Source organism: Oryx dammah, unplaced genomic scaffold, assembly GCF_014754425.2.
Source record: "Oryx dammah isolate SB20612 unplaced genomic scaffold, SCBI_Odam_1.1 HiC_scaffold_8, whole genome shotgun sequence".
Lineage (NCBI taxonomy): Eukaryota > Metazoa > Chordata > Mammalia > Artiodactyla > Bovidae > Oryx > Oryx dammah.
Genome location: NW_024070192.1, coordinates 11,435,444 through 11,572,559, shown reverse-complemented (window position 1 = coordinate 11,572,559; position 137,116 = coordinate 11,435,444). Strand labels below are relative to the sequence as shown.

Below are 137,116 nucleotides of genomic sequence, written 5' to 3'. Positions count from 1 at the left end.
TCTTTTATCAGCTATTTGTAACATACACAAGTAGTTGTAGCTTTATTGCCTCATGGCATGTGGGATCTTCCCAGACCAGGGATCAAACCTGCATTGGAACATGGATTCTTAGCCACTGGACCACCAGGGAAGCCCCCATAGAATAATTTTTTTTAATACATAAAATGCATGGGGTTATAAAGGAAACCATGTGATAAGACCGTAAGCAAAGTTAATTTGACATGTCTTGTACACATGTGTGCACGTGTGTGTGTTCAGTTGTGTCCGACTCTTTGCGACCCTGTGGACTGTAGTCCGCCTGGCTCCTCTGTCCATGGGATTCTTTCAGACAAGAATACTGGAGTGGGTTGCTATTTCCTCCTCCAGGGTCTCTTCCGGAATCTCCTACATTGCAGGTGGATTCTATACCCACTGAGCTGTAGATAAACCATGTGATAAAATAATCATCAAAGTCTTTATATGACTTGTGTATGTCTTGTATATAATGTATTACTATATTACAAAAATTTGTGATATTTGTGCTTCCTCATTAACGGATTAAATAACTACCCAAATTTTGATGTACTCATGATAGAAACAGTACTTCAAGATACCTGGAATCATTGCAGCATGATTTGAAAATAATTGTCATTTCGGTTGAGTCAGGATTCATGAAAGAAATGTCAAACTGTAGTCGGAGATCAAATAAAGGAAAGGTGTGATAACGTGGTTCCATCCAAGGCCAGGGACCCCAGCCCCCTCATCTACCATCCATAAATTAAGATTAGGCACCCCTGGCCCAGACCAGTCATTGTTGGAGGTCAGCTTCACTGATAGCACCCTCCAGATATCAATTTTTAATCTATCCCAAGTGTCTCTATCTTCAAGACTTTAACTTATTAGCACTTATTGTGATTATTGATAGACTTAAACCTATTCCTGTGACCTGGTTTCAGGTTTTATAAGTGTCCTGCTGTTCTTACCCATCATTTCCTACTCTTGTTAGGTAAGTCAAAAAGTCTTCCTTCCAATTCTTTCTTCTTATGGTTTGGAAGTTTTAGATTTCTATTTACCTAGTAGTTGAAATTTTTTAACATGCATATTTGAATTTAGCTCTCCCCACCCATGTCTGTTAAAGCATCTGCCTGCAATGTGGGAGACCTGGGTTTGATCCCTGGGTTGGGAAGATCCCCTGGAGAAGGAAATGGCAACCCACTCCAGTACTCTTGCCTGGAGAATCTCATGGACGGAGGAGTCTGGTGGGCTACAGTCCATGGGGTCGCAAAGGGTCGGACACGACTGAGTGACTTCACTATTCACTACCCGTGTCTGTCCCCATGAACAAGATACACCATTTTTTCAGTTTTATTTCACCCCATCCTCTCCCTTCCACTGCCCATAATGAGATCATTTGGATTCTCCTCCCAGACTGCTGAGAGTATTTTCCAGGCTTCGTCCCCTGATAAAAATAGTTTCACTGGCTCCTGGAGCCCATGTCTTCCTCTCGGGTTCATTTTTCGTTTTGCTGAAGTATCTGAGCTAGTAATTATTTTGGATGGTATTTGTTGGAAATAAACTCTCCTAACACTTGGCACGACCCAAAAAAGTGTTTGTTTTTCCTCCTAACTGAATGGCTATTAGGCCTGGTCGAGAATTATAGGCTCAAATCACTTTCCCTCCAAAATGTGAAGGTGCCCCTCCATTGTTTGGAACTTGCAGCTGTCTCATGTCAGGCTTATCCTTTTCTTTTTTTTTGGAGGTAATGTGTTTTTTTTCCCCCTCTGGGAGCTTTTCTTTGATCCCTCTCTCCTCTGTGTTCTAAAGTGTCCTCCTGTGTCCCCTTCAGCCCAAGGCTGCTCCTGCGTATTCTTTCCCGAAGCATTCCTTTCCTTCTTCTCTCTGTCCTTCGGAATTCCTTTACAATAACTGAAGATGGAAAACTGGGCTCACGTCCCATTTCTTAACGTTTCCTTCTTACATTGTAACTTTTGGTCTCTGACTCTGTGTTCTGGAGAATTCCACAGTTTGACCTTCCAGCTCACTAGTTCATCACTTAGATGTCCACTCTACTTCTCAGCCAACCTATCGAGTAGTTTTTATTTTGGCATCCAAACCTTTTTATGTCCTAAGACACTGACTTGATTTTCGGAAATATCTTTAAAATACTTTTCCTCATTTACATTTCTCCTGGCTGTTTCCTATCACCTCCCCATTTTCCCCAAATGTTTAGCCCTGGCATAACAAGGCAAGCACATTATTATTTCCAGCTCACAATATCCATTTCCCTACCATCCACAAGCCAGCCACTAAGCTAACACCGCATATTTTAGAGTTTTGTCACACCAGCTCCCTGGGTGCCCACTTCTGCACTAGTTAGACTGGGCGCATTAGTCAGCTGTTGCCACAACAATGCTGCATAACAAACCACTCCAGAGCTTCTATGTCTTAAACAACAGTCATTGATGCTCACACTCACGGCTCTGAGAGTAGATGTGGGTGGGTTCAGGACTGTTCCAGGGCTCCCTCACCCTCCTTGGACCAGTGGTGTCCTGTTAGCACATGGGAAGGAATTTGGGAGGAAGGAGGCAGGGGGTGGACAGCTGCAATCTCAGCCCCATCTCGTGCGAAATCCTTCATTTGTGGCTTGCTCTTCATATGCAAGCTTTCCTGTTTGTCAACAAGTGGTTACTGGCCTTGAAATTGTGTTTGTGGGTCTGACCAGCTTCTGGGGGCATCAGTGACCGTTCTGGGGACATGTGGTTCTCTGCTCTTCTAGGTGTTGTTCATTAATGTGATTTCTCCTGTCTACTGTCTGCTGCTAACCCTTCAGCTGCTACCTCAAAGCCACCCATCAACTGCCAGCAGTTTCTTCCCTGGAGCCAGAGCAACCACCCACCACCCCTAGGATTTCTTGGGATATCTGGGCTTCAAGGGAACCCTTCCTGTTCTCCTGGTTATAGTGAGTTTTTTCATTTTTCTGTCATTTCTAGGCATTGAGGGTAGAGTACAGACTGTTAGGAAGCATCTGGACCATCAACTTGATTTTTAATCTCTTTGAGGCATCTAAACCAATCCAGTTCTCAAGCCTTGGATGCTTAGTCCCTGGGAGCAGAATTTCCAAGGACCTGTGATGGGTCTGCCGGTTACAGGACCTGGGTCTGGACCAGGGCAGGCTGCTGGAAGGGGCTGCCTGTTTCCACCTGGCTGTTGCTGGCCTCCTGAGGCCTAGTTCAGGATCCCCATGACCCCTGGCGGGAGGAACCCCAAGGTGGTGCCTTAAGGGTCACTGGGAGAACCCCAAGATGGTGCCTTGATGGTCACTGACTAGTGGCTTTAGCAATAGGGAATTGAACCATAACTTTGGTGGCAGCAGCCCAGTGATGTGGACTCTGACAATTCTCAGGCCAAGCCCAGCAGGTCCCAGGACATTTGTGACTAGGCAGGTCCCTCTGCCACTGGGATCTCACCCACACACAAGTTCAGCTCAGCTCTTTTGCTTCAGTTCCTACTCTTATTTGTCCTCAAAATTTGAACAGAGGTTTGCAAACCAAGGGCTTCCCTTGTAGCTCAGTAGGTAAACAATCTGCCTGCAGTGCAGGAGACCCGGTTTTGATCCCTAGGTTGGGAAGATGCCCTGGAGAAGGAAATGGCAACCCGCTCCAATATCCTTGCTTGGAAAATCTCATGGAGAGAGGAGCCTGGTGGGCTGCAGTCCATGGGATCGCCGAGTCGCGCACGACTGAGCAACTAACACTTACTTACTTGGAGACCAAGAAAAGTTTAGAAACCACCCTTCCTGAGGCCTGGGACCACCGGTTGTGTTTCCTTCTCCTGTCTTTCTGGTGCTTTCAAAGAATGTGCAGGACTGCACTGGGCTCAACTTCTCTAAAAGCAAGCCAACCTGCTTTTTATGAAAAGATGGGAACTAGTAATTTGGGATTACCTTCCTCCTTTCTGGGGCGGCAGCAGGGAAGTAATTAAAGGGTCAGAACTATGCTCATCCCCATAGGGCTCAGGTGAGGGGCACAGGCAGAGGCCCTGGCTGTGACCCCTCCTTCACCCGTAAGCTGGGAAGAACCCCACCTCTGGGCAGAGTGCAAAGAGCAGCAGATCTGTAGCCCCAGCCGTGGAGGGTCCATATCTCAGAGTCCCGGGGCGGCGTCTTTCCTCCCTTCAGTATGACCCAGCCAGGGAAGACAGGGCCCACTCCTCATTTGCGGTGACCCTGAGACAGACGCCAGGCAAGAAGTGACGTCAGGACTGGCTCCTGGGCCCCAACCCTATCCCAGGGGACAGTTCCGGGTGGCGAAGCCCCTGAGTAGCGCCCCACTCCGGAGCCCTGGGACGCTCTCAGGGCATCCTCTTTCCCTTCCAGAGTGCTGCATTTCAAGTCCCCGGAGAGATATCTGGGCGGACCCCGGGGCAGAAAGCGATGGGCGGGTCTTAGGCAAATCCCCTGGGACCCCCCGCTCCGGAGCCGCCACGCGGTGTCACCCCCACCCCCTCCGCACTCCAGGGCATTTTTCCGGAGGGCGGATTCGGAGGTAGAAAGCGCGGGGGTCTTGGGCGGCGAGTCAGCCGTTTCCGAAGCTCCGCTTGGGCCCCGGAGCAGGCCTGCCCGACGCGGTCCTGCAGCGCAGGACTCGGGGTCCGCGGCGCCTTCCTCCTCGACCCGCCCGGCCAGCCCATTGGCTCAGACGCGCACCGCCCGCGTCTCCGCGAGATCCCATTGGCCGGCGGCCGCGGCTTAGACAAAGGGAGCGGCGGCGGCGGGCGGCGATTGGGCCGAGAACAGGATCGGGAAGGCGTGGAGGGGGCCAGAGAGGAGGGGAGAAAGAGAGCTGGGGCCGGAACCGGGGGAACACCCGCGCAAGCGGGGGCGGAGGCGCGGGCGGGGGAGCGGGCGGGGGCGCGAACTGAGCAAGGGAAGGCGGGGCGGGAGGACAGCGAGTGGGGGAGGGGTGGAAGAGCGAGGATGAGGGGGTAAGCTGCGAGGGGCGGGGGCGCGGAGCCGCGCTGGAAGGGGAGGAAAGGGGGGCTCGAGGTCGGGGGCGGGGAGCGGGGAGAGGCGAGGGATTTAAGGCGAGGAGGGAGAGTGCGGGGGTGTTCGAGAGGGAGGACTCCAACGCCGGGTGGAGGCGGGGGCGGGGCCCCTCCGCGGGGGCGGGGCCGAGCGCTCCTGGAGGGCGGCGGCCGCAGGGCGCGGGGCGGCGGGAACCCGCCCGCCCCTCCGCCCAGCACCCCTCCCGCCCCGGGGCTCCTGCGCCGACCGCGGCCGCCGCTGCCTCCTCGTCTTCCCCGAGGGTTCCGCGTCCGTCTCCGCTAGCTCGGCCGCGAACGTGGGAAAGCGGGAACCTGGGTCGAGAAGAACGCGCCCGGACCCAGGTCTGGACGTGCAACCGGAGCCGCAGCCTAGCGGCGGGACGCGCCGCCCCTTGGCCTCGTAGCCCCTCTCCGGGACTGTGGGGCCGCAGGGTTCCTCTGCGCGTCCGCTCGCAGGGAGGAGATGCGGGCCCTGGCGCTGGAAGACGTGTCCGGCGCGCGGACGGGAAGCTCGTCGCGCTTCCTGGAGAATTGGCTCGGCGGGGTGCGTCGCCTGGGAGGGAGGGATGGGCCGTGGGGCGACCGGCCGGGCGGGGAGTGGCTTCTGGGGGCCCCCTCGCCAGCGGCTGGCCCGCGAGGCCGCCCTCGGAGCGCCGCCAGGTACGTGCGTTTTCCTTTTTTCCCGCGCGCCCAGAGCGCACTCCGGGTAGGGAACGAATAAAAACCCGGCTGGTGTGTAAGAGCCTTTCGCTGCACACGTGTCTTTCTGCAGGGCTCGGGGAGGGCCGCTGAAGTCGGGGTACACACTGGCCTAGTCTGTGCCTGTGGGCTCGGTCAGAGGACTGTCCCCTACTCCACCTCGGGGCTCGGAGCAAATGTCTCTTTGCAAAAGCCTGTTCCTTTTCCTCTAGGTTGCGTTTAACTTGCCGAGGAGACCACGCGCCCTTCCTCGGCCGCGGGGCTGGGGCTATGGGGCTTTGTGCAGTCTCTCCCACCCGTACCCCCTGGAACCCAAGGAATTTTCAAGCGGGGCCGCTCAGTTCTGAGAGACGATCGCGGGAAACTCGGGATGGGGAAACTCGGGATGGGGAAACCCGACCTTGGTCCCGCGCTGGGCGGACAGGTCCCCTTGTCCAGTAGTTAGCCACACGAGTCCCAGACTTGCCTGTTAGGGTAGGCCCTTGGGCTTTGCTTTTTGGTGGTTTGGGGAGGCCCTTTAGCTGGCCTGGGGCGGACTCCCTCCCCTCCCCCATGCCTGCTTCAAACAAAAGAAGTCTTAGGAGAATCGTTTCCTGGGGAGAACTCTTCCGAATGTGAATCTCTAGTTTCCCCCGCCCCAATTCTTAGGATGGGACAGCCTTTACAACAAAGGGGAAGGTTGGAGACAGTTGAAGGAAAGGGCGCGCTTTTATTTAAGGAGACTTTGAGAGAGAGAATGCACATTTCACTTTCTTCCCATTTTCTTAACTGATTAATGGAGTTTTAGGTGATATTTGGATATGGGATATTTTTGTTTGGAGACTTTCAGGAAAAGCAGGGGGCTAGATCGATGAGAAATTGGCAATTTGGTCTCCACCCGGTGGGAAAAAATACACCATAGAGTGAAACATTGCTTGCCCTTTAGGGGAAGACTGAAAATTAGGGATTTGATGGTTAAAAGGGAGGGGTTAATTTTGTGTCATTTTCTACGGTGCCCGCCCCCCCACCCCCACCCCGCCCTAAGTGGGAACAAAGGGCCCAGGTGAAAGGATTCAAATCGGGCCCGAAGTAAAAACCTCCCAGTTCCCGCGCACCAGCGAATATTCCCATCGGAGTTTGGGTTGGAAAGAAAAGGAATCAACTCCCCAGAGTCCTCATGTGTACGAATACCCAGTTCGCGAGCCTCCACCGCTCTGGGGAAGCCTGATTACCGGGCTCGGGAGCGAGGGACCCGGTGGGCGGGAAAGGCCTCTCCTGGGGATAAAACACAGTTTCAGCTTCCACCTTCCCCGGAAGAACCGAGAGGTTCGCGGTGTCCCGGCAGCGCCCGTCCCCGCTCGCCCTGCGTGGCGCTCCCGACATAGACCCGCATCCACCAAAACCCGGGACCTCACTTCTCAAAATACTTAAAACTCAACAAGCCATAAAAGGCTCCCGATTCGAGTGGAAAAGGCAACGAAGATTTATGGTCCCCTGGATTCCCCACACTCTAATTATGCCTGTTTTTAGTTGACTTATGGGTGGTGACCACTAAAATCATTTTCCATTTGGATTTTTTTCTTTTAACATGAAAAATGCGAGCTTCACTTTTTCTTACCGGCCTGGGCAGGCATTTTTCCGTTCGGGAAGAAAAATCCGGCCTCCTTCTGCCTTCTCTGTGTCCTCTGTCTGGGTATACTGGACCTATGAAACCCCTCCATAGCCCCCTTAATTGCAATTTAGGGGAAAGTTTTTTTTTTTTCTTTCTGTGATCGTAAACAGGTATTCTTCCCCTGAAGCACTTCCCCATGGTGCACTAATTTCCCTGCGGATTGCTTGGGGTTCAGAATCCTTCTCCCACTAACTCTGGCCCAGTGACTGGGGGTGAGCCTAGCCAGAGAGCAAGTCCTCCCATGGTCCCAGCTCCAGTAGTCACCCTCATCTGCCCGCCTGGGGCATTGAGGGCCCCCCCCCCACGGTCCTGAGGAACCGGAACCGACCCCACGCCACTGTCTGGCGGCCCCATCCCCCATCTTTTTTCCCTTTGTTCACCACTCCGGACTCTGAGTTGAAAGTGGCAGGAAAAAAATAATTAGATGGAAATCAAAGATTAGACGGGGCACGCTGGCTGGCGGCCTCAGTGAGGCCTGGCCGACACTCTGGTGGAGCCTCATAAATCTTCACGAGCCTGACAAAAGCTGTGTCCTCTGGTTCCTTGGGAATTTGGGAACTTACCGATCTCCTCACAGAGCCCTCAGGGGCCTTTAATTTCTGCCTGGCTCAGAGTTCTCAGAAATGGATGAAAGTGTGGTAGGGGAAAGGGGTGGTCTGGCCAGCGAGTGACCAGGGCCCAAGACCCCCATCCGAGGAAGGGCAGCAATACCCTCACCCATTTTGCTAACTAAATATTACAAGGGTGCTGTATTCCTCTACCTGAACTGCCTTAGGAGGGGTGTGGTGGGGAGAACAAAAAAGGGCATGTGGGGGGGGGGGGGCGTTAACCCCTCACTAGCGACTCCTTTGTCTGGCCTGTCCACTGCTGAGACAAGTGGCATCCTGGCCTGTGCATTAGGCACCAAAGTCGGGAGAGCCAGCCTGGCTTCTAAGGACCCCCTCCCTGGCTCAGGTGTGCCTGCTGTGGGTGGGGACCGCTGATGCAGGTTCAGCTGAGCCTGGAGGTCTCTGCACCCTTCTCCAGAGGTCCTAGCATCCGAGGTCTTGGGGCCCTCGTGCGATCCACCCGGGAGCTGTGCCCCCGACCAGCCTGGGTGGGAGAGAACGTGAAAGAAGCCCGTTTAGATCGTTTTAAAAACTCGAATTAATTGGGAAAATAGTAACCGAGCTTTCCAATGCAGGGAAGTGGTGGTGGGGGGGTGTCTTTTTTTTTAACTATACCCCCTTGTGGCAGTTTTTGACCTTTTCATAGTGTTATAAGAAATGTTGCAACGTTTAATTTCTATTGCCATGAGATATGGAGAGGGTAGCCCAACATTCTGAAGTAATTTGATAAGGCTTTGAGTAGCAAATCCGAAAGGAGGGCTGGCGGCCCAGGTATAGTTTCTTTATAACCTGAATTTACAATGAAAGCATTCTCCTTTATGGATATAATAGATTAGATTTCACAACTTAATTCACCGGAATGGCTCCGTTTAAGGGAGCTCCGGCTGATTTTATTACGCCAAGCCAAATTGGATGTTTGTGGTCTTAAGGAAAAGCGATTGTGACATAAAATATATAATTTTTAAAGTAAAAAAACAACAGATTCGACCCTTTCCCCTCTGTTCTCCATCCTTCTTCATCACCCTCGGTTCCCCAGTTTGGGAAATACCGAGAATTATTTGTTTGTTGATTTCTGCGGGTGAAACAGGAACTCACAGTCGGGAGGGGGAGGTCAGGGAAAAGCCACTCGCGACCCGGCCCGGGGCTCCGCGAAGCAGCCAGCTTCATCGCCCCCGTTCCGGCCGGCCAGCCGGCGGGCCTCGCTGGTGGCGCGCACGTAGTGCCATTTACCCGGGAAGTATGGGGGCCCCGCTCCTCGGAGTCCTTGGAAAAGTCGAAATGCCGGCCCAGGCACCACAGTCTTGGGGCCCTCGGAGCTCCCGCGGAGGGCCGAAGCCTCCGCTTGCCCCCGGCACCGGACAGCCTCCCCCGACAGCGCTGGTGGGATGGAGAAAGGGCCCCTTGGAAAGCCAGGTGCGCGTTTCCCTGGCAGAGCCCGCGGCGGGACACCGGGAATGGAATGGAACAGTCTCACGCTACTTTGTGCAAAACAACTGCACTCCCGCTGGGCCCGCTCCGTGCCCGCCTCGACCACAAGGGCTGGCCTAGGGCGACCGCAGGGGCTGGCTCCGGGACCCGCCTTGTCCCGTGGGGAGTGGGCATCACGCGCAGGACTGTCTAGGGCCCGCCACCCCCCGCCTCCGTGCAGATCCCAGAGGCTGCCCCCTCCGCGTCCAGCAGTTGACAGTCGCTCCGGGCGGCAGAGACCGGCGCGGCCCGCCCGGCTGGCGGAGGACCGTGGGGGGATGGGGGACTTGGTGGCCCTGCCCGGGCCTGGCCCGCCAGCGCCCGCGGCCCATTCTGCTGTCACTTCTTATTACGATCGGGCTCTATTCTCCCGACCGCATCGTCTCCTTCTTCTTCTCTTCCCCCCCTCCCCCATTTACTGGGTGGTTTTAGCCCAGATTTAGCCCCCACCCCCTCCCCGAGGATCGGGGGCGAAAGGCAGCCCTGAGTGCGGTCCACCCTTTACCAGGTCGATCTCTGACCCGAGACCCAGCTTCCGACGGGGGAGCCAGGCGCGAGCCCGTGTTCCCGGGGCCTGAAGGGCCCCCGGGAGCTCCACGTGGCGTCCGCGCGGCCGGGAACCCCGCACCCTGTGCTCAGAGGACGGCCTGCGTTCCGGTGCGTGGCTGGCGGGCTGTGGGTGCGCGCCTTAAATTAAATCTCCGCAGCGTGTGACCTTGTTTTTTCCTCGGCCTGATAGCGGCAGCAGCTGTGTGTGTTTTTTTTTTTTTTTTTTTCCAGAATTCCTGCTGCTGGGGGAGGGGCGTTATTATTATTATTTTTGGTTGTCGCAACCTCTTGGAAAAATTCCCTGGTCTCAGAAAGCGTAACAATAGCCTGGCGGATTCCTGGAGGAAGTGCCCCCTCCCTTGTTTTCTCCAGGGACGCTTCTGCCCTCAGGATGCTAGACTTTTGTGGGGAGTGGGAACCAATTCCCCTACTCTGGTCCCAGCCCCCTCCTCGGCCCTCAGAGACTCTCAAATCTACCTCCAGTCTGATTCCCAAATCTATCTTGGGGTCTTGCCCTTGCCCCCATTACTCCTGGGAGAGGTCACAGCTCTGAACTGGGGAATAGTCTCCCCCAGCATCCGTGGGGGTAGGAACAAGAGGTAGAGCTTTCCAGCACCGCCCCCTGCACTGGGGGCAGGGAGGGGGTGTGTCCTGTCCCCTGGAATCCTATCCCTGTTTGCTTTGGGGGTCAGCTATAGACCCGAAGCTGTTAAAGATTAATGGGCCTGGGCCCTGGGGGATGGGATGAGGGGGCTGAGGAGGGAGTCTGGTCCCTCCCTGGGCCATCAGTCCCCTGCTGGCCTCTGCACTCTCTGTGCTGGGCGTGAAGTCCTGTTCCCTGATGCTGCTCCCCCACCCTTAGGGCTGAACCTTGGCTTCAAGCGGGCAGCAGCAGTCTGGGGCCCACCTGTCTGACCCAGGAGGAGGTGGAGGGGGGCAGCGTAACTCTGGCTGCTAACTGTACACATGACCCCAATTCCAGCTTCACTCCTAGGGACTCCCGCTACCTGGAGTGGAAAGCAGAGGGGAACTCTGACCCTCCTGGCCCCCTCCCCAACTGGGGCAAGAATCCCAGAAAAATAGCAGAGGCGGAGCCCAGGAGGGGCCAGGGAAAGCCAGGCTGGCCAGCAGGTGTTGCAGTGTGTGTGGCTGGTCTGGGTTTCCCTGTATCAGCCTCACCGGGCTTCTCTGGCACTGGAGGTGTGAGGGTAAAGGTAGAAGGGGCTGCTGGGGGCTATTACACAGCCCAGCCTGGGCCTGCATCCCCCCTACCCCCATCCTTGGATAGAAAGGGGAGGGGGGCCGGAGGAAGAGGCCTCTTCGTGTCCAGTGGTCCCCAGGAACACTGGACCCCTCACTCAGGAGGGGCTGTACCACAGAGCCCCCAGGACCTTTCTTGAAGCCCCTCATCCTGCCCGTAAATGTATTTACCCTTGTGTGACACCAGGTCCGTGGCTTCTGTGACGCAGGGTCCCCAGCCTGCACGAAGACAGGAATTGAACTTTAGTCTCCAGGCAATTAAGGTGGCAGGGACTATAGTTCATTAATGGTTGTTATGCAATAAAAACGATAAAATGGCCCTGATTTTGCAATTTAAAAATGCAATTTATTTTAATTTATGTTTCTAAGTATTTATGGGGTTTCATGGAGGGGGGGCAGCTTGGGTATCACTGAGGGGGTTGGGGCCGCAGCCCATCCATTTGGAGGGACAGGGAATGACTCAGATGAAATGGGACCTGGAGCAGCAGAAAATACAGAGGAGACTGAAGGAGTGGGCCCTGGCTTTAGGTTGGCGAGAGCTGGACATTCTGGGCTGCCTTTTACAAAGCGGTGGAAACTGACTCCAAGGCCTCGCCCTTCTGTCCCTGGCTGCTGCAGAGTGGGCTGGGGAAGCACTCCTGAGCCAAACATCCAGAACGTGCTGGGCAAGACTGTCTCCGGGGACCCTGGGACCTTGGGCACAGAGGCTTCCCCACCCCGCCCCATTCGCGGCTGGGCAGGTTCCTCAGGTCCCGAAGTAGCCTGCCTGTTGCCTTTGGAGGCTCCTTGTGTCAGGACCCTAGCTATGGCTCTGTCCCCCTTTTCCTACCCTTATGAGTGGGTCAGATGTCCGTTTCTACCGCCTCTGGAGGGTCCAGCTGTCCTGTCCCAGCGCTGTGTGCCTAACCCAGACACCACATGCACTGCTGAGGCCTGAGGGCCCAGACACTCTCTGTAGGTGTGTCTCCCTGGTTTCCTTCTGCACCCCTTCACCCCCCACCCACAGACAGTCCTCAGGCACTTAGAGAACCCAGGATTATGACAGCAACATTCTGAGCCCAGCCACAGACCCCAGTGGACACTTGAGAGGTGAGGACACCTGCAGGAGAGTTTGGAAGTCGGCCTCGAAGGTGGAGGGCCCTGGCTTCAGACAAAAAAAAATACAGGAAAGAAAGTATGGGAAGGACCATGGCTGGGGACTGTTGTGCAGAACATCAGAAAGCCTGAAACCCATTCCATCCCTGGTGGTCATGGGATCCTGGGCCATCGGCCTCTGCCTTTCAGACCCAGTGTTAGATGAGTGACTTTGTCGTGGACACTGTGAAAGCCAGGGTTCCCAGCCTAGCTTGTCAACCTCCCCACCCCAACATGTGTGTGCGTGTGTGTGCACGCGCACACACACACACACAGCCCGATTTTAGCACACAGCCAGGAAGACCAGGAGAGAGGCAGCCTTGGCCTCTTCTGCTGCTCAATCCCATGGGTGGGTGCCCGGGGGCTGGGGAGCAGCCTCCTAACTCCTCCTCACCCTCCAGACTCCTAAGGCTCATGGACTCCACCCCCACCCTGCAAAGATTGTCCCAGGCCTCTACCTCCCCCTCTCTTTTATTCTGGGCACCTTGGCCTGCTGAGTTAATTGGCAAACTTTCCCAGAAGTAAACTTGATGGATGGAAATTAATAATTTTCCCAACGATACAGTCATTGCTAATCATGCCAGCTGGGAGGAAGGGGCCTGGGTGAAGGCTGGTAGGGTGCAGGGGGCACGGCTGAAAACCACTAGCAAGAATGATATGTGCTGGGGCTGGGGGGTCCCTTACGCAATTTAGGAGCTTTGCAGCCCCAGTGCTGAGTGCAGTGCTGGCAGTGGAGAGGGTTCTTGGGGAGGGTTTGAGCACCTCTACACTCCCACCCGAGTCTTGCCATGTAACCTGGGCCCACGGAGTCCACTGGGGTGCTTCCAGCTGGGTTCTCTTACACAGCAGAGATGTGATAAGGGGAACCCTGACTGTATACTTGGAGACCTGTTGGGGGAAGGGGCCCTGAAAGGAGAGAGAGGAGAGAATGGCCATGGGGGCTGCAGGTGGCAACACGGCCACCTCCTCCACTTTAGAGCTCTTCTTTTGAAGATGACCGAGGTCTTGCTGGTCTACCCAAGGCAGAGGGTGCCTCATGCTTGGGAACCTTGCTCCCGGGACTCCTGTCCTGTAAAGAGGCACAGTCCCCATCGCTATCGTTGTAGAGCTCTGGGCCTCATCCTGTTGGGGCTGGGTGGAGAATCAGTGCTTGGACAAAACAGGCCTCTGCTCAGGACTTTGCATCCCTGGGAGCAGCGAGGAAACAGTGCCCGATGGCTGGGTCCTCAACAGCACTTCACCACAGTGAGGGCTTCTCGGGGCCCTCAGTGAAAGCCCATGCTGGACAGTGGCCTGGGAAATGTGGGCACGACCAGCACGTACCCCAGATGATTCTGGCTCAGGCAGCCCAGCTACTGCCCAGGAGGCCTGGACAGGCTGCAGTCAGTGATATGAGGCAGGCGGGACAGGGGGCTCTTCACACAAGAAATGTTTTGTTGGATGAATGAATGATGGATGGATGGATGATAATGTTTCACCAGGCACAAAGATGATTTCCTTGGCCTTTTCAGCCTCCACAGCCTGTTGGTGGCAGAGCTGACTTCACTGGCTCCACCCAGAAATTTTCTTTGGAGAATCAGAGATCAGAGCAAAGCCCTAGGGAGAAAGATGAGGTGGGGAGGGTTGAGAGGGCCACTTGGCGTCTTCCCTGCAGTGACCAAGCTCACAGGGGACAAAAGAAAGACCCTCTCCTTGACAAGGGCAGGGGCACATAGAGGGGCCTGGGATGCAGTCTACCCCCATTTATGACCGCACCACCCCAGCATCTCCGGGCTGGTGAAATGGGACCAAAATGAAGCTGGAGGAACTGGGATATGATTAAGGAGAGAAGGATAGTGTAGATAAAGGGAGCGATGAGAGGAGAAGGGGTAAGTCCCACTTGTCCTGGTGGAATTGGCTCCAGGCTGACTGCCACAGCTGGTCAGGGCCTTTCTACCCATCTGGCAGGTGTAGACCTCTCCTTGGGCTTGGTGGGCTTGGGCTGGCCCCACACTGTCTGCCACGGGCACCCTATGGCGGCTGCCAAATAACTTTGACCCAAGGCAGCAGAGACATGGGGGAGGAAGAGGAGACGGAAGAGAAAGAAGCTGGCTCTGTTGTCACTGGACAGCTGTAGCACATTAAAGATGAAGAGGCCCAGAGAGGCTCACTGTGTGCCTAAGGGCACACAGCGGATTTGAACCAGGCCTGTCTGCCTGGGAAGACTGCCTTTGTCCAAAACAGGACATATTGCAGATTAATTAAAGTCGTCAGCCCAGCAGGGCACCTAATGGTGACCCCCACCCGCCCCCACCTGAGCCCATGTCTGTGGCCCAGAGCCAGACAGCTGACCCAGCTTCCCGAGCTAAGCAGCTTCTGAGGGCAAGGCGCTCATGCCTCACCACACAGCTCTGGGGCCTGGAGCCAGCCAGGGCCATGGGGGAGGGGAAACGGGGGACGGGGTGGGGAGGGAGGAGGCTCCACTTTAAGGACATCCCTAGGAAAGGGGGTACCTCCTGTCTGGGACCTTATCTCCCTTTTCATGCTGACCGGCCCCCATCCAACGGAGCCTCCCTGGGTGCCTGGGTGACATCAGCATCAGACTCACTAGTCTGATGCTTCTTTGCACCTTTATGGGAATGTAGCCCTTTGAAGCACAGATACGCTCCAGCTCTGGCATTCCAGCTCTGGTGAAGTCACGTTAGACCTGTTGTTTGCTCTCTAAGTTTTGCAGCGACCCTTTGGCCACTCCCTGGTGGCTCAGATGGTGAATCTGCCTGCAGTGCAGGAGACCTGGGTTCAATCTCTGGGCTGGGAAGATCCCCTGGAAAAGGGAATGGCTACCCACTCCAGTATTCTTGCCTGGAGAATTCCACGGACAGAGGAGCTTGGCGGGCCACAGTCCATGGGGTCACAAAAGAGTCAGACGTGACTGAGAGCGACTGACAACCCATTCGGCTCTGATATGAGTGCCCTCCTCTCCTCTCCCCGCAACCACCAGCATGACTGGAGGCCTCAGTGCACCTGGCCAGGGGCCCTGTCCTGGTCCCTGTAGGTAATGGTGTCCTGGCCTCAAGAAAGCCGAGGAGAAGTTTCCACGGACTAGAACATCACCAGGGTGGTGAGCAAAAGCATCAAAATGGAGGTCTGTCTCGAGTTGTGGTGGCCCCACACACTTGGACCGCCTTAGAGACAGTGCTGTGAAGGCGCCCCAGAGGCCTCAGACCCCTAGGCCAAGCTGACAGGGCTCCCTCCTCTTTTCAGCCACACAGGTCACCTTTGGGATTCTGCCCTCAGAGAAGACCTTGGAAAACTGGTGATACAAATCCCTGCCCCCACCTCCTTTCTGGGCACAGGGGCTGCAGGGGAGGAACACAGGCTGGTCCCAGCTAGATGGCAGGCCCACCTATATCCCAGGGGCCTCATCCTGGGCCTTTTGTATCCTTCTTGAGTCTCTTCTTAGGAAAAAGATGTGCTGATTCCTGTCTGGACTTTTCCTGGTTCTGCTCTGCCCACAGTCCTCCAAGATCTGGCTTGAGCCCCACACATGTCTTGGTCTGAGATTTAGGCACTCTGGGGACACCCTTGACAAGCTCCTTGGGGACCCCACCCTTTGCTGCCAGCCATCCTGCATCCTCTCTGCTCCCTGCTGGCTCCTGGCCAGCTCAGAGGTAAAGCAAAAGGCAGGTGCCACCTCAAGGTGCCCCCAGTTCCCAAAAGAGAGAGATCCTTGAGCAGACGGCTGCTGCTGCAAGGGGGAGCCTTGCCATCCAGACCTGCAGGTGGCCGGCAGCACCCACTGGAGCCCCCACAGCAGCAGGTGAGCGGCCAGGCCTGGCAGTGATGATCCTGCCACTCCATCTCTGAGCCTCAGTTTCCTCCAGGTGGTTCACGGTGTCACCTCTAAGATGCTTTTGTCCAGGATGCTTAACCGGAGTTGAGTCACAAGGGAAGAATAAAGGAAACCCAAATTGGAAGACATTCAGCAGAACAACTGCTTTGGATGCTTCCAAATGGTCCATGTTAAGAAAAAAAAAAAAAAAAGCCTGGTGTGGATTCAGCTCTGAAGGGTTTCAGAGAGAAGCGGGGAATTTTGCACACAGGCTGCATAGGATCTGAGAGATCGTGCCAGCTACGTTTCCAGGGCATGATGAAGTTAGAAAGCCCTTCTTGGACTTGAGATGCTGAAGTATTTAGGGGTGAAGTGTCACAGTGTCTGCAACTGGCTCCCAAATAGTTCAGCAGTTTTGTATAAAGGAAGAGAGAGAGTAAATGCAATAGTATTGCTTTATATAGAGCTGTTAAAAAAAAAAGTCAATATACACAAATATATTTTATTTATATACACTTAAAAAAAGATATCTTCTGAGGTTTGGAGAGGCCAGACCCCCTGTGCTTCCCCGAGACCCCACCCCACTGTCGCCTTGCCCTGGGGACCTTGGGAGGTGCCCAGAGAGGGCAAGCAAGAGCCAAGCCCAGCCCAGCGCTGTGCTGGTGTTTACACTGTTTGTGTCCAGGCAGGGAGGGGATGGGATCCGTTTGCTCAGACACTCCTGGAAGGAGCTCTTGAATCTCCCTGAGCTCCTGTCCTTGCACCCTGAGACACAGAGACTCCTGAGGCTCACAGGAAGTTGTTGGAAGATGAAACTGTCGCAAAGTCCCATCTCAAACCCTGACATACTGGGTCCCAGTGGCCACTGGGAGTTTGCTGTTTTTCACCCATTTTTAAATAAGGAGACTGAGGCTAAGGGAGAGTAAAACTCGGGGGAAGGGACACAGCAGCTGCCACTGATTTAATCTTCACTATGTATAGACCTCTAGAACATGGCGTCGTCTGACCCTCACAATAACGCTGTGAGAAAGGTGTTGAAAATGACCCCCATTTCTCAGATGAGAAAGTTGAGGTGTAAGGCATTTAAACACCGAGACCAAAGCCCCAGCCAGGGAAAGGGGAGCTGGGTGTGGCCAGTCCAAGCCCCTGCTGCGCAGACACAGACTTGGGGACATTCCTACAGTGGAGACCTGCAGACCTATGCAGGCACACACACGCCTCCAGGAGGAGATGGAGGGAGCCCTGCCCAGAGGGCCTTGCTCTGGGTCCTGCACTGGGCCGTGTGTGTTACTGACTCGTGCATGTGGCATCTCCAGATGGCAAAGTGCAAACTCCAGAAGAGGAAACAGGCTTGTTAGGCTGACTAGGATCCCCCAGAACTGTGGACGTCCCCTGTGCTCCGCAGCTCCAGGCCTGTGCCACTGGGGACAAGGGTTCGTCCCTGAGAGGTGGGTGCAGTGAGCCAGCTGTGGCTCAGGCAGCCCAGGCCTTCTGCCCTGTCCTCAGGCCCACTGTGCGGCAGAGTCTCCTTGTCACCTTTGCTCGTTAGATCCTGGCCTTCCCTTCTCCTGCTCCTCGAGATTGTGATCAGCCTGCAGAATTCTGCTCAGCCTCCCCAGGGCTATGTGGAGGCCAGGGGCCTGCTTTTGACTTGCTTTCCTATGTGTGATTGAGATCTCTGCCCCCAGCAGGTAGCTGAGGGTCCTTGTGGAGAGGACCAGAGGGAGGATGAGGACGAGGCCGGGGCTCTGAGTCCAGCTCACTCACCCTCTGCAGCCCCTGCTCAGCCTGAGGTTGAGCCACTCAGAAAGCCTTCCCAGAGCAGGTGAGGGGGTGGGCTTTGGTCCCAGAGTTCACATCACAGCCTCTGCCCAGCTCCAGGCTGGTGGCTGTCCCAGGCCCTGATTCTGCTGGGCCCACCTGCGGATGTGGACGTGACTGCCCACACGTGCCTCCCCCTCCTCGGCCTTCTTCCTGGTTGGGACCAACGTCCTCCCATCCCTCACTTGACATCCATTCCTGGGCACCCCAGTTCCTCAGCCCTGCCACCAGAGCAGGTGTTCCCCCACCCAGGATAGCGCTCCTGAGCTGAGCTCGCCTGGAAAACGGCCTGGATCTTGGGTTCCAGGCCTGGGAGTGGCAGCTGCTGTGTCAGTTCGGGGACGTTGCCAAACCAGGCTCAGACGCCCTGGCCCAAGGCCTGTGTGGGTGTGGGAGGGAGCCCGACGCCCAGCCACACCTGTCCCGCCGCGGGCCCTGGGGTGGGGTTTCCCATCTGTGCTGGAACCTGGTCAGGCTTCTCACTTCACCCTGGGGCAGGGTGCAGGGCACATGGGCCCCAGCCAGCCACGAGTCCCCGCCCAGACTGCCGGCCTGCCTACCAGGGCTCCTGCCAGACGGGAAAAACCTGCGGGAAGGGGCCAGGCTGGGAGCATCCTCACTGGGCCTGGGGCAGTGTTGGGGTGGGGTGGCAGGGGCCCCCGCCCGCCCAGCCTAGCATCTCCCTCCCTACTCTAGCTGGGCCAGGAGCCGAGGGCTGCCCAGGCCTCTGCGTGGTGGGATAGGTGGACCTCCCAAAGCTGAGTCAGTCTGGGCCTGGCCATCCCCAGACCCCATCCCATTGCTTATTCAACTGAGTTCTGAAATTTCACGGCTCGTTTTTTACCTGATCTTGTCCCAGACATCCTTAAGATCTGTGAAATTGCGGGCTTGATCTGTTGATTTTGTTTCTTCTGACAGACGCTAAAAGAAATCACGCGTTTCGAAAAGTTTTTTGGGACCATCTGTGGATCAAGTCAGGCACAACCGGCCTGGGGGAAGGCCAACCCTTCCTTTGGAAGCTGCAGAGCCAGAGGAGGTCCGGCTGCAACTGAGACAATCTGGGAAGGGGGTCTCCCCAGGGCAGCCCCAGAGCATGGAGGCTGTGGCTTTGAGTCCAGTCCAGAGCCCCCTCAACCCTATCTTCAACAGGCCTGGACCCTAGAAGCAGCCTCTGCAGGCAGCCTGGAGTCCCCTCTCCATTGGGAACAGTGACACCCCAAGGGAGACCTAGTCGGTCTCACACTGACCATACCTCCCTTGGGGCTCATCTCTTTGGGCTGCCCCTCCATTCCAGGGCCCTCCTCCCTCCATTCCAGGGCCCTCCCCGCCCGGGCAGGCCTCAGCCCTTGAGAATCCTGTAGCTACGAGAGCCCCACGTGGCCAGGCCCCCCAGGGTCTGCCCCAGGCCACTGCCAGCTGTCCATCACTGGACCAGGAAAGGGTCACTGCAACCCCTCAGGAAAAGCAAGGGAGAGGCCGAAATGCAGAGGACGCCCTCTACTGGAGAGAACCTACATGGCATGCACCTCCCCCCACCCCTGACCCCCAGCCCTGATGCCAGGCAGGCAGAGGAGGACACAGGAGGCCCTGTCTCCTCTGCTCACGATATTGCCCCCAAGGTCCCTCCTCCAGGCAGCTGGTAGGTCTTCCTTCCAGGGGGCTGTGAGCTCAGTCCCTGCCCTGGGGCCCTCGGGAACAGTTTGGAGGGAGGAGATGAGCTGATAGGGTCCTTGAGATATGGGCCAGGTGCAGGGTGGGCTAGGACAGCCCACCTTGGCCTGTCTCCCCCAGAGTGAGGCTGTGGGCATTGAGGGCTGATATTCCCGAGTGCTTCCGACACACTAGTACTGGCCTGCACATTGTACCTGCCTCCTTGCTCAGAGCCTCTTAAGAGGTAGGTGTCGTTCTGTGCATTTTTGACAGACGAGGAAAACAAGGCACCCAGTGATAGAACCACCCACTCAGGCCCTGCAGCAGCCCCAGAGCTTCAGAGCTGAGACTCAGAGCTGCAACCTGCACGGCCCAGGCTGCCAGGGTCCCTCTGTTGTTTTGGGTCCTGGCCAAACAGCTTTCTAGGCCCCCTCACCCACTGCAGCAGCTCCCCGGGCATTTCTCACCCTCACACATTCCCCTCTGGCTCTGGGGAGGGAATGGAGACAAAATCTTTTCCTGTGAAAGATTAAAATCTGAGTTGGAAAAGAAAGTAGTATCTGTTGGTTCTCCAAACATAGAATCACCTGGTGGTCCAGTGGTCAGGGACCCATGTTTCCACTGCAGGGGGCACAGCTTCGATCCTGGGTCGGGGAACTAAGATCCTGCAAGCTGTGCAGTGTGGTCGAAAGGAAAAGAATCACCACATGACGCAGTAGTGCCATTTGCACGCTGGCTTTCAGAGCAGCTGAAAGGGGGAAGCAATCCAAGTGTCTACTGACTGATGAAGGGTAAACAAAATGTGCTCTGTCCATACAGAGGAATAAAAAGGAAAGGAGTTCTGATACATGCTACAACATGGGTAATTGACGACATTATGCTAAGTATTCAGACAAAAAGGACAAATATTGTTTGACCCCACTTATATGGGTTCTTGGGCTTCCCAGGTGGCATTAGTGGTATAGAACCTGCCAGCCAGTGCAGGAGATATGAGACGCAGTTTTGATCCCTGGGTCAGGAAGATCCCCACTCCAGTATTCTTGCATGGAGAACCCCATGGACAGAGGAGCCTGGCGGGCCGTAGTCCATAGGGTCGCAAAAAGTCGGAAACAACGGAAGAGTCTTAGCATGCACGCATGCATATGAGGTTCTTAGAATGGGCCAGAAAGAATGGGCTACTTTCGCTACAGAAAGTAGATTAGAGGTTACCAGGGGCTGGGGGAGGGAGGAAAGGGGAGTTATTGCTTAATGAGTAGATTTTCTGTTTGGGATGATGAAAGTTTTAGAATTTGATAGTGGTGATGGCTGCACAGCGTGGTGAATATAGCTAAAGGCACTGAATTGCACACTTTAAAAGAATACTTAAAATATCTACTTTTATGTTATAGGTATTTTTCCACAATAAAAATATTTTGTTAGGGAAGGGGCCCAGAGAGAGACATGTAGGGGGCCCCCTGGAGGGTCAGAGTCCACCTCCTTGGCTGCTCCCCTGCCAGATAGGCCCAGCTTAACAGGAGATAAACAGCAATTCTGTCTACTTTGCTTCTTATCCAAAGAGGGGTGGGGGAGAAGTTGATACCATCGGCACATATGTGGTGTGGGGCCTTGTGTGGGGATCTCACGTCCTGCACCCATTGCAGGAGGAGCTGCCAGGAGCCGGGATTGATGCCGCCATCCTCTATGCCTGGTTTCGGGGGGCAGTATCCCCTCTACCAGCGCTCCCCTCCCCGCCCCCTGCTGCCAGGAAAACATGTCCTGGGGGATCCCCGCCTCCCTGCTGCTAGGCTCAGTGTGCACCTGAGTCAAGACTACTTCTGCAGCTGCTGGCTGTGTGGCATTGGGAATACCTGTGACCTCTCTGGGCCGCTGATTCTACATGGAGTCACCCAGATGTGCAAGGAACAATCAGTCATCTCCCCACGTGAGCAGGAGTCGCCGGCTCATGGTAGTGTGTGCTGATGCTCCTGGCGGTGGTGCTCCCGGCAGTAATGCTCCCGGCAGTGGTGCTCCTGGCGGTGGTACTCTGGTTGGTGCTCCTCCTTGAGGGGCATTTTGGTGCGTGTTTGGCTGTCATGAGGCCTTATTGCCATTTTTCAGGCTTTATTCTATAAGAGAGCACAGTGTCCTGTAGGAAGAGCCCAGGTGTTGTTAGAATGGGCTCCACTGTTTCCAAGCTGTGCCACTTCCGGGAGGCTGCTTAATATCTCTGAGCCTCACGTTTCTTACTTATAAAGTAGGATAATAACATCCGCATCCCAGAAATGTTGTGAAAATGAATGTGGGCAAATGCTTATTTACATTGTAACTAATACAGACTGTGCTCTCAAGGGTAGATGGGGTGAGGCTGTCACCGTGTCAAGGGTCAAATGGTAACAACCCCCGCCTCTGAGAAAAAAAGATACGCCTACCTGAAACCAATGACTGTGACCTTATTTGGAAAGAAAATCTTTGCCAGCCTCCCCCGCAATAGCCCACTGAGGGTGGGTTCCTGGAGCTCACTCTTGCGCCATCTTTCCTGCCCTTGGACACACTGTTTGCCCTCAAGGCTGGGCTCAAGGGCTGCCCTGGGGGCCTTCCAGGCTCTGGGAAGGGGTCAGAGCCGCCAGCTACTCCAGCACTCAGATTGTGCTTTGTCCTGTCCCATGGTGTTCAGGGTCCAGGCCCGTCCCAGAGGGCTTGCGTCCAGTCCAACTGGCTGGCAGTGTGCAAAGTGTCAGCTGGGAGCGAGGATCTCAGGAAGAACAAAGCGAGGGTCCCGGTGCCCCAGCCCACCGGCAATGGGCCTGGCACATCAGGGATCGTCTGTGAGCTTGGGTTTCCTGGCCAGCTAAATGGAGAATGTCCTTAGCTCCCATGGGTGCTGCAGAAATCTCTCAATCATATTTACCAAAGGCCTCTGTGCCTTAGAAGGCAGTTGTGTCATTATTGCAATGGGCCTGCCAGTATTTCCCAGAGGAGTGAAGTCCCCAAGGCCCCGGTCTCGAGATGGGATGGTCAGGGTGGAGAGAGGAAGCTGGGGACTTGCTGGGCCCTCTGACCCTGGTAAGACCCTGACTGACCTGGCTTTTTAGCTCCAGGTCCTTGTCGACATTCTGAGACCTGAACGGGTGTGATGGGAGGGCCTGGGCCTTCCAGGTTCGCCCTCCAGAGTGCGGCGGGGGTCACAGAGACAGGAGGAGCCCCTTGACGGTTCTCACCCACCACAGGAAGCAGGCCCCGCGGCGGTGGCCTTGGCCTGGGTGCCTGGGTTCGCGCGCTGGGCTGCCCGGCCCCACGGGTGTGGAACCGATTTATTCGGTAGCTTTGCCGCTGATTAGTTGCAGGTGAGTGGATGGCACGTGGTTTGTGTTGTAACAATATTTTGGGACAATTAGATTGAAACCACATTGTTTTGGCCCTGCTGGCAGCTCGCCCCAGTGCTGCACTCTTCATGCCCTTTGCGGCTCCCAGGCTGGCCGGGCCACCCCAGCCTTCCTGGGGCCCTGGGGCGCAAGGCAAGGGGGAGGGGCCCCTCCTGCTGGGGGCAGGGCCTCCCATTCTCAGCCCTACCAGGGCTCTCCCCACTGGCCTCCCGCTGACCGCAGCCTCTAGTTGTTCCAGAAAACAGTTGCCAGGAGATTCCCCAGGTCTGGTGGAGGTGGTGGGGGTGGGGTGGGGTGGGGGCCTAGGGGACCCAGAGTGGGACTTCTAGGCAGCAAGGCCACCCCCTTCCCCTCAACATTATCTCAGTGCATCCCTTTCCTACCCCCTCAAAGAAGTGCTCTGAGCACCCCCACACCCCCCACAAACAGCACCCCCCAGACTGCATGATCCAGGAGCAGAACCCGAGGCCAGGTCTGCCCAGCTGATGGGTGGGGGAATCTCTTGTCCTGACCACCCCTCTCGCTCCACACAATAGGCAGAGAGGCCTGGATGCCAGGTTATATCACTCGCATTGAGGAGGCCATGCTCCTTACCCACCCTCCTGGGAAATGCTGAGGGCTCAGGGCCCATCATTTGAGGGTGAGGGGCTTCAAAGGGGCCCCTGGGGCCAGGCTCAGGCTCAGGAAGGGGGTGGTTGACAAGGCCCAAGCACATGGGAGCAGAGTGGGACCCAAGAACCTGCCCACCTCCCAAAGAGCCAGCAGCATCCCTGGGCAGGGGACTTCCCTAGTGGCTCAGCATTAAAGAATCTGCCTGCAAGGCAGGAGCCACAGGAGACACAGGTTCGATCCCTGGGTTGGGAGGATCCCCTGGAGGAGGGCAGGGCAACCCACTCCAGTATTCTTGCCTAGAGAATCCCATGGACAGAAGAGCCTGGAGGGCTATACAGTCCCTGGGGTCGCAAAGAGTTGGACACAACTGGAGTGACTTAGCGAGCACGCATGCACCCCTGGGCAGGGCCACGTAGCAGGGCTGGTGTCTGCAGATGTTTCAACTCAGATGTTACCCCAAACCCGTGTGAGTCTGGGGACTTGTGCAGAGTTGGGGGTGGGAGGGTGGAGTGGAGGTGTGGTGTGGTGTCTCCCGCTCTTCTGGGGAAGCTCAGGCCACACTTCAGGCAATAGCCCTGGCCCAAAGCATTCTGGGACAGCCTCTGTGGTGGGGGTGTAGCCAGGCTGGTGGCAGAGCCGCCCCAGGTGGGTGGGGAAATGTCTCTGGGGCTCCACTTCTCAGTCTCCCCAGCCCTCAGACAGCCTGCTGGAGGTCCGACCACTTCCTCTTCCTGCCTGCATCTTTGTCTGGGACCTGTGTTGAGATGGGGGTGCGGGCGCCCCCACACCAGAGAACTGAATTAAGGGGAGGACTTGCTTTCTGCAACAGGATCACAGAGTCTGTGGAGTTTCCAGTTTAATTCGAATAAAGATCGTTAGCAGTTGGCAATGATCTAATGCTTTCTGAACACTTGAGGGAAATGTTTCCGAATGGGATTTTCCTGGAGTTAGGCTCACTTTCCCACTTCAGCTGGTGCTGTTCCTTCCCCGGACCTGAGGCTGTCTGCACGGCCTCTGCTCCAGCCTGGGGTGGCTTCACGCTTCCCAGTAACTCTTAACTTATGACACAAAACAGATGGGAATACAGGTCCAGGGGCTGAAACGTGAGGTGTGTCTGGTGTCTGTGAGGTGACCTGGCAAGCCCGGGAACTGGTGAGTTGGCCCCAACTAGGGCACAGGGCGTGGAAAGTTCACACACACACACCCCACTGCAGCCTCCTCCATCCATCCTGGGAGGCCTGGCAGAGGGACACTGGCCCTCTGCTCTCCCAGCCTCCGGTCCCACGTGGACCAGAGCCCTCCCTGGGACAGGATTGCAGAGGGGTCATGAAGGCCAGGGAGTGGCCTCTGACCCTGTCCTGCTCAGCCAGGCAGGGGTTTCTCAGAGTCTTCCTGCCTGAGGGTCTCTGCTCAGTACAGTAAGGACGCAGCCGGTGGTCGTGTGCCTGTGTCCCGCAACCCTGGTCAAACCCTATTGTTCTAGATGAGGACTCAAGGCAGGCTTGGGGAGATGGGGAGTTTGTGAACCTGGGTATAGGTTCCATTGCTTTGGAAACCCCTAAAAATAAGGAGGGTCACTCTGAGGGAACCATTTCTGGGGGCTGAAGCCATCACACTTGGGGTATAAAAGGAAATTGTGACAAAACCCCAAAACCACAAACAGAAAGAGAAATGTATTACACAAAATGTTTGAAATTTCTTCACAATAAAAACATCGTTATTAACAAATGCCAAACACAGCAGAACTGACCTGGGAAATAACAAGTTACGGCCACAAAGAGATGCCACTGCACACCTCCCCGTGGGACTGAACGCAACAAGCAGTTGGTGTCTGATGCTGGAGAGGATGCGGAAGGCCTCTTGCTCTGCCTGGGGGAATGGAAAGCAGGGCAGCCTGGGGATAGGGGTTGGGAAATAGGAGACAGCTCAGGAAAGGTCTTGTCCACTTGCCCTGTGACCCTGTTGTTCTGCACTCAGGTGTTTGCCCAGGAGTTGAAACACATTCACATACTTGTACTTGAGTGTTCACAGCAGCCTGGCTCATTAACACACTAAACTGGACCGGCCCAAGTGTCTAAGCAACAGGTGAATGGTGCAGACGCTGCCCCCAGGCAGTGGACCCTACCTGGCGGTGAATAGGACACACGTGAAAACGTCTGGATGAATCTCAAAGTGGTTTGCTGAGCAAAGCAACGGGTGCATTTCACATGGTTCCATTTATGCGAAATCCTAGAAAAGGCAAAAACTATTCTACAGGAATGGAAAGAACAGGTCATGGTGGTCCGAGGCTGAGACTGGGCGGGAGATGGGGATTGATCAGGGGCCTGAAGGAACTTTCCTGGGGCTGCTAGGGATGTTCTGCATCTTGACTTTGGGGGTGATTACACAACTGTACTGATTTGTGAAAGCTCATCAAACTGGGCGCTTGAAATTAGCGCTTTTATTGTTATCTAAGTCTTATAGCTCATTTCTAAAAAAATCCTACCAGACACTATTTGTCGCCTATCAAATGACAGAGGCCTAAACGATTGTCTCCAGCTTTATCAAGGATGGAGGGAAGCGTGAGCTTTCCCACTTGCTACAAGTGTGTCTATTGGCACACACACTTGCCCAGTGGTTTGGCAATAGCAATCAAAATTTGAAATATGCATGCTTTTCACCTAGCAGTTTCTCTTCTAGGAATTTTATCTTCTAGACACATGTGCATAAGGGCACAAAGATATGTGAACAGAGATGTCCTTTGTCAGGTTGAGAAACTAGCAGCGACTGAAATATCCAACAGTAGCCACTGGCTGAATACATGAAAGCTGACGCACCCTAACCGTCTCAGTTTCCCTGGGACCATTCTGGCGTTAGCACTGACATTGTCACATCCTGGGATCCCACGCCCCCTCAGACTGGGACACACCACAGTATAGACAGGCAAGGGAGTACTAGGAAGTCAGGAAAAATGACTAGCGGGTTTACTAGAGCCAACAGGCAAGATGCCCAAGACACTGAGTGAGATCAAATAATCAAGCTGCAGGTAGCATGGGGCGGTCCACAGACATTGCCTCTGGAGATTGAGGCTCTGGAGGATACTACTTTCTCTTTGTAACCCTTTGCGCTTGGAACCCATTGGCCTCCTTTATTTTGTGTGTGTATAGGTTTTGTGCTGGAGAAGGGAATGGCAACCCACTCCAGTATTCTTGGCTGGAAAATTCCATGGACAGAGGAACCTAACAGGCTATAGTCTGTGGGGTTGCAAAGAGTCGGACACGACTGAGTGACTAACACTCATGGGTTTTGTAATTTAAAAAACATATTCCAGAGGATATCCCTAGTGGTCCAGTGGTTAAGACTTTGCCTTCCAATGCAGGGGGTGCAAGTTTGATCCCTAATCTGGGAGCTAAGATCCCACATGCCTCGCAGCCAAAAAGACAAAACATAAAACAATATTGTAACAAATTCAATAAAGACTTTAAATATATATGTATATGAATATATGAATATATTTATGTATATATATTCTAAAGGACAGGTGACCTTGGTCTGTGTGTGTGACCTTGATCCAAAGTCAAAGGTAGGTAGGTGGGGCCTCTGAATTACAGTCACAAGAAGGCAGGTGCAGGTCAAGGAAGGGGCCCGAGGCTGTGGGCAGCCGGGGAAGAAAACCAGAGGGGAGAGGTGAAAGGGGCACCTTTAGATCAGGGCTTAGGAGATCTCTTCAGTCCTCCAGGCCCCTTACCCAAGACCCACCTTCCGGAAACTGACTCAGCCCCTCTCGCTGCCTTTGAATCCCTAGCCATTAGCAAGCAGCCCCTGGGCCCCAACCAAAACACCAGCAGCTCAGGATTGTTACGCAAATTGACTGGTGGGGCCCTGAGCCTGGCTAATTCCTGTGTCTTAATGAGTGGGAAGATGAGGTTTTTATTCATCACTGGGGCTTTAAAAATTGCAGTAAAGTGGCCCACTTTATAAAGAAAAAAATCAATAGCTAAAAGAAAACAGGAGTATGTAAATGGACAGAGTGACAAAAAGCAGGCCAATTACCCCCCCAAAATGAGACACAGTTATGGCTCCATTAACTCAATTATATTTTCAAAAGGATTTCTTACGAGGCCCCCACCCCACCCCACCCTCACACGCCTGTAATTTTTACATCAACTTCAAGCCATTAAGTTGCATTAAATTATTTTGTGGGAGAGAGAGGTGTGTTCAGGAGAGGGGAGCTGCAGTCCTTCCTGGCTAGCCTGGGGGCCTGGGCTCAGGTGTGAACAGGCAGGGGGGACCCGGGTGGTCAAGTCCAGTCTCTTGGGGAGGGAGACCTGAAAGATAATGAAGAGGAACCACGGAGCTCGACACATGCAGCAGGACCAGCTGGGGTTCCCCAGCCCCAGGGTCCCCAGTGCACGTCCCCCTCTTGAATTTTTATTCCCAAATGATTCATGGGTCTGTAAGCCCCGCTCCGGACAGTGGGCAGCCCAGTACATGCCAATCCAGATGTGAGCACCTAACCTCTCCTTGGCTTCGTGAATTTTCTCTTTATCTCATTAGAGTTAAGAAACTTAATTTTTTTCTTTTTTAAGAAACAATTTTTCGAAGACATGGAAAAATTAAGCGTATTAAAAGAAACCATGCCAGCAAAATGGGGGCCTAAATGGGAATATATCTGATGCCTGCTCTTTTTGCAGCCCTTTGCAGGCCCAGAGCCCCTGCATGCTAGGATCCTAAATGACATTGGCAATTGTTTACTTAGCCACCGCCTTCCAGCTGCCCCCGAGATGCAGGGGAGGCCCTGGAGGCCTGACAGTGCCCACTCGCATTTCCTGATGCTTCTTAAGAACGTGCGGGCCCTGAGGCTCGCTGGCTGTAACCTGCTTTTCTGAGTCTGTCACCCCCAGGGAGCCGGGGACTGTCCTACATAAGCCTGTGTGCCTGGGCCGCCCGGGACCCAGCACTTAATATGGAGGATTTCAGGCGGGATGAGGAAGAGGAGGAGGAAGGGGTGGGACCCAAGGGGCAGTCAGACAGGCTGCTGCTGGGCAGGCTGTCCAGGGTCACTGGGCCAGGTCGTTGGCCAGAAAATATAAAACCAGTCAGTGGTGGACAGATAATCGGGTAGAGACTCAGGCTGAGCAAGGGATAGGGGGTGGGGAGGGCAATCCTAAGGCACAGCCAGGGCCCCCTACTTCCAGGGCTGGCACTGTGGAGAGTGAAACCACAATACAGATTAAAAAAAATAAAAACAAAGAGAATTAACCCCTCTCTGCCCGGTGGCAGACCAACCTGTGTCCTAGTGGACCCAGGACAAGCTGAAGAGAGGGCCAACCTGAGTAGGCTGTACAGAGGGGTCCTCAGAGGTTCCCAAGGACTGTGGGGGGAACAGAGATGAGGCAGGGAGTCCCCCCAGGCCTGGAGAGGGGCCATCTCAGGGTGACCTAAGGGGAAGATGGCACCTTGGGGTGTGTGTATGAACTTTACCCTCTCATAACCTTCATCACCCCACCAGCACCCCAAACTTGCTTTGCCTGTGGCAGCTGGGAGACAAACCCTCACTCCCTGGGACTCTTATCCCCTTCAAGAGCCTGGAGCCAGAGACTGACAGGGTGGGTGGGAAAGGGCCACGTGCGTGGATACCAGTGTGTGCACACTGGGGTGAGTATGTGTGTGCACGTACTATCCACAGACAGGATTCATGCCAACTCCCACTGCCTGCCCCCGTGTTCTTGGGAGCCTGAGGCACGTGCTCCCAGACCCCGGAGTGTGTGTGCAAGTGATGGGTGAGGCTGCTTGGAAATGGATCACCACCTCCATTCAGGATATGAAATCTTCTGTGTTCAGTCTCTCAGTTGTGCCCGATTCTTTGCGACCCCATGCACTACAGCCAGCCAGGCTCCTCTGTCCATAGGATTTTCCAGCCAAGAATAGTGGAGTGGGTTGCCATTTCCTCCTCCAGGAGATCATCCTGACCCGGGGATCGAACCTTCATCCCCTGTGTCTCCTGCACTGGCAGGCAGATTCTTTACCACTGAGCCACCAGGGAAGCCCCAAGGGTGTGATCTTGGGTCTTCAGCAATAGCAGGAAGGAATCCCAGGGTGGGAGAGTAGGTGCAATGGCTGGGGCCACAGCAAGCCTGGGAGATCCCAGGAGAGGGAGACACAAGGGTGGGAAGGTAGCTGGAAGCGCAGAGGCCAGCAAAAGGAGAGCTGGGCAGTGGCAGGGAGCCGGAGCCTCAGCCTGGGGAAGTGAGGAGAGGGCTGGCGGGTGATGGGCCGCCTAGGTGCTGGGGAGGGTCTTGCAAGGAGGGCCCCACCCCCTCCCACAACTCTGCCCTGCACCAGTGCTCCCCAGCTTTTGCTTTTTTACCACCACACCAGGCCCCTCAGGCTCACCAACCCTCCTGACCTTCAGGAACCCCCTCCCAGTCCCCCAAATCTTGAGAATGGAGTGTAGCTCAGAGGGACCAGCTGAGTCCCGCCCCACCTTAGCTGCCTTCCAACCTCCAGGTGTCCACCATCCCAGGGATCTAGGGGACCAGGGGACCCCACCTTCCTTGAGACTGGCCAGTATCTTCTTACTCTCTCTCCTGCCTTATCAGTCATCTGCCTGCTCACCGACAGGCCACAGGGCCAGCCCCTGGGACCCCAGCCAGGCCTGCCTCTGCCAGCCAGTGGCCTCTTGCCCACGAGCTAAAAGAGTCATTGTTCCAGAGGGGATGAAGGAGAAGTGCACGGGGACACAGGAGCCTTTGGCCAGTTGGTCAGGGTCAGACCCGAGGGCCTGGGCTGGGCCATACTCAGGATACTCCCCAGGGCCACCTGTGCCTGGGGGGCCAGCGGGGACCCTGGGGCAGTGCTTAGAGTGAGGCCTGAATTCAGGGGCTGCCTCCCCTGTTCTCTGCTGGAGGGAGAGTTGGCTGCTACAAGTCGCAAGTCGAGAGCCCAAGCCCCCTGGAGCCTCTGGCCTAGCTGAGACCCTGGAAAATGACATCAGATTATTGACTTCCCCGGCAGCCCGGGACCAGGACGGGGCTGGGATGGTTTCTGCCTTGCTCTGCTCAGCACACAGCTGTTGGCCTCTGCCCTCTGCCCTGCCCGGCCTTCGTGCTCCTAGTCTCTCCTTCCTGTCTGTCTGTCTCTGGGTATCTCTCCATCCCTGTCCCCCTTTCCACTATGCCCCCGAAAGCACAGTCAGTCTGCTGGAGGGACAGAAGGAACGCACTGTGTAGAGGTCTGCGCCCTAGGCGACAGTCTTCCACGGGAGGCCTGGCCCCTGATCCTTGGCCTGTGATGCCACCTTGCTCGGGCATGCCCATCCCTGGCACCCTGACCTGCTCCCTGGCTTTCAGGTCTCTGTGCCCATCCCACCTCCCAACACCCCGGCACCTTCCAGAGATCCTTGAAGGCTGGTGCTCAGCTGGACCCTTAGCTCCCAGAGGATGGGGATGTTTGTACCTTTTTCTGCCCCTTGTTGCAGAAGGACGTGTGTGGTTCTCCCGCTGTCTTCTCCCCAGTCCTGTGGGCCAGAGGAGTGGCTCACGACCAGCGAGAATAGGAGGCCCCAGGAGCCGTACAAGGACTGCCTGCGACCAGTGGCTACAGGCTGGTGTGTGGAGGAGGCCAGAGCGGCCCCCGTGCGAGCAGACGGCAGACGGGCTGCTGCCCTTTCTCTTGAGTTGGCAGCCGCCCTGCATCAGGGGCCCACATCCTGCATCAGCCCAGGGCTGCTGGAGTTGCAGGTGGCGGGGTGACCTTGGAGCCCAGCTTGTTCCCCCCACCCCCACCTGCTGGCTGGCCGCCGTGCTCTTGCCAGCACAGAAAGCTTCTCAAGGTGAAGAGGGCGTCCTTGAGGGCTCCGGCAGCCCCACGCCAAGGTCCAGCCTCCAAGGTCACTGCCAGTCCGCAGGAAGGGAGAGGGGTGACCGGGAGGTTATGGGTATCGAGGGAGGAGGGGGCCGGGGGAAGAGAAATAAAAAGAGATTACATTTTTTAAAAGGTACTCTAGCTGTCTGCTGACACCATCTCTGGTCTCCGTCCGTTTTATAGCCTGCCAGTTCAGGCAGCTGGGCTTAGCTGTCAGGCCGTGCAGCGTGTGTGTGTGTGTGTGTGTGTGTGTGTGTGTGTGTGTGTGTGTTGGGGGTGGTGAGGAGCCAGATTCCCCCAGGGGAGCCTTATAGACGCACCTCCTCCCCCTCCCTCCCCAGCTGACTTCTGCTTCAGGGCTGCTCAGGCCATGGGCACCCAACCCTTGGCAGGGCCGGGCTGGGGGAGTTCGGGGTGGGGGGAACACGGCGCAGGTGGGATCCTGAGGGTGGAGGGGGATCTGGCCCCCGGCAGGCGGCCACTATCGCTGCCCATCTATCCCCCTGACAGGTCAATTTTCTCCCGTGTTTTACAGGACCTTTCAGAGCAGGAAATGTGATCCGGTGGCTGATTTATGTCCTTACCTGGTCTTTGCTCACAAGCCGGCTCAGTCCCGTGCTCTGCAGGGCTGAGCCTGTCCAAGTGTCCAGGCCTCCCATGTTCCTCCCCGGGGGACCCCACAGTCGGCTCCTCCTGGGTACTGGGACTGACCCAGCCTGAGTTCACCTCTGACTCTGGCCAGAGGGTCCCAAGCGGCGTTTCCTGGGAGGGGGATGGTCTCAGGGCGCTTCAAATTGCCTGGCAGAGGGGCTGCCCCCCATCAGCCTCCTACCACTTGCAGTGTGGGGAGTGGCGTCCTGGGGAGAAGGATGGGGAGCCACATCTGGACTGGGACAGGAGGGCTGTATCCCCTAGCAGCACTTCTGGGTTTGGAGGGAGGGATGGTTGGGGTAACTGTGCTCTTTACATGTTAAATTGACTTCTGTTTCTCAAACTGAGCTCTTCCCTGGTGTCTCAGCATGCATGGAGACAAGGGGAGATGGGGGCCTCTCCCCTAGTCTCCTCTGTGGGAGGCGGCAGTTGGAGGATTTTATAGCAGCCGCCTTCTGAAATGACAAAAATCTTTTGTGTACCATTGATGAGTTCTCAGTCCTTTATAAAATGGCACGGAGCCTGTTTAGAAGAATGTTAACGGACATTCCGAGTGAAAACAGCTCTTGGCTCCTGCCCCCACTTCCTCTACCAGGTGCCACCCCCATCCCTCCCCAGGAGGAGTCTGGGAACCTGGGACTGAGGCACCTTCCTCCATACGGCCCTCGGGTTCTATGTGATTTCGTCACGTGCTCCAGGTGCTAACCGAGGTGACCATGGCTAGCATACAGGCTGGACGCTGCCCTCCTGTTCCCACCGATGCCCGGGGCTCACCCCCGTGTCGGGGGGTGCCAGCTGGCCCCCAGGGGCCCACGACCACTTGACTGTGATCAAACAAGTAAGTGGGTCAAGAACCTTAAGCCCGGATCTGTATGGGCATCTCGAAGAAGAGGGTGGGTCCTGCCTTGCCCACCAGGGGCCCCCAAAGTGGGGAGATGCAAACATGGCATACTGGGAGGCCAGCATGGGCAGACAGCCTCCCAGTGGACCCCACTCCGGAGCAGTGGGCTCTCCCTCGAGACTGGTAGGGACCATGCGTGATTCTTGCTGAGGAAGGACCCCCACCCCATGTGGTCTCTGCCCCCACAGGAAGCCCAGACACTGGGCACCCTTTTTCTGGTAGCCAGGACCTGTGTGTGACCCAGATCTTGACTAGCAGACTCTCCCTGGCTCTGGAGCTTGACCCCTGAACAAGTCACCTGCCTGCCCAAAGGTGGGTAACATTCTTCCCGCTTCTTGCCTCCCCAGGAGGCCTAGTTTCCTGGCTCCAGTTTCCAGCCACCTGTTTAAGCTGTGAGATCCCGTTATCCTTCCAATCTTATCCTGTTTAATGGTGAGACCAGTGCTGGTTTTTGTCTCCAAAAACTGACTGAAAACATTTGGCTGATTTAAGACCCACCAAGGTGAAACTAATAGGGTTGGGACTTGAGGTTCCTCTTGGAGAGGACTGTAGCCCAGATCAGGCCCACCAACCCATCCTTTTATCCATCCATCACATGTACATTTACTCATTCATCTGTCACTCACTCACCAATCCACCAACTCCTCCGTTTCATCCACCCATCTGCCCATCATCCACTTATTCATTTACTTGTTCAGCGACCCACCCATCCAAGTGTCCATTCCTTTGCTCAGTTCAGTTCAGTTCAGTCGTTCAGTCGTGTCTGACTCTTTGCAACCCTATGCATCGCAGCACGCCAAGCCTCCCTGTTCATCACCATCTCCCGGAGTTCACTCAGACTCACGTCCATCGAGTCCGTGATGCCATCCAGCCATCTCATCCTCGATTGTCCCCTTCTAGCATCAATTCTTCGGCGCTCAGCCTTCTTCACCGTCCAACTCTCACATCCATACATGACCACAGGAAAAACCATACCCTTGACTAGCCGGACCTTAGTCGGCAAAGTAATGTCTCTGCTTTTGAATATACTATCTAGGTTGGTCATAACTTTTCTTCCAAGGAGTAAGCATCTTTTAATTTCATGGCTGCAATCACCATCAGCAGTGATTTTGGAGCCCCCCAAATAAAGTTCTTTTCCTCTGCTCATCCATTCTTTATCTAACTATTCCCCCTCCAGCAAGCCACTTTCTTGTGAGGAGCACTCACAGTATTCCAGGCCTGGTACCAGGTACCAGGGCCACAGCAGTACATGAGAGCTTGCATTAGCTCCCATCTGGTGGAAGGGACGGCATGTAAATCCAGGGAGATCTGGGGACATGAGCTCACTTAGGGGAAGGAGAGGGCCTGGCAGGCTTCCAGGAAGAGGAGTCTATGGAGTTTCAAGATGGGCAGTGAGGAAGGGCCTGCTGGGCAGAGGCCAGGAAAGGTGGGTCGCTCCAGGAGGCTGAAGACCAGGGTAGGGGGCTGGGAGCCAGGCATGAAGTGAGCCACACAGCTGCAGAGCTGAGGTGAAGGGCCTCATTCCCAGGCCATCTGGGAAGGGGGGAGGCGTGGCCACCGACCAAGGAACCCATCACGTCCTTTCTTCCCGGTGCTCCCTCCAGTGTCGGCCCAACACTCCCGCTGGAAATGATGATGTGGAAGGAAAGGGGGGACAAGGCCCCTCTTCCCGCCCTTCCCCCATCAGGCACAGCAGGAAGTGAAATAAAAACAGTGGAGTTAGTTTTGTGGTCTGTCTGTACTGTGTTTGTGACAATAGAAAACGAGAGCAGGTACCAGCTATAAAACACGAGTTGCGTGATTTCAGCGATTCTGCCTATGTTTGCGTTTCAAACGGGCATCACCTGTTATAAAGATGAATGTAAAATGCGTGCTAACGATTTAAATTTTTCTTTCCTGAGAGTGACATTAAATAACAAATTAAAAAAACACCAGGATGAGTGGAGAGACCATGGAAGAACGGGAAAAGGTTTATGCTTTCCCCGACTTTTGAGCAGGGCCCACGCTCTCTTTTAATCGGGCCTCCTGCAGACCATGGAGGGGGCTCACTCTTCCCTGGGGGTTGGGGGTACAGTGTTAGGAAGGTCTGGCCCACTGGGGTAACTCCCGCCCCCATAGCCTTGAACATGGGTGACTTTAGTTCCTGTCAGCTGGGAATTGAGGTGATCTTATGGCCCAGGCCCCAGAGAGGAGCTCATCACACAAAGGGGTCCTTTCAAGATCCCTGCTGGGGGCTAGGGGACCTCAGGAGGGTGGAGAAAGCATGCTGCGGGTCTGTCCTGTGACTGCCTTCCTCCTGCTTGGACCTCACCCCTACTTGCCCCCTCCACTCTCCCCAGCTTGGCTGCCTCCACCCCCAGGGATGTGGAGCACAAGAGAGTTGTCTGTGCAGAGCCTAGACAGGCTGGGAGCTGGGGCGACGTGTGATGGAAGGCTGCGTGCTCTGAACCCTCCAGGAGCTGTACTCGCCCAGTCCGACCGCTCGCCCTGCACTGAGGGAAGAGGTCACACCCCTCGGTAGTGTAGGGACAGCTGGAGGAGCCTGGCTGGAATCTGAGCCTGGTGGCCCTTGTCATCAGTGCCTATCTCTGATGCCAGTGCCAGTCTGGACTTGCAACGGGTGCGAAGCTTGGGGCTCAGCACCCTCTGGCCTGGGATTTCATTAGCTCTTCTGTTACCTGAAAACCCAGCCTGTGTTTGGGCACCTAAGCAACAGTACCAACACCAGCTGGCAGGGACGGTACCCACGTCCCATGCTCACCTGCTGATTCCCACATGCAGGACCCACTCCTCCTCCATGGCCCCTGACACAGCAGGTGTGCTGACCGCCCTGCTGTCCCTGGGGCTGAGGTCCTGTGAGCTGCCAAGTGTCCACAAGCAGAGGCCAGCCTTTTAGCTGCAGAGATGGCGGCAAGGCCCGCCGTGGCCACTTCCAGAGGAAGGGGTGGGCAGTGCTGGAGGAAGGGGACTGGAGCGCCTGTTGTGGGCCAGGCCCTGTGTGGCCCTCCGAGATTTAACTGGGGCTTCCCTGGTGGCTCAGAGGGTAAAGAATCTGCCTGCAGAGCAGGGGATCTAGGTTTGATCCCTGGGTCAGGAAGGTCCCCTATAGAAGGGAATGACAACCCACTCTAGTATTCTTGCCTGGAAAACCCCATGGATAGAGGAGACTGGTGGGCTACAGTCCATGGGGTCGCAAAGAGTCAGATACGACTGAGCTACTAATACATAATTAACTTACATGGCCATGGAGGGGTGTGTATGTGTGTGTGTGTGTGTGTGTGTGTGTAACAGTATATTTCAGATGAGGAAACCGAGGCTAGATGAAGATGCCCAGCCCACTGGCTGGAAGATGGGGAAGGGGTTTGAATGTTGCCTGGTGCCTACAGCCCTGCCAGCAGCCGCAGCTCCTCTGAAGGAGAGATGAAGGAAGACTGAGTCTACTCCAGCCGAGGGTCAGGTGGGGGTCCCCCAGCTCCTGTGGGAGCAGAAACTTCTCCTTATCACGCGGGGGCTGCTGAAGATTAGACAAAGCCTGGGCGTGGATCCAGAGGGCCCAGATGATCCACTGCCCTGTGCCCTTCCCACCACTGCCTGGGACCCTTGTGTCCATGAAGGCTGAGCTCCACACCCACCCCCAGCTCTGGCCCTCTGCCTGAGTGGAGGGGCCGGGTTCCCAGGCAGAGCCCATTCTAGAGCCCCCACCTGCCTTGTCTCCATCAGCCCTCGGCTGTCACTGGCTCTGATTACCCAGGCTCCATCTGCCGGGGCCTCCGCACAGCTGGGGAAGCTCTCAGAAGCCTAGCCCCACGCCCAGGCATGTCACATTCCTGCATCCCGCCCCACAGCCCACTGTCCTGCCGACTGCAGGGCAGCCACTGGTGCAGGGAGCCTGGGGGGCTGCAGCTGTTCGATGAGGGAGCTGGATACGGCCCAACTGTGCCCCGGGACTCCCAGCTGTGTCTCTCTCACCCTCTACCATTCCAGTCCTGTCCCCCAACCCAGCAAAGAGAAGTCAGAAATGTATCCCTCAGGGTCCGCTGGGGCCACCTGAAGGAGATCAGTGTTCTAATGACAAGGGCAAGGGCAAGACTTCCCCCACTTAAGGGGGCCACTTGACTTTCCCGTGTCACCTCCCACCCCGTGGGTCACAGCCTTCCCTGGAGCCTGAGTGGGGACCCCAGGCTCTGAGGTGACTGGGCAAGCCCTGTTGGGGAGAGAAGTGACATTTTTGATCCTAGGGCTGCTGTTCTGGAAGGGGTTTGATCCCTGGGAGATCTCCCCACTTTTATGGCCTGGGAGGCCAGATACAGAAGGGGCTGAAGAGGAAGGCCAGCAGGTCTCCCAGGTCCTTCCCTGCCCCTGAAAGGTGCATTTGCCAGGCTCGGGCCACCACTACTGGCCTTCCCTTTTCTGGAGCATGAAATGGCAGTTTCCTACTGGCTCACAAAGCCTCTGAGGCCTCTCACCCTGGCAAGCCTGGGGCTCGTACATCTGCAGCCAGAATATCCTACCATTTGTCCCCACTCCTGAGATGCAGCCTGGGGAGCAGGGGTGAGGCCTCGTGTGCTTCACTGGCCTGCCCCACAGAGGATCCATGGCGCAAGGAGGAGGGTGGGCTGAGTGCATGCTGGGGTCTCAGCCTGACTTTGCCCCCAGCCTGCCAGACTGAGGCTGAGCGAACAGTGGCCATGGGACAGCTTGGCATCCCCGCTTAGGGAGGATGGAGGCCCAGGGCAGGCAGGGGAGCACATGGTTTGCTGGTTAAGGCTCCAGAGCTACTGGAGTCAAGTGCCAGCTCTTAACCTGCTTGGTGCATCAGGAGAATGAACTTAGACACGACCTTGCCTTTCCTGCACCCCCAGATCTACCTCCAGCCTCAACAGAAGAGAAATCACTTGCAAAGTTCCCAGGGACCGAGGTGGGGAACCCACTTGCCCTGAAGAGGCTGTGGGGAGGGGCCCTGGGGCCTGTGCACGCGGCTCCTTGTGTCTGGACGTGTGATGCTGCACCTGTGGGCCCAGGCAGCTCTCGCCTCGTGTCTGGAATTTTTAGAAAAGGGTAAAAAAAAAAAAAGTAGATGAAAGCAGGTTTTCCATCTTGTTGAATTCTCAACCACCCCCTCTAATTACAAGATGATAATGAGATTCAGGGGGAGTTTTCTCTTGGTGGCCAAGATGATAATCTGCAGCTTTTGTCTGAGACCAGGGACATCACAAAGGTCATACTGTCCTTCCAGCTCACCCTGGCTGCACAGAAGGCTTTCCCTATGGGGACACACTTCCTGTTCCCGGTTGCTGGATAGGATCTGGTCAAGGGCTCCCCCGTCAGACCAGAGACAGGGGAGGCCTTGGTGAGAAACAGGTCTGCAGAGGCCACATGAGACCCCAAAGGTTGTGTGCAGGTGAGCTTGGGGTTGGTCTGGAGTGGTGCAGTTGTGTTCCTTGTGTCCTTTCTCCCCTAATATGGCCAAAAGTGTCCCCAGGAGCCAGCCCCACAGCACGGTGCTGGACTTGACCACCAGCTAGAAGATGCTGCCTCCCTCAGCTCAGCTCAGTGGGCAGAGGCCGGTGGCCCTGAGAGCAAGGAGTTATGGGGCCACTACGACCACTGTGACCTGGGTCCAGGCCGTGTAACTTAGGAGTTACATGGTCTTGAGCAAATCACCTTGCCTCTCTGAGCCTCAGTTTTCCCTTCTGTAAAATGGGGAGGGCAATAGTTAGGGATTGCCATCGACTGCCTCTAGCAAGAAGTCCAGAATTTGCCTGTGAGAAGGGTTGGAACAGATACATTCTGATGACCTGGGCCAGGGAGGATGTCCCATGGACCCTCTCTGCCTGCAGGAATTAAGGAAGGAATTTCACCTGGGCACACACTTCAATGGCTCCAGATCCTGCGATCCTCCAGGGTGAGTGCTGCAGATTCGGCAGTGTGGTGAGCTTGGCCCTAGGGGAGGCCATGGCTCATGCATCGAGGGGTGTCCAGATGCAAGGAAGAGACAGGGCCAAGGCTTGGGAGAAGTGGCAGCAAAGGGCACCAGGGGACCACTGGTCAAGGAGGGGAAAGATGAGCATGTCAGATGGAGCTGGCGAGGCTGTGGCCGGGGCTGTAGCGTGTGGACACTGAGGGTCCTGAAACCCGAGAGTGTCCAGAAAGTGCAGTATGGTGACTTTCATGTCCTGGGGCTGATGGAATAAAGTTCTTATAGATTTAACAGAAATGTATTCTCTCCCAATTCTGGAGCCAGAAGCCTGATATCAGGGTGTCAGCATGGTCGGTTCTTTCTCAGAGAGAATCTGCTTCATGTCCCTCTCACAGCTCCTGGTGCTGACAGTGGCTCCCGGCGTTCCTTGGCTTGTAGATGAATCATACCAATCTCTGCCAGTGTTCACAGGTGTTCGCTCCCTGTGCGTGCTTGTGCCCAAATTTCCCGTTTTTGTAAGGACACCAGTCATAATGGATCAGGGCCCCCTACATGCTGAGGGACAGGGGTTAGGAAAGCACACGTGAATAGGGGGGTGGCCTCACACTCACCTGCAAGGAGAGAAGGTGAGGGTGGCCTTGGCTGCAGTGGCCCTCAGCTTGGGCAGTTGCAGGCCCTCACTGGTGGGGCATTGAGAGGCAGCTCTGCTGACGGCTGTTTCTTAGTTCCTTGTAGAAAACACCTCTTGGCCCTCTCCCTCCCTACCAGGCATCCTGGGATGGGTCAGCCCAGTGGGGTCCCCTGGGGAGGATGAAGGGAGGGCACCTGGGCCAGGCTGCCGGCTGGGAGAAAATGTAGGTGCCTCTCCCCAGCACCCCATTCTGGCTTCCTGCCTTCCAGGAAAGGCTGGAGGGTGGGCTTCCCTGGGAAGCCCCCGCCTGGGTCCCAGAGCCACCTGGGGTCAGGGAGGCCTGGTCCACTCTTGGCCCGGCTGGCTTCTGGTCTCCCTCAGGGCTGGGTCAGCTGGCCTGGCCTCTGCTTGCCAGGCTTCTAGCTTTCCTAGTCTCTGGGAATTTGGGGCCTGGGGGGGGGGCCCTGGAGGATTGGATGTTTAGTCTGTGGTTTTTCCAACAGAAGGTCTTATGGCTGTCCCTGCTCAAGAGAGAGGCCCCTGAGGCAGAGGGAAGCAGTGTTAAAATCCCTGGAAGACCCTGTTGGGCCCCCTAGGATCTCCCAGGCCCACCCAGCCTAGGTACCCAACAGCAGCTACTCTCCTGACTTCTTCTCCTGGGCACCTGGCCCCCAGCCCTCCTCCCAGAACCTGAGCCAACAACCCAGGGGTCACCAGTGGCTTGAGCTGCGGGAAAAACCCTTGGTCCCTGGCTTTAGGGGTTGAGGCCAAGGATGGAGACTCAGAGCTGGGTCCATTCAGTGGGGGACTAAGGGTGGCCCAGTCAGCTCCCCCTTGTCAGCCCCAGGAAAGCCCCCTTGCACCTGGGCAACTCCCCAGGCATCTCCAACTTGGGGGGGCCCTGACAGAGGACGAGGGGACATAATCTTCCTCTAGACCACAGTGGGGCCAGCCCCACCTCCCCCTCCTCATGTTCTCCCCTCCCCCGTCACAAAGGGGAGTATAAAGTGGATGGAGTAAGTGCACTTTGGAAGACACCAGGACTGACCCTCTCTCCCTTTACACTTTGTTAAGGCCTGACTGCCCACACCCAGAAAACCAAGGTCAGGGCCGTGTGTGTGCGTGTGTGTGTGTGTGTGTGTGTGTGTGTGTGTGTAGGGCGTGGGTGCAGCCCCGAATCTCCCTGTGAACCTGGTCCTGCGTAGTTTTTGCACTACCCTTTCCTCTGAGGAGACAGCCTGGCAGTGAGGGGTTAGGGGTGGTTTGGTGGATTCCTCCGCAGCACATGATCCGATGGCGCCCCGCCCAGCGGATGCTAAATAAGATTCAGTCCTGTCTGCTGGAACTGTTGTCAGTTTTATGGCTCTGGGGTTATATAAACAGCGGGAGGAGCGTGCAGGGAGTCAGGGCCACCAGGCCTGGGTTCCCTCTTCCTTCCCTCGGCTACCTCCCTGGGCTCAGGACAGCCTCCAGGCTCTGCTCCTACACAAGACAGCCTGAAAGAGTGAGGATCCAACTGGAGAGGGGTATGGAAACGGGCTTCTGGACAGTTCAGCCACTGGGCTGGAGTGAACATTTAAGTCCTGCTTGCTGGGGTGATGAAATCTCAGGCTCCATACCAGGCAGGGTTCCTGATGCCCATCTTGTCCCAACTGCCCAGAGCCCCCCAGTGTTCATTTCTGAGGGACCATCCTGGCCCCCATCATGCCTCCAGTTTGGAAACTAGAGACCGATGAAAAAGCTGTGTATATGCTCAGTCGCTTCAGTCCTGTCTGACTCTTTGGACGCCATGGACTGTAGCCTGCCAGACTCGTCTGTCTGTGGGAATATCCCAGCAAGAATATTGGAGTGGGTTGCCATTTCCTTCTCCAGGGGATCTTCCTGGCCCAGGGATTGAGCCCAGGTCTTCTGCAATGGCAGGTGGGTTCTTTACCACTAGCCACACCTAGAAAACCCCTTGGAAGAGGGCATGGCAACCCACTCCAGTATTCTTGCCTGGAGAATCCCATGGACAGAGGAGCCGGGTGGGCCACAGTCCACAGGGTCACAAAAAGTTGGACACAACTGAGGTGACTTAGCACGCACGCACGCACCTGGGAAGCCCTGAAAGAGCAGAAGATTGCTAAAAAAAAAACAATGATGCTCTCCTGGAGAAAAGGGATTGCACCTGTGACCTCACAGAGACTTGCAGAGCAGGGCCATCAGCCCCATTTTACAACTGAAAACACTGAGGACTGATCCAGTGTTCTGGTAGCCAGGTCACAGCCAGTACCACAGCTCTGGCTCTGCCCACAGCTGCCTCCCGGGCCCAGGCCACCTTCTCCAGGAGCCCTTCTCTAAAGCAGCCACAACTGTCAGGTAGATTTAACCCAGGCTGGGTCCCTGAATGTCTTTGGTGAGGGTTGAGGTGGGGGAGAGGGAGGGAGGGGGAAGGGGTGGTAGAGGGGTTCCCCCTTGGGAAAGCAGGCACCGGTGTGGGAGAAGCAGGATCTGTCACCTTAATACAGGTGTGCCAGGTGGGGTCAACATCCCCCTCTGTCTGAAGTCTTGAGTTGCCAGCATCCAGAGGTGGGACCCTAGTCCAGCCCCCTCCGCCTCCTTCCCCAGATGGTGCCTATGGCTGTCACCTTCAGCAACCAAATGGAAAGTTGCTGCCTCTTCAGTGATGGATGCCCCAATAATGGGCTCTCAGAGACGTTCTCAAATATGCCCAGGGTTCCACAGCCTTTGTCCCTCAGAAGGCTCCCATGGAACAGCGGCATCACATCAGCTCTGCTGATTGAACTCACATGTGGGTAACGAGAATGGAAGGGGTGCAGGTTCAGAAATGGCCATGACCCTGACTCTCTCTGCTTTACACATCAGTCCTAAAACCTTTATGTGGTGCAAGGTGAGGTGAGTGTCTGTGCCAGTGGGAATTGCTGGTGGGGGGCCACTCAGAACCAGAGTGGGGTGGAGAGGGAGTCTGGGATGGCAGTGGGGCAGCCCAGGGGAGGGTATGGGAGCCTAAGTGAGGTGGAGAGCATCAACTCAGGCATTACAAGAATCGAAGGGGAGAATATCAGGATGAAGACTGTGGCCCTGGACTGCCAGCAGTGTTTGGAGATACTGCTGTGATCATGTGACTTTCAGTATGTTCATGAACCTAGGAAGAAATCTGGATGTGAGTGTGGTACACACACGTGTCTTCTAGTTCTGACCATTGAGGAACAGTGGCCAGGACCAGGGCCCAGATCTTGGTCTCAATGACTAGTCTCCACTGAAAGGACTCCTTGGAGTTCTTGGGAGAAAGGATTGATTCTTGAAAAGTACACGATGAGCTTGGGACAGCTTATCATGCAAGAAAGCAAGGAAGTACTCAGAATGACAGGGACCCAGCACAGGACAAAGGGGCCAGCTGAAGGGGCTCTTACTGTCCAAGTCTAGGAAATTGGCACATCAAAGTAACTCATGATAATAATGGATGACAACCCAATGAATACAACAGGAAACCAGGAGTCCACAGTGCTGTAGATATATTAATAGGTTGCAAGTTTAACAAGGACCAGGACATTTAGTTTCAAAGTACCTCCCCACAAACCACTCATTGTTTACTAAGGAGAAAGACAAACTATCTAATCAAGCAATCAGAGAGAATATAGCCAGTAATGGGACAAATCAAAATCGTAGGGCATCTGATAGGATTCAGTGGAAACACAGCAGCACATCCACGATATTTGCGCCAAAGAAATGTAACTTGAATTTCACCATGAGTGTGGGTAGGCAGAATACTGGCTCCCCACAAAGATGTGCACCCCCTTAATCCAGGAAACCTGTGAATATGTTACCTTACATGCCAAAAGGGATTTTGCAGCTGTGATTAAGGTTACAGACCTTGAGATGGGGAGATTATCCTGGATTATCCGGATGGACTCAATCTAATCACATGAATACTTAAAATTGGAAAACTTTTCCTGGTTGGCTCAGATATGTGAAGTGAGAGGGAGTTGACCCCTTCTCCGCTGTTGCTGACTTTGAAGTTGGAGGAAGGGGGCCATGAGCCAGGGAAAGTGGCCTCTAGAAACTGAGAGGAGGCCTCAGTTTTCAGTTTGCAAGACAATGGGGGCCTTGGTCCTACCACTCAAACAAATTGAATTCTGCCAGCTACCAATGAGCAGGAAATGGAATCTCCCCGAGAACTTCCATAAAGGGGGTGACCTGCCCACATCTTGATTTCAGCCCAGTGAGATGCATTCTGGACTTTTGACCCACAGAACCTTAAAGGACAGGTTTGTGTTGGTTAAGCTGCTAAATTTGTGGTGATTTGTTACTCTAGCTATGAAAAACTAATACAATGAGGAGGCATCAGAAAAACCCCAATTGAGGGACACAGGGTTAGTTATCAAGCACATTGAAAGAATGCAAAATTCATGAGATCAAATAGCTAATTAGAAAAATGGGCAAAAATGAATAAGCATTTTGAGAAGAAATATGAATGGACTATAAAAATAGGAGTAGATGATTTACCTCATTTGTAACTGGGGGAACAAATTAAAAACCAGAGTGAGGAACTTCCCTGGTGGTCCAGAGGCTAAGACTCTTCACTCCCAAAGCAGGGGACTTGGGCTCTATTCCTGGTCAGGGAGCTAGACCCCACACACCAAAACTAAGAGTTAGCATGCCACAACTGAAGATTCTGCATCTAAGATCCCACGCAGCCAAATAAATAAATATTAAAGATTAAAAAATAAAAACCACAATGTGATTCCATTGTATTCACCAGATTAGCCCAACTGATGATACCGTATGTATGTGACAATGTAGAACTGTGGCGAGTTCCTTGTGCTCCAGGTCCTGAAAGAAAGGGCTCAGGATACCAGGTCCTCAGGAGGATGATTATTAGCTGGGTGCTGGATCAGGTGCTCAGACACCGGGCCCTGCCCACCGGTCCCGCCCCACAGACCCAGCCCATCTCTCATTGGTTTGCTTCCCACCAAACCCCGCCCCACTAGGTCCGCCTCTCTCCTAAGAGCCCTGCCTGACCACGGCCTATTCGCCGTCACTTCCGGGCAGAGGAGCCCGCGGAAGGAGGAAGTGTGTGTCAGGGTGGCTGCGAAGCCGGGCTGAGGTGTTCCTGGCTGGCACCCCGCAATTCTTCCGGGTCTATGCGTGGGGACACGGAGGTGGCCGGCGAGAACCAGCGGGGGAGGAAGACATGAGGCGGCCGTGGGGTCTGGCGGGGTCTGGAGGTTGACTGCCCCTGCCGCCTTCCCAAGAGGCTGCCGCCTTCCCAAGAGGCTGCCTCCTCCAGGCAGCCAGCCACCCGTCTCCCTCAGGGTCTCACGCCCCACCGTCGTCCCGGCGCCTTGAACTGGGGCTCCCGGGCCTCTAGACCCCGCGCTATGACTGCGGCCGCCGCCTCCAACTGGGGGCTGATCACGAACATAGTGAACAGCATAGTAGGGGTCAGTGTCCTCACCATGCCCTTCTGCTTCAAACAGGTGAGTCCAGCAGGCAGTGGTCACCCCCTCGCCGCCCCGGGCTCACCCCCTCACGGGAACTAGGACTTGGGGAGGCGGCTCTGCGGCTCGCCTGCCCCGTGGCTGCAAGAGAAATTGAGGGAGTTCCCTCGACGAAAAGCTTCAGTCGCTCAGTCCTCTCCGACTCTTTGTGACCCCATGGACTGCAGCACACCAGGCTTCCCTGCCCATCACCAACTCCCGGAGCTTGCTCAAACTCATGTCCATCGAGTAGGTGATGCCATCCAACCATCTTATCCTCTTTTCTCAAGGAAAAGTTTAAGAACAATAACTTCAGATCAAAGTGCAAATGTAGCAAAGTAATATGATCTTTTAAAAATGGAAAGTGACCACAGGATTCAGTGTTATTTTTCTTTATTATTATTTCTAAAAACTCTGACCTGACTGCACTTGTATTCAGAAGCACATCAGTCAAACCCCCAGGCCTTGAAACTAGTTTGGGGTGTTGGTTACAAGGTAATTACTCCATTCTCCAGATTGTGTGCTTAAAATTTGTGCATTTCACCATATGCAAATGTTACCTTGATTGAAAAAATCCAAAATATTAAAAAATTGGTGTCATCCCAGCATTAAATACTGCATGAAAGAAACTCACCATTTTTGAGGTGTGGGTTCATTTGGCTTCTGTTTAATTCACAAATAAACAGTCATTTGGTATGGTAGAAAAGGGAGGTGATAGAATTATCAAACTGGGTAACTTCTTTCCTAAAAATGAACTTCTTAGCTTACTGTGTGCCATGCTGGAGATACTGTTACCTCTGCCTCTTGGGGCAGGAGCTGTCTACTAGCTAGGTTGCTTGAGGGTGGAGGAGGAGAGGGACACCAGAGAAGGACAGGTGGCCAACAAGGCCTCAAAGACCAGTCTTACATGATGAAACCAAATAGGTGGAAAAATGAAAATAAGATGCATATTTTGGAACTGAAAATCGGCATCAGCATTTAATTTTAGAGTAACGCTGCATTTTTCACATTTAGCATCTTTTGGATAAAAATAGCAAAAAGAAAATGCATTTAGTGTTCCCATGTGAGTGGTTGATCTGACTTGGTTGGTGAGCATGTTGGTGGGAGGATGAAGACTGCAGGGCTGTGTAGAAGGCCATGCTGGAGGCTTCAAGAAGCAACATCTGTGTCTTGGCTTGTGAATCGCAGCGTGGGCCAGCCACCTCTGGGTATTGGAAGTACTACGTGTCCCAGCGTGCATTGCGACTTGCCTGGCACAGAACTGCATCCTGGGATGTATAGTCGGCTGGTCCTGAGTCTGTAAATGCAGTGCTGCCTTCCTTGACTCCTCTCTGCCAAGTGCCACTGTGGCAGGGCTCTGGTGATTCAGATTTGAGTGTCTTACTGTGTGCTGGGCATGAATCCCCTGCCAGAGCATTTAAGAATGGGCCAGGCTGAGTTGTCTCGGGGGAGAGCTTATCGGTGGGTGCCCTCTTGCAAGCAAAGAGCTGGAAGTGGTTTGCCCTGCCCCGAGGGCCTGGCTAAGTTAGGACATGCTGTCACTCATCACTCAGAATCAGCGTCTTCTCTGTGAGAAGCTCCTTGGCAAGAACACCATGTGAGGCCAAGAGGCAGTTTGGAGATGTGTGTTTTTATCTGGTAGCCAGGTCACTTCAAAGTTTTGTTTGCATTTTTTGTTTGTTTGGTTTTAATAATTTGGGGTACTTTTCCCAAAAAAATAGCAATTTATTAAAGTGTAACATGCATACAGAAAAGTGAACTCATTTTAGGTGTCCTCTTGATGGATTTTCATATTAACAAATGCATATAGCCAGCTCCCAGAATGAGGAACACAGCATTGCCAGGACCACCCCCCCACCCCTGCCTCCTTACTGAGGGTCGTCCTCCCACCCCCAACCCCCACTGGTCAGTGTTGCCAGGTTTTAACTGTATGTGAATGCATCATGTCATAGGTGTCTGGCTAGCATTGCTCAACTTATCTGTTTTTTAACCTTTGCTAGGCAGGCGTGGCATTTCCTGTTTGGAGCAGTTAGGAATACATGCATGGGTTTTGACCACATGGACCTGTCCTGTGGGGTGGTGACCCGCGCGCAGGAGAGCTGGCTGGTGGGCCGTGTGTGTATTCCGCTCTGCTAGATGCTAGTAGGACAGTTGGTTGTTTCTTCAGTTTTTGGATTACAGATAAACCTGCTGTAAACATTGGCATGCAGGTTTGTGCATGAACACATGTTTTCATTTCTTTTGGGTAAATACCTAGGAGTGCAATTGCTGGTCAGATGGTGAGTGTCTGTTTAACTTATAAGAAAGGCGTAAATGTCATTTTTAATCTCTTCCTTCCAGAATGTGTTTATCACTCGTAGCTGTTGATCCAAGTGGCTGGAAGGTGGTTTGCTGTAGGGTGTCTGCAGGGAACTGGGGAGACTGGCAACCCCTCACCATTCCTTGAGACTCTGGGAAGGCAACGGGGTCCCTGGTGCTCTTTTGGGGACATGTATATGCTTTATGTCCCTGGACAGAATGTGTTGACCACTCCATCCAGGAACTGTTACTCACTGGCGTGGGGACAAAGTAGAGCTGGGACCTCAAGTCTAGGGAGCGGGGGCCAAGGGGAGGGCTTTTGGTCATCGCTTATGCTATTCACCTGTGTTCAGTGTGTGAGATAATGATGCTGTTCAGTTCAGTCGCTCAGTTGTGTTCGACTCTTTGTGACCCCATTTAGTTTGTTAACGTCTCTCTTTTGTCCCAACGCTCCAGTGTGGCATTGTCCTGGGGGCCTTGCTCTTGGTCTTCTGTTCTTGGATGACGCACCAGTCCTGCATGTTCTTGGTGAAAGCTGCCAGCCTGAGCAAGCGGAGGACTTACGCTGGCCTGGGTGAGTGCATTGCCTCCCTGAGAGGGGCAGGACCTTTCTCAGCACCTTCTTAAAAAGTGCAGCATCTGGATCTGGGGGTGTTGGCCTTAGTCTTTTAAGTACTTTTCTTTTACTTTATTCTTTTTTTTTTTGGTCATGCCGCACAGCATGAGGGATATTATTTCCCTGACCAGGGATTGAACCCACACCCCGTGCACTGGAAGCATAGACTCTTAACTACTGGACTGCCAGTGCTTTATTCTTTATTCTGCTTTATTCTTAAAGAGTCCTTTGAGCAGCAATTTCTTTTCTTATTTTAAAATTTAATGCAGTTAAAAAAAACAAAGCTGTTAACATCAACACGTTTTAAAATTGAGTTAATGCTTGTCCTCCTGCCTTCTCTTTATGCACATCCACACAGAGAGGCCCCTCCCGGTTCAGGCAGCCTTGGCAGCTTCTGTTCCTATGCCTGCGGCCCCAGAGCCTTCCTTCCGAGCTGCTTGACCCAGATATTGCTGCACGTCTCCACTTTGAATGCCATGGGCAGCCTGTCCTTGGGCTCAGGCTTGTAGTGGCAGCAAGTCATCAGCTCCTCCGCGGCATCCTCTATGTCCTGTTGCTGTTGGTTGCAGTCTTGTTTCCTCTAGTTCTTTCTTCCTTTGATTTCAGCTGAGGCAAAGAAGGCTGTGCTTTCTACCTCCTTTCAGTTTGATCTATTTCCTGGGCAGCCTATCTCTGAGGGCAGGGCCCCCACTCTACCGCCTGCCTCAGGCTGGTGTGCGAAGGCTGCATTCTCTCTGCCACCTTGGACCTTTCGATTCCACGTTGCATTCTGGGAATATGTGGTGTGGGTGTTGAAATACCAGTACACGTGGTCTCAGAGGCTGCCCTATGCACATCTGGGGAAGACTCCCATCCTCTGGCTGGGACCCCCTGACCATCCAGCTAGTGTGTGGCCCGGATGCTGGGTCCACTCGCAGAGGCCCTGCTGGGCCCTCGGCTCCCAGCTCTCACAGCAGGGAGGAGGTGCCAAGAGGAAACGGTGTGCAGAGTTCCCAGGGCCAAAGAAAATAAAAACATCTGTGAGCCCCACGCGTGGGCTTTTGGCATCGTGAACTCTGGTTTCCTTCCAGTCTGCCTACTTTGCATTGGCACCGAGATACTCGCATTTGTTCTGACCTCAAAACTGAAGGACTGCTTCCTTCTCTCTCCATTCTGATAAGAGTGGTGCTGTCAGACTCTTTCATTGCTGTTGGAGTCACGTGGGGAAGTGAAATATAGCGGCTAAATTTGACTCGCTCCCATGAGACCAAGTTCTACTTGGGATGATATGTGCACCAGGGCAGGTCCCTTCCTCCTTCTGCGAGGCTGTGGCCTTTGGGGTGACTCTTTCTCCCTGCTCAGGGTTCCCATGAAATGCTTGGCTGTTCCCTGAAAGAGGATGAGTGACCCTGGACTGGGGAGGCTGTGGTTTTTGACAGCTGTCCATCTGAACATTCTTAGAAAGTCCTTGAGAAGGCAGACTGGTTTGACGAGGTGTGAAAGCTTGAAGAAAACCACCTGTGGACACCCTCCTGCGTGGTTGGCTGGGGCTCCCACCTTTAACTGCCTGTGGTGGCTGGAGCCCAGTTCTAACTACCCAGAAGCAAAAAAAGATCTGAAACCACCCGTGGTCTCTGATTATGCCCTTGGTACCAAACAAGATGGTGCATTTGTGTGAACTCCCACAGTCCCCCCAGGCCCAGCCTGCAGCATCAGCTGCCCTTTCTCCTGGCTCCGTCTTGGCACCATCTCTGAAATGGAGAGACCCCCCCCCCCCGACTTGGAGCCCTACACAGGACGAGATGGGAGTCTCTCGGACCCTGTGGACCAGCAATCATCCCACACCTCCTGGGCCGTTTCCGCTGCTTGTAGGTCTTCTGTCCTCCTCCTTCTCCTGGCCCAGAGCTTGTGTTGCTGCCAGAGAGGGTGCCCTGGGAGGAGAGAGCCCACTGCATGCCAGTCCTGCAGCCCCGGGACAGATGGCCTCTGTCCGTGAAGCCCCCAGCACATGTCTACTGGGCCCGTGGGCATCAGACAGCTGGCGGAGGGGGGTGGGAGGTGGTGGGGAGGAGACGGACAAGCCTGGAGACAGTGCAGTGCAGGGTGTAAAAGCTGCTGAACGGCAGAGGCATCCTCAACAGATAACCTTTTTAAGCCGTCTGCGCTCCAAGAACGGGAGGGTGGTTTTCTCAAGTTTGAGTTTGCGACATTTCTCAGTTTGGTTCATCCCTGGAAGTGACCACAGGGCTGCCCTCCCTGTCCTGGCCTGTGCGTAGACATCACTGGAGAACAAACTTTGCCAGTCTGGGGAAATACAGCCCTGGTGTATCTTGTGTTTTCTGTTGGTGTTTTGTGGTGTTCTGTTTGCTGCTTGTAAACCCAGTTCTGTGAATTTTATCTACATTTTATCTGCTGTTCCTTTGCCTTGTGTGGCTGACTTTCAAGTAGACTTTTCAAACCCCATTTTCAGAAGATATACAGGTATACCAGATAGTCAGCTGTCCCTAGAAGTCATGGCCCCATGAGGCCACTCTGACTTGGGCCCTGCCTGCAGAGGTGACCAGGCCTTGCTGCCGCCTCGGAGCGCTCAGCCGTGTGCAGCAGCTGCTCTGGCACCGCGTCTGTGGTCCTGTCGTCTATCCGCCCAGGTTTCTGTGGCCCTGGTCAGCCTGCTGCCCGATCATGGCTGGGTGGGACCTGCAGAGGGCCTGTTCCTCCCTGCCTGTCCCACGTTGTGTGACCTGCATCTGTGGATACTTGGCTTGGGAAATGAGGGTCATAAAACCATCCTTTCTGACACCCAGGATTCTCTGCACTCCCCACCCCTTGTTTATCCAGCAAATGGTCATCATACCTCCCAGGCAGATGGCAGTGGGAGTCAGGTGGCTGGCTCTGGGGAGGGCTGGGTTGAGGTCACTGCCCTCCATGTGAATAGCACAGTTTGGTGTGTGCTTCCCCATCTCTGCCTGATAAGTGGAGGCTGCGAACTGTGGGCAGAGAGCGTGGGGTAGGGCTGGGGCCCGAGTTCCACAAGGCGGCCTGAGAGTCAGTTCTGCGTGCCCAGCAGCCACAGAGCTGTGGGCCTGGCTGTGGCCCCAGGAGAAAGCCCTGAGCCAGCCTCTCTGGCGAGACTGGGGAGCCCCTCCTGACAGCACTCCCGCTGCGTGCCTGGCAGGAGTGCCAGCTCCGGGTCCCCGCAGGGCCCAGCCCATGAGCTGCAGCGAGCCTGCCGCAGGTGGAGAGGGGAGGGCCGACCCAGGAGCATGGGGAAGGGACCTGCCTTCTTGGAAACCATCTAGCAGATGCCGCCCAGCCTCATGCGGCAGGTCTGGTGCTGTGGTTCCGGTCCAGAGGGGCGGGAGGGCAGTCTCTGGCTTGCCAGGCAAGAGGCTGAGGGCCGGACGCTTGGAATGATGTGTGGTGTGTGTGTCGGGGGCTGTCCCGGCTGAGAGCCGGGTGGGAACCACAGGCCTTCTCAGCACAGGCAGCGCCTCGGGGGCAGCAGCACTAGGATTGTCCTTCTGGGAACCGGTCAAGTCTTTCTGGGTGAAAAGGTGCCGCCTCATGACTTTTTTCTGGCTTCCTAGAGCAACTTTAGTTTCCTTTGTCCAGAATGCGGGTGTGTTCTGGACCTCTCTCTAGCAGGGTGCTCTGAGCACTTAGAATATGCTGTAGATGCTCAGCTTCCTTTTGGAGAAGGAAAAGGAATGGGATGGCTGGGCCCCGGCCACCTTCACGTTAGGGGCACCGGACCTTGTGTCTTAGAGGACCCCGAGGTGCAAGTGTCCAGGTGGTGGTTGGACAGGCCTGGGCTGGAATGAGCCCCGGTTTGCTTCCCAAGGCCGCCTGCCCTGTGGCCATGTAGCCCAGGGTTTCCATGTTCACTGGCTTTTGGCAGTGCTGTGCTTTTTCCTGAGTAGTTTGAAAGTAAAGTCATGTTTTTTTGGACTCGTTCACGTCAGGCGGCCTGCGTGTTCCCTGCTCTCTGGTCTCCTGGACGGCTCTGCCCGTATGAGGGAGGGGGCTGTGCTGTTGCGCCCCCACTCCTGCTTGCTCCTGGGGGATCAGAGCTTCTCTCGGCTCACCACGGGGCTGGGTCGCAGGGATTCCCGGCCTCTGTGAGGTCCAGGGAGGGGCCTGCTGAGTCAGCTCTTAATCTCTCCTCTGCTGGAAATAGCTCCACTGTCAGGAAGGACGGGCAGAGGGGCTCCTCCAGGCTTGTGTGCACTTGTCCCCTCCTGTCCCAAAGCACCTTGCTCGAGACTTTCTGCTAAAACCATAGAGTGAACATGAAAGCCCTTAGCCAGGTCCCCTTGTTACGACTGGGAAAACCAGATGTGCTGGGGCTAGGCTGACCGCCCTCCCCGGGCACCCCTCACCCTGTCCCGGGCAGCCCCCGACCCAGGCAGGCCTCCCTCGGCCTCCTTATTGGCAGCCTAGCTTGCCCAGAGGGAGACTGCTGCTTCCCTGGGACCATTTTTCTTTCCTTTTTTCTTTCCTTTCCTTTTCTTTGTGGATGTGTGAGTATGAAAAGTGACCCACCCTAGCTTTGTTCTTATTTTCGGTGATTCTTATTTGTTGAAGGTAGATCTAAAAAAAGCACGGGACCAAAATTTTCAAATATTCCCTTATACCCGTAGAACTCCAGATCCACAGGTTTTTGTCAGATTGCCTTTCACAGGTAAAATTTTCACTGATGTGCTTCTCTCGCTTTAGACTGAGCGTTCATTCTCTTTTTCCCTCCCTGCACTAGCATTGCACGCCTACGGGAAAGCAGGGAAGATGCTGGTGGAGACCAGGTAGGTGGTGCCGTTCTTTTGGGGGTGATTCTCTCTGTCCTTCACTTGTGACCAAAGAGAAACAGGAAGGTTGTTACACAGTGAGCTGGATGTTTCAGATATGGATTGGTTCAAAGCTTAAAATATTTCTCTGAAGTGTTACTTACTAAATAGTTGAAAGTTTAATTTATTGTACCCTTAAAATGATTAGTGTCAAGCCTGAAAGCCTTATTTAAGTCTTACTAAGAAAAATATAAAAATGGAAAACCCAGGGAGCACAGCGAGGGGGCGCTCCCTCGGCTGTACTTCATCTCTGGGTTCTGTTCCTGAAACTCAGATGCCACCCCCCATCCCGCCCCTTGCCCCGAACACTGTTGCATAAAGATGGCATTAAACTGGAAATGTCATATTCTCCCTTTAGAGTAAAATTTTATGAGATGAAAAAAAATGGTTGGGAAATTGCACTTTTAGGCTTCTAAATTAGGGAATTGCAAACTGAAAAGAATAACCCTTTTCTGAAGCAGTTGATTGTTCTTTTAACTTGTCTTAACATCACAGTGCATTTTTGTACCACCTGAAAGAACTTTTAGAACCTCCTGCTGAGAGAAAAATGTAATACCACATAAAGAAGAGTTTAGTGTTGCTCAATATTCATTCTGAGTAAAATAGCAAACTCCGAACTCTGCAGCCAAACCCTGGAAACTGTTGAATGTTGACACTGTGTCTCCTGTTCGACCCCTCCCTTGGGTTGTTGCGTGTCAGTGGCCAGGGGGATGCGGGTGGGTCTGGGATCCCCGGTGCTCAACTCTCAAGCTCGCCCGCCTTCCTTGCAGCATGATAGGACTGATGCTGGGAACGTGCATTGCCTTCTACGTTGTGATTGGCGACCTGGGGTCCAACTTCTTTGCTCGGCTGTTTGGGTTTCAGGTAAGGACATCTGCAGGTGTGCGGTACGTTGGAAACCTCACGGCTGCTTGAGTGGCAGCCTGGGAACTGTTTGAGTCCACATCTTGGACGGGGAGTGGTGGGAGGGGCTCTGAGACCAGCACGCCAGGAGGCGAAGCGTGCTGGGCCCCAGTCAGTTCCGGGGCTTGGGGTGGGAAGCCCAGGCCGTCCCTGGGCCAACACCTGGTGCTCCTCCCAGGTCACGGGCACCTTCCGCATGCTCCTGCTCTTCGCGGTGTCCCTGTGTATCGTGCTCCCGCTCAGCCTGCAGAGGAACATGATGGCCTCCATCCAGTCCTTCAGCGCCATGGCCCTCATCTTCTACACCGTGTTCATGTTCGTGGTGAGTGTCAGGCCGCCCGCTGCCGCTGAGGTTGATGGAAATGTGATGCAGGATCCGCCACAGGAGCCCAGTGGCAGATGGGGCCGCAGGGGAGGCGCGCTCTGAGGCAGGGAGGGAAGGCGTGCTCTCCCCAGTTCACGGAAGACCTTTTATGTGGGCTTTGTGGCCGAGAGTCAGGAGGCCAGCCTTTTGTCACGATGAGGTGAGAGCAGTTGTTGTCTAGTGAGTGTTTATCACTGACTGTTGAGGGGGCAGGGGGGTGCGGTCTGGAGCTGATACTCAGGGCGCCCCTTGGGAGCCTCCAGGCCTGAGCCCCTGACTACTCCGGTGGGAGCAGAATGGGAGAGTCTGTGCAGTGGGCTCTCCTTAGAAGACCGAGCCCCAGGTGGTGTCTCCAGTGCCCCTCGGCTCTGAGGGCCAGCCGCAGTGACCCTTCCTCTGCTTCTCCAGGCAGCCCTGTCCTTGATGGGTCTGTCTTTTAAATTCTGTCTGTGCAGGACTGGTAAGGGCCTGCCAGCTTGGGGGACTGTCCTGACCTGGAGGCGCCTGGGGTGTGCACAGCAGGCGGGCCTCATTGCTTACCATCTGCAGCCCTGGACGGGCAGCCGCCCCCGGTGCCAGGAGACCCTGCAACTCCTCTGGGCAGCACCTGGACAGCTGGTGGCACAGCAGAGAGCCGAAACCCCGGGGCCACGCACCACTCCCAGCCCCTGCAGCACCCCCAGCCTCTCCAGCCGGTGGCACCAGGCTGCCCTGTGCAGGGCCTGCACTGTGGTGCCGGCCACCTCGGTGCCCTGCCCGGCCCTGGCCTGAGTCCCACCTGTGTGTGCTGCCCTGTGCCGAGCCCTGTTTCCTTCTCGCAGATCGTGCTCTCCTCCTTCAAGCACGGCCTCTTCAGTGGGCAGTGGCTGCAGCGGGTCAGCTATATCCGCTGGGAGGGCGTCTTCCGCTGCATCCCCATCTTTGGCATGTCCTTTGCCTGCCAGTCGTAAGTACTACCTGCCCCTGGGGCCCTGGGGTTGAGTGTTGCAAGGGGAGGCTGCCATCCTGGGGGCGGGAAGCACCGTTTCTTTCAGTGGGTGATCCAGGCCACGAGGAGGAGGGTGTTCTTCACTGTGGCCTCTCCCGCTCCGGGTTCAGGGCGGGAGTTCTGTGTTTACCGGGAGAGAAATTGACTTTGTTCCTGAGATGTGTTGCCGGCACTGTTGGCAACAACGCCCAGTTTGCCAAATCCCCCACAAGCAGAGTTGGCTGTGGGGAGCACAGCACAGCCCCGAACCATCTGACTCACGGAGTCCCAAGCGTTTTGCCAGAGTTTTAGCTATTCGTGTGAGAATATTTAAGAGGGAATTGCACAAACATTGACTTCAGACTGCTGCTGGGACGCTTTCAGAGGCGCGTGTGTGTGTGTGCCTGCGTGCGCGCACACGTGTGTGCGTTTGAGCAGGCGTGCGCTCTGGCACTTGGGGCTCTGTAAATGCAGAGCAGTGATTTCCATAATTCCAGCAGCCTTACCTTCTCCACCAAATGACAGGAGCCTACGATCCATGCCTGGTCAGGTGGTAACCCTGCTCAAAAGAGGCGTAAATCCGGCCCGGACAGGAAAGGACCATTGGTGGCGGGGGTCTGGCAGAGCAGCCCCCTGCAGCTCCACGGGCGTGAACCGTGCCAGTTGTAAACTAACGTGACAGATGAGACTTGTCCCGACTGCTGTGTTTACACCCACACGCGAGATCCAAATTGTCGTTCCCACTTCTCGTCTCGCTTGGCAGCTCGGTTTCCGCCAGAGCACACTCCGCTCTTGCTGTTTAACGTCCCTGTTGGAGTTGGTGACAGAAGCTACATCCTTTTGCCGTGTACCTAGTTACCGATTGTCCTTTTTTTCTGTGGGTTTGGTCTGGCTTTCTGGTGGGGGCTGGTCTGTCATCAAGTGGGTCTCTTGGGCTTGGTTCTCAGGTTGAGTTATGGGTTCCGGAGAGGGGCGGGTTGTGAGCTCATATTCTGTCTGCCGCTCACGGAAGGCGCGGGGCCTGGGGATGTGCCCATATCCCCTGGGGAGTGGAGCCGAGGGTCCAGAGCTGGGGCTCTTCCCCGCACATCTGGCCCCGAAGCGCATGCAGGCTGGGAGCCCTGCTGCCCTTGCCAGGTGGCCATGGGCCCCGCTGCATGGCTGGTCTCCCCACCCTGGATGGACTGGGCCTCCGCTGGGCCGTCAGTGTGCAGCCCTCTCTGGTCTGACATTGAGGTAGATGAGTACAGGGCGGCACAGGACCACCAGGCCCCCAGCGCAGCTCAGAGAGAGCACAGAGCGCGTGGAGGCCCAGGCTGTGCGGGGCAGGCGGACACCGCTGACTCAGGTAAACCAAGTCATGGGCTGCTTGGTGAGATGAGCAGGTGCTCTGCGGGTGCCACAGGCAGGATTGAGGAAGGCGGGCACCACAGCCTTGCCACACCCATCCATCCCCACATGTGGGCACAGCCCCTCCCCTCAGCGGCTCCTGGGCAGGGGCTTCCCCCCGTGTGTTCTGGGGACGCCCCTGCCTTGAGATCTGGTGCTGGGGCTCCCTGGCGTGGCCCTGGCCCTGGCCCTAGGAGCTGGGCAGTCCCCCTGCAGGTCCTCTGCCACCTCCCTGGTCTGCATGGGTGTGTGTGCATGTGGCCGCTGACTGCCCCTCTGTAGGACCAAGGTGGGGACAGCTGTCCACGGTGACTCTTGCCCACCAGCAGTGGCCAGTGGGACAGTGTGCAGGGCCAGGGACGGTGCCAGCTTCTGCCAGCCAGGCCTCCCCCATCCTTGTCATTTGCTGTTAGTAACATTAGCGGGTCCTCTTTGTTCTCCTTTCACCTTTTTTTAAGTTGGTTTTGGGGTTTGGCTCCGCTGACAGTCATGCTTTTCACTTAACATCCTGCTGCGCCCCCTCCTGGCCTCCCGCGTGGCATGACCGCCGGCCCCGGCTCCCTGGGTGCCAAGCCTGAGCCCTCAGCACAGCGTTACCCTGCTGTCTCCTCTCAGAGCTGCACAGGGTGCCTGCCCCTCCCTGTCTGCCTCCATGTGACCCACCTCTCTCAGGTGCTGGCTCCCTGCCTGCCATTTGCAGAGAGCCCACGTGGACGCATCCGTCCCTCACCCAGCAGTGCTGCCCTGCTGGCCCTGGGCCGTGGGGCTGCAGCCGCTCTCCGTCCCAGAGCTGGGTCCATGCCGGCTCTGAGCCCCTTACTGAGGTGCTGAGATGGGCAGGCGGCCCGGCTTGTTTGTTTAACTTTCCATTCTTTTGACAGCGACGCTCTGAACCACTTCCTGCTTCCCCTGTAAACACGGGCTGCTTAGCCCAGCCCGGAGCTCCCTGGAGCGGTCACGCTCCTGCTGCAGTGGAACAAATGGCCTTTCATCCTGTGGCTCTTCTGAAATGTTTACAGAGAGTGCGTGCGGGGAACGCGCCGAGTGCCGTCCGTAGTATTGTGTGAGCCCGGCCTCAGCGCCGGTGGCGGCCAGTGTCTTGGGAAGGCAGGTGTTGGAGACTTGGCTGGGGGCCTGGGAGAGGCGAGTCGGCTCCGCGAAGTCGCTCGTTATTTTTACAGCCAGGTCCTGCCCACCTACGACAGCCTGGATGAGCCATCAGTGAAAACCATGAGCTCCATCTTTGCCTCCTCCCTCAACGTGGTCACTACCTTCTACGTCACGGTAGGAACCCTTTCATGCCCCTTCCCCTCCCCCAGCTCCTCCAGTCCCCAGGGCAGGCCTGTCCTTGCTTCTTCCCATCCCGGTGGCCGAAGGGCAGCTCCACTCAGCTCTAGGGCCGGCAGGGAGCTGACTCTCCAGGTGGTGTTGGTGTCCCCATCCCCGGAGGAGCGTGGGCACCTCAACCCAGGGCCTGGAGCCTCCGCACGACCTCTGCTGACTCACTGGAGAAAGGTGGTGCAGCAGTGAGGAACTCGAGAAATAGCAGAGAAAGAAAATCACAAGCTGCAGCCCGTGGATGCAGATGCGACTCATGTTTCAGTAGATGGTCCCCTCCAGTCTTCTTAATTCTCTTCATTGTTTTTTACATGGCAAATAGAGTTATAAATTCGTTGAGAGTCTGACTTGTTTTCCTGAACCTTGTGGTTCCCCCACTCTTGTCGGTTTTTCCGAATGGTCCTCAGATTGTTGTTCATTCAGCCCATGGGGACAGCAGTTTACCCCTCGGTTCCCAAGTTTGGGTTTTGAGCCATATTAAATTCAGCCCCTCTGTGGGGCTCGTGGGGCATGCCTCTGCTCACTTTCCAAGCAGGCAGCTCCCATCTCTTGGTGCCTCATTGTCCAAGCAGGGAGAAGCCACGTGGGAGTCTCACCTTCAGGGCTTCTGCCTCTGTTCATCAGAGAGGACTTGTATGAGTCAGGAGCTGGTGGGCCTTGGTCCTGCTACAGCTGCTTGTGACGAGGTTCGAGGCCGTTCCAGAGAGGGTGTGCCTCTCCCGCCACGTGTCCCCTGCTATCGGTCCCCCTGCAGGTGGGCTTCTTCGGCTACGTGAGCTTCACCGAGGCCACCGAGGGCAACGTGCTCATGCATTTCCCCTCCAACCTGGTGACTGAGATGATCCGTGTGGGCTTCATGATGTCCGTGGCCGTGGGCTTCCCCATGATGATCCTGCCCTGCAGACAGGCCTTGAACACTCTGCTCTTCGAGCAGCAGGTAAGGTGCTCAGGGCCCCTCGGATGGCGTTCTGCCCAGAATCCTTGCTGTCCTGGCCTCAGTTACATTGTCCTCAAGTGGCTTTTGCTAGTTCCTTGTTTTCCTGGGCAGTAACAGGCAGAGCTTTTTCTAGTTAAAAATCAGAAACTCCAGTTAAGATGGAATATTTTAATAGGGATTTTTTTTTTTTAAACCAACCAACTTTGGAGAAAAGAGTGCCAGATCAGCCAGGTTGGTTCCTGTAGGAGGCGTGGAGTCAGGCTCAGTGCCCAAGCAGCTTAGGCCCATGTCCTGTGATTGCCCTGCTGTCCTCCGTTGGGGGAGTCGTGGGAATCGGGGGCTTGCTGCAGCATGAACCCGTGGGAGAGGAGCAGGTGGGAACTCAGGAGAGCCGGCTTGACTGACAGGCATGTGTAATGGCCGGCCAGGTGGGCCAATCGGTGCTGGGGTCAGGCCACTGTTCTCTTTAGGTTCATGTAACAGAAAATTTTAACAGTTTGACAAAAGACATCTGAGCCCTGAGAGAGGCTGTTTCGTTTGCTGTCGTATATGTAGGCCCAGCTCCACGTAGTCCTGTGCGAGCGGTTTTCAAATGTACAGTTGGAACCCAGACTCCCCCACTAACTGCTGCCCAGCTGACAACAGGTGGTACAGATGTGGCAGCTTATGCCCCAGGGCAAGGGCATGGAGTTGGCCCCGTCTCTCTGTGGTGGTTCTTGTGTTTCCGCCCAAGTCCTTGAGCCTGGACTCCTGGTGGTCAGTTGAACTGCTTAGGCCACAGAGGTGGGGAGGGGAGAGTCCAGCAGGCAGGCAGGGAAGGTGGCTACTTAGGACAGCTGGAACCAGGCTTGTGGTCTAGTGGCTGGCACGTGGTCGAGTCAGCCTCCCTCGGATTCTCCCACTAAGGCCAGCACCTTGAGGCAGAGCCCCTGCCCTGAACAGCTGGCTGCCCGACCCCCGCCCCGGTTGGCTGTCCAGGCGCCTGGGCACCACGTGAGGTTCTGTCCCCTTGCGGGGCACAGCAGGCTAGCTCATGGAGCCCTGGGGTCCTCGTTTGATGCACATGTGTGCTTCATATCTGAGAAGCATTTGTGTCTCTGTATGTAACCCATTTTTATCATTTTTAAAGTTACAAAATCAGTACTGATGATAAAGGCAATGTTAACTCAAGTGGAAAGCTTACCTGCATGTCTCCATCCTCACACGAATGACCTGTGCTCCCCTCAGTTCTGTGTGCATCTCTGCAGATTTCCTCTTGCTGCATTTTCTCCTGTCTCCAGTCCACGTGTATCCATAGAAACCCTCAGCGTCACTGCGCCTTTGCTCTCACCTCCTAGTCGTTGCTTGACGTCTCCTGGTCACCCTTGACCTTTTGCAGATAACTCCTGTGACCCCTTGATGCACGTAGCTGCTTGTTTCTTCTCCTCTTAGAGTGTTTCCTAGGGAAATTTCTGCAGGATGCTGAGTCAGAAGGTGTAGACCTAACACCCACCCTCTCTAGTCCGTTCTGAGAAAGCCACCATTGCAAGTCAGTTCTGGATGTTGGGTGCCTCCAAACTGTAGTTCGAGAAGGGTTGAAGCTTCACTTGAGTGGTGTTTTCCTAGCCCAGCAAGAGTAATCACGGTCGGCCCTTCCTGTGTGCACAGCACTGTTCTAGAAGCTTCTCTATCATCACTTCCCACCACAGCCTGATGAGATGCTTCCGGTGCCCCTGTGCCTTTGGGTGCAGAGGCCGAGGCCAGAGATGGTCTCTTGGGCTTGACTGTAGCATGTTGTGACTTCTCCCGTTGTCTTCTTCCTGGACTCACCTGCTGGAGGCGAGGATGGCAAAGCTGAGCATGTCTGTGCACATGGGGGTCCCACTGCACCCTGAAACTGCTGTGTGTTACTGTGAGTGGGGCTGTGTTCTGCCTCATGTGCTACGTGGTGCTTTAAAAAATCTCTGTCACAGCACTGCTCTAAAAGGAGGATGGAAGGATTTGTTCCGAGTTTCTCAGAACGAAGTTACCCCCATAGCTGCTGTGAGGAGCAGCCTGGGCCTTCTGGGGCTCCAAGCTTCTGGTTGCAGGTTCACATTCAGGCACAGCTGCCTGTGCTGGGAGTGCTCACCCACCGCCTCCCAGGCCAACCCGCCTGGGGTGTTGGCAGAGCCCTTTAGGGACGTGCTTACAGGAGAGTGGAGAGGAAATCGTTCATTTCTAAATCTTGTTTTTATTTTCTTTCATATAGCAAAAAGACGGGACCTTCGCTGCTGGAGGCTACATGCCGCCCCTGCGGTTTAAAGCCCTCACCCTCTCGGTTGTGTTCGGAACCATGGTCGGTGGAATGATGATCCCAAACGGTAAGGCGGGGGGCTGCTCCAGTGACCAGCCTCCCACCGGCTTACCCCACCTTCCCTGACCCCGTCCTGCTGTTGTGCGCCCCTGCCTCTTTGGTGTTCAACCAAGACACTCCGAGTCTTGCCACCATCCTCTCTGGTCAAAAAAACAGGTCCAGAGACTCTTGGGTTCTCTTTTCTTTGACGCTCTGAGAACGGCTAGGGAGAAAATGCTGCAGCTTGATGGGACCACAAAAACGTGGGTGGAGCTGCCAGGCCTGATGTGTGAGTTAGCGGTTACAAAGCAGTTCCTTCCTTACTTCTGACTCTTGATTTTGTTGACACGTCACTGAGGGAAAAGGGCAGGGCCCTGCTTCAGCACAGATAAAGCTTATTGTCCTCAGACATCCAGTGGGCCCCACATGCCCTCCAGGCAGCAACCCTGAGGCCCCCCACATTCCTGGCTTCCCCACAAACCAGGACAGGCTCTGCTGGGTCACTCGCTGGGCACCAGGTGGGGTGATGTAAAATGAGCTGGCCCAGAGACCCCCGCTGGGTGCCCGGACACTCTACAAGGAACAGGAGCAGTGGTGTGGGCCCAGCAGGGGGCAGGGAAGCCGAGGTTCAGAGAGGGAGGGCTCGCCTGAGGCTGGCCCCATGCAGCCCTTCATCACCGTGTCAGGTGGACAGCCCCGCTCTCTTTGTGAGCACAGCAGGCTGTGCCCTGCTCCTTGCTGCTGTCCAGCAGCACGCGCAGAAGGGTCCTCGTGGGAAGATGGCTCCTCACCCTGCTCGCTGGAAGCTCACCCCTCCCTGTCGCTCTCTCGCCAGTGGAGACGATCCTGGGCCTCACGGGAGCCACCATGGGAAGCCTCATCTGCTTCATCTGCCCGACGCTGATCTACAAGAAGATCCACAAGAACTCACTTTCCTCCCAGGTGCGTGCAGCGTTCTCACCCCACTCCTGGCTGGGCTGGGTCGGGCAGAGCAGGAGGGCATGTTCTCTGATGGCTACTGGGAACTAGTTGTATTCCTTACACAAAAGGATCGGGGTCCCACAGGTCTGGGAGATGTGGGTCCACACCACAGTGAGCAGCCTTGCACCCCAGGGCCACCGAACTGAGCCAAGCTTATCTGAGCGTTAAGTACTGAACAGCTTTTCCCTGCCTGTCTGTCTGGTGACTGGATTATCCGCGTGTGCCTCTCGTGTTCCACGACCCTGACTCCATCCTCTGCTGAGGTCACCCACAACTGTCTTGCTAGGGACTCTGGTTTTTTTTTTTTTTAATTTGTTAGGCTGACCCGGGTCTTAGTTATCTGACATGTGGGATCTTTAGTTGCAGTGTGCACGATCAGGGATCGAAGCCAGGCCCCCCCTGCACTGGGAGTGTGGAGTCTTAACTGCTGGACCACCAGGAAAGTCCTTGGGGACTGTCTTGTTGGTGTCGTCTCTCCAGGCTTTCATTGTTACGGACAAAGCCACAGTGAATATGTGTGTACACAAGCATTTCTATACATTTGAGAAAGTACTGTAGGAAGCTACCTGGGTCTGGGATCCCTGTATCAGAGAGCAGGATCTTCTCCTCTAGGACCCATGTGCGGATCAGCGCTGTAGCTCCACAACTGAGCTCGGCCTCTCCTCTCCATTGGCCCGAGGGTGATGGCAAGTCTTGGCTTCCCTGGAGTGAAGGTGGGCATTTCTCTTTCCATGAACTGTCTGTGCTTTTTGCTCACCTTTTATGGAGTTGGTGAGCTTTTGGTAAATTCTTTGGGAACATAGTATACGTAAGGCAAAGCACATAAATCTCACATACATCTTGATATATGTGGGCTAAGTGAAATGAGAAATGTGAGTGTTAGTTGCTCAGTCATGTCTGACTCTTCAGGACCTCATGGACTGTAGCCCGCCAGGCTCCTCTGTCCATGGAATTCTCCAGGCAAGAATACTGGAGTGGGTAGCTATTCCCTCTTCCAGGGGATCTTCCCAACCCAGGGGTCGAACCCAGGTCTCTCAGATTGCAGGCAGATTGTTTTCCATCTGAGGCACCAGAGGGTGTGGCTAAGTGAACACAGTCACAGAACCACCTCAAGGGCAGATACGAAACATTCCAGCAGGCGAAGCTTCCCTGGGGCGCCCTAGTCTTTCCTCCACAGAGATGACTGCCTGTCTTCTTATGTTTGGGAATAATTTTGCCTGCCTTTCAAGTTGGTAAAAATGGAGCCTCACAGGAAGTATTGGTGAGTGTCTGGCCTCCTTCCTTAGCTTCACGCCTGAGTTCCCAAGTTACTGCTGGGCGGCCAGGGGTGGTCTGACCATCCTCCCTGCCATATGCTTCCCCACGTAGGAGTCTGCAGTCACCCAGAGCTGAGTGTCCTGGAGGGGCTGCTCCGCCTGTCTCTTCTGGTGCAGCCCGTGTGCACTTTGCTTGGCAGTTCTCTTAGGTGTGGAATTGTTGGGTCCCAGGGTTATGTCTGTCCAGTTTTGGTAGATTTTTCCAAAGTGGTCCTCAGGCACCATATTGGAATTTTAATTACATTGACATCTACGGTCCCTTTTTCAGTCTCTAGCCCTTCCACTGGCTGTATAGCGGTCCCTCGTTTGGGTTTTTTAATTTGTGATTTTCAGGTGACTGATGACATTGAACACCTTTTCATGCTCTTGTTAGCTGTGTGGGTTTCTTCTTTTGTGCCTTTCAAGTCTTGCCCATTTTTTATCTATGAGTTGTCTTTCTCTTATTGATTTGTGGAGGTTTGTTAAAGATTTGAGATACAAGACTTTTTTCAGACATGTGTATTACAAATGTTTTCTCTCACTCTTGGCTGCCTTTTCACTTTCTTCTGATCAACAGATATTCTTAATTTTAGCGTAGTTCAGTTTTTTGAGTTTTTTGTTTGCTTTGTGCTTAAAAAAAAATTTTTTTTTAAAATTTTTATTTGACTGTACCAGGTCTTATTTGCAGCACATGGGATCTAGTTCCTTGACCAGGGATCAAACCTGGGCCTTCTGTAATAGCACAGAATCTTAGCCGCTGGATCACCAGGGAAGTCCCTTGCTGTGTGCTTTTGATGTACTATTTAAGAAATTTTTGCTTATCCCCAGGTCCTGAAGACGGTGTACTTTGTCATATGGTAGAAGTTTTTTGTTTTCTCTTTCACATTTAGAGCCATGCCCATCTGGAGTGCCTGGTGTGTGGCAGGGGTCAGGGGTCCTGTTCTGGGTGGCTGTCCAGTTGAGCAGCACCCTTTTGCTCTGGCACCATTGTGGTCAGTAACCTGTGCACGTGTGAGAGTGGGAGCTCCTGTCACTGGTCTGTCTGTCTCTCCCACACTAGCGCTACCTGTGTTGATTGCTGAGGCTTTTTTATGAGTCTTGATGCTGGCAGCTTTATTCTTCTTCAGGGTGGTTTTACCTATATTATTAGTCCTTTGCATTTCCAACTCAATTTTTTTTTAATTAAAAAAAAAAATTTTTTTTGGCTGCACCATGAAACACGTGGGATCTTTATTCCCCAACCAGGGATTGAACCCATGCTCCCTGCAGTGGAAGCCAGGAGTCTTTAACCACTGGGCTGCCAGGAGAGTCCCCCAGCTCAGTTTTAGAAGTGGCTTCTCAGCTGTTGGTGTTTGACTGGGGTTACATCAAACTGTTGATTGAAGACTTGACATCATCATTCACTTTGCGACTTTTCCTAATTTCCATTCTTATTTCTCCTTTCACCAGTGGCTTATTTAACATTAAAACTTTAGTTTTTCCTAGAAAAGCATTAAGTAACAAACAAAAAACACTGTCATAAGTTGGGAGAGAAACCACAGAAAAAAGGGAAAACATCTTAGTACTTTTAATGGTACTGTTTACCTGATTTTTTGATCAAAGACCCCACGTCTTTATTTTTCACTGGTCCTACCTATTAGGTAACCAGCCTTGCTCTTGACTGCCCTGCTTCTCTTGAGGCAGGTCTCAGACCTTTCCTTATCGGAAGCCCCTCCGTCTGCAGCCCTCTGGGGACTCCATCTGATTTTCACCAGTGGTTTCTCTAGATTTCCAAACTTTGGGGGATTTCCTAGTACTCTTTTTGATTGATTTCAAGCGCAGTTCCAGTGTGGTTAGAGAACTGAGCTGAAGAACTTCAGTCCTCGGACGTTTGCCGGGGCCCAGCAGGTGGTTGATTCTGACGGGTGCTCAGCTGTCTGGCCGTCTGCAGTTGTCGCATGCAGAGTGCATCCCGTGTGTGGTTGGGCTGAGTTTGCTAACTGTGATTTTTTTAGATTTTTATGTTTTCTTACTGATTTTTTTTAATCTCCTTGTGTATCAGTTATGAGAAAGGTATGACAGCTTCCATTTGAGTTACTTAAAGGTTCATGTGTCATTTAGTTCTATCAAGTTTTGCTTTTTGTCCTGAAGCTATGTTACTAGGAGCTTAGAGTTTTAAGATGGTTATATCTTATTAAACTGACCCTTTTCTGGATGAAATATCCCTTTTTGTCTTTGGAGATGCTTTTCTCCTTAAAGGCAGGCTTGTCTGATACAGTGTAGCTAATCCAGTTTTGTTCTGGGTTTATATTTGCACAATATCGTTTTTGTTATCCTTTCTCATTTGATGTCTCTGTACCTTTATATTTAAGGTTATGTCTTGGGTAAGAGCATATAGTTTGCTTTTGTTTTGTTTTGATCCAATCTGTTAATAGGAGTATTTAAGACTATTTACAGTTAATACCGATTTGGGGGGTGGGGATTAAAGCTTCCCTCGTACTCTGTTTTTTATTTGTCCCATCTGTTCTTTTTTCTGTGTATTTCTTTCTTGCTGCCTTTTGGATAAATCAAGCGTTTTAAAGTATTTGTTCTCTATTCTCTTCACTGGTGTTGTACATTTCTGTTCTGCTGGTGGTTATGCGAGGCAGTTTAATATGAATCCTTGGTTTATTAGAGTTGACCATAAATTAGTTGTTTTTCTTTTACTAATTCCCAGATGAAGTAATCATCCAACAATATTTTAACTCCATTTATCTTTGTCTTCGGCCTTCAGTGCTATTGTTTTTATGTGTTTTAATTTTCTGTGTATTTTAAACGTTACTAGACGTTGCTTCTGTTTTTCAGATAGTTAATGTTTGTTTATTTTGGTCCTTTGCACCCTCTTGGTTTTCTGGGGCCTGGTCCCATCCCCTGGTGTGCTTGGTAGTTTATGGAGGTGGGTGTGAGAAGGCGTCTCTGGATGATGATGTCCTGTGCCCAGCGGACAGAGGATGGGCAGAAGGCCTGTGTCTACTTGCGAGCAATCTGTGTCAGGTTAGCCCTGACTCCTAGGGTGTAGCCCTTCCTGAGTCTCAGCTCGATCACCCGCAGGTTGCTAAATTCTCTGCTTAGCTTTCATCCTCTTGGCAGCTGCTCTCTGCACGACTCGGCGCAGCTGGTGGCTGGCATGTGCCTCGGGGAGAGCTGCTCACAGAACGTGGGTGCCTCTTGGAGGGTTCCTCTTCTGCAGGATCCAGTTCTGGCTGTGGGGAGCCCCCGGGGCTCGCCCCGTGTGTCTGCCGGCTCCGGGCTCCTGCTCTGCTGTCCTGGTGCCCAGCACTGCTGGCCAGGAAAAGCCTGCCCTGGTGGGTGGTGCTTGTCTCTGTTCTCTGGATTCTCACTCCTCAAGTCTCAGCCACCGAAGCGGTTCACCCGTGCCTTCAATTGAAGATTTTAGTGATTTTTAGGAACTCCTTATGATATGAGGCAGTTAGTTCATTACCTGCCAAATGGCAAAGGTTTTTCCCAGTTTGTGAAGTCCCAGTGTTTTAGTCTATCAGACTCTTTTTATGAGAGAAAAAAGTCATTATTAAAATGACCCTCCTACGCAAGTGTTATTTTAAGGAGTTTTTTCATCAGTTCCTGTAGTAATTCCAGAACTTCATTTTTCCATTTAAATCTTTTACTTTTTTTTCCTGTGCCACATGGCACGTGGGATCTTAGTTGCCAGACCAAGGATTGAACCTGTGCTCCCTGTAGTGGGAGTGGCGAGTCGTTACCCCTGGGCCACCAGAGAAGTCCCCCATTTAATCTTTGACTCATCTGTATTCTATTTTGGTGTAAGAAACAAAGTAGGTATCCTCAGTTTTTTCTAGATGACTGCCTAGTTGTCAGAACACCGTGAGTCCGTCACTGGTATGAAATGTTATTGCTTCTGTGTATTGAAGCCCTGTATGTATTTGGGCTTGTTTGGGACTTGTATCTCAATTTCCTGCCGGTTCTGTCCAGTGATGTGGCCATCCGTACTGTTGTAATTACCTAGCCTTGCGATGGTTACTCCCTTGCCTTGTCGTGTCGCTCTGAAAATGTTTTAATTCTAATCTCTCTTCTTTCATTAATGATGTTTCTGGTTGTTCTTGATGACTTTCTTTCTTTTTTTTTTTTGGCTGCACCACACGGCTTCCAGGATCTCAGTTCCCTACCCAGAAATTGAACTCAGGTCATGGCAGTGAAAACCCAGAATCCTAACCACTAGGCCTCCAGGGAACTCCCTGTTTACTTTCTATGTGAATGTTCCAATCAGCCGATCTGACTCTTAACAAAAATAAATCCACGTTTTTGGTTTTGGTCTACTTGGAATTCGTTGAAGCTGTAGATGAATTTAGGAAGAATCATTCCCTTGATACTCTGGCTAATCTGCAGAGTGTATTTGCGAGCCTCCCAGTGTGATAATGGGGTGTGGCACTCAGTTGTCACGGCTGCTCTCAGCCCACCTTCCCCGTCTCCATCTGCTGGACCAGCTTCTGTCTGCTACGTATGCCGGGGGTACTGGGACCTCCCTTTCCTCTGGCTTTTCCAACTGTTTGTACGTAGGGAGGCTGTAGATTCGCATTTATCGATGTTTTACCCACTGACCTTACAGCCTCTCTCGGTAATTTCACCTCCCCTTTCCGGTTGTTTCTCGTCTGTGTTGTCTTGTGCCTCTCTCCGTGGCACTTGGGGGTGAGGGGCCAGCTCGTTATCTTCCCAGCTGAGCTGGGACAGCTTGTGGTGTTGAATCGTCGCATGTAATGCTAGCTTTGGCTTCATGTACAGAAATGAACATGCGCATTCAAACGCCCCCACGCTTCTGTAGACGTGAACACACTTAGAATCACGTTAAAGCGGCATCTCTCCGTGCCTGTTTTAATATGGATTGTTGAAACTGGAAAGCACATTGAATCATATTAACTGCTTTCCTACATGTGCAGAGAAGATGGTGGGTTTCCCCACTGGACTTAGTGTTCTGGTGAGGTACGTTGTGGATCAGTCCTGGGGTGGACCATCTGACTGTGGCATACCGTTTGTATGTGTTGCTGCTTTACTTCTGAACGTGGAGTTTTCATGTTTTGAGAAAAATGAGGTTTACAAGGGGCACACTCAGAAATGTGACTGGAGTCTGGTGCATAGACCTCGGGCCTGGAGGGCACCTGCTTGGGGTGCGTCCCTGCTGTCCCGGGAGCCTGGCTGCTGCTTTCCTGGATGGCACAGACCTGGTGTCAGCCCGAGTCCACTTGCCCCACTTGCCTGAGTGTTGCCAGCACTGAGGTGCTTGTTCCTGGCCCTGGCCCTCCAGAAGAGGCAGGGAAGGTAGGGGGGGATGCAGGTTATGGGCCAATTGTAGCTGTGCTGGAGAAAGGCACCAAAGAGTGTTCTGAGAAACATCCTCAGAAGAATAAGCAGTGGCTGTGGAAACACTACTGGCCCTCAGCTAGGTGAAAAGAAACCTTACCTGTCACCACCAGTTCATCCTTTATGTTGAAAATTCAAGAACCTGGAGAAGCTCTTCAATGGGGCTGAGTTAGAGGGGTGGGTTTGCCCCCCGGAACTGACACTGTGGCCGGGAGCCAGCCGGGGGACAAGGGCCGCCTGGAACTGGTGGCTGGTGGGAGGCAGTGGAGCCCTGAGCCAGAGCTGTACCAGCCTCCACAGGAGGGTCGGAAGGTGCTACTGTGCTCCTGACACAGGGATGTAAATGCCCACTGGGACCTCGCCCAGAATGTGACGCCTCCGCCTCAGGGCTGGGGTGCCTGCCATGCCCTGATCACACTGCGCTGAAGACCTGGAATGGGGTGCACGCGGCAGACTCCGGATCCCCTGCCTCGAGGTATGAGCTGTGTTTGAACGTGTACGTCTTCAGGCTCAGGTGTGAGCAGTGAAAGGGGACACCTTCACTCTGGGCTGGTGCCTCTCTCTTGTTCTGAGTTGGGGATCCCAGCAGACTGGGGGCCCTGGGGTGTCACACATGGTCCCCAGGCCAAGTCCGTGGTTTTGTCATAAATACTGGGACTGAGACGTCAGGATGTATTTGCATTTCTCCTCCTGGCAACTCTGTAACTGGTTCAGAACAGAAGTCAGGGCCGCGTGATCAGATGTCTAGTGCACCGGGTTCGCTCACCAATCTTGTCCCATTTTGAAGCAGCTCTTGGACCTGTAGAAGTTGCACCTGAAAGATGGGTTTTGCAGGCACGAGCCCCTCCTGTCCCTGTCCTGAGGCCGTGGCAGCCCAGTACCCCTGCTGGCTTCCGCTGGGTCATTCCATCACGGCTGTTTGGCGTGGTGCAGACCTCGGCTGTGGATCCTTCTTCTGGGAGCAGCGTCTCTTTCTTGCAGAACTTTTGGGGGATGGGTGGGCATCCCTGTTCACACACGTGTGGCCCTCAGCCTTCCACACTTCATGGCAGAGCGGCGACCCGAGAGTTCTGGCCTCTTATGACCTTGGGGCCTACCGGATGCCTCAGGCCTTTGGTGGGGCTGGGGGTCTGTGGTCAGTGTATACTGGTCATGGCTGCCCCAGGGACTTGGCCAACACCTGTGCCCTTTGCAGAGTTGGGCCCAAAGGACTTCACTGTGGCTTAGAGGTAAAGAATCCCCCTGCAGTGCAGGAGACCCAGGTTTGATCCCTGAATGGGGAAGATCCCCTGGAAGAGGAAATGGCAACCACTTCAGTGTTCTTGCCTGGGAAATCCCGTGGACAGAGGAGCCTGGCGGTCTGCAGTACACAGGGTCACAAAAGAGGCAGGTATGACTTAGCGACTAAACAGAGTCCGGCCCACCTGGAGCATCTGCCATGGGGGCCGTGTTCCTGCCCTGGTGCGGACTGTCACCTCCCAACACGTGCCTGCTGGCAGACGTGATCTGGTCACTGCAGCAGCACCGCCCGTGGACCTCGATTCCCTTGGTGTCAGGCATGGCCCTCCCACCTCCTCACTGATGCCGGACTGGCATTAATCCTCTGCTCTCTTCAAGCTGGGGTGGCTTTGGCTCCCCTGCCTGGGGGTTTTCATGGACCTGTGGTGTTTCTTTAAAAGAAAGGGTTAGAGTGGAGAGCTGGGATCTGTTATAACTGCTCTGGTGGGGCCAGCGGGCTGCTCACGCTTAAGACAGTGGTCGGCTGACGAGTACCCCACAGAACCCTGGGCAGCTCAAATGCCAGGTGTGTCAGGGGACGAGGGGGTTCCCAGCAAAGGGTGGGGTGGAGACAGCTGCTGGGTAGGGGAGCAGAGGTGGGTGTCTTCATGGACAAGGTGGAGACAGGAAACACACTTTGCTGGTGGGGTCATGAGATGTCTGGGCCGGAGGCAGAGACAGGTGTGTGTGTGGCTTCCTGGCTCCCTGCAGGCTCTTCTTTGTAAGTTGAACTTGTAAGTTGACACTTTCTTGGCCTTTTTTAGCTTGCTGTCTTCCAGCGTTGATGGAGTTAACGTTTTTTATTTTGTGTGTGATTTGTTTCTTTAAGGCCAGAAAGCCGAGGGTTGAAATAAATCATTCAAAGCCATGGATGAAATGTTGCCTTTGGCTTGTCGGTCTCCCGTGGAATGTTCAGTGATGTCCCTGTAAAAATAACCCAACACAGAAACGACCAACCAACTGTCTTCATCTCTGTGTCAAAACCATTTCGGGGGCTGCCCAAATCAGGGCCTGGAGGGGACGGGCTTCTGTTGGTGAAGCCCAGGCTCACCTGGTTCTGTCCTGGGGGCCGTGCTGGAGCTCCCCTCCCGCTCTGGCCAGCCTCGCAGGCAGAGCCACTTCGGCCGTTTGAGTGCTTCAGTAGGGTGCTCACTCGGTCTTGCCCTCGTCCTGTCGTTGCCACGGGGTCCAAGGTGGGACATGAAGTTATTTTCTCAGCTGTCAGCTAAAGAAATACAAGATGCAAGGGATTTAAAGTTTCTTTTTTATGTTTAAAAAACTACTTTGGTGGTGTCTGCTGTTGCTTCTCGAACCTTCCCTTTGTGATGAGCGGGTGTAACGTGTTGCTCTTTGAACTCACAGCTGAAGCTGGCATCCACATGTTTTCAAGAAAATTATTTGAAGTGGGGGACAGGAGTCAGGAGCTCTTGACCCCACGCTGTGCTCAGTGTTGCTCAGACACCAGGGGCTCAAACCCAACAACATCCCCACGTGCACCTGACTGAGGCTGGCTGGTGGTCAGTACCAGAGGGGCACTGACCAGGCTTCTCTGAAGCATCACGGACCCTGGAGCATGGCCAGCATTTTGCCTCTGTGAGCCCCAAACCAGCTCAGTGTTTCCAGAGTGACAGTGGAGAAAATAGACTTTCTCTCTGAGGTTCTCCACGTTGGTTGGCATCCGCCTTCAGGAGCACAGGGCCTTTCTTTCTGTCCAAAATCTTTCTTCTGCAGTTGTATTGAGCCTGGGAAAGTCTCACTGGTTCTTTTGAACTGATATTTTTTTAAAGAGTCAACATGCCTTTCAGGAAAGGTTTGAGTTCTGGCTCTGAGAGTGCATGGAGGTTGGTTGCGGGGTTCCCCAGCTCCTCGGGCAGGCCGCCTTGTGGCTCTTCTCCGAGGAACCAGAAGTTACTGCTCCCTGGGGAGAGCCAGGTGGGCCAGGCCGGGAAGGGCAGAACGAGCTGCGCCCACTGCCGTCACAGCGGAAGTCACATGGAGAGCATCGGTGGGCATGGTTCCCGTCCTGAGTTGCTGAGGGCAGCACTTAGGATCAGCCTCGGGGCCATCACAGGAGGGACGGGGTGGGGACAAGCCCTCTCAGTGAGCAGCAGCGCATCCAGCTCAGCTTGCTGGGTAGCACCGATGGGCACCGACTGCCAGAGGGGGCGAGGAGCCACCTCCTCACAGCTGTCCCTCTGTGCCCTGCAGCTGCCGCCATGTCTAGCCTGCTGAGTGATGTTGGGACTAGTCATTGGTCGCCGGGCACCCAGAGGCCTGGGCCCTCTGCTGGGTGAGGGAGTGGGACAAGCAAGAGCCCACTTTAAGCCGGGTTGAGGCCTTGAGATTCTTGCTCTTCTGGTGAGAACCATCAAGGGGCCCAATCTCTGCAGCAGTAGGTGTGGGCATATATGGCTGCCAGGCTCTCCAGGCTGCCTGGTTGGTGGGCCGGAGTCTCTCTGGCCAGCAGGCCCCTCCCTGTCACACTCATGCCCCTGCTGCCTTCAGGCTCCCTCACACCCAGCCCCGTCCCCCAGCCCCCTTGCCAAGCGGCTCCTGCGGACGTGGCCCACGATTCTGTCACATTGATGAGCTAGTGACCAGTGGTTAGCGTGGTTGGGGCCTCTGTGGGCTATACCCCACCCATAGGAAGGGCAGGGGCCCCGGGACTGCGTGACTCCTTTAGCTCTTGGGGTATTTGTCTCATCCAGGTGGTGCTCTGGGTCGGCCTGGGCATCCTGGTGATCAGCACGCACACCACCCTGTCCGTGAGCCAGGAGACCCCCATGGACTTGGCAAAGGAGGCTGAGGGTGGCAGGCTTGGAGAGGCCGCAGGCGCAGTGAAGGTAGAGGCAGCCCAGCTCCCAGGTACGTGGCTCCCAGGTATGCACACGGGCCCGCAGCCTTCTCAGCGTCACCGTGGTTCATGGGGATGCAGTCATCACTTTCCAGGCTGTCTCACCTGCCCAGCTGCCTCCGGCCTATCCAGGTGATGGAGGGGGCAGGGGGGCTTCTGGGGGCTGCTGTGTGCAGCCACGTGCACGCGCCGCCTGCGTGTGGGGACAGGCTGAAGACAGCAGGGCGGAGGTCTCAACCCTTCCCCCACCCCCGTTCAGAGCACCAGCAGGTGAGTGAGCTTGCAGGTGTCACTCAACGTTTGCCTGTAGTAAGGATGTAAATTTTTTTTTTTTTTTTTTTTTTTTTAAGGATGTAAATTTTAAGCCAGATTTTCTTGGACCGAGTCAGTGATGCCCCTCAGCTTTGTTCCCGGCCTTCTGCTGGTCGATTCCAGGTCCCTGTGGGTGGTGATGACTGAGAAGCCCAGGTGGGAGTACTGGTCTCCCCGCCTACTCTGAGTGACAGAAGGAAAGCTCCCGAGGGCTGTCCAGGGAGGCAGGTGTGTCCACGGAGGTGCTTGCGGGGCTGGGCCGCCTGTGGTCGGAGGCTCGGCCCTCTCGGACATGTTGCTGTCTCTGTTCCAGACTTACCTGTCTGTGCTCAGAGAGCGCCTGCAGTTATAGCACCCCACACCAAATTCCTACAGAAGACCAGTCTCTCCTGGGGCTTTTAGGGGAGCCCTGAGGCCAGAGTAATGGGGCATGCTCTCCTCTGCCTTCCTCGGATGGTGAGGGCCAGCAAGAAGACGCCCCCTTTGGGAGTCCCCAGCAGAGAGGACCCCTGGGGATAACGGCGCTCCGCAGAAATGTTAATTGGAGTGGTCAGAAACAGGTTGGGTGTCGCCACAGTGGTTGCACGGATTCAGTAACTTGGACGGAAAAACGCTTCCTGGAGGAGGGAGGGAGATGGCGCCCCTCCACCCCTGTTAGCAGCCCCACCGGGTCTCTCACCCCCGGGGGTCCTGGCCCCTGGTGCTCTGGGGATGCCCCCAGCAAGACGCTACTCGGACACTGGTTTCACGTCTCAGCTGGCTGCCGGCCCGCCCGGTAGTGGGCTTCTTGGCATCAGTTGACACAGCCGGCACCGGGCTGCCTGTCCCCATGGCGCTGGGCGGCCTCCAGCCCACTGCCGGCGCGAGCAGCTGCATCCTGTCGGGGAGGTGGGCCCCGGGCTCACCTGGAGCCGCTGTGGCCACATCTGGTTTCCATTTCTTCCACGAGTCTGTAACAAACACACGGCCCCTCTCGGAACCACATGCCGTTTGTTTAACTCAAGTCTCCGTGTTTCTCGCCCCCGGCCTCCCCGTCATTGATGAGTTGCCTCGTTGAAGCAGAGTTGGGCTCGTGGGGCCTGGGCCGCGCGCCCCACAGCCGTCTGCGCATCAGCGTGTGAGGCAGGTTTATTGTTCTCTTTGATGCTGAAGAGCCCAAAACAGAACCAACTTTCCCCAGAGCCCGAGCTGGGCTTCGGACTGAGGGAGTCCTGCCCTCCTGGGGACACACGGGCCTGGCCACCCCCAGCCTGGTGCTCCCAGGAGGCACAGGGCCTGTGACACGCCTGGTGTGGACAGAAGAGGTGGGCAGGCCTTCAGGAAAGGCTAGGAGGCCACTCACCGTGAGGCTGGCGGCCCCCTCGCGGGTCTGGCGAGTGGGTTTGGAGTTCGTGCTCTTCAGCTCCTCCTCTGAGCGTGGCCTCATCCCGTTTCTTCCTCTCCCTCCCAGCCTGCGGCTTCTCTCGGTGTCAGGAGCCGCCTTGGCCACACACCTCGTACAGCTTGTCTGTCCCCCAGCGGGGACCTGGCCCTGCTTCTGCTGGGTGGGAAAGAATGGGAAGGGCCCAGACGGGGCCTGTGGGCAGCAGCATGCTGGTGCAGGGACACAGCAGGCAGAGGGTGGTCACAGGCCTGAGTGGGAGCTCGCCCTCCCCCATCTCCTTCCCAAGTTTCTCTTCTGAGGACGCGTCCCTTGTGCTGCTATGCTGGGCGCTGGTGCACACGGGCAGGAAAGCGTCTGACCGCCTGCGACTGATGCCAGCGTGCCCGTGGGGAGGGGCAGTGTGCCTGGCTGCAGGCCTGCCTCCCTCCTTGGTCTCCGCCAAGAAGGAGCAGTTAACACCCCTGTGCCGCGTGACTTCTCAGTTTTTCTGCCTGTGTGTCAGACGCGGCTGTGAGCTTGTCTCACCGGCACTAAGATAACCATGCCAGCCGCAGCCGAATCTGGAAGGACTCCTCAGGGGAAGGAGGGGTGCTGCCTCCCGTGTCCAGCCCTGAGGGACCGGCCCATGGCTCCTCCACCTGCTGCCCGTGGGCAGACGTACCCATCTGCAGGAGGGTGTGATGAGTGAGCCAGACGGGGCCACCCAGCCACCCAGTTGGGGCTTTGGGTCCAGGGACCCATTGGGATTCCTGCACATCCAATAGAGTGTGCTAGACAGGGTTTCCCTTGCTGCCTGAGTCAAGAAGAGCAGGGGTTCCCAAGTAGACTTTCCCACAGCAGCAGTGAGGGAGGCACTTCGAAGGTTGTCAGGAAAGGTACTCAGAAGCAGCACCTGGCCTTTTTAAAGGACTGTTGGTGGCTGCTCCTGCTCTCTGCATGGCCCTGGGGTCCCTTGCATCTCCTGAATTTGGGGTTTACTTCCAATCAACAGGGATTCCATTTGTGGAACTCAGGTGTGATTTTTAAGAGACACTTTACTTTTGTGCTTAGCAGTCAGAGGACTGCTTCCATCTTCACTGATCACAGGATACAGAGAGATGCCTCCAGACTCAGAATGGGGTCCTGCAGGGGAGAGTCGAGGAAGAGGAGCCCCTGGCCCTGACCCTGTCTTCCGAGGTGGAAGTAGTCTCGAAGGCAGATTCTCGTTGCTGTGGACAGGCCTGTTCTGGATGTCGTACCCCAAAACGGCCGCATGTTCCCAGGTTTCAGACCTGTGGTTGTCTGTCTGAGCACCGAAGAATTGATGCTTTTGAACTCTGGTGTTGGAAAAGACTCTTGAGAGTCCCTTGAACTGCAAAGAGATCCAACCAGTCCATCCTAAAGGAAATCAGTCCTGAATATTCATTGGAAGGACTGATGCTGAAGCTGAAACTCCAATTCTTTGGCCACCTAAGGCAAAGAACTGACTCATTTGAAAAGACCCTGTTGCTGGGAAAGATTGAAGGCAGGAGGAGAAGGGAACGACAGAGGATGAGATGGTTGGATGGCGTCACCGACTTGATGGTCATGAGTTTGAGTAAACTCCGGGAGTTGGTGGTGGACAGGGAGGCCTAGTGCACAGCAGTCTACAGGGTTGCAAAGAGTTGCACACGACTGAGCGGCTGAACTGAACTTGGGTCCTGTGTCTCCCTGAGCCAATCACAGAACCACCTGGTGTCCACACTAGACGAGTAACTGTTGGCCAACAGTCTTCCCAGGAGCTCCTGGTAGGAGCACCATCAGGAGGGTCTGAGTGTGGATGGGGCCAGGCAGTTTAGAAAGGTCCCCGCCCAGCAGAACTGAGGCAGACATGGAATTTCCCTGCGTGGTGCCCACTTTGGGGAGTGGAGGCCACAACCTTGAGGCTGAGAGGAGGCCCTTCCAGGCTGAGGCGCCCTCTGCTGGCTACTCCCTCTGATTTGGTGCTGCCTCCTCCCTCTGATTTGGTGCTGCCTCTGGAAGGTGAAACAGGCCAAGCCCCTGCCTGGCCTTCATCCTTCCCTGGGTTGACCACCCTGGGTGAGTGTGGGCTGTTCTTCAGTTGCTAATTAGGAAGTTTGGTGTTAGTTTTACTGTGGCCCAGAGGCATTGCTGGCAAACTGTCCTCACGAGGAGCTCTGGTTTGTTTTAGAAAGCACTGTGTCCAGTGCCGAGGACAGCTGCGAAGTGCCCAAGGCCCGGCTGCTGTGGGCAGGGTGGCCACATTGTGGACCCATGCCCCTTGCTCACCCGAGTCCCCCGGTCATTCCTTTGCCTGATGATGGATAGATTTTGAGTTGGTCCTACAACATGATGGAGATATTTGTTTTGTTGTAATTTTCCTTCCCTTCCTGGCCCTCTGTCTTAACTTGGTCTTCCACTAGACAGCACTTCTTGATTTTGACCCCCAGGGGCCTCTGGGGGCTGGGGACAGGGGTGTTACCTGTGGTGTGGAGCAGACACCACACACTCATGCGAATCAGTCGCTTGATTGAACTGTGGAGTCCTGCGTCCTGCTCCTGCCCAGCGCCATCCCCCCTCTGCTTTGGATACTAAACCTCAGCTGCTGCAGGTGACCACCAGCGAGTATGGCAGGTCAGCCCAGGTCCCTTCTCCTCTGGGGGAAGGAGCAAGCCCGCCTGACTGTCGTGAATCCCCCCAGAGCCCCCCTTTGGGGGTCCCACGACTGCGGGGGGTTCCGCCTCCCCTCTTGCAGGCAGCTTGTGCCCTGAAGGCAGAAAGCGGTTGCTTCGGGCCACTGGGATGAAATGACTCTTTTTAAACCTTTTTTTCCCTTCCAGATAGTGTTTTAGTTTCTGCCACTTTTGCCTAACAGGTAGAGAGTGGTTTTGTTCATGGAGAGAGTTTCTTAAGGGGCTCCATTTGGGCCACCCTCGTGGCCCTCTCCCCGAGGGCCCGCTGTGACTGAGCTGTTGGGCTTCCGGGAGGATGAGGAGGCCTGTGGGATACAGGTGTGTGTAGGAGGCCAGCTTTGTGGGCTGTGCCTCTTTCTCACTTTCCTTTTGATAGGAATTTTTACTTCTGCAGCAAGAAGTTGACAGAATTGCAAATCAACCTCCCATAGGCATTTTCCTTAAGCATTTCTCTCCGCCCCTTCCCCCTTGACCTTCAGTGAGGGGTTGGTTGGGCTTAGGGAGGGTGATTGTACCCAGGAGGGATGATGTTGGGCGCTTACTGTTCCCAGGCCTCAAATGGTGGGTTCGTGCTGCCACCTGGTGGTGATGGTCAGCTTTATGCGGGGTATCGTTCTTCTGCACCCAGTTAGGTGTAAATTGCATTTTGACATATTTTTGTTATGAATACACATGAAAAATGACAGTTTTCTGTGCTACTTAGCTGCTAATGATTGAACAGGAAAAAAAAATAACTGCTTAGGCTCTGCCATTCAACTGGGAAATGTGATTACAATCCAGAGAAAACCGCCCAGTTGCCGTGCTGATTGGCGGTGTAGCCATGTGGAAACACCGCTCAATTATCTGTGCCGTGCTTACAGGCCAGAATCCAATTGTGGACGTGGCTGAGGACGGCCGAGATAAGCCGAAGCTGCCAAATGAGAAAGATGAGATGGAGCAGGCCCAGATTAAGGGCCCCATGAATGTGCCCCCAAGGGAAGAGGCCAAGGAGAAGCAGGAGGCGGCACAGCTGGATCGCCCTGGTCAAGGTGCTACGACTGCCTGGGTGGGGGTGTGGGGGGCTGTGTCCATGGGGGCGGGACCTCAGCTGGACATCAGTCATGTGGTTGGTTGGTTCACAGACTTGAAGAGGGAAAGCTGCCCTGGGAGGGAAGGCTGAGTCACCCCCCTCCCCCATCCCCACCCCTGCTCCCCAACATCGTCCGTCTCCTTCCAGGAGTTGCAGTACCTCTGGGCGAGGCCCACCGTCATGAGCCCCCTGTGCCTCATGACGAGGTGGTAGTGGATGAAGGTCAAGACCAAGAAGGACTGGAGAAGGAGCGGCCATCCAAACACATGGATGAAAGGGCCCTGGGGGGCAAGGGTCAAGTGGTACCACCCCTGCTGGATTCAGGACGAGAGAGACCCAGACAGGACCAGGCTTTGGAGGCAGTGGGCGGTCTTCCCAAAGATTCCCAGAAGGTTCCAGAAGAAAATGGTCAGCCAGCCAATGAGCCTGTGAAGGAGGACCTGGGGCTGGGCGACAGGGGCGTGCATCCAGGGCCCCAGGCAGTGCTCCCTGAGGGGCAGGACGTCCCGGTGGCAGGCGCACGGGCCAGAGCAGACGGTGCCTTGCTGCCTGGCCATGCCGTGGGGCCCATGGGCAAGCCGGAGGAGAAGAAAGAGCCTGGTGGGTGTAGGCTCCATCCTTGCGGGGCCTGGGAGAGGCTGGGGACAGGGCAGGAGACACTGACCATCCTCCCTTCTGTCACACTGCCTTTCTTTTCTTGCGAGATGAGCTTGTGTGTGTAGCAGCCCTGATGCAGCTGTCGGGGCTTGGCAGCTCCTCTGACATTTGTCACACACTTGTTCGCCAGACCCGTAAGCGCCAGGTGCTGAGCTGCTCCTGCATGTCTGGGCCCACACGGGGCACGGCGCGGGCCTGACGGGCAGCTCCTTGTTAAGCGCCATCTCAGAGCTACTGAGGATGGTCCCCGCATGCTAATTGATGAAGCTAGTTGACACTGGCTCCCTGCCACCAGACTGTGAGATGTTAAATATTGTTTTTTTATTACCTCCCTGGTACTCATCAGGTTGAATATACAGTACCAGGGAGGGAGGGCCAACGTGGAGGGTGATTTTAGGAAATATCGGCCTCCTCCTCGTCGCCCCTCTACCTTCTTCTGAGTTTTCCTGCAAGCCTCCTGAGTCTTTGCCTTGCGTGCAGGTGCGAAGGCTCCCCTCCCGGAGGAGAAGCCAGGCCCGGGGGCAGCGCCGCAGGCAGAGCCGCGAGAGCAGAGGACCGAGGAGGGCCAGGGCGGGGAGCAAGCCGGCAGCAAGCTGGAGGGTAAGGCCTTTGCTTTCTCCCTGCATCCTCCCAAGGCCTGGAGATACTGCCGCTTCCTTCTGGAAGTGGAATGTGGCCGAGGAAGAGACACAGGAGCCTGTTGTCTTGCCAGTTTCCTGTTGAGGAAAGATCTTAAATAGCTCCCCTGCCAACTAACAGCCTTCTCTCTTCCCTTTTCACTTCCCTAGGAATGTGTTTCTCTTCTTTTCTCCCCCGTTTAGAAAAAAAAACAACAAACCTGTCACTGTCCCGTGACTTTCTATTCCCGTTTGTATCTCATTTCAAAATAGACACGTTAATATTTCCAACAAGCTGGCCAGGTGTGGGGGGCATTAGCGAGGGTGGGAGGGCCGGTGGCTCTCTGCTACCTTAGCTCCCCTGCCACTGTGGCAGCAGCCCCCGCCCCGTCTTACTGGGGCTGGGTGGGGACCTTTGTACCCAGCTGTGGTGAAGACCTAGCACCTGTCCCAAAGCGAAAGCTCGTTTAATCTTTTCTCTCCAGTGAACAAAACTTGCTCTGCACCCTCCTCCAGACCTTCGTGCCCGTTTTGGGGTGCTTCTCGCTCTCTGCTTTTGATGCCCCACTCCTCACAGCCCCACCTGGTCAGGCACTGCCCTGCACTAAAGTAGGTGGTGGCAGCTCTCCCAGCAAATGATCTCTCTTCTGGTTTCTTTGGTCCCCACCTGAGACCCCGTGGGGTCACCCTATTTGCTAGCAGTGTCCACAGAGCAGCCCCCCGGTGTTTCACTGTGTGCTCTGAGAGTCTGGGTCTGTACGTGGGGATCATGGTTCCGTACTCAGGTGGGTTCATGGGATGCTCATGCCTTGCTGCCCCACGAGCTGCTTCCCAGAAGGTCCTGCAGCCTCGGGATAGCCGGCCCAGAGCACCAGGCCCAGGAAGCCAGCCGAGCCTCTGCACGCAGAGGCCAGGAAGGCAGAGCTGAAGGTCATGGGGTTTCCTGTAGCTCGGATGCCGTGGAGTTCTGCATGTTGCTGTCTTTGGTTTCAGTCTGTTTACTGGTCCTGGTCCTTACAATCTGTTACCTAATCCTGTTTGATTCTTTGACTTTTTCTTTTCTGAAAAGAACTTTGATGGTTTCCTATTCTGCCTTTCTCCAAACGCCTCTCAATGGGATGCACAGCTGAAATCAGAAAGATGGTGGCAGGTAGGCGTCGGGAGGAGCATCACAGTGAAGGTTTCTGTGGGGGTTTAAAGACGAGACAGCAGACAGTGTGAACACTGAGCCCGGTAGTGCCTTGCATGGGGTCAGAGCCCAGGATCCACACGTGGTCTGTCCCCCAACTGGGCTCAGCCGCAGCCCCTCAGGTGGGGTCCCCCCTGATGCCCCAACCTGCTCGCTTCTAGTCCACATGCCCTGGTGCCCCTTAGCCCCACTGGGGCTCCGCCGTGGGGCGCCACCACAGGACAGCCAGGTGGAGCCTGTAAGCACCCGGGCACTCCCAGAGACGGGGCGGGGCCTGTGTGTGAATTCCACCGTGTGCATGGCCTGGTATTAATGTGCTCTGCACGTGTGTTAATATCTGTGCAGCTCTCATCCCATCCATGAGTCTGCTCCCTGTGGTCCTGGTGGGCCGAGCAGTTGTACACGGAGCTCCGGCTGGGGGCTCACTTTATCACCTCCATTCTGCTTCCCATCTGTCCCATTTTGCTTCTGGCTGGACACGGCGCACTTCTCCCCGACCCCAGCCTTGGGCTAGGGCTAGTCCTCCGAGGAGCCAGTGAGTTAGGGGGCCTGCTCTTTAGGAACCCTCCCTTGGGGACAGGTGGTGTTGGGAGCATGGTCATGGTAGAGGGAGCTGGTCTGGAACTCTGGGATGGCGCTGTGCACTTCCCTTGTCTAAAGGGGGTGTGGGGAGCCCCGAGATGATCCACAGAATGTAGGCTTTCTCAGGCAGGTGTCTTGGTCACCTTAGGATGTCTGGATGTGTGTCTGGTGGAGAGCAGGGGGCTGGATCACCTGGGCTGGCCAAGGGACCCATCCTCCGCGTGCTTAGCCTCAGCATGTTCTTCATGGGCACTGGCCTCTGGTGGGGAGCCATAGCAGTCCCTGGGAGAAGGCCAACCCTGCCCTGTTCTGGGGGGGGTCACAGGTCACTGCTGGGGAGGACAGGCCAGCACACCTGCATGTGCCCAGCATGGGGGCCCCTCGCTGGGATGTTAGCTCTCGCCACTCCCAAAATGTTCTCCTTTCTTCGGATTTGAGCTTTTCCATCTGACAACCTGTACAGTTACATCATCTTTCAAAGCTTCCTGTTTAAAGACACGTATTATAAAAGTTCCTTAAGCCTGGACTGCTGGCTCTACAGAGCTGACCCAGTGCTGACGTGTTTGCAGTGCGTTATGAGCTTTCCACACCCAAGGTATTCAGCCTTGGGGCCTCTTCTCGGTCCACAGTCTGTGGGGGCCCTTCCTACACACACCTGCTGCAGCTGGCCTGCTCCCAGCTCACCTGGCGCTCCTTCCCTGCCAGCTGCAGCCAGCTTCCTGGGGGAGGCGGGGCCGGCGGGAGCACTGGCATAGCCTTCTCACTGAGGTCCCAGCTCTTGTCACTGCTGAAGGGGAAGATGGTTCTGTTTGTCTTTCAAATTCTCTCCTTGGAGGAAGCTTTCTTAAAAAACCAATGTTCTTTTTTAGAATAATTGATAGTTCGAGTCACCAGCCCAGATCACTGTCATCTGTGGTTACAGCGTGTGGGTGCTGGCTCAGCTGGGTAGAGGGGAGTGCCCAGGTGTCCAAGGGAGGGGCCCACAGGCCACCTTGGGCTCCCTGCATGCATCATACTGCCCTCAGCCCAGCCAAGCGCCTTTGTAGGCCCCAGGCTCTGACCGCGTGTGTTTTCTGCACCAGAAGCCGGCCGGGCGGAGATGCTGGACCACGCCGTCCTATTGCAAGTGATCAAGGAACAGCAGGTGCAGCAGAAGCGCCTCCTGGACCAGCAGGAGAAGCTGCTCGCGGTGATCGAAGAGCAGCATAAGGAGATCCACCAGCAGAGGCAGGACGGCCAGGAAGGCGAGGATGGCAAGTCTGGGGGAGGGAGGGGGAGAGGGGCTGGGCAGGCCCGGGGGTGGTTGCTGCACCCGCTCAGGGAAGAGGGGTTGTCACTTTTTGAAAAGAATTGTGCTTGTTTATGTATGTGTGTGTTTATTTGTGGCTGTGCTGGGCCCTCATTGCTGCACGGGCTTTTCCTAGCTGCAGAGAGCGGGGCTGCTCTCCCATTGTGGCACGCTGGCCTCTCCTGTTGCAGAGCACAGGCTCTAGGCAGTGGTTGCAGCACGTGGGCTCAATCATGGCTCCTGAGCTCGAGAGCACAGGCTCAGTGCTTGTGGTGGATGGGTTTGGTTGTTCCACATCACGTGGTATCTTCCTAGATCAGGGATCAAACCCATGTCTCCTGCATTGGCAGACAGATTCTTTACCACTGAGCCACCAGGGAAGCCCAGGGGTTGTCCCTTAATGCATGAAAGCCAGAGTCTCCTGCCCCACCGTCTCCTGCTGCCCCCCATCCACGCTGGATCTGTGGCTCTGTGGTCTAGAGTCCTGCTGGGCGAATTTAAGCAGGTGTTTGTATTCCTTGATTGCTGGCAAGCTAGCTTCATTTAGTCACTGCGTCGGTAGCTTCTGCTCGGTAGCTTCTGTAGCTAAATAGGTGCCTGACTTCATTTGCAGTGGACGTACAGCCTGAGTTGGGGGTGGCCGCACCCAGAGGTAAGGAGCAGGAGGTCCACGACGCGGGGATGGCGGAGCATCCCCCGCCGCAGCCTGTGGAAGTCCTGCCCGGCGCTCCTGGGCATCCCCCCGCTCCTCCTCAGGGGCACAGCCAGCGCTCCGTGGAGGAACCTGAGGGGGCAGCGGGCAGAGCCCCAGCTGCACCTCCCGGCGGTGCTGACCCGCAGCCCTGGGCAGCTCCGGCTGAGCCAAGGGAAGGCCGGCAGGGCTCTGTGCCTGAGGCTGAGGGCGCTGGCGTGCAAGAGCGGCTCCCTGTGCTGGAGCCTGCCAGGGTGCCCGGGAGCCCAGAGCAGCATGGGGCTGGGGATGTCCCCGGGCAGAGTCAGGATATTTTTGTTGGAGGCGCCCATGAGAAGAAGAAACCTGGGAAGGAGGCAGCAGCTGCTGGTGTGCACACTCAGGAGGCAGATGTGCCGGGGGTAGGGGCAGCGATTGGGGCCCCTCAGGTAAAGTCCCAGCAAGCGAGCCGAGACCGGGCACCTGGAGGCAGGTTGGGGGTAGCAGCCCCCCAGGCCCAGGTTGTGTTACATCAGCTGGAACACCGGGCCGACCCAGCTGGAGGACAGGGCGGACGGCAGGGTGGTCATGCGGAGATGAGGAAGGAGGCCCCCGGCAGGGATCATGTGCCTGCTACCCGGGAGAACACCGCCGGCCAGGAGCCCGAGCAGAGGCCAGACCCTGAGCTCGGGCCCAAACCCGCCATACCTGGAGATCAGAAGCTGGACAACGCCAAACCCAACCGGGACTTGAAAGTCCAGGCCGGCTCCGACCTTCGGAGGAGACGGCGGGACGTAGCTCCTCTGGCAGAGGCAGGGCCGGCCCCGAAGGACAGGGTCATCATCAGCTTCAATTCACTGCCCGGCGTGCAGGTCAATGACCTCCGCAGCGCCCTGGAGACCCAGCTGCACCAGGCCGCTGGGGGCGCCCTGCGGGTGGTCCCAGGCCGCCAGATCAAACAGCTGCCTGGGGCCCTGGAGGAGCCCTGAGCCCCACTAAGGCCAGGGTGCTCTGGTCAGCTGGTGAACCTGGACCACGGTGCGTGCCAAGCCCCAGAAGTCAGGCCCAGGGTGGAGTGACGGCTCTGCAACTGCGGCCACTTCCAGGTTGACTCTCATGATTCAGCTCCCTTCCTGCAGCCTTGAGGAAAAACAGCCGCTCCCTGAGACCAGGAAACACGACCTGCCACCTCCTGTGTGGCTGTGGGAGCCACTGGGGTTCAGGTGGAGATGTTGGGGCTCTGAGTGCTAACTGCAGCCCTGGCCCCCTGGCTGCCATGAGAGGCAGTGTTATCCCGAACTTTAATTCCTTTTTGATGTTCTCTGTGACTGTCAGTACAAAGCCTGAATAAATGCTTCTGGCTTCACCCCGTCTCACAGCAAATGCTGCGTCAAGTCTGAGAGGCTGCACAGGCCTGTGGGTCCAGCCGCCTCTGCCCTGGCGCTCTGCTCTGCATGCTTCGGTCTGCCAATCGAGTGGTTGTGAGATTTAAAAAGTAAAACAGACCACTGCTGTCTGGTTGGTGCCGCGGTGAATCACCCAAAGGCTCTCATGCCACAGACCGAAGCCGTGACCATGAAACCTGGGTTCCAGGCCCAGTGGGGAGGGGTGCACGGCCTCACTTCTCACTTCTTCCAGGGCAGCGTCTCCCCTGGGTTTGCACCCTCGGGACTCATTGGTTGGGAGGGTTTTTGTGGTGTTTTTTGTTGTACTTTGTTTCAAGGAGCAGGGAGGCCAGTGGTCATCTCCAACCTGGGCTGGTCAGCAGGTGGCCTGACATGCTGGGCTGTGCCCTCAAGAGCTTTGGGCCTTCACCTGCTCTGTGCTTTGGGCTGTGTGTGCCTTGTTCCCTGCTGGGGGTGGGGGCCGCTCCAGACCCTGCCCCAAGGGGTCCATGGCAGGGAGCCACTCACTGACCGCTAGCCAGGGCTGCCCAGGCCACGTGACAGCTCCAGCCTTGGTCTCCGCTCACCTCTCCCCTGTGCCTTTTGAAATGGTTTTATTATTTACTGTGATTTCTATGTCATCTTGAAGCCTCAAAATGAATAATAAAAGTAGAATCCTCTGGAAGCCAAGCTGATTCCCCACGAACCCTGGGCACTGCTCACACAGAGGGGAGCTCAGTGAAAGGCATCCGGGTCCCAGTGCTTCCTGCCCTCCATTCTTAACTAAAAATAATTCCAAGCAAACTGTACCGGCTGGAAGTTTCCCTCAGGTTGGAATACCGTTTGTTGTTTTGGGGTGGGATTGCGTGTCCAGCCCTCTTTACCTGAATCTCTCACCTTGACCCAGTGTTCTAGCCTCTGGATTTCTGCAAAGATAACTTCCTCCTCAGAGCAGGGCCACAGCCATCTGAGAGCAGTTCAGCCTCTGCCATCGCCTGCCATTCCCGCACCTCCACGCGCTCAGGGTCCTCTGTCCTGGTTAGTGCTTGTCTTCTCCTCCAGGTTCTCCGCTCCACTCCCCTCCCCAGTCCTCTCCTTCGGGAAAGCTCTGGGCAGACCTCTGGGTGGGGTCACCACGACCAGTACTGCAGGGAGCCATGAGGGCCCGGGAGACAGTGCCTTGCTTTCTGACCACAGGCCATCCCTCCAGCTGGGTCCCCTGGCTGGGAGATGTGGCCAGTGCAGCACACTGGGCCGCCAGGAGGGACCCCCTGTGCTGGCAGATACACTTGGCAGACACGAGGCCTGGATGGCCGAGGTGACTGGGACAGGGCCCTGTCTGTACTCCCGTTCTGGAATGGGGCCCCCAAGTCCAGCCCGGGGTGGGAAGAGGCCAAGGTCGAGGCTGGGTATGGCCTCCCGTGGTGCAGCTGAGCCCTGAGTCCGTGGCCAAGACAGGTGGCACCACACAGGGTGACTGCCTCCTGGTGACACAGCTGAAGCAGCAGCAGGAATGATTTTTCCTGCATCCTGACACAACTCGGTTGAATTCCCTCCCATAAACAGTTCTGAAGACAGGTTGAGTTTGGGGAGGGGAGCCGGGGAGGTCCACGAGCTGACTTCAGTGTGTGATAAGTGGCCCGGCCCAGCCAGTGGATCACGTCTGCAGCCCTGGACCTGAGATGTCGCTGGTGGCCTCATCTGCCCCCGTGAACTGGAATCTGAAACGATGTTAGGAGAGCACTGGGTGGGACAGTTCTGGAAGCGACCAGAGCGCCTGTGCACAGCAGAGATGCCAGAAGCTCTAGCCAGCAGGCTGCCAAAGTGCAGAGAGCACAGAGGGTCAGAAAGAGGCCATCCGGGGGCAGCATTCTCAGCAAGTCTGTTTTCCTGGCCCACTCCTCCCTCCTGCCCTCAGCCAATCTGAGGGGCCATAACCCCTGGCCGGGATGGGGTCATGTCAGTGATGTCTGGTCCTGAATTCCAGTGGTGACTGTGAAACATGACTGCCTAGCCAGCTAGTCTTTGAACAGTTCTACAGCCCTTGAGTGGCGTATGGCTCCCCTCCAAGGCTGCCCTGGGAACTGTGTTTCACTGGGATGATAGCTTGGAAATAAGGGGTTTCAGCACTTTGTGGGGGAAGTGGAGGAGCCTTTAAGAGGAAACAGCTCCAGGCCTCAGGGCACGGGTGCTCTGGGACAGCAGGGCCTCGGTGGAGCCAGAGGACAATGTGACCTCCACACCCTGGGGAAGGAGGCTCTGGGATGACATGCCCAGCAGGCAGCACTCAGGATGCCGAAATCTTCCTGGGTCCCACTGGGTCTCCCTGGAGCTCCAGCACGTGTGCTGCTGCGGCCTTACAAATCAGGATGAGGGGTGGGACCAGAGTGAGCAGGAGCCTGGCCAGGATGGACCTGGGCTCAGACTCCAGAGGCTGCGGAAGGGAGGGTGGAGCAACCCTATGGAGCAAGTCTCACAGGCACTGGGTTCCTAAAACCAGACCTTCCCTGGTTCTTCACCCCTTTGTCTGGAAGAGCAACCCCCACCTTTTTTTCTAAGTCAGAAAAAAACCCCATCAGTATCAGGTTCCTACAGCTCGGACTTTTCCCTCACGGTGTCACTGTTTTCTCTTTGGTGTGTGCTGTAACCTGGTAGTTACTTCTAGATGCTTCGCCAGACTCAGATGACATGCCTTTGGTGAGAATCCTTTAAAGAATGAGACTCGCAAGGCAGCTTGTTCACAGCCCATGCACTCATTCTGCAGATGACAAAACAAATCTTACAGTATCTGATCTAATCTTTATTGTGGGTTCACTGCATCTTATTCTCCCCAAATTCTTAGGTGTGCAAGGCTGGAAAACCCATTCTCCTCTGCTCATGCATGCCTAATGTGTTTCCAGTCCTTTTAGCCCCAAGAGCTTTTAAGGTTTTAGACGCTTGCCCCTTGAGGCCATCAGTGCCAGGCACCCAGGGACGTGGATTGGAGCTTGTAGTCCTTCCTAACGGCCTCCTGTCAGGGTCTTCTTGGCCTGGAAGACAAATGGCTGTGTCTGAATGGGTTGCTTAAGTTAGACATGGTTTCAAAGTTAAGAAAACTACCACCCCAGAAGCCACCTCCTGGCAAATAAATGACAAAGAGCTTGGCCATGAGTGTGCAGCGTGGGGCCAGGCTGGTTGGGGCACTGGGGAGCCTGGGGCTGGGCTCAACCTGCTTTGTGGCCTCTCCCACCCTGCCAGGCACTGTGCCACCAACAAGTCCCATTTAGTCCTCCCCAGTGCCCCAAGGAATCTCTAGGTCAGAGATGCTGAAACACTTGCCCAGAGACAGGCTCCCCTCCTGCCTCCTCATGCACCCCCACAGAGCCTCAGGGTGCAGGCAGAGTAGACAAAATGGCTTGTGTCTTTAAATGAGAAACCCCCAGGTTCCCTGTTCTGAACTTCCAGTGCCTGGGGCCTGTGGTTAGGTTGCCCTCAATGGAAAACAGCAGGAGAGGCAGCCACACGCTCCTGGGGGGCAGAACAACATGACGGGCAAAGGAGCATAAGGAATCTGAGAGGATTCCTTCCAGAGAGGATTCACAGGATACCTGTGATCCTGACTAATAACCACAGGCGGTAGGGAAAAGCCTGGTTTGGCCAGGAGTGTGTGATCTTTATTTTACATGTGAATCCTTCCAACCACTGACCACAGGATGAAGGTTTGTACCTCCCCAAGGGAGTGCTCTGAGTAAAGCAGGGAAGCTGCCAAGAGCCAGGAAGCAAGTCCAAGCGACACGTGCATCTTGGATGAAACATGTCAGATTGGAGATTGGTGACAAGGGCGGAAGCCGCATATCCCAGCCACAATGATTGCTAGGAAGGTGCAAGGGGTTCTTTGAGCCCTCCGGGAAATGAAGTATGGCCCATGCATTCTCCATCCTGGATCATAGGGATTCCTTGGATTCCCTAAATTCTGGTGAGCTGACCCAACTGCTCCCTCTCAGGTCCAGTACTCAGCACCAGCAGTTTTGAACAGAACTGACTGTGGGCATCATGGCCCACCCCAGACCCACCGAGTCGAGGGAACCCAGGACCTTGACATCTTGGGCACCAGCTCAAAACCTTGCGCTAGCCTCATTACAGGCCGCCTCCGTGGCGGCAGGGGTCGCACCGGCTGGTGTGGGGCTGTGCCCCGTTGAAGCACCTGTTGGAGCCCAACATCGAACCCAGAAGAAAAGGAAGCCCGTTTCCTAAGCGGGTAACGTGGGTCCCCGCCCCCTAGGGTCCCACCCCCGGGCGAGGCTGGCGTTCACTTACCGCAGCGGCGAAGCAGCTCCGCAAAGCCTCGAACTCCTGCGCGCACAGATCCTTCTTCAAGCAGCCGCCCGGGGCCGTGGACGCCTGCACGCACCTGCCGTAGGCCGCGGCCTGGGGGCGGACGGAGACGGGCGAGGGTCGCCACGGTCCCCGCGTCCGCTGATTACCCGGGGCGGACCCCGCCGCCGCCGCTCCCGGGTCACCACTACACGCCCCCCGCCAGCCCGCCCCGCGCGGCCCTTCCTGCCCCGCCTGACGACTCCGCACCTCGGCCCCACAGGCAGCTAGACACTCGGGGAAGGCGCGGAGGCGGCTTCGCACGCGACCCCACACAGCTCCGTTCCCCGACATGAGCGGCTCCTCCCGGCACCTGTGGGCGCCGCCATCTTAGGTCCGGCCTCTTCCGGCGCCCAATAGCGTAACAGGCAGGCACTTCCGCCCACAATCTTTCTTGCGCTTTGTCACTTGGTCAGGCTTAGCCCTCGCATTTGCCTCTCCGGAACCGCTCTCAAGTCTCCCAGAGCCCTGCAGTTGGCTCGTTGTCGGTCGCTGTCCTTGGACTTTGTATTGTTTCACGCGCAAACTGTTTCCCGAAGTCGGCCTCAAGGCCCTCCTCACTCGGGTAATTGGCCCGCGGGGTCAGACTCACGCAGTGATTGGCGGGGGCCCGGGCCCGGCGGAAGCGGGGCGGGGCCGGAAGGTGGCCGGCACCATGGCGGCCACGCCGCCGCTGCGGGACCGCCTGAGCTTTCTGCACCGGGTGAGTGCTGGTGGCCCTGGTCCCACCACGCGCCGCCTCCTGGCCTCGCCCCCGGCCCAGGCCGACCGCCTCCCTGGCTGCGCACTGCCCCCGCGGGATCCCCGCGCCCCGCGCCCCGTGCCCTCCGGCTGCTGGCAGGCTCGGCGTCCCCTTCGTCCCCCTCCGTCCCCTCCCACCTCTCCTCTCGCCTCTTTCCCTGTCTTCCGGCCGCTTCAACATCCTAGAACACTCCTCATCTCAAATCCTACCCTTCGGCTCCTCCCGAGGCTGGGGGATCCCACAGCCTTGGGGGGCGGCAGGTCAGGCCACCCGTGTCGGGTCCACTGGGAAGAGTGAGACCCCCTTGAACAAAACCCCAAGTTTTTCTGTTTTCTTACCCAGCTTAAAGTAGCTTTACAGAAAAAAGAAACAGTGATCCCCCGAACTCTGGCCGAGATAACCAGACGCTGATTCGAGGAGCGGCAGAAAACCTTTTATTAAGTGGTCCAGGCAGTGGGGGAAACCCTGAATTCCAGTTCAAATTGTGCGGAGAGGACTGGGCGTTTTCAGGACAGGACAGAAGGGTGGAGTTCAAGTGAAAAATGGCAGGCGTTTGGGCGGTTTTGGTGGGATACGGCTGCTGTGCTGATAACTGGTGGTTACAGAAGCTAAGATCCCATTGTACAGTAGGAACTGGGGGACAGACCCTGTCCCTCCTGGTGGTTACATTTCAAGGAGTGGCCTTCAGGTCCTTGAGAAAGACTCTCCTAAGTTGTAGGAGGTCTGGGTTCCCAATTGTAGAAAATGCTCCTGAAGTGAGCCTGAACCAGTCCAAAAGTCCAGGGTCAAGAAAAGGAGGTTGGAGTCTGTCACCAGAAATAGGCCAGAATGAACAGTGAATTCTGGCACTATGAGCTTCCACAGGTAGGCGGTAGGGGTGAGGGGGGTGACGGGTTCACCCTCATGCTGCTGAAAGATGGGTCAGTTCTCTTTGAGCAGAGGTTTCGCTATGTGCCTAACACTATGGTCCTGAAGACCTTTCCAGCTTCCCTCTGGGTCTTGGTGGACAAATAGCGTAAACAGCCTCTTGCAACATTCAGGCCAACATTCAGGTGTCTGTGGCCAGCACCTCAGAAACTGCACCTGAGGTCTCTTGTCCTGTCTACACTAGGTTCATACCCTCCAGATGTACCATGAGGTGGAATGGGTGTTTCTGGCTTTTATCCCTAGAAATTGTACATCTTTGTGCTGAGTCAACTCAGTGTAAACACCTTTGTGCTGACAGATAAGCGTGAGACACACAGCCGAGTCGGTTGCTCTTGTTTTGAGTTGTTTCTGTGGGATCCCTTCCTGGAAGTGGCGCTGTAGGTCTGTCAGGGTGAATGATTGTGTCACGGGCTCACCCGAGGAGTCTTTTTTTTTGCCAGTCTGTAAGTTGGTACACTAAAGGCACTTTTAAGTTGTGTGGCTGTAGGCGTAGGGGTCTGGGGGCCCCTGCTGACTCATGACCTTTAGGGCCTGTCACCATGGAGACCACCCCCCATTTCCTCTTCCCAGGTGTTCATCCTGGCCTCCAGAAGGGAGGCTTCTGCAGGCTCCCTGTGGCCAGTGGGACCATTGCTCTCCTCTTTGGGTCCCCTGACCCTGTGGTACGCCAACTATAAGCTTTTGAAACTGGGATCCCCAAGAATGAGGGCTCCTGTGGCCACTCACTGTGGGCTGGGCTCTCGATCCCTTTCAGCTCCCGATTCTCCTGAAGGGCACGTCGGATGATGATGCCCCGTGTCCGGGCTACCTGTTTGAGGAGATTGCCAGTATCCTTCCTTGTGGAAACCTCTGGGGCCCCTGTTGCCTCTCCTACCCCATCTCCCAAGGTCCCGAGCTTCTCCGACCCTGAGGGGGCCCTGGCTCCTTTCCCATAGCAGCTAGGTGTGTGGGCTCTGAAAGTCACCTTACTGATGACTTGCGGCTTAGGAGACCCTGGAAGCCGGGTGTTCCTGAAACCAGGGCCTGGGGTGGGTGCCTGCGGTGGAGGGGGCCACTCTGAGGAGTTTGATGGCAAGAAGGCCCGGCTTCTCTCCCTGGCCAGGGCATTGTGTGGCCCAGGGTGAGCTTGCCCCTTCCCTAACCGAGTGCCTCCCAGAGATCTCCCACGAATCCCTGGGCAGCAGCCAGTGTCTCCTGGAGTACCTGCTGAACCGTCTGCACAGCGGCTCTGGCCGTGTGAAGCTCAAGGTGAGTCCGAGTGGCTCCAGAGGCCTGCCCGGGGGGTTAAGTCAGGGCCCTGTCCTGCCTGCCCCTGGTGGTGAGGCTGGAGGGGAGGGATGAGCTGGGGGCATGGGGGGCTGTGTCGGGTGGGGCACCCTTCTGTGGACCCAGCTCTGCCCACCCCACCCCCCGTCCCTGCTGCCCCAGGTGCTGAAGATCCTGCTGCACCTGTGTGGTCACGGCTCCTCTTCCTTTCTGCTCATCCTGAAGCGCAACCCTGCCTTCATCCAGGAAGCCGCGGGTATGGGCCAGCACTGCCCATGGGAGGCGTGGGAGGAAGGTGGCCAGGGCAGGTCTCAGCCAGATCCCTTAACCCGAGCCCCTGCCTCCCTGTCTCATACCCGTGCTCCCCACTCTGTGCTCCGTCCACACTGTCCTTCACTGCCACCTCCTCCCTTCCCTTCCCTCTGTGTCAGCTCCTCCCCTCCTCCCCACCAGGCCAGGCCAGCACACTGCGTGGAACGGCTGGTGTCTCTGTGAGCTCTGCTGGGCCTTTGCGGCCTGGACCTGTCCTGTCTGTTCCTGCCTTGGGTTCCCTCTTCTCCCCAGAGCTGCTCCTCTGGACCCTAGGAAGCCCTCCATTGTCAGAAGGGCTGGGAGGGTGGGGGACGGGACTAGTGAGGCTGTAGTGAGAAGTGGGGCCCTGGCCTGTGGGGATCCAGGTGACAGGTGGGTCTGGGGTAGAGCCCCGTCCCTCACCTACCCCCAGGCCAGAGGTGTTCATGAGTCTCTTGTTAACAGGAACTGGTGGAGGGTCGTGGCCTGAGGTCTTCTCCTTGGGTGGGGAGAACTGAATAGGAAGGCCATGGCCTTCAGGCCAGAACCACCCTGCCAAGCTGTCCCCGAGAGGGCAGTGCCACGAAGGAGATTGAGTCCTCCGGGCACCTCTTGCTTGTTGGAAACTCTTTAGTGTGCCCTGCTGCTGCACCCCAAATCCACTGTCTTCCCTTTACTGCAGGCGTGCTGAGGCCAGGCTGGGGCTGGGCTGCCTGTGGGCCCTGGGGTCCATGCAGGCGCCTTGGAGACAGCAAATGGCCTTGGAGGGGGCGCAGACCATTACTTGGCAGATTCCTAGAGGCGCCCAGGGTGCTGGGGACGCACTCATCACAGCCCAGCTCCCTGGAGTTTGTGCACTGAAGCAGCATGGCTGGTTCATTCTCACCAGCCGAAGGGTCAGAACGGGCCCGTTCCGCTGCTCGGCTCACACAGTTGTGGCCAGTGCTGGGCCTTGCCTCTGTCCTGGTCTCTGAAGAGGGCAGAGGAAGCAGAGGGGGGCAGCTGACTGTGGTTCTCTATTAGCACCACCATCTCTCAAGCTCTGAGTACTGTCCCCAGAGGACGAGTGCCCAGATAGACGGGGCTGTGAGAGGAGCTAATCCTGGAGGCGGGGGTGGGGGGCACACAGAGGTTGGCCCAACTTTGGGGGCCTGGCGGGGGCGGGGTCCCTGTGACTCCCACAGGGAGGGTGGGAGCTGTGGCAGGACGGTGGGGAGGTACCCCTCCCTGGCTGGTCTCAGCACCCTAAGGCAGGAGGAGCCAGCGAGGTTTAATGAGACATAAGCTTCCCAGGTTGGAGAAGGAAATGGCAACCCACCCAGTTTCTTGCCTGGAGAATCCCATGAACAGAGGAGCCTTGCAGGCCATGGTCCATAGCGTTGCAGAGAGTTGGACATGCGTGCACGCGCGCCAGCTTCCCAGGTGGTGCTGGTGGTAAAGAGCCCACCTGCCAACGCAGGGGACGCTGGAGACACCGGTTTGATCCCTGGGTTGGGAAGATCTCGTGGAGGAGGATGGGGCAACCCACTCCAGTATTCTTCCATGGACAGAGGAGCCTGCTGGGCTGTAGTCCATGGGGTCACAGTCAGACACGACTGAAGGGACTTAGTGCACACAAGCTTATCTGATGGGCCACGGCTGGAGCTTTATGAGCAGGAGCCCTTTCAGGCTGTGATAGGGAACCTGCATTATAGTCAGGCCCTTGGAAGCTCTTTAGCTGGACTAGAGCCTCCTCGGGCTTCCCTGATAGCTCAATTGGTAAAGAATCCACCTGCAATGCAGGAGACTCTGGTTCGATTCCTGGGTCGGGAAGATCCGCTGGAGAAGGGGTAGGCTACCCATTCCAGTATTCTTGGGCTTCTCTGGTGGCTCAGCTGGTAAAGAATCCGCCTGCAGTGTGGGAGACCTGGGTTCCATCCCTGCATTGAGAGCCTCCTCCGGTCGCCTCTGGGTGGAGATGGTGTTGAGGGGGAGGCAGCGAGGCTGCTGTTGCAGAGGCTCGGGTGAGGGGCAGCCTTGGGTTGGGGAGTGGCCCTGGTGTTCTGGAGGTTGAGTTGCAGCCTCGTGGTTGAGGGTGTGGGCCAGGAGGCGCTGAGGGGCTGTGAGGTCACAGCCACCCCAGGCCAGGGGACGGCGGTGCATCTGTGCTTTAGGAAGCCCCGAGGCACTTGGTTGAGGGGGCTGAGCTGGGGGCTTCAAGGGGGGCCAGGCAAGGCCAAGGCTCACTGCCTGCGTCAGGTGTGGGCTTTGAGGCTGGGTGGTTGGCATTGCCCTGCTCAACTCTGCTCCCATCTGTTGCACAGTTTTCGCGGGGCCCCCGGATCCTCTCCACGGGAACAGCCTGTACCAGAAGGTGCGGGCGGCCGCCCAGGTGAGCCCAGGACCCAGGTCACTCCCTGCTCTCCCTGCCCAGGGCCCTGGCTCCACTCTCTGCAGGACAGAGCCCCTGAGTGGCCCTCAGGGGAGAAGGAGGGGTGGGGGGACCCTGGGTGTGCGGCGCTGAGTGCCCTCTGCCTCGTCTAGGACTTGGGGGCTGCCTTGTACTCCGACGCCTTGTCACCTCCGCCTCCCTCCCAGCTTCCTAGGACCCTGCCTCCAGCAGGTATGCAAGTATGCCCAGCCCTGTCACCGGATTACTCTGGGCGGGCCCGAAGCCTCTCCTCCCGCAAACGTCCAGGGTTGAGGGTCAGGTCCCCACTGCTGCTGATGTGGGCCTCCCCGCAGGCATGGGCTCCCAGTCCAGGCCCCAGAGCGCCCTGCAGGGCTTCGGCTACAGCAAGGAGCGGGGTCACACAGGTGAGTGCTGCGGGACTGGGGCCCCAGCTGAGGGTGAGGGGCGGATGGGACCTGTGTGCCCCCCACTGACTTCTGTCCCACCCTGGGGTGGCTGGGGAGGTGCAGTCGGCTCTCCTTACCTGGCTGGTGAGAAGCCAGGCTGACGGTCAGCCCCACACTTGGGCCATCGGCCCTGGGCTCCTTTAGGGAGCCGAGCGCAGAGGGCGGTGGTTCTGTCTGTGACAGAGGTGACTTGGAGCTGGTGCCGTGCCAGCCCTGCTTGCCGGGAGAGCCGGAAGCCCCCCAGGGCCACGCGAGCCTCTCGTGGGCTCGGGGCCGGGTCCAGCTGATAGGCTCACCGCTCCAGCTGTGGCTCCTAGTTCCCCGGCCCTTGTGATTCCTAAAGTGGGTCGGCCTTAGAGCCCACCTGTTCCTAACCTGGGGGTGACTGCCAGATCACTCTCCATGGGGCACTCCGTGGGAAAGCCCCTAGCACTGGATGTGAGCACTCCTTACGTGGCCAGGGAGATTGTGGTTCTCAGGACAACCACCTTAAGTGGCCCCCTACTCTGAGGTGGGGACCCAGGAGGGCGAGTGGTACAGCTTTGCTGTGAGCTGCCGCTCATCCAAGCTCCACGGGGCCCGGATACATTGAAGTGAATTCACTGCAGAAGCTTCTGGGCGGGCGCTGTTCCTCCATAGGGCCTCTGCTCTGTGACTGTCCCAACCTCTTGGGTCCTGGGTGAGCAGCAGCCGTGGGCGTCTCATCCTGGGAACACAGGGTGGGACTGAGGGGGCTGTGCCGTCTTCCCTCTCTCTGCTGAAGGCTCTGCGGGTGAAGCCTTCCTGTCCACCATCCAGAAAGCCGCAGAGGTGGTGGCCAGCGCCGTGCGCCCTGGGCCTGAGAGCCCCAGCTGCCAGAGGTCCCTTCCGCGGGGTGACGCCTACCAGCCGGCCGTGACACCTTCAACCAGCCTCGGCACCCCCGCCTCTGGGAGCTCTTTCCCTGCGGCCAGCCCAGGAGCCCGAGGTATTGAGTTGGACTCCTCCCTTGGAGTGCTGGCTTCCCCCTCCTGGGGGCCCTGGGCTTCCAGTCACCTGCTGGGGCTGGGCCGGAGCAGACGAGGGAGGAGGAAGAAAGCAGCACACTTGTGGTGGGGGCAGGGGGCAGGAGCCCCACCCTGCCGGTCCCGCGACACCTCCCAGAGCCAGCACATGACAAGCTTGCAGAGCCAGCTGTCCACGAGATTCGACTCCCTGCGGCCTCTGTGGCGGTGCACATAGGGCAGCCCTGCCTCGACCCCCACGTCCAGTGTTCTCTGTCAGTCTGCTCTGGGTGGGAGCTCAGGTATTACGGCCCCACGAGAGGTGGGGTCTGCCCAGGATCCCAGCTGCTCAGATATGGAAGCTTAGAGCTGGGTCAGGAGCCATCCCCAGCTCTCGTGTGTTCATCCGGCGCCTTCGAGCAGCTTTGCAGCCCGTCAGGGCCCAGGGGCAACAGGGAAGCCCTCCGCAAGAGCCAGGCTCCATGCCATGTATGTTCTAGCGGTGTGCTGTGATACAGGAGGGAGCGACGGCTGCCCATGCCCTCCGCCTCCACCTCTGCCTCTCCCAGAAGTGCTGCCCCATTTGCCTGGCTCAGAGGAAGGATGTCAGTGCTCGCCGGGACTTGAGAGCTGCTGTGCTGGGCACTGTCCCCACTGCCCTGGCGTCTGGTGCCTGACACTGCTTTCTGGGCAGGCGTGTCCTGTGTGGACCCTGGCCCTGAGTGAGGGTGTGCCCTGTTCTGCCCCATTTCTTCTCGGGTGGTGTTCCCTGGAGCTGGAACCCAGGCAGCTACGTGTCCACATCCCAGGACCCAGCCCATAGGCTCTTCCCTGGGTCTCCCTGTCCAGGGCTCCTGGGGAGACGGACGTGGGGCCAATCTGAGGCCCCCAAGGGTCTGCCCCTCAGTCGGTGTTTCTTCCAGCAGTGAGACACCAGCCTGGGCAGGCCGGAGGCGGCTGGGATGAGCTGGACACCAGTCCCAGCTCTCAGGATTCTTCCCAGGAGAACGATGATCTGGGCAAGGCCTCGGACTCGGGTAGTCGGTCGGGCAGTGACAGCCCCTCGGGGGCCAGCCGGGCACCTAGTGACCTGGCAGAAAGGTGATCCAGCACCCCAGGGCGCCCCTCCCTACCCTGATGGGCGAGAGGTGACCTGGAGGGGGCTCACCCCTCCTGGCATGAGGGAGCCCACCCTTTGTCCCGACCCGTGTGCACCTGGCAGGGTCGAGGCTGTGACCCTGAGTGACTGCCAGCAGGAGCTGAGCCTGGTCCGGACTGTGACCCAGGGGCAGCACACCTTCTTGAGCCGAGAGGAGGTGCAGCACTTCGTCAAAGAGTGAGCCCTGGCCTGTTCCAGGCCCCCTCACCCCCGCACCCCGCCCCCATCCCTCGCCCTGGCTCTGCACACACACCCCTTGCCCTACGGCCCCAGCCCTGTTGCACGGTGCCCCCTTCCTGCAGGTGTGGCCTCCTCAACTGTGAGGCTGTGCTGGAGCTGCTCATCGGCCACCTGGCTGCCACCAGTGAGCATGTTCAGATGGTGAGGAGGGGAGTGGGTGGGGCTGGGGGTGTGCCCGGGCACGGAGAGTGGGCAGAATGAGCACAGGACGCTGAGGGCCAAGAGGAGGGAGGGAGGGAGCCGGTCACACAGACCTCCCTTGGAGGGGGAACGAGCTGACATCAAGCCGACCCACCCCGCAGAGAGCCCTGGCTGCCATCGCCTCCCTTGGGTGCACCGACCTGCTCTCCCAGGAGCGAGTCCTGCTCCTCACCCGGCCTCGGCTGCAGGAGCTCAGTGAGGGCAGCCCTGGACCTGTGACCAACAAGGCCACCAAGGTGGGCAGCCTCCAGGGCCCAGAGGAGGGGGTGCAGGACACCCCTGCAGTCCCACACTCTCTCCCCCCCCACCCCCGCTGCCTTCCCTAGACACGCCCCCTCCTGCTCCTGTGGCTGGCACAAGTCATGCTCTTAGAACTGCAGTTGGTGTTCTGGCCTCTTCCCATACATGGGACCCCCAGGTTTCCCCAACCTTCCCCGGGTTTCCCTGACCTTCTGCCCAGCAGATCTGCCCCTTGGGCAGTGCCTTCTCCCTTGTGGCTGTCTCCTGCAGGAAGCCGTCCTGCGGGAAGCCCTCCTTGACTGCTTGGATGGCTCTCTTCCTGTACTCTGTCATGGGTCTACACTCTGCTCCCATATGCCCCACCCTGGGAAAGCAGAAATGGTTGTTGGTCTGAGTCCTCTTCCCACTGATGAATGTGGGGAGGCCACCTGCAGTCTTCTCTGGGAGCCTGCTGTTGGCCTCCCTCAGCTTCCAGCTTTCTGTATGGCAGCTGAAAATTCAGATCCTTAGTCGCCTGAAACCTGAGAAGGACCCAGGAGGCCAGCTTTCAGGGAGGACACCTGGGTGGGACTTGGTGCTTCAGCCCCATCTGTTCCGTGTGTGAGTCAGGTGCTTGTGTGGCACGTGACCAGGAGGGGGCGCTCTTCCGCTCTGGCAGGCCACGCGGCAGCCTGATGTGGGGGAAGCATCTGTTTGTATGACAGCTGGTGGAGAGCAGCAGCGCTGCTGCCGGGGGATGACAGAATTGTTGTGAGCGGCCAGTGGTCCTGCCCCGTGCTCTGGCCAGCGACGTTGAGGAGGGCGCCCGGGAGCACCAAGTCCTCTGATTCCTGGAGGAGTGTAAGAGCCCTCACCAGTTCCCCTCTTCCCTCGTTCAGATCCTGAGACACTTTGAAGCCTCCTGCCGACAGTGGCCCCCTGCCCGGAGGCCCCCAGCCGAGCCTGGCCCTGCAGCTGCCCGTGTGGGCCCATCAGACCTGTTGACCGACACCCTGCCTTTCACCGGGGTCCCAGCCTTCCTGCAGCCTCTGAGTTCAGCTCTGTTTTTGCCCAAGGGCAGCACACCCCCATCAGGGATGCAGCCCAGCCCTGTGCCCCCAATGTCTCCGGACAGCTGCCCCCTTCCAGTCCCTGGGGCTGCCAGGGAGGCTGAGACCAGGCTGGCAGGTTCCACAGACCAGGGGGCTGCATCTGAGCAGGGCCCGCTCTGCACGGACACCCCAAAGGGAGGGCCAGAGATCAGCCTGGGCCCCAGCCACAGCTGCAGCTCCTTATTTGCTGGCATGGAACTGGTGGCCTGTCCCCGCCTGGTGGAGGCAGGGACTGCTGCAGAGGAGCCCCTCCCAGCCCACCAGGCTCCCTGGACGTTGTCACGGAGGCTGGCAGCAAAAGAGCCTTCCGGCTCTGAGCCGTCAGCTTTTGCCTTCTTAAACTCGTGACCTTGTCTGCCTGGGCCATATGCAGTCTGTGCTCCCTGGCCCGTGGCTGCCAGGACCCTGTGACTTTGTGCTGTCCCCTGTGCCCACAGCCCCCGATTCCCCTTTCTGTGGTTGGCCTCGCCCTCCCCTGGCCTCTTCCCCTCACCCACTGAGGCCTTGGGTGTGGGCAGCCACGCAGCAAGGCAAGCTTAGAGTAGACGGCCCACCCAGGGATGAGAATGGCCACCATTAAAACCCGTGGATGTTTTAGAAGTCCATGTACCAGTCAGAGCCAGACCACCACTGTGGTAATGAGGTGCCCATGGGAGCTGCTCCCCAACTTTGCCCCTAAGGTGGGTTCCCTGTTTTACTGCTGGGAGGCAGGATCCCCTGCTTACAGCCTGCCCCCTGGGTTTGATGGCCCAGGAGCAGTGCCCCCGAACACCCTGCAGGACTTGCAGGGAGGGCAAGGCAGGCCCAGAAAGAGGAGCCGAGCACAAGCTAAGCCTGGCAGCTGGTGGGCCCTGGGGTGCTGGATCTCCCGCCTCATGGCCATCTGCTTTGGCGGGATGCTTCTCCCATCTGCCAGAGGGACGAAGGGAGGGCAGTGGGGCAGACAGCATGATGTGGCTTGCCCAGAGGGCACTGGAGGGGAGCTCATGGGAGAGGAGACCTGGTGACTGAGCTTGGAGACCACACACCCCTTGGAACTGGCCCGAGTCCCCGGGGTCCTTATGGGCACACAAAGAAGGGCACCAGGGGAAGATGGAGAGAACCCATCTGCAGGCTGAGCCCAGACCCAGCTTCCAGCCAAGCTTCTGCTGTTTCCAGGCGACAATCCTACAAGGAAGATCCCAGGACCACCTCAGTCATTTCTCTGCCCCCACCCTGCTGTCTCCTTGGCCAGAGACTGGCCATTTGGACTTGAATTCCTGTAGCAGCAGGCAGGCAGGCACAGAGCCTTGCAAGCACTGACCTCGGGGTCCCCTGTGGAAACCCCTGCCTTCCTGGCCCTCAGAAACAAGGTTGATGTGGAACCACTGCTTGGGTCTTTGTTTTTGAGCTCAGATCCCTCCCTCTGGGGGAGAGGGGAGTCCTAAGCAGCCTCCTGCCTTCTCCTCCATCAGGATTGGGATGTCAGCACCCCCTGCCGTGACCTCTGCCTGTAGACTGCACAGCCACCTCAGAGCTAGGGTTGTGGTTGCTCTGGGGAGAACTGGGGACAGTGTGGGGTCACACTTCCCACATAAACACTGCTGTTCACAGGAAGCTGCACTGATTGCCTTTTCATTTTCTATCTGTGTGTGTGTGAGAGAGAGAGGAGAGAAAACGGCACAGGGGCCAAGCCCCTAAGGGGCACAGGTAGAGCCTTCTGAAAGCAGGGACAGGTATCAATTCTTCCTTAAATGTTTGGAAGGACTCCCCAGTGGAACTATCTTGTCCTGTAATTTTCTTAATTGCAAACTTTCTAACTACAAAATGCAATTTCTTAAGTAGATTTAAGGACTATCTGGGTTATCTATTTCCTTGTGAGTTTCAGTAATTTGTGTCTTTCAAGGAATTGGTCAGTTGCGAATATGGCTATAGAGTTTTTTCAGCCTACTTTCTTTGTTCCAATTTCTATAGTGTCCCACCTTTCATTTCTGATATTAATGTTTTTTTTTTCCCTTTCTTGGTTAGTCTGATTAGAAGTTTATTGATATTATTGACTTTTTCAAAGAACTAACTTTTGGTTTTATATTTCTTACTGATTTTATGTTTCCTATTTTATTGACTTCTCTTTACTATTTCATTCTTCCTGCTGTGGGTTTTTTTCTTTTTCTAGCTTTTTAAAGGTGAATGCTTAGATTATTGATTTAAGACCTTTTTTCTTTTTTAATATAAGCATTTAAATTTTTTACTTTATTTTTGGTTGCAGTAGGTCTTGCTGCGTGCAGACTCTCTAGTGGCAGAGAGTGGGAGCTTCTCTCCATCGCAGTTCATGGGCTTCTCATTGGGGTGCCCTCTTAAGGTAGAGCACAGGCTCTAGGCACACCGGCTTGAGTAGTTGCAGCTTGTAGGCGCAGTAGCAGCAGTTTGCGGGCACTAGAGCGCGGCCTCAGTAGTTGTGATTCATGGGATTAGTTGCTCCGTGGCATGTGGAATCTTCCCAGATCAGGGATCACACTCATGTTGCCTGCATTGGCAGGCAGATTCTTATCCACTGTACCACTAGGGAAGTCCTAATGGAAACATTTTTAATGCTATACATTTTCCTCTAGACACTTTTAGCTACATCCCATGAACTCTGATAGCATTTTAGTATTTATTCAGTTCAAAATATTTTCTACTTTCCCATAAGACTTCCTTTTTGTCTGACTTTTATTGGGGGGCACAGCATCAGGCAGAATGTGAAACCTCCTGGACTAACGAGATCAAACCCATGCCTCCTGCAGTGGAAATGTGGAGTCTTAACCCCTGGACCACCAGGTAAATCCTGATGGATTACTTTAAAATGCGTTTTTTATTAGTACTTTAATTTTTATATTGTAAGAACATATAAGACTTTCATTATAAAGATTTCAAGCTTTTACTTAAGCTTGTTTAGTGGCCCAGGATATAGTCTGTCTTGGTGAATGTTCCATGTGCACTTGATTTGGAGAACTACAATCTCCTTCATGCACACAGATTACAAAAAAAAAGTCCTCAACAGACTATTAGCAAAACAGATCCAGCAGTATACAGAAAGTAATAATACATCACAATAAGTGGAGTTTTTCCTGGGAATGGAAGGCTGGTCCAACATCTGAAAATCAGTGCAATTCACTATATTAACACACTAAAGAAGAACAAATCACATTATTTTATACAGAAAAAAGCAAGAGATAAATTTCAACATTCATGATTTAAAAAAAAAAAACTCAGCAAACTAGAAATATAAGAATTTCTCTCACCCAGTAAAGGGGATGGACTGAGTGCTTGTGTGCGTACACAGTTGCTTCAGTTGTGTCCAACTCTGCAACACCATACTTAATGTCAAAAGGCTGAGTGATTTCCCTCCAAGATTGGGAACAAGACGGGAATGTCCACACTCACCACTTTTGTTTAGCATTGTCCTGGAAGCGCCAGCCACTTCAGTGAAACAATGGGGGAAAAGACAAATACGAAGGAAGAAATAAAACTCAACTAACCACAGAAAGCATGATTATGTCAAAAATCACATAGATTACACAAAAAAATCCTATGACTGTTTGGCAAGAACACAGGCTGTTGAGTAAAACTGAATTGTATTTTCATATATGAGTGATATATGATTGGACATTTACATCTTAAAATCTGTTATTGGGGCACCCCTGGTATAGGAGGATTCCACATGCCATGGAGCAACTAAGCCCCTGTGCCACAACTACTGAGCCCATGCTCTAGGGCCCGCGTGCCACAGCAGCTAAAGCCCACGCGTCTAGAGCCTGTGCTCCACAACAAGCGGGGCCACCACCATGAGAACGCAAGGAAGAGTACCCCCTGCCCGCCACAGCTAGAGAAAGCCCACAAGCAGCAACGAAGACCCAGTGTGGCCCGAAATAGATATTTTATGATAGCATCCCCAAACTGAATTAGTTAGGTATAAATCTAACTGTATATATATAGGATCTGTATGCTGAAAAATACAAAAGACTGATGAAACAAAGAACTATGTAAATGGAGAGATACACTATAGATTGGAAGATTTTTACTGTTAAGATGTCAATTTTTCCCAAATTGATCTGCAGATTTAACATAATTCCCATCTAGATTTTTTTTTTTTTTTTGGTAAATGGAAACAAACTGATCCTAAAAGCTACAACCAAAGTCAAAGCAATTAGAATAGCTAAGGTGATCTTGAAAAAGCACACAGAGGGCTCACAGTACCTACTTTGAAAACATACTGTCAAGAAGCACTAGTCAACACTGTGGGATGTGTGCAAGTTTAGACATAGATCAGTGGGCCAGTATAGACAATTCAGAAACAGAGCCACACGGATATGGTCAGTTGGCTTTCCACCGGTGTCAAGGTAATTCAATGGAGAAAGGAAAAACTTTCAACACATAGTATTGAAACAACTGGAAAAAAAGAATGAAACTTGGCCCCTTCTCACATCTTACACAGTATTTAAAGTGAGCCAGAACCCTACCTAGAAGTTAAACTTCCAGAAGAAAACCTAGCAGAAAATGTTCTGTCCTTGGATTAGGCAAAGGCTTCTATGAGAGAGAAAAAGCACAAACTAGTAGAAAAAACTAGGCATCATCAGAGTTGAAGAACTTTACTTTGACACAAGAACAAAAAGACAAGCCACAGACTGGAGATGTTTGCAAATCACCACTCTCAGGAAGGATTTATATCAAGAGCCTATAAGGAACGCTCCAAACTCGATGTACAAAGTGGGTGAAAGATGTGGACAGACACTTTGCCCAAAGGAGGTATATGGATATTGGACAGAGAAGCACACAGATAGTTTCTCAACATTGTTAGGGAAATGCCGTTGAAGACCATGTGGAACACCACTACACACCTGTTAGTATTTTTTAAGAATATTTTAGTTACAGCATCCGGTCTCCTCATTGTGTTAAAGATCTTTTGATACGGTGTGTGGATTTAGTTGGCTCCAAGGCCTGTGGGATCTCCCTTGACTAGGGATCAAACCTGTGTCCCCTTCATTGCAAAGAGGATTCTTAACCATTGGACCACCAGGGAAGTCCTGACACCCATTAATATTAGTATTAACTAAAAATAATTTAAAAATCCAGCAATACCAAGTGTAAGGCCAAGGGGGATCAAATGGAATTCACAGGCTGCTGGTGAGAGAATGCAGCATAGTAAAAAGATACATTGCCTTCGGGAAAAGTTTGGCAGTATCTTAGAAAGTTAAACACTTACCTAACCTACCATACAATTCAGCAGTCCCTTCCTAAGTATTTACTGAAGTGACATGAAAACTTAAGTTCATACAAATGTTTAAAAGTGAATGTTTACAACAGTTCCATTCATAATTGCCCCAAACCTGAAACAAACCTTAAGTCCTTGGTTGCTGTGTAATAAAGGATGGTTCACCCACACTGTGGAATACTAGTTAGCAATGAAGAAAAGAGGAATAGGGAAGACTCATGTGACTAAGTGAAGGAAACCAGACTCAAAATGGTACACAGCACAGGACTGCATTTCCAAGACTCTGGAAAAGGCAAAACCATAGTGATAGACTGACAGACGACAGGTTGGAGGTGACTGGGACAAGGGGTGGGGAGGATTTGGCTACAAAAAGGCAGCCCATGATTTGGGGAGGGGAGAGAATGCTCTGTGCCTTGTTTGTGGTGGTGGTAAAACAGCTCTGTGTGTGTGTGTGTGTGTGTGTGTGTGTGTGTGCTTAGTTGCTCAGGCAATTCCGACTCAGCGACCCCATGGACTGTAGATGACCACGCTCCTCTGTCCGTGGGGATTCTCCAGGCAAGAATTCAAGTTGCCATTTCCTTCTCCAGGGATCTTCCCAACCCAGGGATTGAACCCGGGTCTCCCGCATTGCAGGGGGATTCCTTACCATCTGAGCCACCAGGGAAACCTAAACAGCTCTCTGCATTGTCAAAACTCAGCTGTACACCCCAAAATATGATTTTTATTGATATAAATTAGAATTTTTTGAAGTAAAAATAGTATTTGATTTATAAAAATGGGACAAAAATGAGCAATGTGCTATTTGTTATTTTGAAGGGAAAAATGTTGGCGAGACCAGAAGGTTCGTGGAAGAGAGGGGGCTTTCCTGGTGAAGGGATCACAGATTGGGGGCGTAGGGTAGCTACTGGGTAGCGCTGAGCTGGGTGTGCCGGGTCCACCTGCGCGCTGGGAAGGACGCACAGTGCAGGTAGGGAAACACGCAGGATGCCAAAGAGGAAAGGTCCTGCCAGCGGGGACAGTGGTCTGGACGTGAGAAACGATAGAAAACAACCTCCAGGCGGGGGGGCGGGGGATTAAAACTTCGGAGAAGGAGGCAAAAAAAACACAAAAAAAACCGGGGGTGGGGGGAGGATGGCATTGTCAAGACAGGAAAAGGACAGAAAAAAAAAAAAAAAAAAAGGACAACGCCGCCACCGCGCGGTCTTGGGTGTAAGGAGGGGAGCGGGCATTAAGGGTGAGGGTAGGTGTCAGGGTCGCCCGAGCAAGGGCCCCTATTGACAGCTTCACAGGCGGGACTCCCTGGGACCCCGGGTCCAGACCCCAAAACGGAGCTTTCAGAGGGTAACTCGACCCAGCTGTCCAGACGAGTCTGGGCAAGGAGGGAGTTCGAGTACCGCGCAAGAGCCCAGGGACCGCGTGGGATCCGCGGGACGGCATGGGAGCGAGAGGGACGACGCGGCCTGGGACTGAGTGGGAGCCCGGAAGGCTGGCTGGGCCCACGGTAAGAAGAAGCGCGGAGCTACCCTGCGCGATCCACGGCCCTCCCCACGCTCTGTCCCTTTCTCCTCGCCCACTCCTCCTCAGAGGCTCCGCCTAGGGCCCACCCCACCGCAGCCGAGACCCCGCCTCCTGCGGCCATATCCAATCGGCAGCCCGCCTCTACCACAGGCCCCACCCCAGCTCCCTGCGGTTCCTCCCACGGTTGAACTTCTCGAAGGACAGCCGAGCCACCCAATGAACTCCCGGGACGTCCGGAGTGGGCGGCCGAAGGGCCAATCCAGAAGGGGCGCGGGCAGGAAAGGCGGGCCTCCGTGACGGACGCGGAGGAGGTGCCAGGCTGTTTGGTTGCTAGCTGCCGCCGCTCGCCCGACCGCTTCATTGTCACCGGGCCTCTTAGTCGGCGCCGGGGCTGGGGGCGCGAGGGCGCGAGGTCCCGAGGTCGTCGGCCCGAAGCCTAGGCTCCCCGTGTCTCCACTTGGAGGGCCCCGCGCATCCCTCGCCGTTCGGTCCTACAGGCCCCGAGTTCCAGGCCCGACTCACGCAGGTGAGAGGGTCCCTGTGTAGTTGGGGTGGCCCCCGCAGGTGAAGAATCTCCAGGACCGGCGCACAAGGGCTGGCCCACGCAGATGAGGGGATGCTGGCCTGCGCAGGGAGGGGCATCCCGGGCTGTGCAGATGAGGTGGAACGTGCCGGTGAGTGGGCCTCGTGCCAGTGAGAGGGGGCTCGTGCCGGTGAGGGCGTCCCCGCGCCGGTGAGGTGGTCCTGGGCCCGCCTAGGCGGGGAAGCCAGCGCAGGTGAGGGGGCCTGGCACTCACACAGATGAAGGGGTCCATGCAGATGAGGGGGGTTCTCGTGCAGTTGAGGGTACCCAAACGAGGGGGAAGGTGCAGGTAAGGGCCCCTCAGCGCCCCCACACAGGTGAGGAGGGGCTCATGCCCCAGGTTCCGTGAGCTCCTACCGCCTTCCTGGGAGGATGAACTCCCTGCCTTGAGCCAAACCCCAGGGACATGGGGAGCTGCCTGCAGGGAAGCTTCCCTGGGTTTTGGGACAGCTCATCCTGAGAGGTCCAGGTGGAGGCTCTGGACACCACCTTCAGATCCTGGGAGGGACACCTCTGTATGCAAGATGAGGTCTAGTCTGGAGGGTTCCATGGAGAGGCTTTGTTTACCATCCCAGAGCCCCCCACACTCCTTGCTGCTCAAAGGTGCCAGCCCCTCCAGTGGGCCCAGTTAGGCTGGGTGTGGCTGGTGCCTGGAGGAGAGGAGGGTGTTAAATTTCACTCACACTACCGGAAACATATACCCGAGGACACTGGCCTTAGTGAGTGGCAGGGACAGCCTCTGCCTTCACTCTGGAGAATAGGCACCAAAGCCTCTGCTGTGGGTGTTGGGGCTGAAGGAGACTGCAGTGCTGACCCTGGGTGACGATGGTGTATGCCCGCTAGCCCACCAGAGTCCTCCATGCCATGGAGGGCTATGCTTATTCCTTTCTGGTCCCTCCTGGTGCCAGCTCATCCCCTCTGGTTACCTGAGCACGTGCCACATGCCAGATCCTGGAGTTGCAGGGTCCCCACCCTCGTGGACCTTACATTCTTACAAGGGCATCAGGCAGTGCACAGACCAACCTGTGTGGGCAGGTGGCCAAGGGAGACAAGTGAAGCAGGATGAGGGAGTGAGGAGTGACAGGGACGGGCAGTCCTCTGAGTTGGGGGGGAAGGGCAGGGGTGCCTCATGACATCCCAGGGAAGGCTCAAGCAGATCAAGGAGGGAAAGGGAGGCAGTGAGGAGGTCACAGAGAGCAGGGTCAGGTCTGAGGGGTGTTGTTCTCAGTCCAGGCCTGGTGACTTTATTCCTCCTGCCTGAGTGTCTTCCCACCCTGATCTGAGACCCAGTTCAGAAAGATCAGCTGAGGCTGCTGTGTAGGGAGAGGCTAGGCTGGTCAGGCAGGGCCAGAGGAGGGGTTGCCATGGTTTTTCAGTTTGAAGAGATGGGGGCTCAGACGGGGGTTGTGGAGGGAAGGGACTGACTGGAAAGGGGCACCAGCCGGGTGCCTGAGGGGGCAGGGGCAGAGGTGAGAGGCGGAAGAGGTCAGGACGAGACTTGAATCTTTGGTCTGAGCCAGCTTCAGAAAACACCCACTGGGGAGGGGCAGCTGGAGGTGGCAGTCAGGAGTCTGTTTGGGTCTGAGGTGCCATGTACTCCGTGGTCAGCCAAGCTGGGAACTAGGGCATAAGGGGGTGGTGAGAGATATGCCTGTGGGAACTGGCCATGCAGAGATGGTGCTTGATGCCAGGCCAGAGGCTGTCCGCTAGGATGGAGGGAAGAGGCCCAGGGCTGAGCAGTCGGATGGGGAAGGGCCAGCAACATACACTGTGGAAGTGCCACCCTAGGAGGGGAGGAGGGGAACCTGGACACGAGAGTAGAGGCTGCCTCCCAGGAGCTCTTGGGTATTCTGGATGGTTCTAAGGAGACAGGGGGAGAGTTCTGTGGCCAGATAAGTTTAGGGGCTTTAGCAAATGCCAGTTTGAATATCACCTGTGGGGTCCTCACCACAGGCCAGCCTCATGGCCGCCTTGTCTGAACCTCATGATACCCTGTGAGGAGGCACTTTTGAAGGCCTATTTTACAGATGAGGAATATGGGGCCTAGGCAGGTAGAGTACCTGTCATGGGATGAGGGCTCATACCTATGACTTTCAGCAGCCCAGGGTCACCCCCTGCAGTGCCCTTCCAGGGAGGGTCATCTTGACCCCAGGAAACCTCCTTTTGCTGTTAACGCTCAGCTTCCTGCTCTGCCACTCGCTTCTGCTCCTGATAAGGAGATAGCCACCGAGCAACAAGGGTGGTGGGCATGGCAGGCCTCTGGGGAGCTGAGCGGCATGCAGACTCGGACCCTCAGCCCTGGGCCGTTGCGGCTGAGGTGGAGAGGGCGTGCGTACAACCTGGGCGCTCAGAGGACACCTGCTCACCTCCCTTATCCTCTTCTCAGGGCCACCTGTCCACCATGAAAGGCTCCAGGGCCCTCAGCGGCCCTGAGGGCAGCCTGGAAGGCGTGGACTTGAGTCTGACAGGCCTCCCTCCACCCATGAACCGGCGCCCCAATAGTGCTTCCGCCACCAAGCCCATCACCCGCTCCATCTCCGTGGTCACGGGTAGTGAGCCAAGGAGGAAGATGCTGGTGAGTATCAGAGCTGGGTGTCAGGTCTGGGGGCTATTCAGGGACCCCTGTCTTGGGATGGCGTCCGACTCCTGGCGTCTGAGATGCACACCTCAGCAGGCACCTTCATGTCCATTATCCCATTCATCCCTGGGGCTATCCGGGGGCAGGAAGGACTCTGGCTGATAGACTAGGGAGCTGACTCACCAATAGGTCACTGCTAGGGTCACCTGGCCCCACACAGAGCCTAGATCGTGTCAGCACCAAGCCCTCCATCCCTCCTGTTCCAGCAACACTTGGATTTGTGTGATTCCTCTGTAAATGAGGTTGATGTGTGGGGAAGGAGGGGCTCCTGGTGGCCTTGGAGATACTGTGCAGGGCAGGCAGTAGGCGGCAGGTGGGCAGCTGGACAGCAATAGGAACTCTGGGATGAGAGCTGCCATGGGGAGTGAACGGCCAGGCTCACTGGTGAGAAGGTGATGAGGAGGATGGTAGCCTTTGCTGTGGTGCCTGGGCAGGAGTCACATGCCTCCCCTTGGACCTTCCACCTGCCAGGGGTGAGGTGCTCCCATTTCATGTGAGAGGCTGGGGATCTGCCCTGCCTCAGCCAGGCAAACCCAGGGCCCCCAAGGTGTTCCCCCGCCCACCTGTCACCTGCTCCCCTTGTTCACCTGTCTACATGTGACCCAGGAGAGCCTCTCACTCAATCTGGGTCCAAGCCTGGCCTGGCCCTGAGTGGACTCGCAAGGGTCTGAAACCTCAGCCACACGGTCAGTTGCTTCCCTCCTTTTTGCAGGAGAACCCAGGGCTCGGAGGCTCCCGGGCCATCAACAACCTTCGCAGATCTAACAGCGCCACACAGGTCAACCAGCCACAAGCCAAGCAGGCATGGCCCAGCCCCCTCAGGTAACCTCTGACCCCCCCAGGTACTCCCGTCCTGCTCTCCTGCCTCGGTCAGTCCTTCTCCCAGCCTCACTGGCATGAGCGCCGGCTAAACAGGGGGGCCAGCGCGGGGCAAGGCAGCCAGGATGAGTCTTGGCCTGTCATTTCCTATGCAGAGATGTGAACCTCAAGGCTGCCCACCGCCCACAAGCCCCCTCCCACCCAGCCTGCCCCTTCTCCCTTGTCTTTGTTGCACTTTCCCTGGCGCTGTCACGGTGGCCACAGAACAGGGTGCGAGCGTCTCTTCCAGGTGTGGTTGTCAGAGCGGGGCTGAGAAGTGTTATTTCATGCCGCAAGTTTGGGAGTAGGAGACCCCATCAGTGACCTGGCCCCTCCGGTCCCCTTGTAAGATGAGTTCCCATCTGGATTCCTGAAGCCGGGCTCCCCACGCCCTGTGACTGACCTTGCTTGCCATCCTCTCTGTGACTCAGGCCGGCAGAGCCCCCAGACTTCCTGACTGTCTTCGAGGGCAGCCCCAGTGGGAGAAAAAGGCCAGCCAGTCTGAGCAAAGCCTCCAGTGAGAAGGGAGCCACGTGGAATGTGCTGGTGAGGCTGCAGCTGAGCTGAGTCGACAGGCCATCAGGCTGTTTCACTGGGGCTGACTCCTGGTTCCGACTTGGTTCTCACTGCCCTGCAGGACGGGCTGGTGGGGGGCAGGAGGCATCAGTGTTAGTTAGCCAGCTTTGACCACAGTGGTCAATGTGAGGAGGAGCAAAGACCGTCCCAGCCCCAGGTCATCTTACAGCTCCCCATGTGTGGGTGAAGCGGTGGGGCCACGACAGGGGCCCCACGTCAGAGGCATGTGCAGCGGGGTGATGGACTGTCGCCTGTGTGCACTGGCAGGACGACCGGCCCAGGGCCTTTACCTTGCCATCCGACGCCCAGAGTCCTGGAGCCCTCAACGTGCCAGTGGGCCCGAGGAGGAGAGAGTGCATGGTGCCTCTGGCCCCCAGCTTCACCGCCAACAACCGGTGCGTTGGCTGCATCCTCACAGCTTGGGTTCCTCTTGGCCAAACACCCTGATGGAGCTTCCCTGGGTCCTGAGAAGGGCCCCACCTTCGGGCATGGTGGTCATGGAGGGGGCCCGGCAGGACACTGGGACAGTGCCACAGTGAACCCTGGCACCAACTACGTGAATCGGGGGTCCTTCCCAGAGCCTGAAGCCACTCCCACCCCCATCTCTACCGGCAGGAGCAATAAGGGTGCCATGGGCAACTGCGTCACCACCATGGTGCACAACCACTACACCCCCTCAGAAAAGGTGCCGCCGCCCCCCAAGAGCTCCAACCACACGGCTCCCTCCCTCAAGTAAGGCCCTGGCTGCAGCCTCCCACAGTGCATGACCTGGGCTGCATAGGCAAGCCCAGGCTCATCTTGATTTGGGGTTCCACTGAGGAAACCACAGCTGCCCCCCAAATTTCCAGTCCCCATCTGAGACCATAGCCAAGGGGGACCTTGAGCAGGCTGAGCAGAGCAGCCCCACCCCTAGTCCCTCACCCACATGTCCAGTGCCTAGCATGCTCAGGTCAGGGACGGCCTATGGGTGTCGAGTCACTGTCCAGCTCTGGGATCCTGCTGTTTTAAGTGTGGAGCCCTTTAACCCTGGGTGCCACCAGATGGGCACTGGTGGGGGAATAGGTGACCCTGAGGATGACCAGCATGTCAGAACAGGACCTTACCGGCTCCTAGAGTCCTCAGGCCCTGGGACAAGGTTAAGGCGGCTCTCCAAGCCACAAACAGAGCCATCCCCTGGGAGCCAGGAGAGGGGGCCGTGTTAGGCGGCCATGAATCTTTCTCCACCCTCCTGGTCAGCAACATCATCAAGGCAGCCACGGACGAGGGCGAGGGCAGCAGCCTCGGAAAGCCACAGAAGAATGAGACCCGCAGCAACCACGTGGTCCAGAATAACTCGGGGAGTACCACCGGCCTGCTCAGACGGAAGGAAGTGACCGAGGAAGAGGCTGAGAGGTGACCACCCCCAGGGCTGGGAGGAGGCCTGCGGTGCCAGGGAGAGAAATCTCCACTTAAGAATTGTTTTAAGATGATGCAGGCTGAAAAGGCCACACATTGTATAGTTCTCTTTATACAAAGCATCAAAAAAAGCAAATCTACAGAATCAGAAAGTAGAGCAGTAGCTGGCTGGGGCCAGAGGAGTGCAGAGCGGGTCTTTTAGGATCAGTGGAAACATTCTAGAACTGGATCATGCTGGTGGTCATACAGCTCTCTAAATTTACTAAAAATCATTGAATGGTATATTCCAAATGGGTAAGTTTTATAAGTATGTAATCACTTCAGTAAACTGCTAAGTAAAAAAACATTAAACAGAAGGAAGATATAAAACTGCAAAGGTCAGAACACTGATGGGGCTGCCCCTGGAATCTGGCCGCCCCGGGGGAGGGCGGGGTGTGGGCATGGTGGGATCTTCTGCTGTGGCTGCAGGTCTGTGACGTGCTTGGTCAAGAACCATGTAGTGATCAGAGCCTGGGCTCTGAGAGCCTCACCTGGCTGAGCAGTCATCACAGCTGTCCCAACAGAGCTCAGAACCGGGCCCTGGAAATGGGCGAGCGGGAGGAGCTGGGCAAGGCCCAGGTGTCCCCACTGGGACACCCCTCTGGGTGCATGTCCCATGGCCAGTGACCACTCACATCCTGTATGGTCCATTAGCACCTTTGCCAAGTGAATCAACAAGGGGTCCCGAGAGCCCAGATGAAGGCTTTGGGTTTAATCTGTCTTACTGAGTAAAATATACACGCAACAGGATGCCCCTCTTAGGGCACAGGTTTATGAATTCAATGCGTGTGTGGTCGGAACAACATCACCCTCTACCCCGGGATCCCCTCACGTGCCCCTCACCCAGCCCCTCCTGGCCAAGATCCTGGCCATACCAGCCTGTGCCCTCTAGTTTGCTTTCCCTGGTGGGCCGTGCCTGGAGCCCTGGCCTGTGGCCCCTGTGCTCAGCCTGTAGGGCCTCTGACTTGTTGCTCTTTGTCTCTGAGCGGTGCACCGTCAGGAGCACACAGTGTTAGCCCACAGGTGGTGGTGGGCCACTGGGTTCCTTTCGGTTTCTATTGATCATAAGTAGTCTGGGGATAAGCTTTTCCATTTCCCTGGGTACTGCTGGCACTTGAAGAAGGGCCGCGTGTACTGCCGCTTCTCTGCCCGCCGGGCCTCCTGGAGACCCAGGGAGGGAGGCTGTCCCTCAGCCGCCTCCACCCTGACCCCCCTCTCTGGCAGGTTCATCCACCAGGTAAACCAGGCCGCTGTCACCATCCAGCGCTGGTATCGACACCAGGTGCAGCTGCGCCGAGCCGGAGCCGCCCGCCTGGAGCGCCTGCTGGCATCCAAGCGAGAGGTCAGTGTGGGTGTTCGAGCCAACCAAGGGGTGGGTGTGAATCCCAGGGCTCCCACTGTGCACGGCAGGATTTCTGACCAGTAGGCTTGAACCTAGAATTGCCCCATGAGTCCACTTCATCTAGGGGGTCAGCTTCCTCCCTCCCGAATTGCTCGGTCACAGGACCTGGGTGCGGGATCACCCCTGCTGAAATGTGGGATGGGTTTCTGGCTGAGAGGCAAAGACACTTCCCATCTGCAGGAGCCGCTGACTACCTGAGAGAGGGGGGCTTGTCCTCTGTGGGGCAGAGAAATGGCAGGATGGGGCTACCCCGTCTCTCCAGTCAAACCGACTGTGGCTTGGCTTCTGCAGGGGCAGCGGCAGCGGCTGGGAGAGGGGACCCTCCTGGACCAACACCAACAGAAGGAGGCAGCCAGGAGGAAGGCCCGGGAGGAGAAGGCGCGCCAGGCCCGGAGGGCAGCCATCCAAGTGAGGGGGTGGCCTGAGCCGCGTGGGGAGCCTGGCACTGAGGGAGCACCCTCTGTGCCAAGACCACTTGTGTTCCTGGGGGCCCTACTGCCCCCTTCCCCGAGACCCTGGGCACAGGGCCTTGGGCAGTGTGACTCGGGGAGGATGAGGGGCGGCCCTTTCCCCTGGCCCCAGCTACTCACAGGGGCTCCCCATGACAGGAACTGCAACAGAAGCGAGCCCAGAAATCAGGGAACGCTGACCTTGGGCCGCTGAAGGGGATGGGGGAGATGGAGAAGCCCCAGCCCACCCAGGAGCCAGCCATGAGGCCAGGGAGCATCTCTCAGCAGACCCACAAGGCCAATAACACTGGTGAGCAGGGCTGAGAGGCCAGAGGCTACCCTGCCGTCCACCCACCACTGCCTCCGGCTCTGTGTGCAGGCACCCCGATATGGTGACTCCCCTGGAGTTATCCCTAAAAGCAGATGCCCCCTGCCTAGACCTCCGCATCCCTCCCCATCCCTCTCCCTCAGGGAGGCTCCTGGCTAAGAAGGTGCAGCCTCTGCCAACGTCCCCTGGCACCCTCTGCCACTGCTCTGTTGGCAGCTCCCACTCATGAATGGGAGTGCTGCTATCAGCAGATACCGGGCCCTGCTCCTCCACTCCTGTCCCAGTTCCTCTGGGCCTGGACACAGGGTTCTTTCGCAGCAGCTGCACCAGCTCCATGACCTCGCACTCCAGAAGGTCAGGGCTCCCAGTGTCCCCACTGCTTCCTGAGGTCCGCCATGGCATGTGCTGTCCCAGGCCTGCCTCCCCTTTGCCTGGCTTCTTCCCAAGGGCTCCTCCACGTCTGCAGCCCCCTGGTGGGCTGACGCTGTGTTCTGTTGTGCAGGGGCCAGCTTCCACACTGCAAGCTTGGAGGATGCCGGCCAGCCTGCCCTCGGCTCATCCCCAGAGCCCCGGCAGCTCTCAGAGGACAAGCCTCAGGTCTCGGCACAGCCCTTTCCACCCTGCCTGCCTGCCTTCGGCTCTGGGGTGCATCGGTGCCGGGGTGGTTGGAATTTTTCACCCCTTCACTGCCCCTCCCTGGCTGTGGGGTCACTCACACCAGGAAAGGCCACCCAGGATGGGTCTTGTCGATCCAGCGGAAGGCTGAGGTCTCAATGGTTGCTCTGGAATCTCTCTGGGTATTCATGGATCCTGGGGTGGCACCTCTACAGGCCCATAGAAAAGAGCTGGAAGCTCAGGTTAGGCATTCGCCAAAGTCTCCAGCCTCTAGAGACCCCTCCCACCAAGCCACCCTTTTTGTCTTCCTGGAGGTGGGTTGGGGGGCAGGGGGGTGGGTCGGGTCGGGTCGAGTTTAGTCCACGTGGCTGGGCAGGCACATGCTCATGTGGAGAAAGCTTCACCCTTCTGTTCTCTGGTGGTCTCTGCCTCTAATGGCCCATCTACTGCAGGATGCCAGCCTCCAGGATGTGCCTAGTGAGGGCCTGGAGGGCATGGGCCCAGCTGGGAGCAGGGCCAAGTCAAAGGCAACCCTGGACGAGCTGCTGGACACGCTGAAGCTGCTGGAGCAGGAACCTGAACCGCTGCCCTGCCCCCGGACCTACCACAAGGACAAATATGCCTGGACCGATGAGGTGACCATGGGCCCTGGCACTGCCCATTCAGGTCTCAGGGGTGCTTTGGGGGCCAGAGAAGCCCACCAGGCTCCTCTCTGCGCTAGTTAGCGCCCTAAGGAGGGCCAGATGGGACCTGGTTGAATCTCCCGTTATCCCAGGGCTCACTAAGGGTTAGGACCCTCAGAAGAACCCAGGGGTGGAGGTGGGGTGGGTACTGCCTCTCTGCCAGTTGTACCCCCTGCCAGGGTCTAGGGAGCTTGAGAGGCTCTCCCTCCAGACCAGGCCTTCCTCTACCCCAGGGGACCCTGAGCAGCTTCTGGAAGGCCGACCCAGAGTCCTCAACTGTCCCAACAGCCCCTAACACTGCACCCCTCCCACGCAGGAGGATGATGCCAGCTCCCTGACAGCGGACAACCTGGAGAAATTTGGGAAGCTGAGTGCAGCCACTGGCCCCCCTGAGGATGGGACCCTGCTTTCAGAGGCCAAGCTGCAGAGCATCATGAACTTCCTGGATGAGATGGAGAAGTCTGGGCAGAGCCGGCCGGCCTCAGCCCCTCAGGTGTGGAAGGGGTCTCAGGGGGGACAGCAGGTCATCAGCAGGCGACCATGGCCTGCTGACACAGCCACGTTCGCAGGGGCCCATGCCGGAGGAGGGGCTGGGGCGCCCGGAGCCTGCATCCGAGGTCAGCACATCAGTAATGCGACTACAGCTGGAGGTGGAGGAGAAGAAGCAGGCGATGGTGCTGCTGCAGAGGGCGCTGGTAACGTCCCCATCGGCACTGTGTCTGTCCCCGGGGCCCCAGCCGGAGCAAGCCCCTGGCCTGACCCTTGAGGGCCTCGTCTCCGTCGCTTCTCCCGCACCCGCTACAGGCTCAACAGCGAGACCTCACTTTCCGGCGGGTCAAAGAGACAGAGAGGGAGCTGGGCCGGCAGCTGCGGCAGCAGAAGGAGCACTACGAGGCCACCATACAGCGGCATCTGTCCTTCATCGACCAGGTGGCGCTGCCTGGCAGGCAGGGCTCGGCAAGGCGGTCAGGAGGAGGATGGGACTGGGTTCCAGACCAGCTCAGGCTTGGTGGAAGTTTCTGGACCCACAGGCCTCCCCTGTGGGCCTTCTTCTCCCTCTGTAGAAACAGATAGCAGCTCTCTCTATGGAGACCAGGGCTGGTCCTACACACACCAGCCCCACAGTGCTGTCCCCCAACCCCCCTCAATGGTGCTCCCCACGGCCATAACCCTCCCCTGACCCATGGCCACGCTCCTCGACCCAGCAGGGTGGGCAGGCAGCAGGAGCGGGTGGGCAGAGAACGTCCAAGGTGGGGTCCAGCCCTGTGGGGTCACCCAGGACCAGTTGGTCCTCTGGGGGCCTGAGGACACACCCAGCAAGACAGACTCTGAACTTTCCTGCGCATTTGGACTCTCCTGGGGAGGCCACCCCTGGTCTGCTGGGGCTGGCGGGGCAGCCAGAGCTCCCCTAACAGGGTGGTGGAAGCTGCACACCCACCCTGTGCTCAGCTGAGCTCCCGTCAGGTCCTTTTCTGAGGAAAACTCTGTGTGAGGGGTCTGTGGAGAGAGGACAGAGCCCAGAGGAACTGAGGGGCCTCCGGTGACCACTAGCTACACTCTGCTTGGCGGCCATAGGTGTCTGCAAATCAGGGGTCTGCCTGGAGTCCTCGATGAGGCTGTCCTGGGGGCTTTGTCGAGACACCTTGGCAGGCAGTGGGCAGGCCCTTCTCCACAGGCCAGGTGATGGGGTTGACAGAATGACCCCTGTTCCAGGAAGCTCCTGGTGTGGCCATAGTCAGGGCCTTGTAGCCAAGGCACCGTCACTGTCTGAGTGCTGCTGACACCAGCCAGGTCCCAGGGGGATCGACGCCTGGGCAGCTGTCACCCTTGTCCACGTGTGTGCTCCCCAGGACCCAGGATCCTCCCTCAGATCAGGGGGCGAAGCAAGGCTCAGGATTTGGTGTGCGGAGCTCCTGGGTGAGGGGAGGCTGGGCCTTCTGGCCTCACAGGGCAGCAGCCTCACCTCCACCCCTGCTTGCAGCTGATCGAAGACAAGAAGGCTCTGGGTGAGAAGTGCGAGGCCCTAGTGTCCGAGCTGAAGCTGGGAGACCAGAGGCGCAAGGACAGGGAGGCCCAGCTGCAGGAGCAGCATGAGCTGGTGAGCCCCTTTGCCCTCCCACCGCCTGGCCCCGGCCTGGAGGCCCTGTGGGAGGGACCCCAGGACAGGTGGCCCCCGGCGCCTCATTCCTCAGCCTCCGAGCTGCTTCCCTAAAGCTTGGCAAGTGGCCGACCCTGGGGTGGGGGCCAAGGGACTTTGGAGACTCCTCCTGTGTCACAGATAAGGAAGTGTAGTTCAGAGGAGGTGACCGGAGACCTACTACAGCGCTGGTCCCTGGTCAGAGGGACCCCACTGACTCCTCCCAGCTTTCATCAGACAAGGACCGCAGTCCCTGGCGCCTCCTGCTTTGTCCATGGTCACTGTTGAAAGGCTGCCTCCTGAGACCCATGGGGCAGCCGGGAGCAGGGTGTCTTTGCATCCTCCCGCTGCTTTAGAGCTCCTCTGTTGACTCCTGTTTCCTTGTTGATAGGAGATTAAGAAACTCAAAGAACTCATGAGCGCCACGGAGAAAGTCCGCAGAGAGAAGTGGATCAATGAGAAAACCCGGAAGATCAAGGAGATCACGGTCAAAGGTAGGGGCCGTCGTGCTGGGAGCCACCACGTGGGCAGGACAGTCATGGGGGTCTCGAGTAAGGACAGTAGTTCCAGTCGCACGTGTGGCATAGAGACTTCCTAGGAAGCAGTGAGACCCAGGGGTGGGCCCCACTGGTTCGAGGCTGGCGGCACACGAGCTTGGCCACAGACCAGTGTCCTGACACAGGGCCCCGTCCAGGTTGGGGGCCCGGGCTCCCTTTGATGGGTCTTCTTGCCTCCTCCAGCCCCCAGGGGAGTGAGTGGGGTGGGGTGGGGGGAGGTCTTGGTCAGGGGAGGGTGGCTGCCAGCAGCATGGCTGCTCAGCTCCCACTCACGGACCCTCTAAGGACTGGTGGGACAGCCCCAACTGTGCCTGCCCACGCGTGGCCCTCCTGCCCAGGACACCCTCCTCTTCAGTGACCCCTTCTTCCAGGGAGACTCTGCAGGCCAGAGCACCAAGGGGGGAGCCTCAGTGCGGCAGGCAGGGAGTGGTGCTCTGGGCACTGGTGGGCTCAGCTGTGCTTCAGGCTAGAGCCCCTGGAGGGGGTCTCCTGGCTGGTCTGCAGCCCTGGTGTCCCAGTGGGCAGAGGTCAGGGGTCCTCCACAGTTCAGGCAGGTGCAGGGCAGGGCCCCTGCAGCGCAGTGGTGGACAGAGGTCCCGCAGCACAGTACTCCCCCCAACCCCCAGGCCTGGAGCCTGAGATCCAGAAGCTAATCGCAAAGCACAAGCAGGAGGTAAAGAAGCTCAAGGGTCTGCATGCGACAGAGCTGCTGCAGGCAGAGGAGCGCGCGGCGCAGCACTACGGACGGCAGGCGGAGGAGCTCCGCGAGCAGCTGGAGCGGGAGAAGGAGGCGCTGGGCCGGCAGGAGTGGGAGCGAGCCCAGCAGCGGTGGGGGTCCCGGGGACACGGGTAGGGGAGCGAGGCCTGGTGTGTGCACAGACTCCTGGAGTGAACAGTACCTGCTCCCTGGCGGCCTCCCTCCAGGGTCAGAGAAATCGGGTGGGGGAGGTGTTTAGTGCAGGACGCCAAGGGGCAGGACAGCTGTAGCTGTACCGGGCAGTTCAGTTCCTAGGATGCGCTCTGGGGGGCGGCTGGGATGGACGGCGCGGGGGCCGCTGCTGGGTTCTGAGCTTGTCCTGGCTGCGCCTGCCCTGGGTCCCTGTGGTGCGAGGTCTTCCTGTGTCCGCCCCACCCCCCACCCCTGCCAATGAGTCCTGTGTCCACAGCTTCGAGCAGCACCTGGAGCAGGAGCAGCGGGCTCTGCAGCAGCAGCGGCGGCGGCTCTACAACGAGGTTGCGGAGGAGAAGGAGCGGCTGGGTCAGCAGGCCTCCAGGTACTGCGGGGCGGGGTCTAGCCCTGCCCAGCCCTGCCCTGCCCAGCCTCATCTAGCCTCCCAGGACTGACTCCTGCTCACCTGCAGGCAGCGGGCAGAGCTGGATGAGCTGAGGCGGCAGCTAGAGGAGAGCAGCTCGGCGGGGGGCCGGGCCCTGAGGGCCGAATTTGAGAAGGGGAAAGAGGAGCAGGAGCGCCGGCACCAGGTCAGCCCCGCCCCCGGCCAAGGCCCCGCCCCCGGCCAAGGCCCCGCCCCCGGCCCCACTGCATCCCTCTGGGCCTGTCTAGCAGGAAAGCACCCGCTATGGGTGGAGGAGGGCAACCGCTGGTACCTGCGTCCCACCTGCCAGGGTAGCAGCTGCTTGAAGCACTGTGCTGAGCCTGGTTTTACACTAGGGGTCTCCCCGGCCAGCTCACCACAAACCCTCAGCTTGACCTCAGGCCCGTCCAGGCCCTGGCAGACCCAGCTCTGGGAGGGGAGCAGCCAGGCAAGGCTGCTGCCACACTGTCGCCTGTCCCCAGATGGAGCTGAAGGCCCTGAAGGACCAGCTGGAGGTGGAGAGACAGATGTGGGAAGCCAACTCCGCCAAGAAGGAGGTGGGAGGCGGGTGAGGCCGGGACAGAGGGTGGGGGCTTCCTTCCCTCTCCCCTCCTGCCCAGCCTCAAAGCAGGCCTGTAGGCCCTACGTCAGTGGCCTCCCCTTGGGCGGGTGTGGGTTCTGGCTGCCTGGGGTTGGCAGTGTGATTCTGGCCATAGTTGAGTGAACTTCTAGCTGGGCATGGGAGAGACTGGGGGGCTAGATTAGACCCCAGAGCATGGTGGTGGATGTTCCTCACCCTCCCCTCGCCCAGGTGACTGTTTTGAAAGTTGACAGGCTGACCTGTAGCCAGTGTGAGGGGCCCACTTGGGAGCAGATCTCTCCTTATCCTCTCATGCCATTCTCCAGATAGGCTGTGGCACCATGCTCTCTTGGTGGTAGAAAGGCACAGAGGGGCCACTCAAGCCATCAACTAGGGGACAAAGCCTGAGTAGTGGCCCAGTGGCCACCCTGTCCGCTTCCCACAGCCACGCACGGAGGGGTCCTCGTATCTGTGGGGTATGTTCCCAGACTTGGCTGAGTCAGAGGGCATGGTGTGTTCAGCTAGATGGGATTTCCAGGTTGCTTTCCAAGAGGCTGCCCCATTGATGCTCTCATTCCCGGGTGGGGGCCCCCGGCCGTGTGGGTGGCCCACCCTGCCCTCAGCAGCCAGATGAGGTCCCTTCTTTTATCAGGATCAGTTTGGCAGCAGACACGGTCTCTGAGTGGGAGAAGAACTAGGCTGTGCTGACAGTTCCCACTCAGGCCCCTGCTGGGTCCCATGCTGGGTCCTGATGACAAGGCATGGCCCTCACCCCTGAGGACAGGTGAGGTCCTCAGCCTCCTCTGCCACCCTCAGCCAGCTCCCCCAGCCCCCTTCTGCCTCCCCTGCAGGAAGCATGGTTGCTGAACCGAGAACAGGAGCTAAAGGAGGAGATCCGGAAAGGCCGGGACAAGGAGATTGAGCTGGTCATCCACCGGCTGGAGGCCGACATGACGCAGGCCAGGGAGGAGAGCGAACGGGCCGCGGAGAACCGGTGAGGATCCAAGAAGCCCGGAGCAAAGCCCGGAGCAAGACCCGGAGATGGGCCACAGGGCTGCCCCTGACCCGGCTCCTCCCGCTGCCAGGGTCAAGCGCCTCCGGGATAAGTACGAGGCGGAGCTCTCAGAGCTGGAGCAGTCAGAGCGGAAGCTCCAGGAGAGGTGTGCGGAGCTGAAGGGGCGCCTCGGGGAGGCCGAAGGGGAGAACGTGCGTCTGCAGGGCCTGGTGCGACAGAAGGAGAAGGAGCTGGCGGACGTGAAGGCGGTGAGTGGGCGGATCAGGCACCCGAGCCCTGGCCCCTGGCCCCCAGCCCCTGCCATCCACTCACACTGTCCCTGTCGTCCCCCATGTCCCCCAGGTGAATGAGCAGCTGACTGGTGAGCGCAGCAGCCTCGCCCAGGTCCTTCGCCAGGAGTTCGCCGACCGTCTGGCGACATCCGAGGAGGAGAACCGGCAGATCAAGGCCGAGCTGGCTGAGCTGCGGGCCCGCCAGCGGCTGGAGCTGGAGCAGCTCACGAGGGAGAAGCAAGCAGAGCTGGAGGAGGTTCATAGGAGGTAGGCTTCTGAGTTGACAGGGGTCCTGAGGAGCACAGGGCTGGGGAAGGCAGGCAGGACCCTGTGGCTCCAAAGAGGATGCTGGGCCAAGGACGGTGAATGGCTGCGCACCCTCCTTCCCGCTGATGCGGAATGCGTCCATCAGCCACAGCCGGGGGCTCCCTGCTTGAGGCTCGGTTGTCCTCTCTGTGTGATGCTGGCCCCAGGGCCTTTGAGGAAGCCATCCCAAACCAGGGCAGGTGCCCCACCTGTGGGTGTCCAGAGAGGAGCTCCCTGGCCCTTGGCCCCTGGGGACCGGGTGGAGTGGGTGCTGTGCGAATAGGCTGACCCCTCTCCTCCCCTCCCCACCAGCGATCCCTTAGTCCTTCCTAGGTCTCTGGCCTCTCGCCCCTGCTCCATGGGTGCTCTTTGAAGCAGGCATGAGGTGGGGGCTTCCTGGCCTCCTCTCAGCAGGGAGCCCTTCCCAAAGGGCGTGGCTTCACATGGGGTCAGCTGTGGGGTCACAGATCCTGTTGTCAGCCCCTCCAGGCGGCGCAGTGCCCAGTCAGCAGCACTGGGATGGGCCGGGCTGGACAATGGCCCCTCCTGTTCTTTGGAGGGAGCGGGGCGGGGGTGGAGACCTCCCACCACCCACCCTGACGCACTCAGCTGCAGGCCTGGGGGTCTGGCTCGGACCCTGCACAGAAGCTCACTGTGTGCTCCCCCGCAGGGTGAAGATGGCCCTGGCAAAGAAGGAGGAGGCCGTGAGCAGTCTCCGGAAGCAGCACCAGGTGGGTCCCCGCTGCTGGTCTGCCTGAGGGGTGGGGTGGGGTGGCCCTGGCCTGACCAGGGTGCACCGGGTGTTGCAGGCCGCGATGAAGCGGGCTGACCACCTGGAAGAGCTGCTGGAGCAGTGCAGGCGGCCATTTCCGAGCGCCAAGTGACCACCAACTGCCGCAGGCTGCGGCTACCCTTTGGGACACTGAGGCTGTGTGGTGACAGTAAAGAGGTGGCTTTTAATGCTTTGCGTGACCCTGACTCGTCTCTCCTGGTCTGGGGCCTGGGGTGGTGGGGATGGAGGCTCCTCGAGGCCAGGTGTGGGGTACCCAACCCAGCTTTTCTCTCAGTCTGCCCCCCTACCCCGACGTTTCCTGCCTGGCCCTGCAGTTCCCCAGCTCGGGGCCTAGGCCCCAAGCAGAGGGAATGGCCCCCTGTTCTGGCCTGAGCCTGGACGAGCCCTGTGACACTTGTGCCCCCTTGCTGCAACCCCCTCACCCACAGGGAAGGCGCTCTGAGCCTCCTCCCCAACCCCTGCACAGGCTGCTGTTCTTGCTTTCATAGCTAGAAAACCAGCCAGCTTCCCTGAGGCCCTGTCCTTCCTTCCCCCAGTCAGGACACTCCCTGGAGGTGTGACAGCCCTGGAGCCCTCGAGAAATGGGCCTGGGACCAGCCTTGCCCTGAGAAGGGTAGAGACCTATCCTGGAAGGGCCGGGCAAGGGAGCTAGAGGGCAGCAAAGAGGAGGCTCCTCCTCTGGGGACTCACCTCCCCTACCCTCCTGCCAGGCACTCTGTCACTGCAACTGCCCTGGCTGAGGGTGCTAGACCAGGCCACTGGGGAGAGCTGGCACTTATGGGGTTGCAGGGGCTGGCCCTGGTGGAGGTATTGCCCTCTTGCACTCTCAGAAGGTCCTGCGGGTTGGACTCTCACTAGCATGGGTTCCGGCAGCAATCACTCTCAGTCTCGATGGCCGCAAGGGCAGAGCCGGACTTCTCACGGGCCTGAAGCAGCTCACAGGAGCGCTGACCTGAGGGCCCTCCTGGCACCCCTGTCCCTGCCTTGGGGTGTCGGGGCCCCCGTTTCCTCATCTGCACGGGATGGCTGCTTCCTTCCTTTGTGCCAGAGCTGACTGCTCACAGAACTTGGGGCTGGGGCCGGATGCAGCAGTGAAGGAGCAGGGCCGCCCTGGGCCCGGGCCCTCCTGGCTTCAGATGCTGGGCCTGCCCCCTCCCCAGCAAGCGGCCACACAAGCAGTGGGAGCTGGCTGCTTGCTGGTCTCCAGGCCGGGGGCCCTGGGGACTGGGCAGGGACCAGCTCCGGGAGAAGCAGCCTGTTCTGACACACCTTTGGGTCCTCTGATCCTCCCCCAAAATGTAGTTTTAGCTGAAGCTGTTATTGGGAGTTGCTAGGGGGAAACGGCTGTAAGTTACTAAACTACAGTATTTTTGCAGACGAGGTTTTCAGCACAAGGGAAGACAGACACTTGGGAGTGGCTTTCAGAGAGAGTTGGTGGGACAGGGGGATGGCTTTCTTGACAGCCAGAGAGGCAGCCAGGAAATGGACAGTGGTGGCTTTCCCATGAGGAGGATGGTGCCTGACTCCCCACATCCTGACTTGCAGCTTTTCATTCATCTGTTCATTTACTTGTTCGTCCATCCATCAGTTCATTTATCCATTCATTTATCTGTTCAGAGAACAGGCTGGGTGCCCTTCTGTACCAATGTCTGCATCTTACATTCCCTTACCGCTTCTATTAGGTTGGTGCAAAAGTAATTGCGGTTTTACATTGTTGAATGTTGCTATTTGATATTGGAATACATTCTTAAATAAATGTAGTTATGTTATATATCATTTTAATGCACATTTCTCACTTTTTTTGCTAATGACATTAGTTGCTATTTTTTTTAGACTAGGGAAATGGTATTAGAGGGCAAATTTGAGCAATTTTCTTATTTGAGCTCAAAATGGGTTGTAAAGCAGCAGAGACAATTTGCAACATCAACAATGCATTTGGCCCAGGAACTCCTAACAAATGTACAGTGCAGTAGTGGTTCAAAAAGTTTTGCAAAGGAGATGAGAGCCTTGAAGATGAGGCGTGCAGGGGCTGGCCATCAGAAGTTGACAGCGACCAATTGAGAGGATCATAGAAGCTGATCCTTTCACAACTACATGAGAAGTTGCCGAACAACTCAACGTCAACCATTCTCTGGTTATTCAGCATTTGAAGCAAATTGGAAAGGTGAAAGCTGGATAAGTCGGTGCCTCATGAGCTGACCACAAATCAAAAAAATCGTTGTTTTGAAATGTCATCTTCTCTTACTCTACCCAAAAACAGTGAACCATTTCATGATCAGATTGTGACATGCGACGAAAAATGGATTTTATATGGCAACCGGTGATGACCAGCTCAGTGGTTGGACTGAGAAGAAGCTCCAAAGCACTTCCCAAAGCCAAACTTGCACCAAAAAAGGTCACGGTGAATGTTTAGCGGTTTGTGGCCCAGCTTATCCACTACAGCTTTTTGAATTTGGTGAAACCATTACATCTGAGAAGTATGCTCAGCAAATTGAGATGCACTGAAAACTACAATGCCTGCAGCTGGCATTGCTCAACAGAAAGGTCTCAGTTCTTCTGCACAACACTCGACTGCACGTCACAAAACCAACACTCCAAAAGTTGAACGAATTGGGCTACAAAGTTTTGCCTCATCCACCGTATTCACCTGATCTCTCACCAACCAACTACCACTTCTTCAAGGGTCTTGACAACTTTTGGCAGGGAGAATGCTTTCACAACCAACAGGAGGTAGAAAATGCTTTGTAAGAGGTCGTTGAATCTGAAGCCCGGATTTTTATGCCATGTGAATAAACAAACTTATTTCTCGTTGGCAGAAATGTGTTGATTGTAATGGTTCCTATTTTGATTAATAAAGATGTGTTTGAGCCTAGTTATAATTTAAAATTCATGGTTTGAAACCATAATTACATTGCACCAAACTAATATTATTTGAGCTCTTCACTTTAGTTTTATTCAAGTTTTTGTTGTTGCCCATAATAATTTGTTCCTGACATTAACTGGTTTGGGCCTTTGTGTCATCCAGGGTCTCTGTCCTGCCCATAACCTGCCCATTGGCCTTGTGGTGGCATCCCACACATCCCAGCTGGTGAAAGCGTGTCCCTGAGAGGCTACAATGGTGGGGGTGGGGTGGGGGGACTGCCTTGCTGGGACTGTTCCTCCTGCTCAGGTGTGCCTCAAAGAAGAGGGAATGAGATGCCATTCCTGTTCCCTGGGGTAGGGATGGTGGGCTGGGTGGCACTATACCCTGGGCGGGGGGTCATCTCTTAGGCCCCAGCCTCCAAAGAAAAATCTCTTTGGCTTTCTAGCTCCTCTGGTTAATTCATTGTGCTTTATCCTTACTGGTTTCTTTCCTACTTGCTCTATCAGTTCCTAAGAGAGGAATGCTAAACTTTCCAACAGTGATTTTGCATCATCTCTTTTTCATATTAGTTGGTCCATTTTTGCTTTATGTGTTTGGAGGCTGTGTTATTAGGCGCATACAGATTTAGAGCAGTGTGTCTTCCTGGTGAGTTGTTGACCCTTATCTTTACAAACCGTTCCTCTTTGCCTAGCAGTGCATCTTGCCTTAAAGTATCCTTCATCTGATGGTAGCAGCCACACCAACTTTCTCTACATGGGATTTGCATGTTGTATCTTTGCGATTTTTTTTTTTAAGCCTTTCTGTGACCTTCTAGTTAAGCATAGCATGAAACCAGCCGTAGACAACAAGCAGACAAATAAGTGTGGTCAGGTGTGGTCTGCATTGAGCTGAATTTGGACCTCAGTTCAGGGGAATTACTTTTGCTCTTGTAGCAGTTAGGATAGGGACTGGTCTGGCTGAGGCTGGGCTCGTCTCCATGAGGACTGACCTGGTACCCCTGTCCTCACTCCTAGCCCCATAGGACCCAGGAGCAAAGACCGTCCTCTCTAGTAGATATTGAAGACCCAGGAGACTACTGGACACTCTCCTCAGCCACTCAGCCTTTCCCTCACTGTTGTTCAGTCACTCAGTCGTGTCCGACTCTTTACGACCCCATGAACAGCAGCGTGCCAGGCTTCCCTGTCCTTTACCATCCCTAGAGTTTGCTCAGACTCATTTCCATTCAATCAGTGATGCCATCATCTCATCCTCTGTTGTCCCCTTCTCCTCCTGCCCTCAGTGTTTCCTCAAATCAGGGTCTTTTCCAATGAGTTAACTCTTCACATCAGGTAGCCAAAGTATTGGAGCTTCAGCTTTAGCGTCAGTCCTTCCAATGAATATTCAGGGTTGATATCCTTTAGGATTGACTGGTTTGATCTCCCTGTTGTCCAAGGGACTCTCAAGAGTCTTCTGCAGCACCACAGTTTGAAAGCATCAATTCTTTGGCACTCAGCCTTCTTTATGGTCTGACTCTCACATCTATACATGACTACTGGGAAAATCATGGCTTTGACTACACAGGCCTTTGTTGGCAAAGTGATGGCTCTGGTTTTTAATACGTTGTATAGGTTTGTCATAGCTTTTCTTCCAAGGAGCAAGCGTCTTAAATCAGTTTCAAACCTTGGCAGGGACCCTGTGCCAATGTCAGGCTCGCTTCTTGGATTTTCCTTTCTGGAATCTCAGAACCCATGATGCTTTGCTTTCTCATAATAAACACCATATAAGCAAGTGATGTGTTATATTAGGGGTTTCCCAGCTGTTGCTAGTGGTAAAGAGCCTGCCTGCCAATGAAGGAGAAGCAGGTTCAGTCCCTGGGTCGGGAAGATCCCCTGGAGGAGGGCATGGCAATCCACACCAGTATTCACACCTGCAGAATCCCATGGACAGAGGGCCTGCTGGGTTATGGTCCGCAGGGTCGCAAAGAATCAGACGTGACTGAAGCAACTGACACGTGTACATGTGGTATATTAGGAGATGGGAGCGCTATGGAGAGAATAGATCAAGAAGAATGTGGAATGCTGGGCAAGAGGGTGGAATGTGAAACAGGGTAAGGGTTACATTGAGATGTAACATTTGAGGAAAACATAGGAGATGAGGGAGTTAGTCATGCAGATACCTAGGGAAGCATGGCAGGCCCAGGCACAGCCACGCAGAGGTTCTCGGGCAGCGTGGTTCCTGGCTGGGGAGCAGTGGGGAGGCCGGTGTGTCTGCAGTGGGGGTGGGAGGGTCTGAAGTCAGGGAGCATGTGGGTATCCCAAGGATTTGTTTCAACTGCATGAGAGGGGAGCCTCTGGAAAGTTCCAAGAGAACTGACTTGTATTTTAAAAGAACCTCTCTGGCTGCTATGTTGAGAGCCCATTGTTGGAGGGTGGAGGTGGGGAGGGCAATTGGGAGCCCAAGGTGGTCATCTAGGCAAGAGCTGGTGGTGGCCTGGATGGTGGAGAAGTGGGGCTCTGGATGCCTGTGGAGGGCAGAGGCAGCGGGATTACCTTACAGGCGGGTGTGAAAGGGGAGGAGCTAAGATGATGGCTGTTTGGCTCACGGGCTGCCGCTCCTGCAATAGCCCACCTCGGGGGCTCCTGAGAGCAGTGCCTTCACCCTGGGGTGACGGCCCCTCCACCCTAGGGGGCCTGGAGTCCCATGGCGGCTGTGAGGAGAGAACCCACTACACCCCCATGGACGTGGGGGGCTGAGATGGGGGCCCAGCGCTGTTCCAGCCACCAGCCCCAGGATGAAGTGGGGAGCACACCCACACCCTCTCTGCATGGTGACCACGGGGCTCCCGGCCTGAGAGCCAAGGAACGACATGGTTCTTACAGATGGGAAGACCAAGGGTGGGGCTTCGGGAGCAGGCTGGGAGCTCAGCCTTGGGTAGGTGCAGTCCGAGACACCTCCATCCCACAAGACAGGGTATCAGGTAGCCAGAATGGATGCAGGGGTCTGGCGTACCAGAGAGAGATGCTGAAACTGTAAGATGGGAGCTTGCCAGGTGAGCGGGTGTGGGTAAAGCAGTGGTTGGGCCAGGACAAGTGGGGTGGGGGGACTCCTCCAGGAGGAAGGGCTTGGGGAGAAGGGAGGGGGTCTCATGGGGAGGAGGAGGAGGCAGAGATCTGAGCCCTGGACTTGTCCAGAGGGCAGGGCTGATGCTGTCCCCTCACTGTGGACTCCAGGTGGCCTTGGACCCAGCCTGATGAGCAACCTGTGCAGAGCCCAGTGTAGCCTGGGGCCGGGGGGATGCCGGGGTGGGTGGCATGGGTCCAGGCCCAGAAAGCACTGAGCTGGGAGGGCTGATGCATCTGGAAGGGGTCAGGGCTGGAGGAAGGACCACCGTCCAAGGGTGTAGGAACAAGAAGGGACAGAGGCTGGACGCACCACCCCTCGGCCTCCCATTTTCACTCCTGTACCCCCCGTGCCACTCTGCTCCCTACCTGCCACCCAGAGATCCATGACCCTGTCCCCACCCCAGCTGATGCTGCACACCCCTGACAAATATATGAGCTTCGGTTCATTCCATGCTGTTTTTCTTCCATTTTCCTGGCCCAAGCTGTGTCCACCGCCATGGCCTTCTCCACAGGGCCTCTCGAATCCCATGATGCTGCTTGGGACACTCGGCTGACCGGAGCTGAGCGTGGCACTACTTCTCCTTTGGAATTTTCTCCTTTTTGATGAATTCAGAAAATTTTAGAGTAGGAGACAGATTTTCTAGTAAATAACCCCCTGGCTGTACCTCTCCAAGGCCTGCAGGCCCCACGGGAAGCCTCCTTTATGACGGGAGACCCCGTGGTGCAGGAGAGCCCTGCACCCTGTATTCCCAAGTCCTGGATGTGGAGCAGGAAGGACCAGAACTTGGCTGCCCGTGTGCCCTGCATGGCTGCCATGCGCCCTGTGTCCAGCCTGCTTGGTGGTGATGTGCTTGCCCACCCTAGGTCTTACGATGGACCCTCCCCTCAGAACCTCTGAACAGGTGCTCCTATGACCGTCCCATCTTCAGTGGGGAAACTGAGGCCTAGAGAGGCTGGGAGGCTTGTCCTAAATGGACCCCTTGGCCAGGCTGCCCCTCGGTTAAGCCTCGTGACCACTTACAGGTCAAGTTTTGCTGGCATTTGAAGGCAGAAAGAGGAGGCTAGGGGTGGTGGGGACAGGCACTACCCCCAGTCTGGGGCTCTGGCCCGTGCTTGCCTGTTCCCAGCGTCATCCTCCAGGCTTGGGGTCAACATCTGGGGAGGGTTGGTGGGCAGCAGGATGATGCAGACCCCCAGAGCAGCCAGAGGGAGCTCCAGAGAAGGCCTGCATGCCCCACAAATGCCATTCCTCCTGGGCAACCTCCTTCCTTCTGCACCCACCTCTGCAGCTTCTCAGGTCCTGGTCCCTGCTTTAAACCTCCTCCTGTGCATCTCAGGAACCGCCCCCCCCCCGCATCTTCTGTGTCCCCTTGACCTTCCCCAAAGCCAGCTTGGGCCATCCCTCCTCTGCTCAGAAACTTGCAGCAGCTCCCCTGGACCCAGTGAAATGCCTCAGCCTACTCAGCATCTCCCAGACTCAGCTTCCCCATCTGTGAATTGGGGATGACGGTGACCACCACAGGTGGCTGCAGCTTTGGGGAGTAGGGTCCATGCCTGGCAGTGGGGAGCCCGGTCAGCCCTGCGCCGAGATGGGCGCTGGACGTGGAGCTAACTGCCTGAGTGTGAGTGATGGCGGGGTGAGGGGCAGGAAGGTCCTGAGAGATACTCCTGCCCCTATCATCTCTGCTGCCCCACCTTTGAAGTCAATCCTCCTATCCCCATCTGTGTCGGCCCCTTGGATCACAGCCTCAGCCTCCTCGTCCATCAGTGGTGGGTCCCCTGCTGGGGATGGTGGACAGGGTTTACCTAGGGTCAGGGGTGGGCTCAGGTCAGAACTGAGGGGGCATCTGGCTGTTGCCTGATGGCTTATGAGGTGCTCCCCACTTTACAGTGGGGATACTGAGGCCCAGCTTCAGACGGGTCTCTGGGCCTTGGCCCAGTGCTGTTTCTGGCCTGGCCCCATCTCCCACAAGGCCTGCTGGAGCCCCATGGGGGTACTAGTTCTTCTGGAGTGGGCATGGTAGCCATAGGCTGGGAAGGGCTCCAGGGTTCAGGACCCCCTGTCCCTTGCTCTGGCTGTTACTTTATCTCACTTCACTCGATGAAGCTGCTCTGGTCCTTGTCCAGGGTCTGGAAGGCCTTGCGGATGACGCTGTCCAGCTGCCCTGAGGCCTGGAACTTCTGCATGTACTGGAAGAACGTGATGTATCTGAAGGAGCCTGGGAATGGATGGGCGTGTCAGCCAGCAGGGCCTGGGCTCAGAGGGAGACTCCTGCCCTAGGGTGGGGTCCGCGGTTCCTGTGCCGTCCCCCAGCCCAGGGGCTCCTGCGTCCACAGGGGGCGGGGTAGTCTGAGACAGGTAGTACTTGGTGCCTCACGTCCAAGGGCAGCAGAAAGACAGGTTGGGGTCAGACTGACAGACACCTGACAGAAAGGCGGGGTCAGCTGTCCTAGTACCTGGGGTCCCAGCCTTGCAGAGGAACCCCGGCCTTGAGAGAGAAGTGTCTGAGCCCTGCCTCTTGGTAGCTAGCCACCTTGAGGTGTTACCCCACTACACAGGAGAAGAGACTGAGGCTCTACGACATTAAGGGATGCATGCGAGGTCCTTTGCTCTGCTCCCAAGAGGTGGGGGTGGCGCTGTCTGACCCGTAGGCACTGCTGGGTAACTTCCTCCATCCTTCAAGGTTCATCTCAAAGCTGCCCGCTCTGGGAAGCCTTCCTGGTTACCTGAAGCACCAGCTCCTCCTGCAGGACTCAGGGCCCAGGGCCTTGGTTTCTCTCTCTCTCCAGGCCCCAGACCAGTGGGCTCTGGTCATCCTGGCTGGACAGGAACTGCCAGCTGGGAGGCATGCTGTGTGCAGGACGGTCTCAAGCTGGTTCTGGACTAAGTGAGCCCCAGACCGGCTCCAGGAGGATGGCCCCGCCCCGCTCTCAGGTGCTCAGGAGGGCAGTGCATCTGCCCTGAGGGTGTGGGCGCAGGGCAAGGTCAGGCAGGAGCCACTGGGGCAGGCTGGGACTCTGGCTGGGCATGTGGGTCTGGGCACAGGCCGAGGGTTTGGCAGGCAGGGACCAGGCCGTCCTGTGCCCCCACAGCCGCGGCTCGTGACCCGCAGCGCTCTTGGGTTGCTGTCCCCAGGGCGGGTTTGGTTCTGGGACTTGTAGCAGAGCAGCTATTTCAGAGGCTCCTTGGCTTTCTCCGAAGTTGGTGGAGCCTTCTGGAATCTGCTTCTGAGGCCAGGCAGCTCTGTGACCTTTGGGGCAAAAGCCAGTCAGGTAGTGGCTGGAAGAGACTTTCTCCCAGTAGAGAAGCCCCAGGTCAAAGGTTGCAAGGTTGCCGCAGCAGGGGGCAGGGAGGGCTGGATGCAGCCCAGGGCTGCGTCCTACTTCCTGACCCTGGGCATGGCCCTCCCCCAGCTGCTTTGGGCCTCAGGCTCCTCATCTGTGAAATGGGGAGACCCCTGCCCACCTCCGCCCCTTTGCAGGGTCCTGCAAGGAGCCAGGAGGGAAGGAGATGGTAGGGAAAGGGTGTCGGACCCTGTGGGGGGCCTGGAGCTGGGTCCTCCACATGTCACTCATAATGGTCGGTTCTTACAGCCAGTCCGGGAGGTGGGGCGGGGTGGTCAGCTGGGATCAGGGGCAGGCCAGGGCCTTGGAGACAGGACAGACACTGCCAGCCTGCATCCTGAGCTGTGACCCTGATTCTCCCCTCTACCCTGGAATCTTGGGGTCCATCCTGGAGGGAAGGGATGCCTTGCCTGTGGACAGTGTCACCCTCTTCTGGAGGTGAGACTGGACCGAATTCCAGGCCAGGTCTGGCCAAGCCTGGGGTTAACATCCTGACTGCAGAGTGCTGTGGGAGCCCTGGGCGGGGCTGTTTACTGCCATCCTCCCATCCCACTGCTTTCTGGGGCATCTCCACACCCTGCCCTGAAGGCAGGGGAGCCTGGGATCAGAGCTGGGGACGGCAGGGGCCATGGGGCTGCGGTTAGTGTATTTATAGTGCCTGGTCCACGGCCTGGGATGGAGTCTCACTTGGCATGCCTAGTCAGGGCGGGGAGGGGACTGGGGAGGGGGCTAAAAGGCACCACACAGAGCCAGGCCTGCAGCCCCTACCCAGCCTCCTGGGGTGCTCCCAGTGCCTGCAAGAACCCTGCCCTCCTCCTCCTTCCCCCTGAAAAGGCCTTCCACCCTCTCCTCCCACCTCACTGCCCTCCACAGCCAAAGCTGGCTATAGCTGGAAGGCCTAGCCAAGCGCCCCCAGACCCCCACATATCCCCAGTATTGCTGTGTCCTGGATGCCCCCTCTGAGGGGGGCAGCGCTCTCCCCTGACCCCAGACCACCCTGGACCGCCCAGGGGCCTGGCCTTCTTGGGGCTGAGGTCTGCATCTAGCACCTGTGAGTGATCACAAATTCAGATGCTGAGAGATAAAGGCCTCATGGGCGGCGGGGAGGTGAGCAGGAGTGGTGGAGGCAGTGGGGCCCGCTGGGATGGGTGTGGGGCCCAGAACTGGCTTGGTGGGCCTGCCAGAGTTGGCGGGTCCGGGGGTTTTGGAGTCTCTGTTCTGCCAGGCCCTTCCTCCACTCAGCACTGGGAGCCCTGTGAGGTGGTCTCAGTCTCCCATTGCTGATCCCACCTCACAGCCATGTTCTCAGAGACTCACATAGGCACTTGCGTGCACACGTGTGCCCACCCCTGTAGATCCAGTTGCCTTGGGGCTACCCCTATCTTTTCTCCTCCTTTTCCTTCCCCCCAGACCTCTCCACCCATGACCTCCCCTCATCCTACAGAAGACAAGGCCTCAAGCTCCCAGAGTGCAGCTTGGGCAGCTCTGGCCCAACCGGGCACCCACACCTCCCCTCCCTGGGCAGGGCTCACCTCCACCCGGCTTCCCTTGAGGGCTCTGGGGAGGCGGGTCAGGCTGGGGGTGCTGAGGGGCTGCGGGGGCTCCAGCTTTTATACCTGTAGCCACTTAGCCTGTTTACTGCTTGGGGCTGCAGCTGTCGCCTGTCCCTCCCAGGCAATGCAGCCTGGCACTGACTACCTCCAGGGGCTCGCTGGCACTTGGCACGCCCACACCGGGCTGGGCAGGCTGACCGTCAGAGGTTGACCATCAGCAGTGTGTGGCCGCCCTGAGCCCAGGGTGAGCAAGTGGACTTCCTGTCTGTCCCAAGAGGTTCCACCCTGCCTGTTGGCCTCGTGGGGGTGGGAGGGGTAGTGGTCCAGGAGGTGACCTAGGCTGGCCAATGTGTCCAAGGCGGCAGCAGAAGGCTGGACCATTGACCTCCTCCAGCGAGAAGCTAGGCCAGGCAGCTGTCTTTTGTCTCTGGGTCACTGTGGGGTGCTGGGGAGCCATGCCAGGGTTGGTCTTCAAGGCGAGGGGAGGAGAGGGAGGTCTCTGTCAGGGAGGATGGCTTCTGCAGGCACAGGGAGCAGGGCTGTGTGACCCCAGGCAGGGCTGGCCTCTCTCCCTGGGTAGGAACCTCACAGGGCAGTCCCCAGGGTGAGGACAAGGGGACCAGGGGAGGAGGCATTACCGAGAGCCCCTCTGGCCATGGCTTGATTTCTTGGCCCCAGGGTTTCACAGAGCGGTGCCCCTAGTGGCGCAGATGTCTGTGCAGACTCTGCAACCCCTCGTCACCAGCTGTCCTCTGTGGGAGTCTCTACCCCCGTCATTTTACATGGCACTCATATAGCTCAGTGATCTGCTTTTCCTGCACAAAAGCTCATCCTGTATTGCTGGACTCTGCTATGATGTAAGGCCAGCAAGCTGAGGCTGCTCTAGAACTTCCTTGACTGACCACCTGCTGCTGCTGAATCTGGAACAGTCCTAGTGCTTCTCTTTCTTTCTTTTTTGGCCACACTGCAGGGCGTGTGGGATCCTAGCTCCCCAACCAGGGGTGGAACCCATGCCCCCTGCAATGGAAGCGCAGAACCTTAAACCACTGGGCCATCAAGGAAGTCACAGATCCCAGTACTTTTGTCATCAGAGACACCATGGGAGGCCAGAGTGGGAGGACCAGGATGAGTGATGGAAGTTTCCACGGTCCTGCCACGTTCTTCTCCAAAAGGGTTACCCTGAAGCTTTCCAGCCTAGCCTGGATGCCCAACATGCTCTGGCCCTGCAGGAGGCATCATGGACATCGCTCGATGTGTCTGTCCATCACATGGAATGTTATTTGCATGAAAGGAATGAGGCACCGACACACTACAACACAGATGAGCCCCAACAGCCCCATGCCGAACAAAAAAGGCCGGTCGCAAAAGGTCACGTAGTTTGTGATGGCAATTGTACACGAAGTCCAGAAGAGGTAAACCCATAGAGACAGAGGGCAGCTTGATGGTTGTGATGGGGGTGGGGGCCTTGCTGGGAAATGGGGAGTCACTGCTTAATGGGTACAGGGTTTATTTTGGAATCGTGAAATGTTCTGGAACTAGAGAGCGGTGGTGGCAGTATCATGAATGCACTAAACGCCACGGAATTGTTCACGTTAAAATGGCTTCTCTTATACTGTCTGAGCACTCCCTCCGCGGCATCTTCCGGAAGCCCCTGTCCGTGCCCACCCCTGCCCGGGCCACAAGATGAGGGGTGGGGAGCTGGTGGGCGGGCTCCTGGAAAGCACCGGCCGGAGCTGACAGATGGCCAGTTGCCCAGGCAGCCCCTCCCGTTTCACTTCTGTCGGGCCGCCCCCCTGCCCCCTCCTGAAGCCCTGGCCCCAGCTTACTGGCCTCACTCTGGGCTGAGCTGGATCTGAAGGGGCCATAGGGTCCAGCTCTGGGGACACCGCTGTCCCCTGTGCCCAGGCTCTGCAGGCACTGCCCTCTTGGGAGGCTCTGGTCACTTGGGCCTTTGTGAGGTTGGCACTGCCTACCCGCCATCACCAGGCCTGCCTGGAACAACTTGGCGGGAGGGGGATGGCCTGCTCTGGGCCCCTCCTGCTGAACCTGGAAACCCCTGCAGAAACCTGCAGCACGGTCCTGCCCTGTGACATGAGTGAACTGTTCTCTTCCAGGGAGCCATTTTTATGTAAGCACAAAGCTCTTTCAAGGCACAGCCTCCTCAGGGCCTGGTGTTTCCCCCTAGCTGGCTGGGAACACCAGGCAACATCTCCCACTTCCGGAGGGCGGGACAGGGTACCCTTGGCAGCTGCACTTGCCTTCTGAGGGTTCTATGGCAAATGCTGGAACCCCTCTTACCCCCACTTTGCAGAGCACAGCTGCGGTAGGCGGGCTTGTGGGAGATAGGTTCTCCTGAGGCTGGGGCCTATCCCTGGGCAATGTGGGTGGGGGCCGGCCTTTCCCCTTGGCAGCTGCACCCCTTATGGGTACACAGAGGTGGAGGTGGGGACCTGTGATTACCACAAAGGACATCTGCTCCCCGCCCCCACCCCAGGCAGGAATCACATCCCTGTGCATCAGGGAGGGGTGGGCCAAGGGAGTCTCCTAGCAGGGTGAGGTCCTGGCAGGTAAGGGTGCCCCTGGGGTCCTGTCCTTCAGTGCCCAGCATGTGATTTTGAGAGCTGAAGCTAAGGCAGCCTTTCACGCAGAGATGCTGGTGCGAGTTATTGTTACAGGAAGGACTCAAGAGGTGACCCCACGGCCCTGCCCCTGTGTCCTTTACCACAAAAGGTATGTCCGTGTCCTAATCCCAGGACCTTGAATGGGGACTTGTTTGGAAACAGAGTCTTTGCCAACATGACCCTTAAGACAAGGTCACACTAAGGGAGGAGGAGCCCTGATCCAGCGACTGGCTCCTCATAAGAAGAGCGACACAGAGGAGAGGGGAGGGCCACGTGGCGGTGGAGGGATAGAGGCAGAGGTTGCGATGGTGTGGCCACGGGTCAAGGAGAGCCTGAAGCCACCGGGAGCTGGAAGAGGCAGGAAGGGCCCGTCCCTGGACCTCTGGAGGGAGACCAGTCCTGCTCACACCTCGGTTTTAGACTTCTGGCTTCCAGACTGAGAGAGCATCCATTTCAGTTGTTTGAAGCCCCGCCCCAGCAGCCCCTTCTTTCCCAGGGACCCTCTCATGGGACCCTGCTTCTGGCCTGTCTCCCACCACTGTTGGCCCCCACCCCAGCCCACACTCCACTCTGATCCCCTTCCCAAGCCGCAGGTGAGGATGTGAGTAGGATGCAGGCCTGGGGCCCGGAGGGACACAAAGGCAGCTGCGTCCCCCAGGCTGGCTGGGTGCCCCACAGGGCTGTGGCTTTTTCTTTCTGTTTTGATGGCTGTGTTGGGTCTTTGTTGCCGCATGGGCTTCTCTCTAGTTGTGGCGAGTGGGGGCTGCTCTCTAGCTGCAGTGCACAGGCTTCTCGCTGCAGTGGCTTCTCTCGTTGCAGAGCGTGGGCTCTAGGTGCGCGGGCTGCAGTAGCTACGGCTCCCAGGCTCTGGAGGACAGGCTCGGTGTTTTTGTGGTATGCACAGGCTTAGTTGCTCTGCAGCATGTGGGATCTTCCTGGATCAGGGATCAAACCCGCATCTCCTGCACTGGCAGGCAGAGTCTACCACTGAGCCACCAGGGAAGCCTGGATTTTATTTTTTTAAGATCTGTTTATTTTATTCTTTGGCTGTGCTGGGTCTTTGTTGCTGCATGCTTGTTTTCGCTAGCTGCTGTGAGTGGGGGCTGCTCTTCATGGCATCACACAGGCCTCTCATTGTGGCGGCTTCTCTCGTTGCAGAGCAATGGGCTCTAGGCGCTTGGGTTCAGTAGCTGCAGCCCATGGGCTCTAGAGCGCAGGCTCAGTAATCCGTGGCATGCACAGGCTTAGTTGCTTGGCAGCATGTGGGATCCTCCCAGACCAGGGAGCAAAATGATGTCCCCTGCATTACAGGGCAGATTCCTAACCACTAGGCTGCCAGGGAAGCCCCCGGGCTGTGGATTTAAGGGGTGTCAGGCTGACAGGTGAGCAATCCTGAGCTTCCCTGGCCTCAGG

General features: G+C 56.3%; 4 protein-coding genes across 11 annotated transcripts; 3 read left to right on the top strand and 1 right to left on the bottom strand.

The window, feature by feature from the left end:
• The first annotated feature begins 44,646 nt into the window (after positions 1-44,646).
• On the top strand, positions 44,647-85,287 carry SLC38A10 (solute carrier family 38 member 10). Of its 5 annotated transcripts, none has more exons than XM_040244804.1 (17): positions 44,647-45,074; positions 47,829-47,946; positions 52,721-52,766; positions 53,579-53,672; positions 53,890-54,033; positions 54,897-55,021; positions 57,613-57,715; positions 58,524-58,706; positions 60,937-61,048; positions 61,856-61,962; positions 72,632-72,788; positions 78,006-78,173; positions 78,362-78,814; positions 79,352-79,471; positions 80,615-80,638; positions 82,342-82,512; positions 83,161-85,287. In XM_040244804.1, the coding sequence occupies exons 1-17, from the start codon at positions 44,976-44,978 to the stop codon at positions 84,204-84,206; spliced, it is 3,270 nt and encodes a 1,089-aa protein (XP_040100738.1). In that variant the 5' UTR covers positions 44,647-44,975; the 3' UTR covers positions 84,207-85,287. The 5 variants fall into 5 exon arrangements, with proteins under 5 accessions (XP_040100738.1, XP_040100742.1, XP_040100739.1 ...); XM_040244808.1 differs by having other exon boundaries at positions 44,651-45,074; positions 78,362-78,622; XM_040244805.1 differs by having other exon boundaries at positions 44,651-45,074; positions 82,342-82,503.
• Positions 85,288-87,381: 2,094 nt separating this feature from the next.
• Positions 87,382-89,819, bottom strand: NDUFAF8 (NADH:ubiquinone oxidoreductase complex assembly factor 8). Its single transcript, XM_040244803.1, has 3 exons — positions 89,166-89,819; positions 88,899-89,009; positions 87,382-87,631 (listed from the first exon to the last, which is right to left on the bottom strand). Exons 1-3 carry the CDS (start codon positions 89,247-89,249, stop codon positions 87,602-87,604), a joined length of 225 nt encoding a protein of 74 aa, XP_040100737.1. The 5' UTR covers positions 89,250-89,819; the 3' UTR covers positions 87,382-87,601.
• On the top strand, positions 89,589-101,725 carry TEPSIN (TEPSIN adaptor related protein complex 4 accessory protein). Its single transcript, XM_040244802.1, has 13 exons — positions 89,589-89,658; positions 91,379-91,451; positions 91,781-91,872; positions 92,053-92,146; positions 94,485-94,552; positions 94,705-94,783; positions 94,906-94,977; positions 95,783-95,986; positions 96,926-97,103; positions 97,225-97,338; positions 97,464-97,542; positions 97,704-97,838; positions 98,721-101,725. Exons 1-13 carry the CDS (start codon positions 89,611-89,613, stop codon positions 99,279-99,281), a joined length of 1,797 nt encoding a protein of 598 aa, XP_040100736.1. The 5' UTR covers positions 89,589-89,610; the 3' UTR covers positions 99,282-101,725.
• A 4,264-nt stretch (positions 101,726-105,989) lies between these two features.
• On the top strand, positions 105,990-122,389 carry CEP131 (centrosomal protein 131). Of its 4 annotated transcripts, none has more exons than XM_040244801.1 (26): positions 105,990-106,207; positions 108,651-108,839; positions 109,615-109,724; positions 110,192-110,306; positions 110,604-110,731; positions 110,952-111,068; positions 111,573-111,728; positions 112,995-113,112; positions 113,464-113,580; positions 113,781-113,931; positions 114,452-114,546; positions 115,017-115,199; positions 115,564-115,740; positions 115,817-115,942; positions 116,052-116,177; positions 117,229-117,345; positions 117,776-117,878; positions 118,568-118,769; positions 119,108-119,215; positions 119,303-119,420; positions 119,737-119,811; positions 120,686-120,828; positions 120,920-121,097; positions 121,192-121,388; positions 122,098-122,158; positions 122,237-122,389. In XM_040244801.1, exons 2-26 carry the CDS (start codon positions 108,666-108,668, stop codon positions 122,309-122,311), a joined length of 3,270 nt encoding a protein of 1,089 aa, XP_040100735.1. In that variant the 5' UTR covers positions 105,990-106,207; positions 108,651-108,665; the 3' UTR covers positions 122,312-122,389. The 4 variants fall into 4 exon arrangements, with proteins under 4 accessions (XP_040100735.1, XP_040100733.1, XP_040100731.1 ...); XM_040244799.1 differs by having other exon boundaries at positions 117,776-117,935; XM_040244797.1 differs by lacking the exon at positions 105,990-106,207 and adding an exon at positions 106,285-106,355 and having other exon boundaries at positions 117,776-117,935.
• The last annotated feature ends 14,727 nt before the right edge of the window (positions 122,390-137,116 follow it).

Excerpts from the sequence above, each read along its gene's own strand:
- CEP131 (XM_040244797.1), top strand. The coding sequence starts at position 106,290 with ATGAGGGGATGCTGGCCTGCGCAGGGAGGGGCATCCCGGGCTGTGCAG. Across the intron at positions 106,356-108,650 it reads AGATGAGGTGGAACGTGCCG|GGCCACCTGTCCACCATGAA; the intron begins GTGAGTGGGCCT and ends TCCTCTTCTCAG. Across the intron at positions 119,812-120,685 it reads CCAACTCCGCCAAGAAGGAG|GAAGCATGGTTGCTGAACCG; the intron begins GTGGGAGGCGGG and ends CCTCCCCTGCAG.
- NDUFAF8 (XM_040244803.1), bottom strand. The coding sequence starts at position 89,249 with ATGTCGGGGAACGGAGCTGTGTGGGGTCGCGTGCGAAGCCGCCTCCGC. Across the intron at positions 89,010-89,165 it reads TAGCTGCCTGTGGGGCCGAG|GCCGCGGCCTACGGCAGGTG; the intron begins GTGCGGAGTCGT and ends GTCCGCCCCCAG. Across the intron at positions 87,632-88,898 it reads GGAGCTGCTTCGCCGCTGCG|GCCAAGAAGACCCTGACAGG; the intron begins GTAAGTGAACGC and ends TTTGTCTTCCAG.
- SLC38A10 (XM_040244804.1), top strand. The coding sequence starts at position 44,976 with ATGACTGCGGCCGCCGCCTCCAACTGGGGGCTGATCACGAACATAGTG. Across the intron at positions 52,767-53,578 it reads AAGATGCTGGTGGAGACCAG|CATGATAGGACTGATGCTGG; the intron begins GTAGGTGGTGCC and ends CCTTCCTTGCAG. Across the intron at positions 61,963-72,631 it reads AGAACTCACTTTCCTCCCAG|GTGGTGCTCTGGGTCGGCCT; the intron begins GTGCGTGCAGCG and ends TGTCTCATCCAG.
- TEPSIN (XM_040244802.1), top strand. The coding sequence starts at position 89,611 with ATGGCGGCCACGCCGCCGCTGCGGGACCGCCTGAGCTTTCTGCACCGG. Across the intron at positions 94,784-94,905 it reads TAGGACCCTGCCTCCAGCAG|GCATGGGCTCCCAGTCCAGG; the intron begins GTATGCAAGTAT and ends GCCTCCCCGCAG. Across the intron at positions 97,839-98,720 it reads TGACCAACAAGGCCACCAAG|ATCCTGAGACACTTTGAAGC; the intron begins GTGGGCAGCCTC and ends TCCCTCGTTCAG.